The 144,179-nt window shown below is 36.6% G+C and overlaps 1 protein-coding gene and 1 pseudogene across 2 annotated transcripts; one reads left to right on the forward strand and one right to left on the reverse strand.

Annotated features, from left to right (window-relative positions):
- Positions 1–16,220: 16,220 nt before the first annotated feature.
- On the reverse strand, positions 16,221–110,308 carry CLVS2 (clavesin 2). Of its 2 annotated transcripts, none has more exons than XM_066373339.1 (6): positions 109,901–110,308; positions 108,536–109,461; positions 96,496–96,670; positions 35,185–35,295; positions 28,222–28,442; positions 16,221–21,074 (listed from the first exon to the last, which is right to left on the reverse strand). In XM_066373339.1, the coding sequence occupies exons 2-6, from the start codon at positions 108,922–108,924 to the stop codon at positions 20,987–20,989; spliced, it is 984 nt and encodes a 327-aa protein (XP_066229436.1). In that variant the 5' UTR covers positions 108,925–109,461; positions 109,901–110,308; the 3' UTR covers positions 16,221–20,986. The 2 variants fall into 2 exon arrangements, with proteins under 2 accessions (XP_066229436.1, XP_066229437.1); XM_066373340.1 differs by having other exon boundaries at positions 109,853–110,308.
- Positions 76,792–76,960, forward strand: LOC136397236 (small ribosomal subunit protein uS14-like; annotated as a pseudogene).
- Positions 110,309–144,179: the final 33,871 nt, after the last annotated feature.

Raw genomic sequence — 144,179 nt, forward strand, 5'->3', positions numbered from 1 at the left:
TCAACAAGATGATGAACTTTCTCTTCTTGAACACCCCTTTTTCTTTTTTATTTAACAAGATATTCTCCTATTTTATTTCTCTATCTTGCCATAGGCAGCTTCTAAAGCAAGACTTGCCAACTCCTTCTCCATCACCATGCCTTTGAATATTGGAATTTTTTAGGGCTCATATTCAGCCAACTACATATTTGAATTTCCTCCTATTTCTCTTAAATCATGAATAAAAACCAGATTTATATTTCCATTTGACCTTTCCTCTAAGCATTACACCTATAGCCAAATGCCGAATTAATGTATCACTTGACTAGTTCACATTAAATAGTATATTTAATTAATTTAATGATTGACCTTCAATCTGCCTGCTAGTGTTAGGTAATGAAAAAGCAGTTATCTCATCCATAATCAATAGAATGTCTTGTCACACATTCTAAAAGTCAAAAAACTTCATGAACATAACATTCATTTTGTTTTGTTTTATTTTGTTGTGTGTGTGTGAAAGAGAGAGAGAAAAAAGAGGTTTATGTAAGTGTGGGTCACCTGAAAAGATGGCAAAACTCCTGTCAAACAAAATAGTCTTAAAACTTGTTTTGTTTTCCTAAAATACTATCAGTCTTCCTATAGAGCTCTTGCAGGTATGCTACACTTTCTTCTGAAAATTACTCTGCTTTTCATTAATGTCAAAAGTAATTGACCTCTTTTAAAATGTGTATTATTTTCCCTTATCTAATAGACCTTGGAAATCTGTTTACTAGTGAACACATAGTCCTTTAACCCTGTAAATATGAAGCAATTCCGGAAATCATGGGGGTGGTAGTGGTGGTGAACTTGGGTTGCGCTAACATATAAAGAGAATGTGCAGAGTAACCTGGATGTGTCCATAGCTGATGTGTGGTGGTTTCCCTGCAACTACCTGGTGGTTATGTGCCTGAGTAAACAATGGCAGTCATATTTTTTATTTCTAAGTCTGTTGTCTTATTTTTTTTCTAAGTATTGCAAATACATTGGTGACCATGTCAGTGAGTCAGTATTTCCCTACATGCCTTATCAGTGTGAGCTCTGCATATGACACTGGAGCTTGATTATTATAGTCATTACAAGAAAAATAAGACTAAATACACACTTCAAACTGTTCTATAAGGTATAAACTGCTAGAGTTTCCCCTTGTCTGTGTTTCACCAAAAGGGAAAACTGTGCCCCTCCCACTAATTCATTTCCAGAATGGTGGAGGCATGGGCTGGGGGCTTCTCTCCATAGCCTTTCAGTAATGAAGCCCTTCTAGCTGGGAACTGCATCCTGTCTGTCTGCCTTTCACTTTGAAAAACATGTTTATCAACTCCAAGATGAATCATTGCGGCATTTATGCTAAATCGACAGTCCAAGGCTACATAGTTATTTTCCACTGCCACAGCAGACGTCTTTTATTTACATCTGAATCTGAGCCCACTCCTATTGAATAGAAAGCCTGGCCTCCTCCCAGACCTTCCCAATCTGATTATAGAGTCCTCCCAGGACAGGTCTGAGTGGTGTTCACTACCTTGAGAGCCAACTTCCGCTTAGTGAGGGCCCTTCTGCTCTGCTTTAATTGGTGTGTTATGGAGATCTCATTCACTCTGAGTCATCAGGAGACAGGAGTCAGAGTACAAAGTGTCCTGAAAGGATGTGGGATAAAGCAGAACCAGTTTTCAGGTTCCTTTGCTTCTGAAGATTGATAATGAACAAGAGCTTTAGTATATAAAGCTTCACGTTGACTTTTATAAAGCATGAAAAGAAATAAAGACCTAGGCTTTATGAATCAGACAGAACTGGATTTGGATTCTGACACATACCAGCTATGTGTCCTTGAGCAGTTTCTCATCTCAGAATTTTGGCTAATATTAGTATCTAACCTACAAGGTGGTATTAAGGATTAGATAAAATACAATATATAAAAGAGAATATAAAACCGGGTGTAAAATAAGGGTTCAAAAACTGGTAGATATTATTTAAGAGTATTATATTAATGGTCTATTTCCATAATAATCAGTGCTAGCTTGGACAGCATATATACTAAAAAAATATTTCCATAATATTACAATGTTCTTTTAGCTGTCACTACTGTCATTCATTTGGTTTATTTATTTATTTATTTTAAATTTTTCTGAAGTGAGAAGTGGGGAGGCAGAGAGACAGACAGACTCTTGCATGTGCCAAACAGGGATCCACCTGGAATGCCCACTAGGGGGTGATGCCTGGCCCATCTGGGGCATTGCTCTATTGCAACCAGAGCCATTCTAGTGCCTGAGATGGAAGCCATGGAGCCATCCTCAGTGCCCAGGCCAACTTTGCTCCAATGGAGCCTTGACTGTGGGAGGGGAAGGAGAGATAGAAAGAAAGGAGAAGGGGAAGGGTGGAGAAGCAGATGGGCACTTCTGTTGTGTGCCCTGGCTGGGAATCGAACCTGGGACTTCCACACTCCAAGCCGATGCTCTACTGCTGAGCTAGCTGGCCAGAGCTATCATTCATTTCTTTTTATTTAGTCTTTTTTTATTTTGCTTACATGTCCTCAACATCATCCTTTACGGCATATCTTTCCTATCAGCACACACAAAATAATTTATTCATCCACACAGAATAAAGACAAAAAGTTAAACATGTGTAAAGAAAGGCAGTAACAGAAACCACAAATACTACTTTAAAAACTCAAACACTAACTTATATGAAAGCCTCCCTAAAATCTGGTTGTGATACTTGCTTTTGTTTATTCATTTGTCTTTTCAATTCTTTGTGATGTTTAAACACTTGAATGAGCTTGAAATTAGGTAGTTAGGCACTGAATAAGTGTATTTATTAAAATGCCAGAATTCAAAGGGTATTGAATTAGAAATAATACAAATACAGTATAAAACTCAAAGCAAAGAAAGCCCTTATTAAAACAATATCTGAAACATAATCTATTTCTACCTGAAGATGGATAATAAGTGTATTTATTAAAATGCCAGATTCAAAGGGTATTGAATTAGAAATAATAAAAATACAGTGTAAAACTCAAAGCAAAGAAAGCCCTTATTAAAACAATATCTGAAACATAATTTATTTCTACCTAAAGATGGATTTTACACTGGGTTTTCAGCCATATTATCAACCATCTGCTACTTGAATAAGGGCATGGCTCTACCTTTGATACCTCTGAGAGATTTCTATTTTAACAATCCTACAGCCAACAACTTCACTGGAGTGTCTATTTGTTGTTCTTTTGGCCCCTCAGCTTTATATATAGATTAAATAACTTTACTCTATCTAGCCTTTCATTTATTTCTGGGCTTCCAATCTCCTATCTTCCCAGCTGCATTAATTTGTTAGGACTGCAATAGTAAAATACCACAGGCTGGGTGATTTAAACAGCAGAAATTAATTTTCCCGTGGCTCTGAAGAGTGGAAGTCGAAGATCAAGATGTTAGTGAGCATGCTGGCTTTTTCTCCTTGGCTTGCAAACAGCCTTTTTCTGTGTCCTCACATGGCCTTTTCTCTGGCATCCTTTCCTCTTCTTATAAGAACAACAGTCCTACTGAATCAAGGCTCCATGCTTATGACTTCATTTATTAATCTTATTTAATTCTTGAAAATATTGTGACCATTCTAGTTATTTTGTTGCTTCTAAATATTGTTATAAATGAATGTCTTGCTTTTCTGTTTATAAATATTATATATCAAATAAAATTGTTATGATTCACTTTAATTAGGCAAAGCAAGATGTATATTCTAAAGTATATTAATAAATAACTTCTATTTTTTCAGCATCTTCTTATTCAGAAATCACTTGAAGAGCTATAGCAAATGGTTTTAGATTCAGATTAATTTTCCATAAACAACACTGCATCATGAATGAATTATTTTCAGAATTTCAACTGACTGTGACTAGCTGCTAAATTTCTACTGTCATGTAAATAGAAAAAACAAAACAAAACCCAAAACTGAGATATTGTACTAACAAGAAATTCTCCCCATCTTCACCACTTGGAAGTGGGAGCAGGTGCCTCATACAGATCATCATGGCAGTTTCACAGCTTTCCTATTCCTGATATCATTTATCTAGCTATAAATGGAATTAAATGGTTCAGTATATATAATTTTCATGCAATTTCATCTTATTCCAGAGAGAACACCTAAAAATAATTTAAAAATCAAATAAAATCTATTTTATACATCTCTATTTTTGCTTCTTTTTTTAAATCCTTATTCTCATTTGTTCTTGAGAAATTGGTAGCTGCCCTTGGTTAATATAATTAACCAAATATACTTCTGCTTCAAATGTTAATGTTCCCAGAAATATGTTCAACATTTTATTTTATTTTTTTGGCTATGTCATCTCAAAGAATGATAACATGGCAGAATCAGGCAAATAACCAATGTAGAAGATTTTCTAAAATTAAAGAGGGAAGCATGAGAGTAAGCATGTAAGTGCTTCTCAAGTTATGCCTCTTTTCTTTCAGCTAACAATCCTGGGCTCCGAATGGTTGGCTAAGCAGTATAGCATCGCCTGGTGTGTGATTGTCCTGGGTTTGTTTCCCAGTCAGGGCACACAAAAGAAGCATCCATCTGCTTCTCCACCGCTCCCCCTCTGGCTTCTGTCTCTCTCTCTTTCTCTCTCTTCCCCTCCTGCAGCCATGGCTTAATTGGAACGAGGTGGCCCCAGGCTCCATGGCCTCACCTCAGATGCTGAAATATAATAGCTCAGTTGCCAAGCAATGAAGCAATGCCACAGATGGGCACAGCATCGCCCCCTAGTGGGATTTCCGGGTAGATCTATGTTGGAGCTTTGTAGGAGTCTGTCTCTGCCTCCCTCCTCTCACTGAATAATAATAATAAAAAAAAATTCTTGTCCTGTGAAAGCAAGAGAACTTTCTAGAGTTCTTATTCTCCACTCAATGGAGATATATCTTAAGCAAAGTCACTTGCTCATGAAAAGTAACTCATATGAGCATAGGTTTCTCAGATTTTTCCTTTTTTAAAAAATGTTTTGCTCTTAAATAAATCCTTAAAAAGCTCTAAAACTGTTTTTCAAAGTTTTAAAAAACATTGGAAGTCACTTCTTTATAATAATTTCCAAGTAGCTTAAGATAATATACATGTTTCTAATGTAAATCCTTTTAAGAATGTGTTTTATTATTTTTCAACTCATATTTTTCACTTAGCTTTGCCTTTGACATATAAATAGTAACCAGAGGCCCTGGCCGGTTGGCTCAGTGGTAGAGCGTCGGCCTGGTGTACAGGAGTCCCGGGTTCGATTCCCAGCCAGGGCACACAGGAGGAGCGCTCATCTGCTTCTCCACCCCTCCCCCTCTCCTTATTCTCTGTCTCTCTCTTCCCCTCCCAAGAGCCAAGGCTCCATTGGAGGAATGTTGGCCCGGGCGCTGAGGATGCCTCCGTGGCCTCTGCCTCAGGAGCTAGAATGGCTCTGGTTGCAACAGAGCAACGCCCCAGATGGGCAGAGCATCGCCCCCTGGTGGGCATGCTGGGTGGATCCTAGTTGGGCGCATGTGGGAGTCTGTCTGACTGCCTCCCCGTTTCCAACTTCAGAAAAATACAAAAAAAAAAAATAGTAACCCGAGCTTTCACATCATCAGTCACTAATTGCACTAATAATATGTCAACATTTGCAGATAGTATTACTTAATTAGATAGATTTATGTATTAGATCTTCATTTTATTGAAATATTTTGCCAATGTATCAATGATGAAAATCACATTGCACTGAATAAACATAACAGATAGGGTTTTTATTACTATAAAATGACAAGATAAAGTTTAATAGTTAAACAATTAATCTAATTGTTTGGAATATACAATACATGTTATATATGACATGCCTGATATGCCGCACATTATAACAAAGTTATAAAATGTCTATTAATTCAAATTATTTGAAAAGCAAAATGTCCCCATTAAATTAATTTCTGGTAATGTCTAGATATCTTTAAGTAGGAGAAAGTTGTAGTAGAAATAACTTTATTATTACATAACCATGTTTTAAAATCCTGCTTCTTCCACTTATTACTTCAAACTCATCTTTACAAAATCTTTACTTTCACCAAAGTGATGTATTAGTTAAAAATAGCTTCTTTCCACTAAAAAGGACTTGGCACATAGTACATTCTCACTTCCTCCATCTTTATTAAGAACATTTACAAAATAGAATAAGCAATATATTAAGGTATACCTTAATATATATATACACATATATATGGTAAGTAAAGTAATATAATTCAAGGCCTTTACTGACTTTAATAATTGATCAATAATTTTGTTTGTACTGCTAACAATATTGATAATCAACATAATGATCAATATCAGTATTTTGAGGCTTTCCTTTGTCATTATTTTCTATGTTGCTTAATAACATTCATCTTAAACTAAAAAACCTTAGTTTCTTCTTACTTCTAGTTCAGTTTCATAACACTGTTATTTTCCAGTCCCTCATTTGCCCTTGGTCAGCTGCATTCTCCATTTATGGGGCATGATTTACTTAGAGGTAAGAGTACATAAGGATGGATGGTCTATAAGGCAGAAGACATTGGTCAAAAAACTATAATGTTTTTTTCCTTTTTTTGATGAGGATACTGGAAGAAGGCTACTACATATATATATATTATACTACATATAAATATAAAAGATAAAATAAAAGAATTCACAGAAATAAATATCAAGTTTATGACTTTCTCTTCTACAAGTCAATTTATAATGATAAAAAAAATCTAGGTATAAGAACTTTGTGCCAATTATAAACCTTTAAATATATAATGTTAAAGTTTCCAAAAGATGAGGTAAAAAATTAACAGAATTGAAGGAAGAAATAGACAATTCAACAACAGTAGTTGGATTCTTTAATATCCTATTTTCAATAATAAATAGAACAACTAGACAGAAGATCAACAATTATATAAAATACAAGAATGCTATAATCCACTACAAGAACACAGAGAAAACATCATGTGAAAACACAGCCAGAAGGCAGCCATCTGCAAGTCAAAGACAGAGGTCTCAGAAGGAAGCAAACATGCCAACATCTTCATCTTGGATTTCCTGTTTCCAGAATGATAAGAAGATAGATTTCTGTTGTTTAAGCTACCCAGTCCATTGTACTTTGTTAGAGCAGGCAACCTTAGCATATGAATACAAACTTCAACTCAAGAGTCTGACCAAGGAGGTCACAGTGTTAAAAACTAGTGTAGGGTATTGTGGCTTTCATTTGTTATTTCATTTGTCTTTTTGTTATTTTGTTATCATTGTCTAATTGTTATTTTCATTTGTCTTTCATTTTTAAATATGTATAAGTTGTTCTAATCTATATCATTAACATTCACTTTGAACCTTTTTATCTGGACAATTATAAAAAGCTATTTAGAAATCTAAAAGTCACCTTAGGCTCTGAGTAACCTGTGATAGGTTTCGTGTTAGTCCATAAATGATGACTCTCATAAGAGATAGTCTCTAATTCTAGACCACCCATTCTAAAAGGTACAAAATAATTTTGTTAAGAAACTGGTTGAGAGATAACCTAGAGGTTTGGAACACTGAAAACATTAGAGATAGAAAGAATACCATTTGAGTAATTTGATTATAATATTGCCTTCTTTCATCATACCAGGATTTCATCTTTGTTATAAAATTGTTTCAAAAGAATGAATCTAAAGGAAATTGACAGCTTCCTTATTAAATATTCTGTGTATTTGTGACCTCAGAAAATCCTGCCTAACGTTATAGAAGAGTGCATAACCAGCAGATGAAATCTGAGAGCTTTTTGCTAGACCAATACAGAACTGCAAGAGAAAAATAAATGACTAAGCAATTGTGATTCCAAAAAAAGTTAATGTCAGTTCCAACCAAGATGAAATATCCTAATGTGCATCAAAAAGTATAGAACATTTATTTTTAAATCAGTAAATATTCAACTTCTTATGTCTATAGATATTCCTTTTGTGTTGTGTTGGTGATAAAAAAAAACAAAACAACTCATCACAAAGGAAGTGGCAAAGTTCCTACAATATGTTTCTTAAAAACTAAATTATTCTATTGTTTTTATTTTGTAAGAGTTCAAAGTTCCTATTATGCCAATCTATTTAAAACTTCTTGTGCTATAGATATGTAAATGCACTGACAATTTCTCCCTCTACAAAACAAGTATAAAAGGCTATATTAAAAAAAAAAAAAGTTAAACTAACAAGAAAATAAGAGAAATCCTTAGGCGATAAATACATGACAGGTATAAAAATCCAAGGAGGGATATCAAATATTGATGACAGCTATTGACCTGAGTCCTTTTGCTAATCCTGTTTCACCTGAAGTTTTGGTTAAAGTGGTTACTGAAAGTACAGGAGACAAAGTGGGGCCCTGTACAATGCTGGAGTATTTGATACATGGACAAATGAAGTAGTGATAACCTAAGACCAAGGTTAGATGCTTAATAAGGGAGGGCGATATTTAATCTTCATCATTCACTACTATGAACATCAATTCTATGTAGTTGAAGGATTAAATGGAGAGGCAAAACTATAAAACTTTTTGGGAAAAACTTGCTCTTTAAAGGAAAAAAATATCTATAAATTTCAAAAATTTTAATATTAGGAAATATGAAAGAAAATAATCTAGAACCCAAATTAGTAATTTATATTAATAAAACAAGATCCAAAAAATTTCACATGAAGAGGGAAATAAAAAAATCCAATGAAATTAGTGAAATAAAAACAAATTTATAATAGTTTTAACTAAGCTCTATAAAGAAGGCCAATAGTAATACTAAAAAGAGACATATGAATAATGAATGGTAGAAAGAAAAGATGAACACAGTGCAGCATACGTATTTCAAAAGCAGAGATTATTATAAAATATTGGCAAATACAAAAACTTTATAGAAAATGGGTAAACTCTTAATAAGAGAAATACAATAACCAGAACTGAGTCAACTAGACACTGAAAATTATAACAGTCCTCAAATCATTGAGGATATGGAATTGTTTAAATATTTACATAAAGAAAATAACATATCTGGATAATTTTAATTGAGTGCTACCAAACATTCAAAAAAGAAATAATCCAGTTTTACCTGAACTCTTTGCAAAGCTAAATTTTTAAGAAATATACACATAAAAATAAACTATAGAGAAAATAAAACTAATAATCAACATATTTTGGATAATTATCTGTAAGCTGGTATCAGACATGAAGGAAGATTTAAAACTGTTGATAGTGGCTTTAAATACTTCATATCTTAGGCTGGGTAGTGGATACCTGGGTACTTCTGTTCTATATATATATATACTACACACTTTTAAACTATTTGCAATGTCAAACTGGTTTAAGACAAAAAAAAATTCTGAAGCTTGTTAATTTGATTTTTTAATAAATAATACATTCACAAAGTTCAACAATAAAAACATGAAGGAAGATGAAAGGTAGATATTTTCTCAAAGAGAAATAATATTTAAAGTAGATTATTATCAGTTTAAAATATAGTAATATCATAAATACTGTTGTTTTAAGACAGTATGCATTATTTTAAGACAGTATGAGTCTAATACAATGTTTTCACACATTATTTTAAAAGCCGTGAAAAAGCAGTTAAAAAATCAAGTCAAATAATAGTAGCCAAATAATTCTAAAGCCGCCTTTTCCCCAAACTCAACAATGACAATGCTGAGATAACCTCAGGCATAATCTGAAACATAGTCTTTTTACTCCCTTCTAGTGAGCTGAATTAAATGCTTCCATATACTTATTATTAACCAGTTAAGATCCACACCTATCTCCAATACTTTCTTTAGATTTGAGAAAATCCAATCTGTTAAAGATTGTAGCCAATAACGTTTCTATAGTAAGTCGTATGATACAAGCACATCATAAGGTAAGATAGTAGGAGAAACACCTGAATGAACCTGTGGAGAAGATCTTGCCCAAATAGTACCAGAGTGTTGGTACAATATATACCACATAGTTGCTTGCCAGCCATTATGATAACAAAAGTCAACATCCTGCCCTTCTACTGGCCTTAAATCATTGACAAGAGCTGAGAAGATAGTCAAAGGATAGTTGAGTAGCTGTATTGAGCTGCACCCCATCCCATTTTCTCACAATAAAGGAACACATGCTTCTAAACACAACATAGTCAGCTTCATTGAGGGACTATTGTTTTATTTAGACATGGGCTTGATAAAATTTCATCCTCCTGCAAAACTAGGCTTATCCATATCTACTGATTGCTAACTGAAAGACTGGGAATAGTGGATATGTACAAACTGTTTCTAATTTGAATGTCCCTCAGTATTGTCCTCTTTGTATTAGTAGATGTTTACCTATTATAATACTGGTGGAGAATTCCAAGCACTGAAAATTGTGCGGAGAAAATGAAGTGGGGTCATATGCAGGTAGAACAGAATTTAAAAGGGTTAGGAAAGCAAGGGAGAATTTATTCAAAACAATAACAGTATCACCAGATCGGTTGAACCTTGGTTCTGGTACCAGCATTTCCCTTGATTTGTTGTATGACTTCTAGAAAGACAGTCCTTATAAGTCTCCATTTTGTACTAATGAAATAAGTAATTTAGATTACATAAACTTTAATTTTTTTAATTTTTATTTATTTATTTTTTACAGAGACAGAGAGTGAGTCAGAGAGAGGGATAGACAGGGACAGACAGACAGGAATAGAGAGAGATGAGAAGCATCAATCATTAGTTTTTCATTGCGCATTGCAACACCTTAGTTGTTCATTGATTCTTTCTCATATGTACCTTGACCGCAGGCCTTCAGCAGACTGAGTAACCCCTTGCTTGAGCCAGCGACCTTGGGTCCAAGCTGGTGAGCTTTGCTCAAACCAGATGAGTCTGCACTCAAGCTGGTGACCTTGGGGTCTCGAACCTTGGTCCTTCTGCATCCCAGTCCAACACTCTATCCACTGCACCACCTCCTGGTCAGGCAGATTACATAAACTTTGAAGGATAATATTCTAGCAGTAATATTTATTATTCTCAAGGAAAACAAAAAAAAGAATTAGTTTTTGGTGTGTGAGGGGGACGTGCCTGAGGGTTAAAACAACCTTTTATTTTTTTCTAAGTGTTATTTTCATTTTGTTAGTTTCCATTAATCAAATATATTAAATTGAAATATATCCTCATAATTATTCAAATTTTAAACTATATATGTTTATATCAATATATTTCTCATTTTAAAAAATGTTTTAAATGATAGCTATAGTTTGTTTTACTCTTGAGAAAATCTTGTTAAAACATCTTTATAATATCCACTAAATGACAAAAGAACAACTGTGGCAAAATAAGGTTTAAAATCCTTTGCTCCTAAATACCTTTAGTAAATAAATTGTATAAAAAACACTATTTTTTTTCTAGAGACTGACTATAAATTTTTGTTCATAATCATAAGGAAAATAAATTTGTAAAGATAATATAAACATAATTCACACAAAAAAATCTGAAAGATGTCTATATTTTCTTGCATCTAGAAACAAGATCAATGATCTGTTTTTCTTCACAAATAAAATGAATCAATTGTTTATGATCTGAAACAGTCCTTTATGAAAGTCAGTGTGTGAATTAGACTAAATTTTTCTGTTCATTAATTAACATGGCATCCAATTTGCCCCAATATAAATGCACTCCTTAGAGATTTTCTATATGAATAGAAATATGGAAGTTGCATGCCTCCTTTAGATGAAACTTGTTCTTTTTCTTTTCTCCCTCTTTCTTTCTATTTTTCTTTTTTTTTTCCGCAGTGAGAGAAGGAGAGGCAGAGAGACGGACTCCGCATGTGCTCAGACCAGGACCCACCCGGCAAGCCCAGTAAGGTGTGATGCGCTGCCCATCTGGGGTGTTGCCCGTTTCTCAGTAACCAAGCTCTTCTTAGAACCTGAGGTGGAGGCCATGGAGCCATTATTAGCATCTAGGGTCAACTTGCTTTAATTGAGTCATGGCTGCAGGAGGGGAAGAGCGAGAGAGAGTTAAGTGAGAGAGAGAGAGAGAGAGAGAGAGAGAGAGAGAGAGAGAGGGAGAGGAGTGGAGAGGCAAATTGGCACTTCTCCTGTGTTCCCTGATGGGGAATAAAACCTGGGACATCCGCACACCGGACCAATGCTCTTCCACTGAGATAACCGGCCAGGGTTGTTCCTTTTCTTTATTTCATTTATTTACTCATGGCTTCTGCTAAAGTAGTTATAATCAATACTTATGGTGTCCTTTACTCTATCTATGCTTTAAGATTTTCCCAAAATAAGTTTCCCAAGGTTTTTTGTAATATGACCACTTTCTAAAAAGCAAAACTTTTCATTAAATTACACATACCAGCAGAAAGTAATACTTCCAGTATTACCTAAGTTAGCATCTCTGAAATCATAATAGTTGGGACTCCCTTAACTATACTACATAGAATACACCAAAACCTATCAAATAAAACCATAGGTTTGTGATTCTGCCTGTGAATAAGGGAAAATAACAAATTAAGTAGAAATATTAAATTGTACTTTCTATCAGAATTTATCTTTTGTTCTTTTTTTGTATTTTTTGATGAAAATCAATGTGTATTTTTCAGGTACAATGAATTAAAGAAGTATAATAAGAAGGACAAAATTGGGCAGCAGCTGGCATATCTGGATGACCCCGAAAGGCATATTGTAGGATTCATTTCCCCTGAACAGGTGCCCGCACTGAGCAGAAAGGAAGGAACCAAAGAATCCTAATTGTCATCCCCCAAACAACATGGATTTAAAGAGATTATATTGCATGTTATATTGATATCTTTACATTCAAGATAAAAAACATGTAAAGATATCAAACATAAAACCCAATTAATATAGGACTTCTCTTACAAGGGTTTATAAACAAATTAGTTGTAATATCTGGATTTCTAGATCATGAGACGATTTTAGAAACACCAACAAGCTTTCTTATTCACCTTCCAATTGTATCAAAGAAGTGATCATAATTTCTTTCCTCATCTTCTTTTCCTTTCCAGTAAAAGTAACTTTTAGGTATTTTCTCTTATGACATCTAATATTGAAAAAATAATGACCTTTTAACATCCTACAATTTTTTAGCATTGGAATTAAAAAGAGTAATCAATGAAAAACATTTACTATGGTTTTGAGTGCAAACTAACTTTTCATCTGAGGTATATCCTGCAGTCTGTTTAAGAGTAAATATAAACCATGCATATAATATAGGACCTAATAATCTTAAAGTAACTTCCAAAGCTAAAGCTCAAACACTGATGGAAAACAGGTTTTGGAATAGAGACCAGATTTGGGGAAGGGGAGATATAATCCTTGGTTCATGATTTCATCATCATCAGAGAGAGAATAATACTCTTCTGAAGATAAGTAACAAAAAGATGTTTCTTATCAAGAAAAATCTCTCTTCTTAAATGCATACTATGGGCTATTATATAACTAGTTGAAATAAATTAAGATTTTCATGCAATTTTTTTGGATATGCTACTAAACACCAAGCACTATTCAAAGCCACTTATAACACAATAGTAAACAAGACAGACAACATCCCTGCCCATGTGGAGTTCACATTCTAATAGAGGGAGAATTTGAAATAAACAAAAAAAGTAAGCTATGTAGTGTTATTAGAAGACAATAAAGGCTATAGAGGAAAAAGAGAGCAGAAAAGGGAAATATAAGAACCATATGGCCATGCTTTTTGAATAGGGAAATCTAGAGAGTTTTAAGCAGATGACATTTGAGCCAAGATCTAGGAACAATGAGGCAACAGGAGCAGAAGTGCATCAGTTCTGGTAGGGAAGGATGCCTGGCAAGTTCTGGGAACAGTAAGGATGACAGTTTGGCAAGAGAATAAAGAGAAAATGTTCTTAACAGATAATCTAAGAAGAGTAAATGTCAGGGGTGAGAGGGTATATCATATAGGACTTTAGAAGCAAAAAATTAAAGTTTTTAATAATTGATCTTGCATTGTACAGGCAAAAGTGCCAACCTCATCAGAAAGTATGATATTCTGCTATCTTAGTGCTTACTAACTTCATATCAGCCCTCCTTGCACTCATTATAAGGACTGTGGTTGGCACCTTGCAGCAGGTTTTTAGAAGGGTGAAATGATCTGAGCTCTTTCTCACTATTGTGTTGTAACTTGATTTTAGGGGCCAAGGGCCAAAGCAAGGAGACTAGTTTTCAGATTATTAAAATATTTCAGGTGGAGAAGGTTGAAGTCAGGTCCATCAAATGGTTAGTGAAGTGTCCGAGTACGGATATACATATTTGAAAGAGAGCCAACAATATCAGCTCTCTGACTGGATGTGATTTTGAGACAAAGGTTGGAGTGAAAGTGAAGATGACTTCGAAGTTTTTAAACCCTAGACATCTGAAGGTTAGAGTTGACAGTGAGATGGGAAGGCTAAAGCGGAAGCAGGCTTAGGGTGAAAGAGAGGTTTGGTTTTGTAAATGTTAGATGTGAAATGTCCATTTGACATCCAAGTAAAAATGTTTAGATATATAAACCCAAATGAAAAAATATTACCAGTGTTCTTCATGAATCCTAGATATAAAGAACATTTAATAACTTGCTTGTGCTAAAATCCTATCATATATTTTTAAATTCTTAGGTAAGAATTTGTGAGTCAGGGTGCAAATATTTCAATGCTCTGCAACAAAGTGAATTGTGTTTATATGTGTATAATGTAGCATTTTTTTTTCCTTAAAAGGGAACAAAGTGTTTATGGTGTCTGATACTTTCATAATTCCGTCTAGAAAAAAGGGAAAGAGGAGAGCATGATTATTTTTCTTTTTAGAGAGAAGTGATGTTCTGAGATAAAGACTTCTGATGATGTCGTTGCTGTGTGAAGATAAACCACCACGTCCTCATAGCCTCTCTTCATTGACCAAGTATTTAACTCTTGATCTCAGAAACCCGTGGCATTTTAAAATAGTTTTCTGTATTTATTATTAATAATATAGTATAAAACACTTTTTCGTGACAGGAAGTAAAGGCTGTATCTTTGGCTTTTTTTTCTCGGGTTGCCCTGGCTTTTTTCCCCTCAGGATGCTTCCACAGTCGCCACTAAAAGCATGGGTTCCTCCCGACATGGCTTAGGATGAGGTACCAATAACAAAACTTGATAACCTCCAAAACTGTGTAGGGGAAAATCATCTGTGTTTGAGCTGAAGAAAGTCAAGTCTATCACAGACTGTTGTAGGTCAATGACTTTTTCCCCTCTTTAGATGATTATTCCATCCACAGGTAAGATAAATGAGAAAAACTCACAGAAGATACAGTGTGTTTTTATTGAGTGAGCATTTTTTTTTTTCAAATCAGGCTGAATATTTTGATTTTACTTAATATTTTGAACTGGGATTATTTTTAATCAGACTTATTTAAATCAATTTTTTTGTAACTCAAATTTCTGAATTTAGTGACTTGTTTAATCCAATAATTTTATGTGAAATGTGAAAATATTTTATTTACTGACCATTCTTGTTGCAATATGCAACTTAAGTTAGTTGACCTCTTTTTTTTATTTATTCATTTTTATTGGAGAGAGAGAGAGAGAGAGAGAGAGGAAAGATATGGAGAGAACAGAGGGAGGAACAGGAAGCATCAACTCCCATGTGCCTTGACCAGGCACACGTGGGAACTCAAACCCGCAACCTCAGCATTCCAGGTCGACACTTTATCCACTGTGACATGACAGATCAGGCTAGTTTACTTCTTTATTCAAACTGGCTTCGAAAGCTTGTCTAGAAGGTTAAATACTGAAAACAGTATCTTGATGACATGAACTGTGCTTTCTCCTTTCAGTTCTAAACGTTCAAATATTGGAAAATTTTGTGTATTCTAACCTGGATAGGTAATTATAATTTCTCTCATAACAAAGTTATTGTCTATTCCTGATGACATTTTAGAGCTCTCCTTTTCACAGATGCAACAGATCCAGTACTACCGGATCGAACATTCACCATATGCAAAATAAATGTTTTTAAAGCAGATTTGTGTATTTATTTAAAAATACATATTACACCATTTATGATACTATATTGAAATAAATAGGTCTCTCAAAATATCAAAGGTATTTGAGGCAAATAGTATCATGCTTAGTGTTCTTATCAAGGGCTTGCATAACTACTTCTTACACATCTTATTTTTTCTGGAAGTTTTAAAAACAAAAACTACTTGGTCCTTGGAGTTTTATTTATTTTTTAAGCAAATCTGGAAACTGAAAAACTTAGATTAGAAACAAAGACAATGCTTTGCACCTCTGTTATTTGTAAACCAATTATACATAGTTTATTGCAATTTTTCAAAATAGTTGAGGATCGATTCACTCTTAAAAGTTTTGTTAAAATTTATTTCACAATTCATATGTCCCTCTCATTTACCACGAGAAATAATTTTGACAGATTAAATGCCTTGATATCATTAAGGACAAAAATTTCACATTGAAACTAAGTCAAGTACTGATCAAACACCTTCCAAATTATAATATACTATAAAAGTGCATTTATTGTATTTAAGTCCTATACTTATTTTGTTCCTAAATAAGCATTTTAAAATTTCAACTGTATTATTTGCACTCCTCCTTCTTTGAAAAGTAGTACAACTTGGGTGTTACAATCAACAGAATTGCTATTTTATATATTTTTTTCCTTCAGTCCAGGAGAATAAATTCCTTCACTTACATAGAAGAGACTTCATTGTATTATCTTCACATGTGGAATTAACCCATGGATGTTTACAAAATAAAAATTTGATTTTATGAAATAAAATTATATTATCTCTAAGCCATTAAGGTCATGATATAATAATATTTCAATGCCATACATCCTTTTGTATTTTTACTTTTTTCCTCTATTTCAAATAGCAAGTAGTACTGAATAGTTTCAGTAGCACATTGGAAAAACAGGATTTTCAATGAAAACAAAAAACAAATACTTTTCACTACTGAAGATAAGTATATATCCTGAATATTTAGCCAATTGTCTACTTTTGTTTCAACATATTTTATATTACCTGCTGACTCTTACATAATCTAATGGCCTTGTAAATTTTAAATGCACCATCATTTTTTAGGCTATGTATCTGTTTAGTACATATAAAATGGAATATATGCTTATTGGTTTATTGATGTAAAATATAAATACCATATCTTAAGTTCAAATACCATGCCAGAGCTCTATTCGTTTTATTCTCTGTGTTAAAAATCATTTTGAAATATCCTCATGGCTAATGGTAATTTTTCAAGTAATCGTATTAATACATACAAAATAAGAAGCAAAAGAAATAAATTATTAACTAACCAGACCAATTAGACATTTAGATAAAACAACAGAGGAGTACATAGCCTCTCAGCTGGTTTTTTGGATAAAACTTTTGTAAAGGGCCATAGACATGTTCATAAACCTTTAGGTTGTTTATAGAAAAAAGTCTGTCCCTAAAGTCACATTGCTTTGAGTCTAAGTATTCCTTTTTGTGAAGAGTAATAAACATGCTCCCCGATGTCTAAAACAACTCTCAATTTTCTTGATTCATGAGAGTCATTTCTGCTCCCTCAGGAATATTACGATACTTCAAATGTTTAATTTAACAATGTGACCTAGTTTACAATATTAAAGAGAACCTTGGTGTTTGGACTTCCTGCTTATGCATACATGAATCAGTACTGCAAAGCAAACAAGCATTTTGTATGAAAAGACTTAAGGAATGTTTTTGCCTACACTTATTGTAAACCTTTGTTAACTATTATTGGATTAGAAAAAGTAATGCATGCCCACTCCAAAAACTTGCTTGCAAAACTCTAATACTTGTAATTGTTTTAGCATTGTGTCAGGTTTGACAATAACATGTGTTCGTGGTACTGTATTGGAATTACACAATAAAGACTTATACTATACTGGGATACTCACCGCAAGGCTTCAAATACCCTTCTTAAAAAGCATCTATATTTCACCTAGACCATAAAGATGCATGTACTTATTGGACGAGGGTATGAATAGAATCCATATTCTAGTATCACTGCACTGCTTTATTTCATTTTTAGAGAGGCACTTCTTCATATTTCTTAGAGTATTTTTCATGATAATCTCTTCCTTTTAAAATATCAGGCAAAAATGTATGCAACTATTACTGACAACATAAAAGAAATTATTTATTTTTAAAGCAGTGTTGGAAGCAGCTGCCCCTGAAATACCAGAAGAAAGAAAGGATACAAGAATAGAAGGAGCAGGTGGGGTAAGAGAAGGAAATGAACTACTGGCCTATTCCATATCAAATGGGATCATTCTTTGATGTCTACATATTTTTAGTAAGAAGATACCTAAAAAACCAAAACTTTGCTCTCAAAATAGAAAGGAAAATTATATTAGGGTAAATATTCTAACATCTGTAAGTGGGAATGTAATATGACAATTAAATTAAAATATGGAAATGTTTATTTGTTAAGTTATACAATAAACACAGCTATAGGATAAAACTCCTAAGTAGTGCAAGTTAGTTGTTGCTAAGAAGAAATTTTATAAAGTTGACCAAATATCTCTTGACTACACAGCTTTAAACACACTCCTGGAAAATAAGTTTACTCGCAGACTGAACTAGATACAGCTATTTCAAAGAGCATGATTGTTTTAATTTTATTTATTCATTTTCAAATGTTTTGCACAGTCCAGCCAATTTTCAATTGCTCATTTGTAGGAGGAGCAGAGAAGCAGCCATGCCTATGAAAAGTTTTCAGATGTGAGGCAGGGAGACACTGTGAACAATATTTATAATTAGATAGGTATAGACATGAAAAATACACCTTCCTCATTATTTTTACATGACAGCAGTCTAATGATGGGAGAAAGAAGCTGGCTATGCCAGTTACAACCTAAAGCTGGTAGAATTCTGAAAACTAGGAATAAATAAAGAGAGAAACTTATAAGAATGAAACATTCACTGCCTTCTGTACTGAGTTTGTTTCTATTTATTCCAATGCATCATATTGCCTAACACTTGCTTATATAGAAGTATATATGTATATAAATGTATATAAAGCTCAAGGCTATAAAATGTACTTCAGTTTGACAAAAGGTAGAATACCAATGGTTAGGATTCTTATAAAGGTAAAAGCTGCTGCAGTTTTTAATCCCCAATTCATTCCCATCACTATGATATTTATGGAAGAGCAGAATACATGATAGTCATCATTCTTCCACTCTTGATTTGAGGTTGGCATTTAAAAATGATCTTTCATTTAGGTTATTTATGCATATTTATGTAGTGTTACAAATATTAGATAGTTCATTGGGGATACTGCAGATTGGTATATTGATCTTTATTTTAAGATTTTTGACTGTAGAATTATAACTAAAAATTTTTAAGCACTTAGCTAAAAAGTATGTAAAGGCTATTACATGCTTCTGTTTCTGTTGGTTTCCCAGAGTTTCTTGAGATATTTTTCTTTCAAAAGAATACTTTAATGATAAATTCTGAATTTCAAAACTTACCACTCTGAAGGGGTGGTGAAATTTTGCTTTCTTCCACACTGGATTTTGAAATTTTAAGTAAGATTTCGAAAATGTGCTACACTTACAGAATTTTTATGAAGTAAAAACTTTCAACAACATAAGGTTTCCAAATCTATATTTAAACTATTATATGCTATCTCAGATGCCCTCGAATGCTTTCATTATGTCTCCTGAATGCAATATGTTCTTTCAGTCTTTTTCTGAAAAGGAGAAGTGTACTTGCAGGAACATTGGGATAATTAACTTGAATTTGAGAAATACTGTATTACTCTCAATCACTTGATACTGCCTGCACTATGTTGAGACCTGTTGTATTAACAATACATTTCACAAAAACTGCGTTCAAAATTGCATTACACATTAAGTTAAAATTTCCTTAAATGGGTTCACTAAAAATCTCTTTCACTATACCTCATTTTCATTAACTTTAGAGAAAGTAATTTCCAAGAGTTAGCACTCATGTAATAATACATACCATCTCTAAGATCGCTGAATATGTATGATTTATGTTCTAAGCCTGAAACATCAAGGTTTTATTAGAGCTCAGTAAAAATATATGTGTGAGTATATACATGTTTTTTCAACCAGTGCACAATAGAAATTAGCAACTTATCCATGTGCAGCAACTTTTATGTTCAAAATTAGCTGTCAAAACACTATTCACATATGCGTTCTCTTTCTCTTGGTCAGAGTTTTGAGAGGAAAATGTTCTTAAAGTACATCAGACAAAGATTCAAGCGGATCTTGAATAAAGGATGCATTGTGAATACAGCAATTTAAAAAGAATCTACTCTCTTTCAGAATTCCACATCTTAATTTGGGAAACATATCTTTTTACAAAGCTCCAGGGATTAAACAACATAGAAGGGTTCAAGTGTTCAGTTTACCAGGTTGTCTGTCATTCCTTGTCTCCAAAATGCAAGGCCAGTGATAGTCACCAGAACACATTCGCTGTGAAATGAAAATCACTAGACAGAAAATACATTTATCACAATAATTTCTTAGAATCATCTAGTTCCTTGTGCCCATTAAAAGTACATTTGATTAAGACAGAGTTTCAGAGAGAAACAATGAAACAATCACTATGAGAGCTGAAATATGGCTTCATAGGAAACAGTTATATGATATTTAATTAGCTTTGATTATGTACCTTTCTTTTCTTGTTTTTGTTAATAGTACACATCACTGGCATGAATTCATGAGCCAAACTTTTTCAATTTTAGTTATTACCAAAATTTACAAACTTGACATAAAGATTACATTGTATTTACAAAGAACTTGGCACTTACAGAATAAATTATTGACATTTTAATCCAGACCAGGGCACCCATGGTTCAGGCAAACAGGAAAGCCTGATGTCTTATTATATAGTATGTTACATTAACAAGAATAAATAAGTTTCTGGCTGGTAATTCTTCCACAGTGCTGTCCCTGTTGCTGGAAACAAGTACCTTTCATTTCTAATCCATGGGTAGTATACAGAAGTTATCAGTCCAGAGAGAGCAAAGGTTGCATGTTTTCTTCCTCATTTTTATCCATGTGTTTTAGTACTGTAGGATCCACTACTGACTGGGATCTGGAAATGAGAAAGCCAATGTCAATGAGTGATTATCAAACAATCACATTCTCTTCTCTGTCTTTTCTCCAGTATTACTTCTTTCACTGATGCAGATTATCTGCCTTTGCATCAAGGAATTTATGAACTGAGAATGCTGCATGCATTTAGAGAAAAAAACACTTATAGTGAGATTCTGCATCGGAGGGAACAACCCCCTCTGGCCTCTAGATGGAATGCTCAACTGCAAAGGATTCTACATGCACAGTATTAATTAGGCTTTAGTTCTCTTCTTCACAATGGAGCAAGGGTCTTTCCTTTGAGACTGAGAGTTTTTAGTATAGAACAGGTATATTCCAAATAGAAAATGATGACAATGAAATTATTATTAGGAGACATGAAGTGGAAATAATGAGAACCTTGATTCCTGTCTTACAGGCTTCTATGAAACAGCAACAATGTGATTGTGCACTTTTTTAACCATCCTTCAGGTTTTTAATGATAACATTAGGGGAAAAGTCAAAATTTGAATGTAATTTTTGTTTAATTTCTCACCAGAACTTTGGATACAATCAATCTTACCCTTAAAATTGTGTGAAGTGGTTTAAGACTTTTAAAAAATTAAAATCCAGGGGGACTGGGTAAAAAAGATGAAGGGATTAAGAAGCACAACTGGCAGTTATAAAACAGTCACGTGGATGTCAAGTACAGCATTGAGAATACAGCCAATAATATTGTAATAACTGTGTGTGTGTGTGGTGTCAGGTGGATACAAGACATTGGCAGAGGGTCACTTTGTTATATAAATATCTAACCATTATACATACACATAAAACTAATATAATATTGAATTTCAACTGTAATTTAATAATTTAAAAACATTTTTTAAGTTTAATTCCCTCTTGTCTAGGCAGCAGCTCTTTATGTTAGGAAAGCAAATAATTAGAAAACCCCTTACACATGACTTTGATAGCAGGTGGAAATTATGTATTAGAAAACAACATAAACCGGGAAAGGAGGAAAGTTAATGAGACATGCTACTGTTATGGCAGGAAGCTGCCATCTTAATGGCTACAGCATTAAGGAAGCAGCTGCCCTTTTAAAATTCTCCTTGGTAATGAATTTTCCCCCTGCTGCTGCATTGCAGCCAATTGGCTATTGCTGTGCCTCTTAGCAGACCTCATTAACTTTCAAACAGAAAGACTATAAGCTAAACTACAACTGCACATGCTAATGAAAAAGAAAAGCAATGGAACTGATTATCAAAGCAAAAATAATTATGGGATTAACTGATAAATTCAGTCTTTCACTTAAATAAACTTATTTTTTTCTAAAGAGAGAATGAAAAAAAGAGGTGAGAATACTACAACAGGAAAGTTTTATTTCCTAATTCATTTTTACTATTTTATCTCAATGATAGGTATCAGATGCCTATATCAGAAAAGAGGTAAACTTAAGTTGAATGTGTGTGTCTGTGAGGGCATGGGAGAGAGTGAGAGAGGGAGAGAGGGAGAGAGGGAGAGAGGGAGAGAGGGAAAACAGAACCTGAGAACTGGAGGAAAAGAGGGAAGGAGGGAGGGGAGAGGGAGGGAGAGGGGGAGGGAGGGAGGGAAGGAGAAAAGAGAGCAATAATAATTTATCTTCAAAAATATATATGAGTAAAATACATTTTAACACAATGGAGAACTGCACAAAATACTTAGTAATTAGAACTTTAAAATTGTTTTTCTTAGACTCAACTAAAAATATTGGTTTTCCAAGATGAATCCATATTAAAACATACAGAGGTTCACTTATGTTCATGCATTAAGGTATTAACTTGGTACTGGTTAGTACCAGACTGTAAAGTCCATGAGCACAGTTTCTGTCCTACTGCAAACACAATGCATTTCACAGTCTGTTACACAGTAGAATCTCAATGTCTTAACCTCTAGCCAATAGTTTCTGTACAAAAAGAAGTTCCATATTAAGTATTCAAAATGAATAGCAATTTATCCTGTGGTGAAATTCTTAACAGAAAATGTATTTTAAAGTTCTCATCAAGTTAAATCTTTTATATAAATGTTGAGGTCGGTCTATCCTAATAATATTTAATGAGTACACAGTAAAGCTCTTCAGACAGTGCAAAGTACACAATTTAAGCATTTGCCATAATGTTCTATTAAAACACACATTACACACGCACAAACACACACATCTTTTAAATCCTTATGTTCCTTGACTTTGAAAAAAATACATTAGAGGCTATGATGATTTTAATAAAATATTTTAAATTACAGTGGGTTATACAACCTGGGATTAAGTTCTCCTCATCTTCTATCATGTACTATAGACATTGGAATTGTGGGCTCTATATGGACAGCAATTCCTTGATAAAACAAGCCAGGCAGAAACAATTTCTGATTAAGATGATTAAGAATTTTGGGGGTATTAAATTACCACAAGTGTACTGTTATTTTAATCTAACAACAATTTTTGTTGTTGTTCTCTTATACCAAACAAAGGGTTAATGGCAGGATCGTAAATGTTAATGATTGGTCTGTTTCAGTTGCAGTGAAGGGAGTTTTCCACCATAAATCACAATACATCTCAGCAGTCTCCACATAGCCTCTACTGTCTTTGCAATAAATAGCTATTTTTTAATTAAAACAAATAATTTAAATTTAATTATCCAGGTATCGCTTATTTATTGATTATGCATCTACAATATTGTGCTATGCCTTAGTATTTAAAAGGCTAGATTTTGAACAGAAATAGATTCCAATTCCAGTCCTGCTATTAATTATCTCTGTTATTATGGGAAGGCTATTTAAACTTCCTAAGCTTTTGTTCCCTTATCTGTAAAATAGTGAACATTATACCTACATCACAGAGACGTATTGAGGATCAAATAGAATAATGCATACTAAAACCCCAGCTCAAATTCTGGCAGTTAACAAATGGCAGCAGTTAAGGAAATGATGTATAGAGTGAATACTATTCATACTATTGTCCGCGTTCCAATATTTGCATCACTACTTTGTAGCTATGAGACATGGGGAAGTTACTTACCTTCTCTCTACTAGGTCTCTTCATTAATAAGATAAGGATACTACTACCTTTTGAGTTGTTTAAAGAAGCAAAAGAGTCAATATATAAAAAAAAACATTAAACATTAAATAGGTTTTGGCATGCAGTAGCAATAGATTATAAATATTATTCAATAAAACTGAAGGTCATATTAGCATAACAGTATTAGTATTGTTGCTCACTGCAAATGTTATGTGCCCAGGACTATGCTAGCTACTAGAGACATAAGATAAAAGACACTTGCCCAGTTTTTTGTTTGTTTGTTTGTTTGTTTTTGTATTTTTCTGAAGCTGGAAACGGGGAGAGACAGTCAGACAGACTCCAGCATGCACCTGACCGGGATCCACCCGGCACGCCCACCAGGGGGCGACGCTCTGTCCACCAGGGCACGATGCTCTGCCCCTCCGGGGCGTCGCTATGCCACGACCAGAGCCACTCTAGCGCCTGGGGCAGAGGCCAAGGAGCCATCCCCAGCGCCCCGGCCATCTTTGCTCCAATGGAGCCTCAGCTGTGGGAGCGGAAGAGAGAGACAGAGAGGAAGGAGAGGGGGAGGGGTGGAGAAGCAAATGAGTGCTTCTCTTGTGTGCCCTGGCCGGGAATCGAACCCGGGACTTCTACACGCCAGGCTGACACTCTACCACTGAGCCAACCTGCCAGGGCCAGACACTTGCCCAGTTTAAGGCACCCCCAATCTACTGAACTTTGTACCTTTTTACATGACTATGCTATCCCTCCACAAATTTACACAGGCGGACAAAGTCTTCTTTCTATACATTTAACTAAATTCACCCCAAAGAAGAATTATCTGCAACTCTTTGGTGAAGGAATGATTTTTTCCCCCTTAATCTAAGGATGACATAAAGTTAGGAAGAAAACAGAGGAGAATAAGGCAGGGTGGAACGTAGGAACAATGTTCTCTCATCTTTGGTGGAGGAACGGCCATTCCCCGACAGAAATAAAATGAAAATCAATTTAAACTACTTCTTAATCACATTTTTTCAGAAGTTTTCAAATAGAGCAATAAAAGTTTCATGTGAGACCAAGCCTGCACCAAACAAAGGATGTCTGAAATAATAATCGGACCATGTCAGAAGCTCAGGGTTGTAGAGGTCGATGTGCTGTGAGCCAAGTTTATAGGTGGCAAAATGTCTTAACTAATTAGAGAAAAAAATCAGGATCCATAAAGACTGCACAGGGTGGAGAGCCTGAGCCAAATCTAACAAGATGATATTAATCGATTATAGTAATATGCTTGGAGGAAAACCTAAACATAGAAATCTAAAAGTAGAGACTTACTAGTTTGGGGCAGCGCAGTATGAGTCAGCAATGTGTTTTGGCTGCCTGATCGACAGTAACAGTGCAACAACAAACGTGGAAGGAACCTGTGAGTCTACAAGGCAAAGCCCGAATTCTGGAACCTCAGTGCAAGTAGTAATAGCATCAGATGTCATCTATTCAATTCAAATATGGCACTTAAACGAAGCTACTGACAGACAGCAGAAGACTACTTCATTTTTTGACTAGTACCAAGTGAGCACCTGTGTGCCAGACCCTACTCCAGGTACTGAGGACTCAGAAGAGAACAGGAAAGACAAAAGCCACTGATGTCTTCATGAAGCTTACATTGGGGGGATGGTATAAGATTAATTAAAATAAGTCATTTCACAAACTGCTAGGTGCTATGAGGAAAATAAATGGAAGTGCTTGAGGAGTGACTAAAATGAAGACGTAGAACTGATTAAGAGCTAGTGATTGATAAAGACCAAAATAGCCTCTGTAGGGGATGACCTTTGACTGAGCCAGACATTGGACAAGGTAGGAAAAGAACATTTCAGCCAGACGTGACTTAAGGAGGAACAAACTAGAGAGGCTAAAGGAGTATCAAAAAAGAAAGTTGTTTCTGAAAGATATGGGAGGAGAATAAAGGCAAATAAATTTAGAAAAGAGAGGTAGGTAGTATCAGATCATGTAGCACAATGTAAGCTATGATATAGAGTTGATTTTATATTGTATAGTCAGCAGTCATTTAAAAACTTAAAGCAGAGAAGTAAAATAATCGGATTTACACTTTTAAAATACCTTTGGATTGCCACATAGATAATAAATAGATGGTAGAAGAGCAGGGGAGGGGTGGAAGCAAAGGCAGCAGGTAAGAAGTGTTGGGGGCAGTTCAGGTGAACAGAGTGCAGGCATGGGGGTGCAGGTAAAGTCACAGAAGATATGGAGAGAAGTGTGCTCAGAGGGATCATGTTAGTTGACATGTCACAGAATGAACATTGTTAGCTGGCAAAGGGAAAGACTAAGGAACAGCGATGACAGTTGTCTCTTAATCTTTACATAGCTCTGTTCTAGAGTGAGGGCTTTCTGTGTCATGCTGTCATGGAAGGGAAGACAAAGTTTATGTCAACAGCATAGAAGACTTTATACCTCACCAATTGGAACTTCATTTCACTACACATAGACTAACTTTGGAGATATGATATCTGTTTAACAGAGTTACTGTAAGGATTAAACAAAATTAATATTCCCCCAAAAGGCACCTAGTAAGAGCCTAATTCATATGAAGTATATAGTAAATGGCAGATTGCAACAACCAATATTAGAATTTTTTTTTTTTAAAGAAGAAACCTATTCTGAGGCAATGGCTTCTAAATATTTTTATTTCAGAAAATTTTACAGAATTTGATAAAATATATATCCTTCCTAGAAAAATGTATTTTATGTGTTCACACCTCTGTGTATAGAACTTTGAAGACAACTTTTAGCACTTAATAAACCCCTTTGAAAGCCCATCCATAAACCTCTTTGGTTAAGAGAGCACAGAACTCAAATTAAGAAGTCCTGTTTTATTAAAAGGGAGTTGAGAAGCTTGAACTTGGTTTAAACATAAACTTGATGATCAGTGGAGAAATTAAAGCTGCCAATGTCATTGTCCTTTTCATGCTCTCCAAGGAAGGGTGGAATAGTCTGGGGAAAGGAGCACGTCACACACATACCAACAGTCGCAACAGCAGCAGCAAAGGAGAGGCCAGCTCAAAGAACTGGGTGCCTCTGTATGAGTCATAGTGATGACAAAGGACTGTAAGGCTTTCATCAGAGAGGGATGCAAGACAGTGTTTGAGCTGATATGTTAGATGGGTCTTAGGTCCTTACTGAGCTAAGGGAAGAGAAACTTGTAGGAGCTGTGGCTCCTTTAACTCTGTGGAGGGAAATGAACCAATAAATAATACTAAACAGTTGCTACATTATCTACATGAACCCCAGGCTACTGTGGCCTGGGAAAACCTGGGAAATAGACATTTCCTAGTTTGCTATAGAATGCAACTCAGAGACAGCGATGCATTTGTGTGTGTCTGGCACCTCCCCTGCCCTCTGTCAGCGCTAGACGGTGGCTGGATGTACAGTTTTATCCACACTGGATTCAAAACACCTAGGAAAGTGCCTATGACAGAGCACGTGTTTAATAAATATGCATTGATCAAGATAAAACAGGCCTAAAAATACTGTGAGAGTCAAAGCAGAGTCAGACTCTGACTCAACAATGAACTTTATAAAGATTAAAGCTCTAGGAAAATGGAATGTTGTGTCCCAGAGATGGCTAGGCCTTTAAACAGAAAGTTGGCAGAAATACTGTAAAGAGAGAACATAAGTTTGAATGTTAGTGTTTGAAGAGTGTGTTTGTGTGGAGGTGTTTGCTATCGATCCCTTTCTTCAAATGAAATCTTACACAGAAGTCTAATGAATTGGTTAGACAACAAAAGAATCATTTTTATTACAGTGGAGACGGGCACTGCCCCCACTCTACCTTCCTGGTTTGAAAAATTCCACCAGAACCCTGAAGTACAGTTTGAAAAATCATTGGATGTAGGGACTTCTAAGGTCCCTGTTAGATTACCTGTGAATTTGGAATAACAGAGTTGAGGTTACCTTGAATGACTATCTTTAACTCAAAATTCCTAGGCATCCAATTATGGGGGCATAAAGTGCTTTAAAATCTAACCACATATCTCCTTAAAAAACAAACAAACATAAAACCTGGAGTTAGACTTGGGTGCCTCCACCCTGGCCACAGCCCATCTACAATCTTCCTGCAGCATACCTCTTCATGGACTTGGGGGAGAGCTCCTTTTCTGCCTCTTTCCCAGGCATGCTGTAGGAGTCCACATTGTATTCACTGTCATCATCGTACTCATGGTCTAGCAGTGTTCTGGCCCAGGTTCCCATGTCATAAGGGGGCAGCATTCCTCCAAACTCAGAGGGCAGGATCTCAGGATGAATGAGTTGGTGTAGACTATTCAGGTTGTTACCATGCAAAAATATCTGCAAATACAAGAAAAGGAGTGAGAGACAACACACAGAGAAGACCAAATATTACCCAAATGCTGTGGGGAGGGAGTGATGATAGAGCAAAAGCAAAAGTTTATCATATCCATTGAAATATTTAAGCCCTTTATCCATTCTGTGAAATTGGCAGGCTGGGCCTATCATCCTAATATTTCATATAAAAATTCTGAGGCTCAAGGATTTTAAGTAGCTTCCAGAAGATCTGATAGTTATTGAGTTAAAAAGCTGGAACCAGAATTTGGTTTTCTGCTTCATAGCCAGGGATATAAACGGAATAAACGGAATCTAATGTGCATGTTTATCTGTACATCATTCTAATGTGAGTTGTGCAAAGCTGATGATGTGCATAATGAATGCTGTTAAAACACATTCTTCTCGTAAGGGACTCATCAGCTACATAGCCCATCCAAGTTATTAAGCCCTAAAGCTGTCACTGGTATGGCTTTCTCTTTGTCATCCATAAAAATAAGAATAGTGTGACCACTAAATTACCACTTTTTAATGCAAAGTATGTGATGTAAGTAAAAGTAGATTAGCATCATCATAATGAAAGGTTGAGTGAAGGTTCGAGTCCCAAAAGACTTATATTCTGTAATGTTTCCAGCATCTTCTCTACTAGAGATTTTCATGTTAATTATTCAGATAGAAAAAGAAATAATGGATTAAATATGTAAAGCTAAATGCATATATCGATTACAGGTATTACTGTCTACATAAAGCTTTTTTGTTAAACTGAAAAATTATTCAAGATACATAATCAAGATCTGCTTTCTTGTAAATTGCTACCTCTTTTCTTTCATTTTAATCTCAAAACTGCAAATCAGTATTCTCTGACACAGCATTGCTGTCATCTCATATAAAGATATATTTATTTAAGGATTAGAGTTTATAAATGACAAATAATTTCATACTTCAGGTTCAAGATAAACAGGCTAACACATTTCTCTATACCTTCCATACTTTAAGAATCTACTGAAATAAATATAGGGTGGGGCGAAAGTAGGTGATATACGCTCACAAAAATTAGGGGATATTTCAAAATGAATATGAAGTGATAAAATATTCCCTATTTTTTTGTGAGCAGTATAGTTAAATAACTATATATAATTGTTGTATGGAAAATCATACAACAATTAATAATTAATAATATAAGAATAAATTGTTTCACATACAACTGTGAACCTACTTTTACCCCAACCTGTACATAGGAAAACAAAGAAAGACTAGTCTACAAGCAGAGGCGGATTAAGGTTGGTTGAGGCTGCAGGCGCAAAAGAAAATACTGGGCACCTTAAAAAAAAGAGACAGGGAAAATAAAAATACATGTGAATTATATTTTTAAATAAATTAAAAATATTATGTACAATTAATTACACATATGAAACCAAACTTGGTTTCATTAGAAGAAAGTATAAAGTTGGGGTTTTGTGGGGCCCTTCAAAAGTTGGGGCCCAGTCCACCCACTGTTAATCCACCTCTGTCTACAACAGTGGTAGTCAACCTGGTCCCTACCACCCACTAGTGGGCGTTCCAGCTTTCATGGTGGGTGGTAGCGGAGCAACCAAAGTATAAATAAAAAGATAGATTTAACTATAGTAAGATGTTTTATAAAGATTTATTCTGCCAAACTTAGCAAAAATCCAACATAAAGTACTTGGTAAGTAATTATTATTATATGCTTTAACTTGCTGTAACTCTGCTTTATAAATTTTATAAAGTAAAGTGACTTCCCTACTTTATAAATCACCATTACTGTGGAACCGGTGGGCAGTTAGAAAATTTTACTACTAACAGAGATACAAAAGTGGGCGGTAGGTATAACAAGGTTGACTACCCCTGGTCTACAACATCAAATAAAATTAAAAGGGTTGTAGTCACTAATTGGCAAGTAATTTTAACAAATTATGGAAGAGTAAAAGCAGATGAGAGCAAGTCACTGGCCAAACGAAGCAGAAAAGAATGCTGCTTGGATGACGTGATGTGAGAACTACAGAGGGGAAAGAGGCCATCTGTCCCAGAGCACATCAGGTTAATGCACACTTTATACCTTTCCACTGCTACAGCAGCCCGAGAGAAAACACACACACACACACACACACACTGCTAGGTTCTCATAAGACATGAAAAGAATTTTTTTCTGGGATAGTTCAGCTGTAGCACTTGAAACCCTTATTTTATTAGGTAGGTAATCTTTTTATTTTATCAGATATGTTACTTTAGGTAAGAAACCTTCTTTTTCAAGTCATGCAAAATATATGGTAACAAATCTTTTCACAACATTGTTAGGTCCTCTCTCAACATTACTTTCAGCTTTGGCCTTGTTTCCTCTTTCACTAAAAATACAGAGCAACCAGATGAGACACACTCACCATCTTCTGTGTTCATGTGTTTTGTCTTCATTCTTAGAACAATAAAAAATAAATCTTACGAAGGCTAACCTCTCCACCTGGGCACAAGGACCTATCCTTTCTCCTCTACTCAATTATATTTTCCAAGCAAGTCTCTGTCTCTCTCACATCATCAAATTTTCTCGCTCTGCTGAATCTTTCCCATCAGAGAACAAACATGCCAACTCTACTCTTCCCTTCCCCCACAGATACATAAAACCTCTCTTGGCACTACTTCAACCTCCAGTTATTATCCTATTTCTCTTGTTCCCTTTATTGCAAAACTCATCAAAGGATTTTTCTACATTCACTGTCCAAATACTCTTGTCCCACTTTTCCTGAATCCAATAAAAATAGGTGTTGCCTCCTACCACAGTATGAAAATAACTCTTGTCAAGATTCTTCTTGTTGCTAAATTCTTTGTCTAAGTCTCAGTCCTTATTTTTCTTGAACCCTCAGAAGCACTGGATGAGGTAGATGATGCTCCCCATGAAAACATTTTCTCAGGATCTTTTGGTTTCTTCCTACCTTGATGGATGCTTTTTTCAGTTCCTTTTGTGATTATTCCTCATTACCCCAATATCTTAATATTAGAGAGTTCCAAGCTTTAGTTCCTGAACTTTTCTCTTTTCTAACTATACTCACTCCTTGGTGGTTTTATTCATTCTCATGGATTTAAATATTTTCCACACACTGAAAATTCATGTACTGAATCCAGACCTCCAACTTTTATTTTATTTTCCTAAACTGTGCCATTAAAAATAAATATGCTCAGCCCTGGCCAATTTGCTCAGTGGATAGAGTGTCGGCCAGGAGTATGGATATCTTGGGTTTGATTCCCCCACAGGGCACATAAGAGAAGCAACCATCTGCTTCTGTTCCCCTCCCTCTCTCTCTGGTATCCTTCTTTCCCTCCCACAGCCAGTGGCTCAATTGGTTTGAGTGTCGGCCCCAGGAACTGAGCCTTGGTTGGTCCCAGAGCATAAGCCTCAGGTGCTGAGGATAGTTCACTTGATTTGAGCATCGGCCCTAGTTGAGGTCTCTGGATGGATCCTGGTCAGGGCACATGTGGGAGTTGGAAGTCTTGTTTCCTTATCTCCCCTCCTTTCACTGATATATATATTTATATTATATATATATATATTTAAATATATATATGCTTGCTGACTGTCATGGAAAGGAGTGTGGAATACTTTTGAAAATTAACAAGAAAGAGCATTGAGTCCACTTTATTGAGAAAGAGGTAGAAATTTGTACAAACTAGCAGTGCAACCTGTTTCCTGTCAGCTCTTGGGGAGTGTCAAGATCACAGCCGTGGATTAGATCCACTGGTTGAGGCCTAGCCATTGGGTTCTAGCTCCAGCAGAGATAGTCTATTTTCACAGGCATCTTGAGAGCAGACGGGGACCTTAATTCAAGGAACTAATACTAGCTTCAACAATGAGGATGCCTGAAGTAGTCAGGGATAGCTAAGCAGTTTGGCTCTGCAGGAAAGATCCCAGGTATTGGTGAGATTTTGAGAAGCGAATCCTCGACACCCAAGCTTGATATTCCTTCCTATCAGTCAAGTACACTGTAGACTCAAAGTCATTTAATTTAATTTAAGAAAATAAATAACCAGCTGTTTTTTTAATAAAAAAAGATTCACAGTTACCCCTTAGGTTTTCTCTTTACCAGTTTTTCAGATCACAGATATATCACAGCATCTGAAGTTTAAGGTGTTTAAGTAATATTATGATATTGAATTACCTAAAACACCAGCAAGGAAATAAAATAGCTTTACATTGTGTATTGATTACATACATAGAAACTAAAAGTGTTTTAACCTATAATTATTTTCCAAATGAAAAATTCCGAGTCCTACAGTTTTTTTTTATGCAATCATTTTTTTAAACTTATTTTTATTTATTTATTCATTTTAGAGGGGGGAGAGAGAGAGAGAGAGAGAGAGAGAGAGAAAGAGAAGAGGGGAGGAGCAGGAAGCATCAACTCCCATATGTGCCTTGATAAGTCAAGCCCAGGGTTTTGAACCGGCAACCTCAGCATTCCAGGTCGACGCTTTTTCCACTGCGCCACCACAGGTCAGGCCCAAGTCCTACAGTTTTAATTAAAATGTTAAGGTTCAAATATTTCACTTTCATCAGAAATAATGCTAGAAATGCATTTGTCTAGGCATTGTCAAAATTGTCAAATTCAATCTAATAACCTCAAAACCTGGAGTTTTCCTGGTTTACTAGATGTTATCCTCTTTAGTCTTTTATAACAGAACAGACTCATGTCAAAATCACATTGGAACACTCTCCCCTATACTCAATTTTTCAAATGCTTCTCATTTTACTCTGCTTCAAATCCCAGATCCTTGCACTGGTGTCTCAGGCTCTATATGTCCCACACACCATATTCCTTTCTACCCAGTCCTCTGCCACCTTCCCAACAGCTCATTCTGCTCCAGTCTTTCTGGCCTCTTTGACGTTTGTCATATATACCAGGAGTGTTTCTATCCAAGGACCTCCGTATTTGCTATTCCCTTTGCCTGGAACAGCATTCCGAGCAAACTTCCATATTCAGCTCTACTACTTTTTAGTAGTGATCTAGAGCATATTGCTTAACTATTTTGCTTAGTTTTCCTTTCTCTAAAAGGTAAAAGAATAGTCTTGTCTTAAGAATTAAATGAATTACTATACATACAGTGCTTAGAAGAGCATGTGGAAGAGTGACTATTACAAAAGCATTTACCAGTACAATCTGTACTAACAGCTCACCTGACCATCCCTTTATAAAATTCAGGTATTATTTGTGAGGCACATTAGTGCATTTTTCTGAATTCTAAAATGTAAACTAACTTGAGACTCGGTGGTAGAAATAATTCCTAATATCAATTACAATTGTTTACAGAATTCTCTCTCCTGAACTACTAGGACATTTTCAACAAATTCATAAACAGAAAACTCTATGTCGCTAATGCTTGATGCAAACATATACTTAACAATTATTTCACATTCCCATTTACAATGAGGCTTCTATGACACTGAAATACATGAAGTGCCTCCTCGTTCACTGAAAAACATGGAAAATTATCCTCCATATAGATATAGAGTTATATATTACTGTGGAAGTAATCATTTGAAAATTGGTCACAGCACAATGGTAAAAATAGCTTTAAATGTGGAGCTGTTTTGATACAGATCTTGCTGTACCACTTTCCAGTTGTATACATGAGTAAGCAAGTTACTTACCCATTCTAAGACTTAGCTTGCTTTGAAATAGGACACAATGCTTACTAAGCTGACTTTCAGAGCTATTTGGAGAATAAAATAAAATAATTTGCATTAAAATGCATTTTTAAAATCAATATTTTAATAATACTATTGTGCTAAATGTTCTACATAAATTATCATATTCTCAAAAAAACAATTTTGTTGCAGATACTTTGAATATTATCACTGTTAGATGAAACTGAATCTGAGGACTAAAGTAATTGTAATTTAAAGGGATATTAATATTTCTACAAATTAGCATTCTTCCTGAAATGTGTGATTGATCATGACAATGATGCAAATTATATTAGCTATCACAAAATGCACTATATTCAATGCAATACATATTGTGAAATAACTCTATTATATTATAAAATTATAGCTTTTGTCTAGACCTAGTTGATATTAAGTGTACCAATAGGCCCTGGCCGGTTGGCTCAGCAGTAGAGCGTTGGCCTGGCGTGCAGGAGTCCCAGGTTCGATTCCCGGCCAGGGCACACAGGAGAAGTGCCCATCTGCTTCTCCACCCCTCCCCCTCTCCTTCCTCTCTGTCTCTCTCTTCCCCTCCCGCAGCCGAGGCTCCATTGGAACAGAGATGGCCCGGGCGCTGGGGATGGCTCTGTGGCCTCTTCCTCAGGAGCTAGAATGGCTCTGGATGCAACAGAGCGATGCCCCGGATAGGCAGAGCATCGCCCCCTTGTGGGCATGCCGGGTGGATCCCGGTCGGGCGCATGCGGGAGTCTGTCTGACTGCCTCCCGGTTTCCAGCTTCAGAAAAATGAAAAAAAAAAAAGTGTACCAATAAATATACAGTAACATGGCTATTTCTTTTTCTTTTAAACTGAGACATTAATATATAATGAATGTGCTAAAATGTTCTCCCAATTTGTGGGAAAGTAAGAGAGTTAGCTTTTAAATATTTATCTCACAGATACACTGTTCAGAATTAATCACATCTTTAAGAATTTTCAAATGTCTTCTATGTTGAATATTTATAGGCAATATAGAAGCACACAGCATGTATCATAATTCATTGTATAAAGAAGGTGAAAAAATATAAAAACAGAACAAATACCCTTTTCCGAGTCTTCTCCTTTAGGAAAGGCCGGATTACTGTATACAGAGCATGGATATACCACGGCTGGTTTACAAAATGAATTCCTCCAAATCGTGCTGGGAAACTGTCCTAGAGGAACATAGAAGGAAAGAAAATTCAACATGCTTTAACATATGGTGAAGGTTTAGGGAACTCATATAGTGGACAAATTTTTTTCACTCCACACACTTAAATATAATCTGTATAGTTAGGAGAAGAAAGAAGAAATTTATTGTATTTAACACTTTAACTTTCACACAACAACTGAAATAATATGTAATAAAGCAAATCCTTTTCAAGAACAAATTGTTGATGAGAATTTCAGCATATTTAAGACTGCTTTATTTTAAGTCTATAAACTGCCAACAGTCACAATAGGTCAAGAAACATAAATAATAGACATTAGAAGTGTGTCAGATAATAATGAGAGGATGGGATCAGAGAAGGGAAAGAGATTGGTGAAATTATATATACAGAACACAGCGTTATAGAGAGCAGTACAGCAAATCCTGGAGGGAGGGCATTGGGGGGAGGGGGCAAGAGGGATGTTGAGGAGAACATGGGGGTGGAGGGATGCATTCAGTGGAACACTTGAATCTATGTAAACACAATAAATTAAAATCAATAAAAAATAAATGTATGAAAGATAATTGTTCTATTTAAATTATTTATATGTATATTAAAGTTATTTAAATTAAAATATTTAATTAAATTTCACTCTAGTCCTCTATAATGTGAGCATTTTTAGACTTCAAAGCTCATTTTATTCTCTTTCTCTTATTATCAACTTTATTATAAACATTCTCCTTTTCTATTTCAACCATTAACAAAAGGAAATGCGCTTAAGTAAAATAAAAACCTAGAATTGCAGTGTAATAAATTTGGAGATGGATTTTGCCAGATTAAATGAAAATCAAAACACTCTGAGCTGACCCCAAGGGTGGAAATCGGCTATCATAACACCAGCCTCTGTTTAGGGAAGAACTCACTTGTGTAAAGTTTGCATCTGAAATGACGTGGAAAGGTACATCCCAAACCCATTTCACAATGGGACAGGAATCTTTAAGGGAAATTAATTGCAACATCTGACAGGGCTATGAATTTCACATAAATGAACTTGACTCTTGCTACTTGTTCAAAATTCCACACAAAATTGACTGTCAATGCCTTCTTTAATAAAAATTATACTACTAGAAATGTCTCCCAAGTGGCATCATAGTACTTGGTATTCTTCTGGATTTTATTTAAAGCATTAACAGAAACAAAAGTAGTGAAACTGAAAGAATTGCATGTGAATTTTTTTTTAATTTAAATGCTTTCTTGAACAAGATTCAAAAGATTAAAGAGCATGCACAATATAACCCCACTTAATATATCTTGTTCTGGGGGACACTTATGAGCATTAGTAATTAGTTAGTGGTTTCAAATACTGATTTTCAGAGCCAGTGAGCATTTTGAAAAGTGATTTCTACCTCTGAGAATAACACACTATAAAAAACCCACAGTACTTAAAAATAATAATAATAAATTAGAATAGCTAACAGTAAAATGTGATTTCTTTATGTCAATGTTGCTAACCTCTTTCATAAAAATGTAGTTTTGCTATCAAGAAGTTATCAACAATAATAGAAATAAATCACATAAAAATACAGACAAGTATGTTTTAAGTTATTACATTTAATGCATTAAAAGAAGGTAAATAATGTGTGTAAAATAAAAAGAATGTGAAGACAAACACCATGTGCCCTTCATGCCGTTTTAGAAGCAGCATTATCATTGGTCACCTTGAAGTTCATTGTAGTCATATTCTTTCACCCTCCCCTACATTTTTAAATTTCATATTATATTTCAAATATAGGCATTTCCCTGGTTTATATTTTATTTTATAAATATACAAATATTATATTTATTTTAAATCTATGTATTTAAATATCATATTTTTGCTAAATATGTACCATACTATTAAGTTTTTATATACTTAAAATTTTATAAAAATGTCATTACAGTGAATGTATTCTTCTGCTGTCATATAACATTGTTTTTGAAGTTAATTGCATTGAGGTTTGTACATGCTGTGAATAGCAATAGTTTATTGTCACTGTAGTATAGTATATCATTATACAGGACAACACAATTCATTTACTTTCCTCTCTCTATGCACACTGTTTTCCAAATTTCTGGTTTGTCTTGCCATTATCATCAATGCTGCCCTGCACACTGCTTCTTAAATATGTGTCTTGTGGACTTTCAAGTGTACTTTATATGTAAGGCATTTATCTTAGTGTCAATGTTGAGTCATAATGCGTATATACTTCAAGTTCACAAAACTGCACCGAGTGATTGTACCAGTTTATGTTCCTCTTTCTCCGGGAATGCAGGAAAGTTTGAGCTGTTCCACATATTGCACTTGCTAGTGTCAATTACTCTAATTTTTGCCCATCTAGTGGGTGTAAAATAAATTCTTATGAGACTTTAATTTGCTAGCTGCTTGTTTTCTGATAATTTTCATTCCATTATTAATAACATTGTTTGATAACATAACTATTTTATTCATAAGTATTTTGTTTCTGAGCCCTGGAAGACCTAAATTTGTCTCCTACCTGATTTTGTTCACGGTATCCTGTTTATGGTGAATTTATATTTGGCTAATATCAATCACAGGGAATCCTAAAAGAGCTAGTTTGAAGATGTTTTTCTCCAGACAAGATCTATATCAGCTCTTACTAGGTGCCAGCAACCTGATTTGGCTTTAATTTAATTTTCCATCCTGGGGCTTCTCTCTGCAGTGTATATTCAAATCTTAGAGTCATGTGAAAAAAATTATGGCTGCAGATTATCAAGGAAGGCTATTATCATCACCATTACTAATGGTGATATGAGAGAGGCAGAGAATTTTCCTTAAAGGTTCCCTGGCCAGCAGGGATTTTTCTAGCACGACCTATTCCTAGGAGCACCTGGAGGAACACAGGGTCTCACATCCTTTCCCCACTAGGCCTCAAGGTGTTCAAGCCTAGTTTCTGCTCCCGCCCACCATATGCCCCTGGAATTTATTGCTCTCTAAAACTCAAGGATGCTGCAGTCAACACTTGCCTCCAGAATTCCTTATGATTCATTTATTCTCCTGCTTTTTCCCCCAGTAGACTATGTTTGGCTCTGAGGGTATTTGTCTCACATTCTACAGATTTCAGCAAAGCATCTGGAAATATTTTTGTTGTGATATATTCAATATCTTGATGTTTTATGGCAGGAAGCTCTATCAGAACTTATAACCTACTGTAATACCTGAGCAAAACTAGTTAGTATGCTTTTAAACTATACTCCTAAATGAGCATTTGATCTCTAAGACAAGACTGAATGAACAACAGCAGTCAAGTTATTAAGCCAAAAGTCTTGGCTCAGTGACTTTTAAACTTTGAGATGCATGTGAAAGGTCATGCTTCTTCATCCTGAAAAAAAATGAATATGCACACTTCTACATGTAACTCACACAAGATGTCATGGGATTTCTTTAGTTATAGAATGTCTTGATTTAATCACAGTTGAGAAAGAGAAGGAGAAACACTGATGTTGAAATCAAGTACATCTAATTTAAAATTCTATTTAATGCCACCTCCCTAGCATCCAAGTCCAAAAAAAAAGACATATTCCTTGATGCTTTCCTTTTTCTCCCTGTGATACATCTCGTTTTCTTTCTTTCTCGTCCTTGTGATATTAACACATACATATATCATCCACAGTTCTTGAATACTCTTCTGTTTTTTGTTTATTTGTTTGTTTGTTTTGATTATCTTTGCTTCTTAGTTTGGGAGATTTCTATTTATATATGCTCAAGCTCAGAGAGTCCTTCTTTGGCCTTGTTTAGTCTATTTATATGCCCATTGAAAGTATTCTTCATTTCTGTTACAGTGTGTTCTCCAGCATTTCTTTTTAGAATTTCTGTCTTTGCCTGACCAGGCAGTGGTGCAGTGGAGAGAGTGCCAACCTGGGATGCTGAGGACCCAGGTTCGAAATCCTGAAGTCACCAGCTTGAACTTGGGATCATAGACATGACTCCATGGTGGCTGAGTTGAAGCCCAAGATTGCTGGCTTGAGCCCAAAGTTGCTGTCTTGAGCAGGGGATCACTGGCTTAGCTGGAGCCCCCTCCCTCTTACTGTTAAGGCACATATGAGAAAGCAAAACTATTAAAATACCACAAGGATGAGTTGATGCTTCTCATCTCTCTCCCTTCCTGTCTGTCCCTGTCCCCCCACCTCTCTCGTTAAAAAAAAAAAAAAAATCCATCTTTGCTTAAATTTTCCATCTGTTCTTACATGCTGTCAAATTTATCTATTAGAATCCTTGGCATATTAATGAAAGTTGTTTTAAATTCTTGGCCTGATAGTTCCAACATCCTTACCATGTCTGGTTCTGACACTTGCACTATATTTCCAAATTTTGTTATTTTGCCTTTTTTTTTTTAGTATGCCTTATAATTTTTTCTTTGGTCAGTGGATATGATGTACCAGGGGTGGGTGGGTGGGAGAGGAGCTGCTGTAAATAGGCCTTTCATAAGGTGGTAATAAGGGGTAGGGAAGGGAATGCATTCTATAAGCGAAGAAGATTAGGTCTCACTCTTTTTTTTTTAATCTTATTTTTATTAATTTTAATGCAGTGACATTGATAAATCAGGGTACATATGTTTTGAGAAAACATCTCCAGATTATTTTGACCTTTGATTATGCTGCATACCCCTCACTCAAAGTCAAATTGTCCTCAGTCACCTTCTATCTGGTTTTCTTTGTGCCCCTACCCTCCCTCCACTCCCTCCCTCTCCTTCCTCGCCCCTTCCCCACCCCTCCACCCCACGCCCTGTTACCACCACATTCTTGTCCATGTCTCTAAGTCTCATTTTTATGTTCCATCTATGCATTGGTTCATATAGTTCTTAGTTTTTTTCTAATTTACTTATTTCACTCCGTATCTTTTATTGAATTCGTGAGCCTCTGATCTTCAAACTCACAAGAGTTTCTTTGTTATTCTTCTCTCTCCTTAGGTGGGGCAGGTAGCCTGGAGTTGGATATTTACCTACATCCATATCAATAAGGCTCTAATAATACCCCCAAGAGGTTAGGTTCTATTAAACAGTTTCCCCTGAGGGAAAGCTTTGTTAAGAATTGAGTGCTCTAACCTGACCTGTGGTGGTGCAGTGGGTGGAGCATTGACCTGGGATGCTGAGGTTGCCAGATTTGAAGCCCTGGGTTTGCCTAGTCAAGGCACATATGAGAAACAACTAGTACCATGAGTTGATGTTTCCTGCTCCAGCCCCCCTTTCTCTCTCTCTCCCTCTAGGAACAATAAATTAAGAGGTTAAAAAAAAAAAACAAAAACAGAATGCTCTAGAATATTTCAAAATGGTTTCTTCAACTCTTTCCCTGACAGAAACACAGAGATTTTTCTCTGATATTTACTGGCAGACTTTCTTGAGCTATATCAGAAGTGTGGACGTCTCCCCCTCTGACCAGCACCACCTGGAGTTTTTATCTTTCTGTCTTGCTCACAGTGAGCTTCCAGCACTGACAATTACAGCTCAAGTTGCCCTGCCCCAGCACTGCTTCCCACCGTTTCCCCTCATGAGTATCTGTGCCAGTAAGCAGAGACTCCCTGTCATCACTTATCTCTCCAACCTTGGTGGTAGTGGTGTGCCCTGTATGCTCCTCTCTCTTATGGCTCTAGGAAGAGTGGTTGACTTTTCAGTTTGTTTAGTGTTCTACTCATTGTTAGGACATACTGGCAACTTCCAAGCTTCTTACAAGTGACACTTGAAACCAGAGTCTAATACCCTCCTTCTGATCATACCCCATATCCTGAATTATTTATGTCCCAACCTGCGTGGCTTCATATTTCCATATCTACCTCCCTGATACCAATGTGATCGCAGTAAAATTCAAAAGCCTCCACTTCCCTGCTCAGCACATCACTTATCCCCTTCATTTCTGCACATGTTCATGTGTTGTGTTGTAGCTCATTGACTTTGTCCTCTCCCCTATGCCTGCCATGGTCTGCCCTCCCTTTTTGTATGATCTGCTCTTGCTAATTCTTTAAGAAGTATTCAGGCAATATCATCTCCAGGAAGCCCTTTCTGCTTCCTTCTCGACTTTTTAGCTAATTGTTATTCCTTAAAACCCCATCATCACCAGCACAATGCCTAAGTCCATCAGTGTCCTTGCCATGTTGCCCTGAAATTGTCTCTTTATTTGTTTTGTCTTCACTGTTACACTGTGAGCTTTTTGGTCTATGGGTGCTGAGCATGGCATCCATTTCCACCTGCATCATGCCTGGTTCAGTAGGGCAGGGAATGAAGGACTGAGATATATGAATCTTATAGCTGGGATTCTAAATAGGAGAGTTCTGTCAATGAAGTGCACTTGAGTAAGATTTAAAAAACTAATGGGAGCCTGACCTGTGGTGGCACAGTGGATAAAGCGTCGACCTGGAAATGCTGAGGTTGCCGGTTCAAAAACCCTGGGCTTGCCTGGTCAAGGCACATATGGGAGTTGCTGCTTCCAGCTCCTCCTCCCTTCTCTCTCTCTGTCCCTCCTCTCTCTCTCTCTCCCACTCCTCTCTAAAATGAATAAAAAAATTTAAAAAACTAATGGGAGCCAACAGTCGCCTTCCTGCTGCAAGCTCTGGCAGGGTTTGCATCACTGTCTGAACCTCACTTTCCACTTTGTAGGTGCTACTTTGGAGGGTGATAGGCGCCTGGAACAGCAATAGTAGCATGTGGAGACAGCAGTTTCTCGACCTCTGGATCATATCTGCAGGGTGATCCTCCCCTAACTTTCATTTCTCCCACTTTTCCAATAAGGTTTTAAGCATTAACTCTGTATTAAATTCATTTTTTCTTAAACTATTCAGAGAGATTTCTGTTTTATGCACCAAACTCTGAGCCAGACTGTACCTGACTCATCTTTACATTACCATTGAATGAAGTAGATTCTGATATCTACTTCTTTTTTTTTTTTTCTTTTACAGAAACAGAGAGAGAGAGTCAGAGAGAGGGACAGACAGGAATGGAGAGATGAGAAGCATCAATCGTTAGTTTATCATTGCACATTGCAACACCTTAGTTGTTCATTGATTGTCTTCTCATATGTGCCTTGATCACGGGCCTTCAGTAAATTAAGTAACCCCTTGCTCGAGCCAGCGACCTTGGGTCCAAGCTGGTGAGCTATTGCTCAAACCAGATGAGCCCGCACTCAAGCTGGCATCCTTCCTCATCCCATTCTTACGCTCTGTCCACTGCACCTCCACCTGGTGAGGCTGATATCTACTTTTTAAGTAAACTACTTTTCAGAGCCACAATTTCCTTATCTGAAAAATGGGGAAAACATTTAACAGGACTGCTAATGGCTAACCACAGCTGGTATTCATTGAATACACCTTTGAGGTACTGAGCTAACCATCTGAACTATCAACTCCCACTTTATACATATTTCATATAACCTCTGAAATAACTACAGAGGTTAAACTTATGTGGATAAATATATTTATATGAATCATAGGTACATAAGTAAATTATTCATATATTTCTAACAAAAATGTTTGCCTGAAATGTGCAGCTACTCGAGAAGAAAAACTGAGAGTCTTTACTATTAACATATAATTCAAGTTATTTAATAGATTTTGATTAAATATAAAAATTGTGTGTTAATATAATACTATTAAAAGCAAGTTGTCAGATTTGAGAATAAAGCAATATAATTTCTGGTGCAATCATGATACTGCCATAAATGTGAGCAAAGTCAACTTTTATATGAGAAGTAAATCCACAACTTTGACTTTATTTCATAGGATTGTCTGTAGTTCCTAAATCTATCAACTGTATTAAAAAGTGTCTTCAGTGTAGACATCAGCAAAAATTGTGTGTAATTTAGATTTAAATCTATTAGGCTTTATTACATGTTTGTTTCTCTTTTCTCCAATTCTTGCATTTTTTTGAAGCACTTAGTTTCAGCTACTATAATCATTACAGTAAAGAGTATATAACAATAAATTTGTAATTGTTGAAATTACACTTTTAATTCCATTACTCTACCCTTAAAGTTATACTAGAATCAAAATTACTCCACCATTCTTCTGGTATTTTTCTGAAGTGAGAAGTGGGGTAGGCAGACAGACAGACTCCCGCATGCACCCAACTGGGATCTACTTGGTATGCCTATCAGGGGGTGATGCTTGGCCCATCTGGGCCCTTGCTCCATTGCAACTGGAGCCATTCCAGTGCCTGAAGTGGAGGCCATGGAGCCATTCTCAGTGCCTGGCCCAACTTTGCTCTGGTGGAGCCTTGGCTGCGGGAGGGTAAGAGAGAGATAGAGAGAAAGGAGGGGGGAAGGGTGGATAAGCTGATGGCCACTTCTCCTGTGTGCCCTAGTCAGGAATTGAACCTGGGACTTCCACACACTGGACCAATGCTTTACCACTGAGCCAACCAGCTAGGGCCTTCCACGATTATTTTATGATACTTTTTGTATAAATATAATAAATTGCTTGTCATAGAAATTTTGAACCAAAATAAAATATAATTTTTAAAAAGTCATTCACAGCCTTACCAACCAGAGACAAAAGCAATATGCTAAGCATCTTGGGGTATGCTTCAAATTTTTTTCAGGAAATTTTATATCCATGACATGAAACTTAACAGTCTAGAATTATGATAATAGTTTTTTATAACAGCTCATAAGTATACAAGATATATAATATCACTAACTCTAAAAGTATTCCTATGTATAGAAAGTAGAAGGTAATTACTGTAGCAGTTGGTACTATTGGTTCATAAGTAACCTCAATATTAGTTTCCTTCAGATATGATTAAACTTACTAAAATAGGTCTGTTTTGACAGGTTAATCACATTGTGTTTTCCTAGACATATCTTATGGGGTGTCCTTTATTGATAATTTAATATTATTTGTGTACCTCATATTCATCTTTTAGAATGTTGTTTTGGCTATTTGTATACACATCTTAAACAACTTCTAGAAGGCTAAGATTTCTAAAGGAATTCATGTATATTTTCATTTCAAAGCCCTGTTCCCATTCCCTACCCTTCCCTCTTATGCAGTATCTAGTACTGAAAAGTGTGAAGTAGTTGTGATCCCATATATTTAGTCTTATCAATAGTAGACAGACAGATCCAGGAAAGTAATTCAATTGCTTTCATGAGGGAAACAAAGATTTCACTAACACATTCTAACTAGTATCTTCTGCCAAATTGAGAGAAGATAGCCAGAAAATTATTTAATTACCAGCTAATTGGAGTGTCTTTTCTGTTCATGTCTCATAATTGGTAATGAGCCATATGTAAATAAATGCAAATAACAGTTTGAAAAGAAAGGATGTTGTCCCTGCTACAGAGATAAGAGTTTAACTTGGAATTGTACACATGCAGGGGGATGTTAGTGCTCCATCTACTTAAATTCTAACTGCCCATTAAAATGTCATGCTGGCCAGGTTGGCATAAAATAAACTTGGTTAGAAGCAAAGAATTGTGTAGAAGCAAAATTTTACCAAAAAAGTAATTGCTTTAATATATAGGAAATAATATGATAAACATTATCTACAACCAGTTTGTTTAATACTTAAAAATTCTTCCATTAGTAATAAATAGAGAAAAATTTGTTTAATGATTAAAGTAATATTCAATTCCTATTACAGGAAACAAGTTAGCCTTCAAATATATATCACATTGAATTTCAAAACATGAATTTAGCAAATATTTCTATTTGATGAACAATCCCTGAAATAAAATGCATATAAGTTTTTATTTAAGTTATTATTTCTTAGAAAACAGTGTCTTAATTTTAATAAGTGTTTTAAGAACTCTAGATTAACCATGATGGATCATTTAAAAAGAGTGATTAGCAAGATATATTATATAATTTCCCATTAATACTTATCATTATAGGTAAAATTCTTTATACAATTAAATTTTTTTAGATAAAAATATTTTTATCCATTTCTTGAACTTGGTGGCATATAATTTTTTATAGTATTCTGCAGTAATTCTTTGTATATCTTTGATATCTGTGGTAATTTCTCCTCTTTCATTTTAGATTTTGTTTATATGAGTCTTTTCTCTTTTTTTCTTAGTGAGTCTTCCCAGGGGTTTGTCAATTTTATTGATCTTTTCAAAGAACCAGCTCGTTGTTGTATTATTTTTTCTATAGTTTTTCTGTTTTCAATTTCATTTATTTCTGCTCTTATTTTTTATTATTTCCTTTCTTCTGCTGGTTTTGGTTTGCCTTTGTTCTTCTTTTTCTAGTTCCTTAAGATGTGATGTTAGGTTGTTTACTTGGGCTCTCTCTTGCTTTTTTATATAAGCATGAAATGATACAAACTTCCCTCTTATCAGAGATTCTGATATGTCGTGTTGTCATTTTCATTTGTCTGTATGTATCTTTTGATCTCTTCTTTTATTTCTTCTTTGACCCATTCATTTTTTAGAAGTATGTTGTTTAATTTCCACATTTTTGTGGGTTTGTTTACTTCTTTTTTGCAGTTGAATTCTAGTTTCAAAGCCTTATTATGGTCATAGAATACGCTTGGTATAATTTCAATCTTTCTGAATTTGTTGGTATTAGTTTTGTGGCCCAGCATATGGTCTGTTCTTGAGAATGTTTTATGTACACTGGAGAAGAATGTATACTCTGACGTTTTGGGATAAGATGCCCTGTAGATGTCTATCATATCCAATTGTTCTAGTGTTTTGTTTAAGGCCAATATTTCTTTATTGATTTTCTGTTTGGATGAACGATCTAGTGCAATCAGCAGTGTATTGAGGTCTACAAGTATAAATGTATTTTCGTCAATTTTAATTTTTAGATCAGTTAGTAGATGTCTTACATATTTTGGTGCTCCTTGATTTGGTGCATATACATTAAAGAGTGTTATGTCTTCTGATACAGTGTCCCCTTTATCATTATGAAATGTCCATTCTTGTCTCTGGTTACCTTTGTTATCTTGTAGTCAGCATTGTCATATATGAGTATAGCTACTCCTGCTTTTCTTTGGATATTATTTGCTTATAGAATCATTTTCCAACCTTTCACTTTGAATCTATTTTTATCCTTGTAGCTTATATGTGTCTCTTGAAGGCAGCATATTGTTGGGTTTTGCTTCTTGACCCAATCTGCTACTCTGTGCCTCTTTATTGGTGAGTTCAATCTATTTATATTTAGTGTAATTATTGACACAAAAATATATTTTTAAATAACTTTGTTCTCCTAAAAGTTAAAGTTTCAAATCCAAATATGCACTAAAATATACATAACTTTTTAGGTTGAATTTAAAATGTAAAAATTTATTTGCATACATTTACATTTATACAGTTTACAGTATCTGTTTGTTTTAAGACCTTCAACAAAATGTCAGCTGTTGTTTAAATTGTCTATCATGAGTACAGTGTGTCAACATGCATTTCTTCTAAGGATGGTCAACATAACATGCTCCACCCAAAGGCAAATACATATAATTTCTGACATTTCTATTTAAAAAATAGCCAGTTTCCCCATCCCATATGCATCAATATTTGGCTAAATAACACTTCATGACACTGTGACTGCTAGTAAATCCTTCTTTTGCCCTGTCACTCTTCTGTTGTGAAATTCAGTTTCCATTAGAGAGATGTGATAACTTTGCTCTTTTTCCCGTTTTGTCTGAGGGTATCTTTTAGTTTTATTTTTTTTAAGTTAATTAGAAATGATGCCCAAGTGCAATGATGTTGCCTGAAAGTCTCCTTTGGAAAGTACAAAACAATGAAAGCTTAGAGGGTCTTACCGGAGGGCTATATCTTTTCACAGCAGATTACTAAGAAACTAAGATATTAAATAATCATGTCCTTGAGATTGTGAATGGACATGTGCTGTAGGGATAGCAGGTCTCTTGCCAACATTTTGAAGGCAGAAGGATTTGCTTGCATTGCTTTTGTGACTCTATAAATCAGCATGTATTGCTTAGACGGATAGTTCTTAAACTTTCATTCACAAGGACTAGGAGGAATCTTCATAGGTCACTCAGAACACAATGGTGGCCAAGGGCTGTTCCAGTGTGTGAAGTTACAAGCCCTTAGGAAGGCAAAGAGTTTCCTCTTCCTCTTCCAAGATGACATCTGGTTATCATCTGCTCACACTAAAATGAGAGCTTTGTGATGTTCTTATCATTACTGTAATCTTAATGCACACCATCATTCCCAAATTTTAATTTTGTTTTAAAAATTCTAAATAACAGTATAGTTAGCTTGCTTAAATTTACAAAAAATAATGTCGTTTCCTCTTTCGCAGTTATATTATCACTTGTAAATAATAGTGATGTACTGGTTTCACAGGGGAAAAAAACAACAAATTGTTATTCCTTTTTTTTCTTTTCCCTGCTATGTTCTGAACACAGTTATTGAAGTAATTCATAACACTCTTGGCTTCTAGGTTCCAGTGATAAATTTACTTACCTATTAGATAAGTGTGTCTCTGTCAGAAACAGTATCTCTTTCTCTTTCTCTAGCCACACACACAGAATCACTAAGTAGAACAGAAGAATTATTATGGAGAGCAAGCCTACTAGAGTAACTCTGGCTATATGATAAGGGCTTCTAAAATTTCTGGGTGAGAACTGACTGAGCTACCTCAAAATTTAAGGTATATTCTAATTCCAGACAAATTATTATTTTGTCATTGGTGTGTGTGTGTGTGTGTGTGTGTGTGTGAGAGAGAGAGAGAGAGAGAGAGAGAGAGAGAGAGAGAGAGAGAGATTATAGTTGAACACTTGGTGCTGGCTAACTTTTATTCAAGTAAAACCTTTCTACCCTGTGAAGGATCCAGAAACACAATGTTGGGTGTATTAATATGGATAAATCCCTATACATCAGTAAACCTCTTGAATTTCACTGGCAACTCAGTTGCATCAACTTTACATATGGAGGGGAATGTCTGAGTCTTGAGTACAGTAAAATACAGACAACTTAAAGTGAGATATTATCTAAAATATTCCTCCTCGAAAGAGCTCTGGCTAGCTAAAAATATTTCTTGAAGTAAAACCAACACTGAAAACTAATGCCATCATATAACTGAATAGCAAGATCTTTGTTTTGTGAGCAAAATAAGTGTGGTTTGCTCCCCTACTACTTTTCTGTCAGAGAAGATTGATAACAGATTGAAGCAAATCACAGCTACAGAGCCTTAACGTGGAGACACCAGGCTTATTTAAATTAGTTGCTGCTGCTGTGTGCCTGGTATCTGTGGGGAGTGACAACACAGACCAATCACATGGAGAACATGGCACACAGCTATTCTCACACCTCTTCACAATCCGCGAAGTACCAATTTCAATCAAGTATATCAGCAGGATAAAATCCAAAGGAAAAACCACTATCTTGTAAAAATGTTACCAATGTTGCCAAGTCAGGCTCTTTTGTTAAAACTGAATTCATAACAAGGTAACAAATAATGGGGTCATTTCAAATCAAAATAGAATGTGTGGTAAATTTCTATGACCTGAGTCTTGAGGCTTGCAGCTCAGCTCAGGGTAGCGGGACAGCCTATTACCCCAGCCATTATATCAATAATGGATTAGGTCTTTCACTTGACTTTTAAACCACTTTAGTAACACACATTCGAAAGTGCTGATGTTCTCCTATTCAAAATAGCCCAAGGGGAGTTAGACAGCAGAACTTCTGTTAGAGGAACTGAGAAAAGCAATTTATAAAAAGAATTAGGCAGAAGTTGTTAAGTAGATATTTAAGGACCTAGCTAAAATTATATTTAATGAAGAAACTTAATGCTGCTAGGCTCTGGCAAGGCAGGACCCATTATATTCTGTTCAGAAAATATAAATTGATAAGATATTTCTGAGAGAAACTTCAAAAAATACTCCTAATTTTTCCTAATACTACTTCTAGAAATCAATTATAAAGAAATTATCATTAATTGGGGAAAAATTTTATGTACAAGAATTTTTTTGTATGTATTTTGTAATGAGGAAAACATTGGAATCAATTTAAATGTATTTCAACAAAAGTGAATAAATAAATAATGTATTTATAATATGTAGTATTAAAGAGCCATTAAATGTCATTTTTAAAGAATTATTAGCAGAAAATAATTAAAATATAATATTGGGCTAATAAGTCAAGAAAAAAATTAATTTATTTTTAAAAAGAGTGAAAAGACTTAGAAAAACACATCAAAATATTAGTCTAGTTAAGTCAGTGTAATAGAATAATAGATGACTTTTATTTTCTTATTTGTATCTTTATATTTTTCAAATGGTCTGAAATGACCATGTAGCATGCATCTTACACACATGTACACACTTATAAATATGTTTTTAAAAAATCAACACAGCCCTGGCCGGTTGGCTCAGTGGTAGAGTGTCGGCCTGGCATGCAGAAGTCCCGGGTCCGATTCCCGGCCAGGGCACACAGGAGAATCACCCATCTGCTTCTCCATCCCTCCCCCTCTCCTTCCTCTCTGTCTCTCTCTTCCCCTCCCGCAGCTAGGCTCCATTGGAGCAAAGATGGCCAGGGTGCTGGGGATGGCCCCTTGGCCTCTGCCCCAGGCGCTAGAGTGGCTCTGGTCGCAATAGAGCGACGCCCCGGAGGGGCAGAGCATTGCCCCCTGGTGGGCAGAGCGTCGCCCCTGGTGGGCGTGCCGGGTGGATCCCGGTCGGGCGCATGCGGGAGTCTGTCTGACTGTCTCTCCCCGTTTCCAGCTTCGGAAAAATACAAAAAAAAAAAAAAAAAATCAACACAAAGACAATATAACACTCTAAGTATTGATTAAGTTTAGCAAATATTTGTTGAAAACTACTCAAGCCAGGGAAATGTAAGTAATATGTATATAATGAAGAGTCCTTACCTTAAAGGAATTTATAATCTGGTAAAGAGAATAAATAACATAAAACAAGGAAAGGTCATACACAAAGGTGTTACAGGGTTTAAAGGAGAGAAAGAATAAAGGACTGAAGAGAAAGGTTGTAATGATGAGGAAAATACTCCCAAAAGAGGTACTATTTAGAATAGATCTTGGGGTGTCGATGAGAATCTGATAGTTGTGAATGTGGCAATGGTGACAGTGAAAGATGTCCCCAAGAGAAAGAGCAGTAGGACCAGAGCTGGGAAGACTGGGCCACCTTCAGGATACAATTGCCAAGACCCTTTGTCTGGAGTTGAAGGTAACGGTGAGAAAATGTTAGCAGCATGGTTGAGGAGATGATTTTAGAGTCTACCTGGACCATCCAAATCATCTTGTAGAAGAGTCTATGTGTTCTTAGCACTGGGCATTCTTGAAAAGAGAGTGGCTTATTGAAGTTAATTTAGCAGGGCTATGTAGTTTATTATGAAAATTTTACATTTTAATATTTAAGTCTTAGTACATGCCCTTTAAGGTAAAGATATTCTGTTAAAAAACAACTAGAGTTTAGCTTTTTTTTTTTTTTTTTTTTTTAATAACCAAGTAATGTGTGATGAAAACACACAGGTCCTACTGCCGTGACCACTCACCACCTGCCAACAGGGACGAAGTGGTGAGGTTCAAGGATGGGAGAGAATTGAAGTAATACTTGGGAATAGATTGAGATAAGGATGGAATAAGGGTCAAAGGTGTCTATGGTACATTTTTCTTGCAACAAAAAAAACCAGTGATTTTATGTTTTAACCTGCTCAGGTAATTTCCTAAGGCCTTACAAAATGTCCTTTCAAGGAGGGAGGAAGCAAAGATTGAGACATAAGGTTCAATATTAGCATTATGCAGGTAACTAGAGCCTGAACTCCAGACATATCAAAGTGTTAATTATAATAATACAGTGTTAGACATATGAAGAAGATAGCGGCAATACAATTTAACAAAAGAGTGGATGCTTATGAGAAAATGGTGGAAAACAGTTCACTTCATTAACCTTGATTAGCTGAAAGACCACTAATTATACTAGAAACTGAAATAGGAAAGTAAAGTGTAGTATCTCAACTTTCAAGTGCCAGTAGGCTGTGTAAAGATGTCCCCAATTTTGAATAAGTCAGATGAGTAGAGACTAGAAAACAGAAATAGATCAAAAAATTAAGATACATGAATATGTTGAAAGGCATTTCAAAATGCATCAGTAAACTTTATATTTTAAATAATAATAATAATAATGCACAGATTTCTCCCTAATTTAAGCTGTTGATCAATAAGGAGTTGGTTTCAGAAGAAGTTGGAGGGAAGAGATCACTAAAGCCAGTGTGATGTTTTCCAATCATTTGCCAGAACACTTTTAGCTCTACCAACTTCATCCAAGACTGTGTGGTGTCCATATGGATTGTGAGGCAGTGGATTATAAAGATAGCCTGAGAAGAGCTAAAGATGTTCAGGCACGTGTTCTTCCAAGAAGCACACATGAAGAATAACATGAGGTTCAGGGTGTAGGCAGCCCAGCTCCTACACCTGAGACTGCTAACGAGATACTCCCATCCCATTCAGTCTCTGAATGTTTCCTCCAAGACTGGGGGTAAGGAAGATGATACCTCGGTTTAGCATTCTTGAGTAATATTCTGGGAATATTTACTTTATCTTGCCTGTTAGTTTTACAACAGAAAGGAAGCAGGGGTTCAGTTTGGGATCGTTACATTCTCCAAAATCCAAAAACACATAATGAATGTGACGCTGAGTACAGAACTTTTAATTCGGTGCTTCAAAGACTTGACTGTGATTTTCTATGTTTATTACAAAATCTTAGAGATACCTATTTATTTTGGTTGAGAAGATTTTAATTAAATCACCAGGCAATTCATGTAGCCTGTGTAGGTTTCGTCTTCCTTTTGCTCTACCCCCTGTGACTTTATTGGCAAGAACTAGTCATCCAAAAGCTATTCCCTAGAAGTTCTCCTACAAATAAAACTACTTAGGAAGTAATAGTCAATGAATTGTTAAACCATGATGCACTTCAATGGAGTGGAGATGTCAGTGATTACACATACTGTCTCTACCTGACATTATGCACTCTAGGTCTCTATATACTCTTTAAAAATTACATATATATATAATATAATATACAGATATATATGTATATAGATAGATAGATAGATAGATAGATAGATAGATAGATAGATAGATATAGATATTGAATTTAGAGAGTCAGAAAAAGAGAGTGATAGAGGGGAAGGAAAGAGGGAGAGAGAGAGAGAGATACATTGATTTGTTGTTTACTTATTTATATAGTCATTGGTTGATTCTTGTATGTGCCTTGACAGGGGATCAAACCTACAATCTTAGCATATTGAGAGGACACTCTAACCAACTGAGCTACCTAGCCAGGGCTCTCTACTTGCCCTTGAATCTTCTAATAGAATTGGAAAGTTTGTATTAGTCTTTAGTCTGCCAATTTACATGAGCAAGATATGCACTTATCTATTTGTCCAAGCATTCATATCAGAGCAACCACACACATCTGCACTATTTCTTTCCATAATCTCAATCATAACATACTAAGCAATAAATAAAAAATTTTCAGCCCAGTACATAAAGTTGCATAAAATCTTTAAGGAAGTACAGATATTTTGAATACAGTAATACTGTTTTCAACTACTACTGTATGTGTGGATGTGTGATTGTTTGGTAAAGAGAGTTCCCTAGCTTCAACTTCTTCCCTGTAGTTGGGAATTCCACTCCTCACTATTCACCTGACCTTCTGAACTAGTGACAAAACTGGTAGATATTTGTTTTACATAACATGTGAATCTGACTGGGGCAATGTTTGTTATTTTAAACAGTAAAGTATATGAAATATTTATATCTATATAATTTCTAAATACTCTCTATTCTTCAGACTGTGGTTCAACTGTGAGTTACAATGTAGGTGAACTCAATAGATTTTAGGGATAAAACACAAGAGAGCTATACATTTTTTCCAATATCAATATCTTTGACAATCTTCCCACCCATCTGTATAGTTTGCTATTGGATTAGGTCTTGATGATATTCTTTTTTTTCTACCATCTATTTCCCTTTCTTTCAACATGGGTGTTATCTGTGTTCATGCTCATCTATGTATCTAAATGTATGTATACCAATATATATGTAGACAATAGATAAATATATATATCTATATATAGATATGTGTATGTAACTGATGAAAATCTCCACTTGAAGGTTTATGTATTAACACTAAAAAGTAATCCTCACATTTAGGTCAAGTCATGAAAAAAATTCTTTTATATGTAAATTTTAACAAAGACATTGGATTTTACTTGGAAGAATACTGTTTTTTATCTCTTTAACACTTTCTGTTATACAGGTATGATTAAAACTAAAAACACAAAGAAATTCTACTTATTTAATGATGCAAAATAAAAATGTTTTTTCTGAATATTATCTTTAGTTCTTCAAAAGTAATAACAAAAGTGATTTTTCTCACTCTACAATTATGTATTATTTCTACTATATATGGGCATAATGCTGGTAATGGAAACTTCAGTTTTTCACCGGTCATAAGGTATTTGTACCTATCTATTGACTCACAGATTTTTAAATCCTGAAATAAATATAGACACAGAGAGCTGCAAAACTGAACAGAGAGATTTCAAGTACCCTTCCCTTGGACACCCACAATGCGATACTTTATTAAAATAAATGATTAAAACTGGGAAACTGATTTTGGTACAAGGCATAGAGCCTATTCTGATAACAACAGTTTTATAAGTACTCATTTATGAGTGTGTATGTATAGACTTTCATGCAATTTTGTCATCTTTGTAGTTTTGTGTAAGCTACACAAATTCAAGATATAGAAATGTTCTGTCATCACAGGGCTTCGTCATACTACACCTTCAGAGTCACATCCAACCCATCTGACTCCAACCCCTGACCTTGAATAACCATTAATTTGTTCCCCACCTTTATCATTTTGTTATTTTGAGAATTTAATATAAGTAAACTCATATAGTGTATAATCTTTTGAGACTTTTTTCATTTAGTATAATGCCCTTGATACATCAAAATTGTTGCATATATGAATAGTTGTTTTTTTTTATTTCATTTTAATTGTTAAGTAATATGTTGTGATGTGAATGTACCACAGTTTTAACCATTCACCCGTTTTAGAAGAGCTGAGTTGTTTCCAGTGCAGGGCTATTATACTAAGAATATTCATATATAAAATCTTATGTGAATGTACATTTTCATTTCTCTCTGATAAATCCTTCACAGTGTAAATGTTGTATTATATGGTTGCATGTTTAGTTTTATTAAAAACTAGCCAAAGTGACTAAACCATTTTACATTTCCACAGGCAAGAGAGATCCAGATTCTTCTCATTTTTGCATCCTTTAGTATTTTCACTATTTTTTTTAACTTTAGCTATTGTGATAAATATGGAGTGACAGCTCATTGTGGCTTTATTTGCATTTTCCTACTGGCAAAGAAGAATATCTTTTCAATGCTTATGTGTTCTCTGTATATCCTCCTCAGTGAAATATCAGTCTGTATATTTTGCTCATTCCATTATTGAATTTCTTTTATACTGTTGAGATTTTAACAGGTTTAAAAAAATATTTCCAAGATACAAGATTTTTCTCAGATATGTGGTTTGCAAATACTTTCTTCTAGTTTGTTAGCTTGTCTTTTCATTGTTCAAAGAGCAAAAGTTTTTCTTTCCTTAATTTTGATGAGGTTCCACTTATTTATTATATATTTTTTCATTTCTGTACTTTAATTTTAGCATCAACTTTAAGAAATCTGAGCCTATCCCTAGGTCCTAAAGATTTTCTCTTATTATTTCCTAAAAGTTTTATAGTTTTGTGTTATACATTTAATTCTGTAATTCAGATTGAGTTACTTTTTGTATAAGGTTTAAGCTTTAATTCAGAGATCAATTTATTTGCCTATTTATTGAAAATACTATACTTTCATCATTGACTTGCTTTTGCACTTTGGTCAAAATCATTTGAGCATATTTTGTAAGTCTATTTATGGGTATTCTGCTCTGTTCCTTGATCTATGTGTCTATTTATCAGGTCAACATTCTCATATTTATTTCTCTAATATTATTGTTCCTAAATAGAGTTGATACAGAAAGGAACAAAATCTATTTCTTTTATTAATGCATATTTAAAGTACTTTCCAGATATAACCTTATGCTGCTCCTTGAAATGTAAATAAAAGTTGATTTTTAAGGAAATAATTTTTTTCCCAGAATAAAGGTGAAAAATTAACTGTCATTTTAAATCTTTCAACTTCATGAGCCAAACAATATCAGTTTGAAATGTTTCCTTCGAAACAAAACAAAAGATTAATATGTCAACATGAGAAAGATAAACCACAATCCTGAGTCAAAGATACATGTCTAAAAATGGAGAAAAATTAGTAAGAAAAAATACAACTAAGAAATAATTTTGAAACACCCTGACATAAAGTAATAAGATACAACAAATAAATCTTTGATGTTTATAATTTACAAAATGACTATAACTTCTGAGACAAGTCTGTTAGTGCATGATCTTAATTTTATAACTAAGAAAACTGGCATGCAGAAAATTTAAAGATATACCGTATTAAAACTCACTTCAAGCTGTTGTTAGTTAAGGTGAGTATGGACTCTAGTTTCTAATCTACTTTTTAGTTGACTTTTTTGTAATTTTTAAATTCATTACTAAGTAAGGCCCTGGCCGGTTGGCTCAGCGGTAGAGCGTCGGCTTGGCGTGGGGGGGGGGGTTCGATTTCCGGCCAGGGCACATAGGAGAAGCGCCCATTTGCTTCTCCAACCCGCCCCCCTCCTTCCTCTCTGTCTCTCACTTCTCCTCCCACAGCGAGGCTCCATTGGAGTAGAGGTGGCCTGGCGCTGGGGATGGCTCCTTGGCCTCTGCCCCAGGCGCTAGAGTGGCTCTGGTCACGGCAGAGCGACGCCCCGGAGGGGCAGAGCATCGCCCCCTGGTGGGCGAGCCGGGTGGATCCCGGTCGGGCGCATGTGGGAGTCTATCTGACTGTCTCTCCCCGTTTCCAGCTTCAGAAATAAAAAAAATAAAATAAAATAAAAATTCATTACTAAGTAAGAAATATATACATTTTTAAATATTAGACAGGAGCTAAGTATCATCCTAAGAAAGTACTGTGATATTCCTATAGCAGTGACACTGCTTCAATCACTCTCCAACCGACATTTACCTTATTCATGTCTTTAACTTAGAAGACAAGTCATACTTTATTGATGATATATTTACTTAAGAAACATTTGTGAAGCTTCATTTTTTGCCACTCCCCTAGTCATCCCTGCCACCTATGAATTTTGTTAGTTAGTTAAAATAAAACTTTATCCTCTTACATTTTCCCACTGGGCATTTGGTGTTTTACAATGATATATAAAATTATTTATAGGCAGGTGAGTATTTTCTGATTTAAAATGACAGACTTAGCACATGTATTTTTCTCAGTTACCCCTGAGGCATCATTAAAAATAATGCGACATGAACATTTTCAAAAGGAAGTGAAATTTGAACAGTGAAAAAAGTAGAGAAAGAAAACACCATCACTTAAATTATTTCAAAGCATTTTTAGAGATTTCAGAAGTCAGCATTTAAATAAGCCTAAAATCCATTGGCTAATGAAACATGTTACATTGGTAAAACCCTTCCTCTTGTACATTTGTTTACTTTTATGAAAGGAACAAAAATCTGACCAAATGATAAAGAAGTAGTTGGTCTGATAAGAGACTTCTTGGTGGAAGAAAGATGGTAACAGAGTAGGCGGATATTCCAACTGCCACCCCCCAGGACCAAATTGGATTACAACTTAATTTCAGAACAGTCATCTTGAAAAACCAACTTTGGACTAAACTAAGAGGAATCTATAACCATGGACCACCGAAGAAGCCATACCGAGACAGACTGGTAGGAAGGGCGGAGACACAAAAAGTGCTGCACTGCTCCCAGGAGTGAGTGGAGGCCCACAGGGACTCTCATAGTGGGGTGGGTTGCCTTGAGAGGTGTGGGTCCTCAGCCCCAGGACCGGAGCCCCAATCTAAAGCCCCAAAGCCTAAAAGAGTTGCTCAGACAGCATTTAGCTGTGAAAAGAGCCGGGTTTGTGTCCACGAGAAAGGGACACACCTCTCGGACACAGACTCTGTTTTAAAGGGCCCGTGCAGAAAACCCCATTCACAACCACTTACCCGGGGCTCTGGCAGGAGAGGCTGAGAGGACTGGAGTTGCATGAGGAAAGTGTAAAGTTAGAGGCCCAGGGAGAGACACTGTGGGGGACAGCCACCAGAATCCCTGTGCTGAGTCATTCTCTAGTACTGCAGTTGCCATCTTTCTTGGGTAGAGCAATCCCCTCTGAGTGGCATCAGCTGGGGAAAAGCAGCTGCTCTGCCCTCGGGAGTCTCTCCTACCCGAGGGAGGCCAGGAAGCAGCGGGCGTGTCAGTGACTCAATTTTCTGGTGTTGAGACCAGAGCTCCCTTCCACACTCTCCTGAGTCTATGACTGATGATGCTTCCACCTCATGGGAGACTCAGTTGAATATGTACAGAGAGAGGGCAGACCATATCTCTGAGTCTCACAGACCACACCAACCAGACTCCTGAGGCCACACCCTACTGAAGTTTGTGAAAAGTCTGGACAGACTGACACCTGGAGCCAAAGGCAAAGCTACACCCACCACCCTTCCTAATTTGCTGAATTGCCACAGGCTCTAGATTCTAGCAGAGGCTTCTTCCGTGGCTGAGCCAACAGGCAGCCAGCAGACAGAGGCTGCAAGAGGCAGGTCACAAGGAAATTTTGCCATTTGAGCGGACTTTCCCCCAGGATCAGAGTGAGTAAAAGTCAGCCTAGGAGTGCAGCTAGGTATTTCCATGTAAACCTGGCCCTAGAAGAGGCAGCCACAAACTTTTAATTGCTTACAGCTCCAAGAAGGTTGCTGAGGGTCAACACGGTCTCCCACTGGTCTGTGCTGGGCTCCTGCTTGGGAGGCCCAGGGCTGACACATCCAGGGGCCAGCTGTGGAAAGCATTGGTTCAGGACCTAACAACACTTGTTAGAGTGGTATCCTAAGGAAAAGCACCTCACACCTGGCCCAGCTGAGGTGAGTTCCACTCTCTGTGATCAGCACCAGCACAGCGGCTCATGTGCAATGAATAGGGTGGAGCTGGCCTAGGCACTGGATATTCTGTCCAACTAGGCAAGATTCCACATGAGGAATGCAGAGAGGCTTGAAGCATGGACATTTAAAGTGTGGGTCCCTGTGAGTCTATTATCAAATCTGATGCAGGGGCTTAGCCACCTTCACGAGGGGCACAGTCAGCCCCAGCAGAGGACCCTCTCAGTCTTCCTCCCTAGGACGGGGATCTCGACAGCTGAAAGGACTTTTGTAGAGGGGACTGTCGGCCACACTTGGTCTGAATCTATTGCTCACCTAGTTGGGGAGAAATAAATTTTGAGTATCCAGCAGTGGCTGAGGGATCAAGCTCTGGAGTAAGGGCCAAACTGCCCATACTGAGCTCCTGACCAAGAGACTCCTGAAGTAGGGTGTCCCACAAAAGTTGTTTTCACATCTTCAGCTGCCATAACCCACCAAGTATGCAATCTGTAGAAGGGTTGATTGGGTGAGGCCAATCTGAGCCCACACTATAGTCTTACTACAGAAGACTCTGTGGGAGGACCAGGTAGCTGCAAGAGGAGGAAAAGATGAAAAGTGGAGACAAATATTACAGATCTTGGAGCTTTTATGGAGCTGTTTTATCTCTAAGCAGAAGAAAGCTGATCCTTATACAAAGGTTGGCCCCCTCACAATATCCAGACACAGAAAATGCCAACTCAAACAGTGAAAAGTGCAGTAGCTTCAGACTGGTAGCCCTCAGGTTACAAACAACAGCTGACAGCAATCCAAGAAGAACTAGAGCCAACACTACTGGTAGTGGGTGGCAGAGAGCACCAACCCTAGACTCAACTACATACACATGCAGCACAACCAAAGGTGGAGGCTAGCAGGCACCAGACACTGTGGAGAATAAATACGTCCAAAAGGACAGACATTGCACAGCGTGTAATACACATAATCAGGTTTACTTTAGAGCCAGCCAGCCTAAAAGGATAAACATACCCACAAAAAAACCAATTGCATCTAATACATACAAAAAGAGGGAAAAGAGTACCTTCAAGAAGCATTCCAAGAACGATGAAAACAAGTGGCCTGGAAGACAGTACCACCAAGCCTATCTTCTTTATAAAAACCCCACAAAAATTTTAAAGTCAGACAGTGCTACCTAATACACAGATAAAATGGGCAGACAGAGAAATGTGACCCAAAGAAATCAACAAGAGAAATCCCCAGATAAAGAACTGAATGAGATGGAAGTAACCAAAATAACAGAAGCAGAGTTTAAAACAATTATTTTTAAGATGCTCAAAGATCTTAGAGCAACAATGGATGGATATAATGAGCACCTAAATAAAGAGATAGAAAGCATCAAAAAGAACACTAAAATCATAAATAAGAACCAGTCAGAAATGACAAATACAATATCAGGAATAAAGACTACACTAGAAGGAATTAAAAGCATGCTGGATGAAGCAGAGGATCAAATCAATGACTTAAAGGACAAGATAATTGAAAGCACAAAAGTAGAACAGCAAAAAGAAAAGAGGATCAAAAAGTCTTAGGAAACTCTTAGAGAGTTCTGTGACAACATGAAGGGAAACAATATCCATAACATAACAGAGATTCCTGAAGGAGAAGAGAAAGAACAAGGGATAGAGAACCCGACTAAAAAAATCATACCTGAAAATTTCCCTAAATTGCTGCAGGAAAGAATCACAGAGGTTCAAAAAGCACAGAGAACCTCATTATAAAAGAACCCAAAGAGACTCACACCAATACACATCATAATCAAAATACCAAAGCTAAGATATAAAGAAAGAATACTAAAAGTTGCAAGAGAAAAGCAGTCAATTATCTACAAAGGAGTGCCCATAAGGTTGACATCTGACTTTTCAACAGAAACACTTGAGGCCAGAAGAGAATGGCAAGAAATATGCAAAGTAATGCAGAACAAGAACCTACAACCAAGACTTCTTTATCCAGCAAGGTTACCATTTAAAATTGAAGAAGAAATAAAAAACTTCCCAGATAAAACAAAAAAAAAACCTCTAAGAATTCATTAAAACCAAACCAATGCTGCAAGAAATGTTAAGAGGCCTGTTGTAAAAAGAGCTAAGAAAAAAAGTTCAAGAAAAAGAGGATTGTAGATTTAAAGAATAAAATGGCAATAAACAACTACATATCAATAATAACCTTAAATATAAATGGATTAAATGCGACAATCAAAAGACATAGGGTTGCTGTGTGGATAAGAGAACAGGACCCATACATATGCTGTCTACAAGAAACCCACCTCAGAACAAAAGATACACTGACTAAAACTGAAAGGATGAAGAAAAGTATTTCACGCAAATAGAAATGAAAAAAAGCTGGAGTAGCAGTACTCATATCTGACAAGATAGAATTTAAAACAAAGGCTGTATTATGAGATAAAGAAGGTCACTACATAATGATAAAGGAATCAATCTAACAGGAGAATATAACCATTGTAAATATCTATGCACCTAATATAGGAGCACCTAAATATATTGATATAAAGCAGACTTTGATGGACATAAAGGGTGAGATCAACAGCAATACTATAATAGTAGGGGATTTTAATACCCCATTAGCATCAATGGATAGATCCTCCAGACAGAAAATTAACAAAAACACAGTGGCCTTAAATGACAAACTAGATCAACTGGATTTAATAGATATTTTCAGAAACTTTCACACTACAGCAACAGAATATACATTGTTTTCAGGTGCTCATGGTACATTCTCTAGGATAGACCACATGTTACAACACAATATGAGTCTCAATAAATTTAAGAAGATTGAAACCATATTAAGCGTCTTCTCTGATCACAATGGCATGAAACTAGAAATCAACTACAATAGAAAAACTGAAAAACATTCAAATACTTGTAGGCTAAATAACACACTATTAAATAATGAATGGGTTAACAATGAGATCAAGGAAGAAATAATTTCTTTGAAATAAATGAAAATGAACATACAACAACTCAAAATTTATGAGACACAGCAAAAGTAGTTCTGACAGAGAAGTTCATAGTATTACAGGCATACCTTAAGGAGCTAGAAAAAGCTCAAATAAACAACTTAACCCTGCATCTAAAAGAACTAGAAAAGGAACAGCAAGTAAAGCCCAGAGGAAGTAGAAGGAAGGAAATAATAAAGATCACAGCAGAAATAAAAGACATAGAGGCTAATAAAAAATACAGAAGTTCAATGAAACCAAGAGCTGGTTCTTTGAAAAGGTAAACAAGATTGATGAACATTTAACCAGAGTCATCAAGAAAAAAAGGGAGAGGACTCAAATAAATAAAAGTAGAAATGAAAGTGGAGAAGTAACAACTGACACTGCAGAAATACAAAGGATTGCAAGAAAATACTATGAAGAGCTATATGCCAAAAAATTAAACAACTGAGGTGAAATAGATCAATTCCTAGAAATATATAATCTTCCAAAAATCAGTCTGGAAGAATCATAAAACCTAAACAGACAGACAATAACAAATGAAATTGAAACAGTTAACAAAAACTCCCAGCAAACAAAAGTCCTAGACCAGATGGCTTCACAAGCGAATTCTACCAAATATTCAAAGAAGAACTAACACCATCCTTCTCAAGCTATTTTAAAAAGTTCAAGAGGAGGGAAGACTTCCAAGCTCCCTTTATGAGGCAAGCATAATCCTCATCTCAAAACCAGGTAAAGATACTACAAAGAAACAAAATTATAGGCCAATATCTCTGATGAACTTAGATGCTAAAATTCTCAACAAAATATTAGCAAACTGGATCCAGCAATACATGAAAAGAATCATACATCATGATCAAGTGGGATTTATTCTGGAAAGGCAAGGATGGTACAATATTTGCAAATTCATAAATGTGATTCATCACAGAAAGAAAAGGAAGGATAAAAATTATAGGATAATATCAATAGATACAGAAAAAGCATTTGAAAAATCATAAATGGGTGATTTAAGCATAAATCACCCATTTATGATTAAAACTCAGCAAAGTGGGGATACAGGCAACATACCTCAACACGATAAAGGCCATGACAAACCCACAGCCAACATCATACTCAATGGGCAAAAATAAAAAACAATCTGCTTAAGATCAGGAACAGAGCAGGGGTGCCCCCTTTCACCACTCTTATTCAACATAGTTCTGGAAGTCCTAGACACAGCAATCAGACAAGAGGAAGAAATAAAAGGCATCCAAATTGGAAACGACAAAGTAAAACTATCATTATTTGTTGATGACATGATACTGTACATAGAAAACTCTAAAGTGTCAGTCAAAAAACTACTGGACCTGATAAATGAATTAATTTTATAATGATATAAAATTAATATTCAGAAATCAGTGGCATTTTCATACACCAACAATGATCTGTCTAAAAGAGAAATAAGGAAAACAATCCCCTTCACTATTGCAACAAAATATATACAGTACCTTGGAGTATATATAACCAAGGAGGTAAAGGACTTGAACTTGGAAAATTATAAAACATTGATAAAAGAAATCAAGGAAGATACAAAGAAGTGGAAGCATATACCATAAATAATGGATAGGAAGAATAAACATCATTAAAATTTCTATATTACCCAAAGCAATCTATAAATCCAATGCAATTCCTATTAAAATACCAATGGCATACTTCAAAGATATAGAACTATTCCAAAAATTTATATGAAACCACAAAAGAACTGAATAGCCTCACCAATCTTGAACATGAAGAATAAAGGGGGAGGTATCACACTTCCTGATATCAAGTTATACTACAAGGCCATTATACTCAAAACAACTTGTTACTGGCATAAGAACAGGCATATAGATCAATGGAACAGAACAGAGAACCTAGAAATAAACCAGCCCCTTTATGGACAACTGATATCTGTCAAAGGAGATAAGGGCATACAATGGAGTAAAGACAGTCTCTTTAATAAATGGTGTTGGAAAAATTGGACAGGTACAGGCAAAAAAATAAAATTAGACCACCAACTTACACCATTCAAAAAAATAAACTCAAAATGGATAAATGACTTAAATGTAAATCTTGAATCCATAAACATCTTGGAAAAAAACATAGGTAGTAAACTCTCCGATATCTCTCATAGTAATATTTTTGCTGATTTATCTCCACAAGCAAGTGAAATAAAGGACAGGATGAACAAATGGAACTATATCAAACTAAAAAAGTTTTGCACAGCAAAAGATACCATGAACTATATAAAAAGACAACACACACAATGAGAGAACAGATTTATCAATACGTCTGATAAGGAGTTAATAACAAAAATTTATAAAGAACTTCTAAAACTCAACACCAAGAAGGTAAACAATTCAATTTAAAAATGGGCTAAAGAACTGAATAGATACTTCTCCAAAGAGGACATACAAATTGTCAATAGGCATATGAAAAAATGTTCAACATCACTAATCTTCAGAAAAATGTAAATTAAAACCACAATGAGATACCACCTCACACCTGTCAAAATGGCGCTCATTAATATAACACTACACCATAAGTGCTGGCGAGGGTGTGGAGATAAGGGAACCCTTCTGCACTGCTGGTGGGAATGCAGATTTGTGCTGCCACTGTGGAGAACTGTATGGGGTTTCCTCAAAAAAAAAAAAATGAAAAATGAAACTGCCTTTGACCCAGCCATCCCACTTTTAGGAATATATCCTAAGAATATCAAATCATTGATTGAAATGAAAAAATGCACTCCCATGTTTATGGCAGCATTGATTACAATAGTCAACATCTGGAAACTCCATCAGTATGGAATACTACGCGGCTGTGAAAAAGAAGTAAATCTTACCTTTTGTGACAGCATGAATGGGCCTGGAGATTATTATGCAAAGTGAAATAAGCCAGGCAGAGAAAGAAAAATATCATATGATCTCACATATATGTGGAATCTAATGAACAAAGTGAACTGAGGAATGGAATAGAGGCAGAGGCAGGGTCACTGGGACCAGAGGGACAGCAGTCAGAGAGAAGAGGGAGGAGGGGATGGGATCAGAGAAGGTAAAAGGATTAGTGAAACTATATATACATAACACAGAGATATAGATAACAGGACAACAAGTCCTAGAGGGAAAAGGGAAGGGAGCTAGGGGGAGGTATGAAAAGGGGATATAAAAAAGGATACAGGGGTGAGGGGTGAGGGAGTTATATTCAGTGGGATACTTGAATCCTTGTAAACACAATAAATTAAAAATTAATAAAAATTTTTCAAAAAGCACTTTTAGAGTAAAAGGAGACAAAAATCTAATGAATCAAACAGAGGCACTATAGAATGAAACAGGGAGAAGTAAGGGTATTGACAAAAAACTATAGACTTAAGCCAGGAGTTCACTGAAAAAACAATCCAGATGATAGCCATGCTGCAAGCCTGGAATGCAGTTAGAGAATTTAGAAAAGACAGTGACTGGGTTAAAAAAAGAATGAGCTTTTATTTTTAATAAAAAGAATTTCATGAATACTATAAAAGATAACTATAAGGTATTTACAGTAAATAGTGTGGGAAGTGTTTTTTATTTTTAATTATATTTTTTACAAAAAAGATAAATATCTTACTTGATATATTTCCAAATGGAATTAAGTATAAAATTAAACATATATATATATATATATATATATATATATATATATATATGACCAAGAGATTCAAATAACGGGATCAAAGCCTACTACTAGTAGACTGCAAATATATCCTTGAATGTTTTAGCAACAGAATTTGAAATTGTACCTTCTGACATTTTTCTGGAAATAGTCAATTAGAAGTTCATCAGATTCTTTAACTGGAGTTAGAACTGGCCATTTGCTTGTGAAAACAGAGGTGATCTAATAAAGACACCTACAACAGAAATTCATCCTTCCTCTGCTCTGTGAACTGAGCGATAATCTTTCTGACAGGATTAAGATGTTCCTTAAAAATTATTTGAACCCCATCCCAATGCATAACAAATAAAATAAGATTTAATTCCCTAGGATTTACTGCAGGTGATTTAGTGGAACAAGTTTTAGCCTCAGATATTAAAGAAGAAAGCACATACTTTTATTTGGATCTGCACAGCTTGGCTCCACTCCAACATTATTACCTGGACTGCTAAGTCCAGTTTGGAGCTATGAAAAGAGACGAAGGGAAGCAGAAATGGAGAAAATGTTAGTGAAGTCAGGGCCAACCTTTATATTTTAGCCAGCAGGGAGTGAGCAGTTCTCCAAGCATTCATAAATGAGTCTGAACAACTTATAGTTTTAGGTGGCAGAAAGCTTGAGTTCAAAATGACTCATTCCTGCTTCTCACTGCTAGAGCACTACGAACATGAAAACAGAGTATGAGGTAAGGTTCTTGGATGACTGAGACTCCACAGAAGATTAAACATTACACAATGAATTCAAGAATCCAGTGTCTTATCTTTAAATAGCTCCATAGGATCAGAGATAAGATCAAAGATCAGGCACAGATATAACTAAACTAGAAGAGAACTAAATTTACACACTGTTATTAACAGCCTATTTAAAAGCTTATGTCAAAGACATAAGAAAGAAGTGATATAAAAGGAGACACAGGGATATTGTAAGAGAACACAGTGATGATGATAAACTGTTAACTTTCTGCCCTTTTACGACAGTTGGCATTTGCTGAGCTTTGACAGAGCTTTGACTCCGCTCTCTCTGTAATGGCTTGCTAAATGTCCAGTGTGCAGAAGTTATGAGCATTTCACTAGGGAAGAGTAATGCATCTTAAAGTCTAACAACATTCTCCATGTAAGATGATTCATGAGAGCTATTCTCAGAGTGCTTTTGATAAAAACTGCCTCATCAATCTGTTTCAATACACAGCCTCCTTGCTACCTATGAATCCCATCATCAGGCAGTATTTGTTAGAATTATGGTCCATGGAATACTTAAAGCACATGAGCAGCATGTTGCAAGAGTTACCATGTTTCCCTTTGTTTCCATTCCTTGTCACAGGACCACTAGATTTATCTATTAAAAATACACTTGTCCTGTCAAGTTGAAAAATTAACTGACCACCTACAGAAAAAATGTCAACTTTAGAGAGGCATTCATGACTTTCGACTATTAGATATTAGCTAACTTTTGCAACTTTATTTCTTACTTTATTTCTTCATGAATGTTAAGTATAACTAAATTAACCTATTTGCTAACACCCAAATGCATTATGTACATATTAATCTAGTTTATTTTCCCCAACTGCTCCTCAACCTATAATCCTTTTAACAACACATTTTCCTTCAGTCAAAATCTTCTAGGGCCTTTTATAGATATATATTTTTAATTCTTTTGCTAGGAGAAAAATAATTTCCTTTTTCTTTCTCCCCCTTTGGTATGTTATTTACACTTTTCCAGAGCATTCGCAATTTTAAATTAACATCACTCTTGTCTACTCAGTAATTTTTTTTTCTAACAGTAGAATATATTTGCCACACAAATAAAACACCTGTGTAGTAATTATTTTTTACTTGGTGATAAACCAACAAAAGGTTTTGAATTTAGAGGAAGACATACAAAATAATACATTATTTAGAAAGTATGCCCTGAGAAAAAGAGATGAAGGGACAGTCCATAGGTATTTGGAAAACTATAAAATGAAAAATATCAGAAAACTTCCAAATTTCAAAGAAACAGATAGTCTATATTTAGGAAATATTGTTACATAAAAGACAGTGTGTCAGGTAGATTCCCACTAAACTTGTGTTTAAGACTTGTGCCTGACCAGGCGGTGGCACAGTGAACAGAGCATCAGACTGGGACTTGAGATCGGAACCTTGAGATCGTTGGCTTGAGCATGAGCTCACCAGCTTGAGCATGGGGTCACTGGCTTGAGCATGGGATCATAGACATGACCCTATGGTTATCAGTTTGAGCCCAAAAGTCACTAGCTTGAAGTCACTGGCTTGAGCCCAAGGTCGCTGGCTTAGCAAGGGGCACTCAGTCTCTTAGAGCCCCTGGTCAAGGCACATGTGAGAAAGCAATCAATGAACAACTAAGAAGATTCAACAAAGAGTTGATGCTTCTCATCTTTCTCCCTTCCTGACCGTCTGTCCCTGTCTATCCTTCTCTCTCTCTGTCTCTCTCTCTTGCAAAGAAAGAAAGAAAGAAAGAAAGAAAGAAAGAAAGAAAGAAAGAAAGAAAGAAAGAAAGAAAGAAAGAAAGAGAGAGAGAAAGAAAGAAAGAAAGATAATGGGTAGAAGATTCAAAGTCAAATTTTAGCTGAATTAATAAGAGCTTTGTGCTGAAACTCTTAGAGATTAATTGGGCTGCCAAGTGAGGCACTGCAGGAGCAGTCTCTGAATGAATATAAACAAAAGCTGCATAATCATCTCTAAAGACTATCATAGAGATAGTCTTACATAAAATGGCTCGTGTGACTTCTAAGTTTTCTTCAAATGCTAACTAAAGTTCTGAGTCCAGACATGTCTACGCTAAGCTTTTCATTACAGCATGTGACATGACATGAGCTCCTGCACTGTGCAAAAACTAATTTAGATCTGTTTGGGGCCAACAGCTTAATGCAGAATCACATAAAATGCCAAGAAATAGCCTGCCTGTTAGATTAGAAAGGTCCTATTAAAGTGCTGTCTGAGCTTTACCTGTGGGGCATAGTGGATAAAGCATTGAACGGAAATGCTGCAGCCACTGGTTCGAAACCCTGCACTTGCCCAGTCAAGGCACATACGGGAAGCAACTATTAGGAGTTAATGCTTTCTGCTTCTTCCCTCCTTTCTCTCTCTCTCTCTCTCTCTCTCTCTCTCTCTCTCCCTTATTTAAAAAATTAATAACTTTTTAAAAAGTTTTTTTAATTTAAAAGATGCTGTCTGATATTTTAATAGTTTTCTATTCACTTAGACTGTTATTAATCTAAAAAATTGTGAATCTATAACCTTTAAATATTTACAGTATACAGTCATTTGTAATTTACCAACATTTGATCAGATTTTAAAAGAAAATTAATTTTATTAAAAATTTATATTAAACTGAAAATTTTCATCTCTGTAAATGCACAATATATTAATATCATAAATACAATTTAACATTTTATCTTGAGCAAATGAAAATATATACACCTTTTCTAAAAAAACCTTTTCCACAGAAATTTTACCATGCATTCCAACTTATTTAATTTTTTAAAAGAATATCTTTAAATGGCATTCTAATTTTGCTTCTAAATTGTTGCCTTGCTAAAGCTTTCTTTTTTTATTTTTTAGTTATTTTTTTTAATTTAATTTAATTTAATTTAATTTATTTATTTTTTACAGAGAAAGAGAGTGAGTCAGAGAGAGGGATAGACAGGGACAGACAGACAGGAACGGAGAGAGATGAGAAGCATCAATCATTAGTTTTTTCATTGTGCATTGCAACACCTTAGTTGTTCATTGATTGCTTTCTCATATGTGCCTTGACCGTGGGCCTTCAGCAGACTGAGTAACCCCTTGCTGGAGCCAGCAACCTTGGGTTCAAGCTGGTGGGCTTTTCCTCAAACCAGATGAGCCCGCACTCAAGCTGGCAACCTTGGGGTCTTGAACCCGGGTCCTCTGCATCCCAGTCCGACGCTCTATCCACTGCGCCACCGCCTGGTCAGGCTTTTGTTTTATTTAAAGTAAACCTGATGAGCTCTGGCCTACATGGTATGACTGAGCCTTTACTTCTTCTCTCAGCATAGGGAGCAGTTTGAGCAAAGACATGAGAGGGGAGGGAGGAAAGACATGTATTGATGACAAGATCACTTTTTAGAAAGAAAACTACGATCACCATGTCCAAGGTGCCAGTCGGAGGCAAGGCCACTTATCTGTCTTTGAGGTAACTAAAGTGAGAGGTAACAAAAATTTAAGTGAGGATAGAAAAAGTGTGGATAGAAAAAGACATAAACAAAACATCTACCTTTTTTTTGTGTGTGACAGAGACAGAGAGAGGGACAGACAGACAGGAAGAGAGAGAGATGAGAAGCATCAATTCTTCATTTCGGCATCTTAGTTGCTCATTGATTGCTTTCTCATATGTACTTTGACTGGGGGGGGGCTCCACCAGAGCGGGTTACCCCTTGCTCAAGCCAATGATCTTGGGCTCAAGCCAGTGACCATGTGGTCATGTCTATGATCCACGCGCAAGCCAGTAACCCTGTGCTCAAGCTGGTGAGCCCGCGCTCAAGCCAGCTACCTCGGGGTTTTGAACAACAGTCCTCTGCATCCCAGTCTGACACTCTATCCACTGTTCCACCACCTGATCAGGCAAACGTCTACTTTTTTATTACCACTAACCTGCCACCAATATGGACTTTCAGCATCTCTGAGCTGGATTGCTATAAAAGTCTTTCTTAAATTCCTGTTTTCCCAACTTCTTTCTTTAAAATTCTCCCACACAACAGATATTTGTAGGATGAAATTATGAACAAATGGATAATATCACATTAACTTTTCATAATTTATTCTACTCAAAATCATGAAACAATGAATAATATCACATTAACTTTTCATGATTTATTCTACTCAAAATACTTATTGATCCTCATTCTTCATAATATATAGTTTAAATTCAAAATACATTCCATTTGGAATCCCAGCCTGTCTGTTTTCTTTAGCTTATACCTTTAGCCTTCACACCAGACTGCCTAAACGTGTTACATACCCACAATGCAATCTGTTCATTTTTACCTCTGTACCTCGCTCTGTTCTTTTCCTCCCTGTGTCTCTTTGGGTAGCCATCTAGCTCAATTTTCAACTCTTCCATAAAAACTTTCTATCATTTTTGTCCATACACCATAACATCCTCTTCAGAACTTCTGAATTTCTTTCTGTAAAATGTACTTTGTCATTTATTGAATTAATTTTAATAATATAAGGATATAACTGACAGGCAGAACTAAAATGTATTCTTTAAAAGCATGATTATCTTTATAAGGTATAATTTTTGTCCACTTTTTTGTCTTCTACTTAATTCATTTTATTCAAATTTGCATAAAGATGTTTTTTTAAAAATTGAGCTTATCAGCCCTGGCCGGTTGGCTCAGTGGTAGAGCGTCGGCCTGGCGTGCGGGGTACCCGGGTTCGATTCCCGGCCAGGGTACATAGGAGAAGCGCCCATCTGCTTCTCCACCCCCCCCTCCTTCCTCTCTGTCTCTCTCTTCCCCTCCTGCAGCCAAGGCTCCATTGGAGCAAAGATGGCCTAGGTGCTGGGGATGGCTCCTTGGCCTCTGCCCCAGGCGCTAGAGTGGCTCTGGTCGCGGCAGAGCGACACCCCGGAGGGGCAGAGCATGCCCCCTGGTGGGCAGAGCGTCACCCCTGGTGGGCGTGCCGGGTGGATCCCGGTCGGGAGCATGTGAGAGTCTGACTGTCTCTCCCCGTTTGCAGCTTCAGAAAAATACAAAAAAAAAAAAAATTGGGCTTATCGATGGGTGCTTGACTAAACTTTTTTTTTTAAGTGACAGGAGAGGAGATAATCAACACTAATTAGCATAAGATAAAAAAATTAAAAGAAAGAGATTCAGAAATGACAGAGATGATGAAATCACTAGACTTTAAAGCAACTATTACTAAAAGGGTATTTGGAAGGAGTCAGGAAACTTGGAAAACTATTGAACTGACAGGCAATTTTGAGATTTTGTGGCCATACATTAAACATGAGAATAAATCTGAAGATTAGTTATGAAATAGATAAGTATTGGTTGGAAACAGGATTGAGGTTTTACCAATTTCTTCAGGCTACTTTAAGAAAACCAAAAAATTATTAATTTATATTTACAATTCCTGCCTGACTGTGGTGGCGCAGTGGATAAAGCATTGACCAGAAATGCTGAGGTCACCAATTTGAAAACTTGGGCTTGCCTAGTCAAGGCACATTTGGCAGTTGATGCTCACTGCCCCCCCCCTTTCTCTCTCCTCTCTAAAATGAATAAATAAAATCTTTAAAAAATTACAATTCCTTAAGAAACACAAATGTCTGTCCTACAATGGATGACCGCTTACTTTTCACAAGCCACATGCATTTGTTTCTTGGTTTGTTCCCCATTGATTGAGAAAGAACGAGAAAGTATGACAGAGAGAGAAAGAAATGGAAAGGGAGAGAGAGAAAGAGAGAAGCATGAACTCATTGTTCTACTTAGCTTCCATTTTAGTTGTGTACGCACTGATTGCTTCTCATACGTGCCATGAACAGGGGTTGAAACAGCAACTTTGGTGCACTAGGACAATGCTTTATCCACTGAGTTGGTGGTCAAGGCCACAGGCATGACCCATTGTTAGGATCAAAAAGTGCATGAGAAGTGCTTTAGAAACCGTCATGACAAGTATAATAATGGTACTGATAATGACAAAGGAAAACCTCAGGCAAAATTTTCCATTTATGAAGTACTGCCGATATCAAAGTTACAGAACAATCAACCTTTATGTGCCAAAAAACTTGGCATCAAAATATACATAATAAAATCTATTTAAAATGTGAAGTGACCAAGGGTTTACAAAAGAAGCCACATCGAGAATGTTCCAAACAGATTTTTCAGGGGCAGTCACCGGCAGCATCTGAAATTGGCCTACATCAGAGTCCCCCCAAGGAAGCCCAGACCAACTCACTTAGTGGCCAGCTTTAGACAACATCAGAGCAGGGCCCAGTAAGCTTCACAATCACATAGTATATCTAAAGAGAAATCTCAACACACACCAAAACATGCTGAGGCAAATTTTAGTTCATGTGTTTCAGCACCTGAACAGCAGCTTGCTCCCTGTGGTCAAGGTCAAGCCTCACAGCTAGCCAGTCTGAAGGTCTATCCCACGCACAAATGGGCTAATAGCAATCAAGACTCAATTACAACAAGAGAGACCAAATAACACACACGAGGACCATTCCTGGAGCACTGAGATTTTCAAAGTGCATCTATTCTAGAGTACTCCATTACTTTGCCTTGGGTAGGACTAAACCTTACTACTGTAAAGAAATGGTACACACAATCCCTTTTAAATTGCCTGCATTTGGTACTCCATACATTTTCCCCTACTCCAGGACATAATTAATAACCTCAAAAATTAAGTCGAATTCTCAATCTTATTCTGACCAAAATTGCAAGTGTTTTATTTTTATTTAAAAAAATTTTTTTAGGTAAAAGGTGGGGAGATAATGAGGCAGACTCCTGAATGCACCCTCTCTGAGATCCACTCAACAATTCTTATTTTGGGCTGATGCTTGAGTATAGAGCTGTTTTTAGTGCCTGGGGTTGATGAGCTCAGACCAACCAAGCTATCCTCAGTGCCCCTGGTCCATGCTCAACCATTCCAGCCACTGGCTGTGGGAGAAGAGGAAGAAAAAGGGGAGGGGGAAGGGGAAAGAAGCAGATGGTTGCTTCTCAAGTATGCTCTGTCTGGATATAGAGCCTAGGACATCCATACTCTGGTTTGATGCTCTATCCACTGAGGCATTGGCCAGGGCCTGCCTTACTGAATTTAAATTCATTCCTCCTACCAAAAACTGTTAAACTGTTTTTAGTCCATGCCATTCATATTTGCAAAATATTTTGAATTATATATATATATTTTTTTTTACTCCAAAACATATTTACATTTCAACTGACTCTGTTTCCCTGGGTTTTGTTGTAAATTTCTACTGTGGTCCCCAAATATGACCTATCACAACTATATGTGTTAGCACTGCATAATTTTCTTAAGATGAGCACCTGCATTTTCCAGAAACTCTTGATTTACTCATCAAACTATGTTAATATTATTTTTAAATAGATGCTAACCTTTTTTTCTTTTTTTTTCTTTTTTGTCTTTTTCTGAAGTGAGAAGTGGGGAGGCAAAGAGACACACTCCTGCATGTGCCCAACCGGGATCCACCAGCATGCCCACTAGGGAGCGATGCTCGGCCCATCTGGGGTGTTGTTCTGTTGCAACTGGAGCCATTCTAGCACCTGAGGTGGAGGCCACAGAGCCATCCTCAGTGCCCGGGCCAACTTTGCTTCAATGGAGCCTTGGTTGCAGGAGGGGAAGAGAGAGATAGAGAGAAAGGAGAGAGGGAAGGGTGGGAAAGCAGATGGTTGCAAATCAAACCCGGGACTTCCACACTCCAGGCTGACATTCTACCACTGAGCCAGCCAGCCACAACTATATATGCTTAGCTTTTTAACATGACACATTGTATATTTACCTGTGAAATAATTGACTTTATTTTCTTCAGTATAGTATGAATGCTTTTGTTTTTGTTTTTAAGATTTTATTTATTCATTTTAGAGAAGGGAGAAAGAGGGAGAGAAATAGAGAGAGAGAGAGAGAGAGAGAGAGAGAAGGTAAGGAGGAGCAGGAAGCATCAACTCCCATATGTGCCTTGACCAGGCAAGTCCAGAGCTTTGAACCGGCGACATCAGCATTCCAGGTGGATGCTTTATCCATTGCACCACCACAGGTCAGGCTATAGTATGAACATCTTAAATAAAGTTCTTTTAATGATAAAAGTAAAAAAATTGTTTTCAATAGTAAAATATGTAAAATGTAGTATATAAAAAAAGAAAAAATTTACCAAGTCCAACTGTTGTCACGTAATCACTGTTTACATTTCAATGCATTTTTTCTTCTCTTTTTTAACATGTTATTAACAAAATGTGATCATATTTTATATATTTTTATCAATATATTTCACTTTACACATAACCATTACCCATATTATTACAAATTATTTGCAAACATTACTCCCAACAGTTGAAAGATCGCCCATCATAGAAACAAGTTGATGTTGCAGGTTCATTTTCATATTTTTCTACACTTCATGGATTCTGAGGCTAAAAACTAGCTCAGGTCAAGAAACCCACCATGGTAGTCTAATAATATTGAGATAGCTACCATCATTCCTTTTTATTACTTTTTGTTGAATATTTGAAATAATATCTATTGTTTCCCTACCCATCTTTCCCATTAGAACACCATGTTTTATAACCACTTTCATAGCTCCTGGAAGGCCCGGCCCTTTGGGCTCTCACTTGAATCTTGCCACTCATTATAATAATTATGCTGAACATACTTCTTACATTTATTCTTTTTTTTTTCATACTTCTTACATTTAAATGCCATCTTTGGTCATTATTTCTGAATCTTATCATCCCATTGCTCAGGATGTCTTTCACTGAATTTATCTAACATATCCTCCTCTTTTTCATAGTCCTTTTGATCACTACTTTCCCTGAAGCTCTAAAATACCTGAGACATTGCAATCTTCAGTATATGCTCTCTCAAGAGTATCCCTTCCTAATTTACCCTTGTGAGAGTTTTAAGAATTGCAGTTGTACAATATACCTATAGTTCCTCCAGAACCAGTGATGTAATCCACTTTCCTAGCCAGCTGGTGACTAACTGAGCTGAAATGAATATTGTTCTTGCTATGGAGGAGCTTATTATCTAGTTGAGAACAGTGAGGAAAAATATGTATATGAATCATATCTTTATAAGTCTGGTTTTGATAGAAAATATCTGTGATATTCCAGAGAGTGAGAACCTAAGAGTCTTACATTCTAGGAATAAACTAATGAGCTCCATCTGTTACAAAGCACCAATACTGATTCTAATATTTAATCATTATGTTACAACCTGGAAGAACAGGCACAGGGAGTATAAACTTCGAAGAGAAAATTGCCTACGGTGTCTCATAATTTACAGAAAATCAGGGGGAAGGCTTTCATCCCACATAACTTCAGTTAGTCAGTTGTGAATGAACTGCCAAGTTAGGCTGATCACATTGTGAAATAATCATATTTTGGTCTAGAGGAATAATCTTGTTTCGTAAGTTTACTTAGATTCTCTTAGCACAGGACAGGGAAGAAACTCAAGGGCAGCACTGACTTTACATGCCTTTTCTGACTAGGTATCACACTAATCTCTTTCATGTATGTTATCATGTTTAATCCTCATAATAATGCCAGGTGGAAGGTGTTAACCCCATTTTTTTAGATGTAATAACAAAGACTGGGGTTGAGTAAATAGTTTATCTAAAATTGAAATCTGAACGTAACAGAGGCAAGATTCAAGCTAAAGAATGTTTGATTCTAAAGTTTCACCTATTCTAGCAATTGTCAAGAGAAAAGATAATTTTGCTTTCAATTATATCCTTATAATTGTTCTCCAAACAACTCTTTATGAAGAAAACAGGTAATCAAAATTACTTTCCCAGCAGTTGGCTTTGGCAAAAACAAACAAAAAACAAACAAAAAAACTTCTTTCATCTTTATATGGCCTCAGGATGAAATACAAATCAATGTAACTTCACTCACTTTATATTCAGTTTTTAAAAATTTGCATTTTATAAATTAGATTATGCCTGACCTGTGTGGTGCAGCAGCTAAAGCATCAACCTGGAATGGTGAGGCCACCCGTCTGAATCTCAGGTTTGCCTGGTCCAGGCACATATGAGAAGCAATTGCTTCTACCGGTTAAATGTTCTTGTCCTCCTCCCACTCTTTCTCTCTCAATCTCTTTCTCTTTTTTCAAAATCAATAAATAAAATCTTAAAAATATATGAAAAATAAAAGATTAAATCATAAATAGCTTTTGAAAAGCCTCCAAGAAGAAAGTAAAAGGAGAAGATAGTTTTAATTTCAATGCTGATACATGAGCTTCCAATAAACAATTTCAAAACAGGAGCTAAAAATAGAGAAAAAAATGAGCCTAAAAATGAGAATCTCAGACTACATGAAAAAAATGTTTAGCACACAAACTATGAGATTTAAACACATAAACTATGATTTAAACACATGAACTATGAGACTCAGAGATCAGGAAGAAAGCCTAAACTTCTATGAGGATTACAACCTAACAGGGGCTAAATTGATAGAGGCAGTGATGGCTAGAAAAAACTAGAGCTGCAAAGCAGAGAAATCAACCATAGCAATGGAATTTCTGGGAGCTCTCCATGGTGCTGCTCAATTCAGCCTAAGCCTCTTGGTAGTTTCTATGTAGCATTGAAGCTATATTATTAGCTCTTTTTTGAGTTCAGGTTTTTTCCAGATTTAAATACTTATGAAACTAAAACGCAGCTTATGATTTACAGAAGAGCACTTTCACTCTCCTTTTGCTGACTAAATTATATCTCTAAGTTCAGCATACAGCAGTCACCCACTACAACGCTGTTTATCGAACCCATATTGAGACAGCAGGCTTCAGTCACCACTAAACCCAGTTTGTCTACCAGTTGTAGAAAAACATTATTGTCTTAAGAGGAGTAAAATGTGCTTTCTTTAGCCACCTTAAGAGAGATAATGGGCTGACCTGAGGCATCTCTTTGAGGCCTTGATTTGAAACCAGGCAATAAAGCTGATTGAGTCACCACCTATTTGCAAACAAACCCGGTTTTCTAAGAAGTACAGACTTTTAAGTTAGGTTTTCCTATATTGATTTGCAGAGAATTATGCCCTGCCCCTTCCCCCGTTTTTTTTTTTTAATTATTATTATTTTGTTTCGTTTCATACGAAAGAGCAAGATGGGTCACCAGCAGCTAGACTGGAACCATCTAAAAAATTTTGCCAGGGTGTTCATACTTTCCCCATCTGCTCAAATCTGCACATCTAATCCAGAAATTCGGCCTCAGTATGTGCCTCCCGTGTTTCCATCAATCTGGAAAAGATGTAGGCTTCATTAAGTTGGACTGAGTGAACTTCCTGGAATGAGTCATTCCAAACATCCACCTTATGACAGAAACAAAGGTAGCTTTTCCCACATAAAAAAAAAGATAAAATAAAACTTCAATTGTGAGTGTTTTAATGTGAATGGAATAGTCATGTAATTATAGAAATCTTCTTTTTAAAAATTACTTTTATCTTCTCAGTGGATTCATCTTTAAAACTTATGGCTTATTTTCCCTCAATTACATAAAAGTATTTATGTAAAACTCTGGTTTCTAAAAAAGAATTATGAATATAATCCTTAAAATTGTGATTATTGGAGAGAAATATTTTCTACGTTTCACTCCAGAAAAAATATAAATATTTCCGGGGATTTAAAAAACATAATAATAACAAAAAACTATTACCTTATAAGAGCATAATAATTCTCTCCTTGAGCCTCATGTAAAGGTAAAATGATGACTCATGTTTTTATTTCTATCATCCTGTCATCATAAACCAGATAAAGATTTGCATTAAGTTGTTAAAGAGTTTCCAAGTCAATATGGCAGACTGAATAAGCACAATTTCCTCATCTCTCTCTACAAATTCAAGTGACAGCAAACAGCACAAACTATAATAAATTTATAACAACTTTGAAAATTAAATGAGGCAGAGTAACATTATTAAAACAGATATTTGATAAAATTTTGGGAGATGAAAACTACATGTACTTTTGATTTCCATTACCAGAAAAATGAAATAGTCATACTTGTCCTTATTCTTCATTAAGTATAACTTAAAAACCTGAGCATTGTAGTATATGAAACAAATATAAGAAGACTATAAAAAATGAGAAGAAGGCAGAACAGCTAGAGACATTGGGAACCAAAAATAACATGATAGCAATATGCCTGGGTTTGATTTTGTCTCACATATCCCAGATTTAGAACTCAGGAAACTGGCAACTGGAAACACCAATAAGCACAGACAAAAAAAAAAAAAAGCCTTTACAAAAGCTTGCACTCATTAGGCAAAAGATCAGAAAAGGTGCATACTAACAACATACAAAACTTTTGGGCAATAACTACTAAACTCTGGATAAATATCACAGAAAAATTAAAATGTGACCTCACTCTTAGCCACACCAGCAAAGAGTTAGAAGTGAGCCTAGAGTACCGCTCTCACCAGGTTGTTAAGGGACCTCATCTCCCACCAGTATGGTTTCATAGAAGGCTGACTAGGCAGTCAGTAGGCAGTCAGGATTCATATCCCTGTTATATCATTATTAATACTCTGGTTGTGAGCTTGAGGATGTACAATATTTTTGCAAGATGTTACTATTGAGGGAAACACATACCAGATCTCTGTGTTCTATTTATTACAACTGCATATAAATTTCAAAATGACAATGAAAAGTTTAACAAAAAGTACAGATGGCCATATAATTTTATGATACATAGAGAACTAAGACCACAAATACAAAGACTATGCTCTAGAACTATCAGAAAAAGGATGAGAGAAAAATTGGGAGAAAAGAATAATAAAAAAGTTTCTTTAGGCCCTGGCCAGTTGGCTCAGCGGTAGAGCGTTGGCCTGACATGTGGGGGACCCGGGTTCGATTCCCGGCCAGGGCACACAGGAGAAGCGCCCATTTGCTTCTCCACCCCCCCCTCCTTCCTCTCTGTCTCTCTCTTCCCCTCCCGCAGCCAAGGCTCCATTGGAGCAAAGATGGCCCGGGCGCTGGGGATGGCTCTTTGGCCTCTGCCCCAGGCGCTAGAGTGGCTCTGGTCGTGGCAGAGCAACGCCCCGGAGGGGCAGAGCATCGCCCCCTGGTGGGCAGAGCGTCGCCCCTGGTGGGCGTGCCGGGTGGATCTCGGTAGGGCGCATGCGGGAGTCTGTCTGACTGTCTCTCCCCGTTTCCAGCTTCAGAGAAATACAAAAAAAAAAAAAAGTTTCTTTATAAAGGCTTCATTAAGGTCTAGAGGGTACATGAAAAGATCTGCTCTCAGATGTATGCTTGTAAGTGACAAAGATGGAGAAAGATCTTAACATTTTTATAGATAAAGTACAGGTACTTGCAAAATAACAAAAAAAATAATAAAATGAAGCTTCTTATCAGAAATAATGAATGCCTAACATCTATAGAATGATTATTTGAAAGTACTAAGGGAAAGAAACAAAATAAAAGTACTAAGGGAAAATCATTTTGAATCCGTTTTCTATATCTAGTGAAACAATTAATCAATGTGGAAACAGAATAAACACATTTTAGAGAATGCAAATACTCTACAATTTTACATACCCTGTATTTTTCAGGTAGAAAAAATTATAAAAAGATAAAAATAATTCAAGAACTTGAAGAAATTAAAAAAACAGCTAATATGACATAAGAATAAAATTTTAAAAATTTCTGGGATAACAGCTCTAATATAGGCCTAATAGACAAGAGTAGATATATCAGAAAAAAAAAATGTTACTAAGAGAAACATCTGAGATCTTACTGTTTATGTTTTCTTCTAGGATATTTATAGTGTGGACTCTTACATTTAAGGATTTAATCCATTTTGAGTTTTTTTCTTGTGCATAGTATAAAAAGATGGTCCAGTTTTATTATTTTGCACTTATCTGTCTGATTCTTCCAACAACACTTACTTAATAAACTATCTTTACCTTATGTTTTTGACCCTTTTGTCAAATACTGATCATATAAGCATGGGTTTATTTCTGGGCTCTCTATTCTGTTCCTTTGATCTATACATCTGTTTTTATGCCAATACCTTGCTGTTTTGATTATTATGGCCTTGTTATATAGCAGGGGTCCCCAAACTTTTTACACAGGGGGCCAGTTCACTGTCCCTCAGGCCATTGGAGGGCCGGACTATAAAAAATACTATGAACAAATCCCTATGCACACTGCACATATCTTATTTTAAAGTAAAAAAACAAAACGGGAACAAATATAACATTTAAAATAAAGAACAAGTAAATTTAAATCAACAAACTGACCAGTATTTCAATGGGAACTATGCTCCTCTCACTGACCACCAATGAAAGAGGTGCCCCTTCCGAAAGTGTGGTGGGGGCCAGATAAATGGCCTCAGGGGGCCGCATGTGGCCCGCGGGCCGTAGTTTGGGGACCCCTGTTATATAGTTTAATATCAGTAGCATAATTTCTCCAACTTTGTTCTTCTTTCTTGAGATTACTGTGGCTTTTTGGAGTCCAAAAGTAGATTCCTTATTGTACATATATGATTTATAAAATAGGTACTTGCCCAAAATAAATTGCATAAGGCCCACATGAATCTATAGAAAATTCATTTGCATTTGAATGAAAAAAGAAAAACTAAGTACTAATAATGTACTTTTTACTTTAATTTGTTAATTTCTATACTGACTAAAATGAAGTTGACTTTATGTTTTCATTGTATGACTAAACAATAAGTAAAACTCCAATTGGTTTTTAAAACACTTGATAAATATTGCCAAAAGGATGAATGTTGGTGGATTCTACACCCTAAAATTTGACGGTGATTATATTCTCTAAATTCATTCAAAAAGAATTTAGAGTGAAATCCTTTCCATGTTTTAGCAGCTAACATTCTTTTCTGAGATTTTTACTAGTTAACTTATCTCATACAAAAAATTTCATATTCTCATTTTCTAAAAATTAAATCCCCAATTCAGAAGATTTCTAACTTCAATGAAAATCAACAAAAACATCACTATAGTTGTGTTGGACACAGTCTTGAGATTATAGAGGAATTATTTACTTTTTTCTCCTTTTAAATTCAGAATTTTAGAAATACTCATCTCAGGAGAGTTGAATTGATTGAATCACAATTGCGTTACCTTTGTTATAGGAATATAGCTATAGTGATCCAGCTATGTAGAATCGTCAGTTCCCTTAGCTAGACAAAACTAGCCTGGTACAGACATTGCATTTAGCACACAGAATAAACAGTAGCAAGGGCACTTTTATTCTTTTGTATTTGAATGTAGGGATTAAACTTGGTTTGTTAGAACAGTTAATATTAACTTATATAACTACCGTAAAATTCCAGTTGTTTGGAGCCTTTGAAAATTGATTTTAAACCATAGAAACACAGTGTTATTAATTGTACACCAAATAGCATCCCAGGATAAATCCAAGGAGACATTCCTCTTAAGAGTTTACTGTGGCTTTTCCAATTTCAGATGTAAAGAAAACTAAACCAATTAAAAACATATCTTCAGACCTAAAGATGGCAGCGAAGTAGGCAGATGCACAGACTCCCAGCTCACACCACCGAACTGGATTATAAACTAATTTATGATCAGCGTGAAAAACCAAATCTGGACTACAAGAACAGCTCTCAAAAACCAAGGAGCAAAGAAGAAGCCACAACAAACCTGGTCACAGAGATACAGACATCTCTCCAGCTCCAATCAGCTCAACAAGACACAGCTGAAAACAAGAAGTGGAGAGGAGGGGCACTAACTCAGGTCTCCATGGAGATCTGAGATACACCTTCCCCTACTGAAGCTGAGAAAGCAACCTGCCCCCAGAGACATAAACTGGCAGAAGAGGACTTCAGAGCTTCAGGTCACTCCCACCACATTCCTGGATACAATTTCAAATAAGCACTCTGCTGAGATAAAAAAAAAACAAAAACAAAAAAAAAAAAACAAGACAATCACCTGTTAAGAAAACAAACAAATCAAGACTTCAAAGCAGCCCAAATCTGAAAGTGGATTACAAATAATAGCTGATGCCAACCCAAGAAGACCTAGAAATAACACAATTGAAAACTGGAGGCAGACAACAACAAGCCTAGACTCAAACAGCTCTACAAATAAAATACCCAAATACACAGATACAATGAGAAGACAGAAAAGTGCAATCCAAATGAAACCACAAGAGAAACATCCAGAAAATGAACTGAGTGATATAGAAATAACCAAACTTCCAGATGCGGAGTTCAAAATAATGATTGTAAGGATGCTTAGGGATCTTAGAACAACAATGGATGGTCATTACGAACACCCAAATAAAGAAATAGCAATTTCATTGCAGCATTGTTCACAGTGGCCAAGACATGGAAACAACCAAAAAGCCCTTCAATAGAAGACTGGATAAAGAAGATGTGTCACATATACACTATGGAATACTACTCAGCCATAAGAAATGATGACATTGGATCATTTACAACAAAATGGTGGGATCTTGATAACATTATACAGAGTGAAATAAGTAAACCAGAAAAAAACCAATGATTCCATACATTGGTGGGACATAAAAACGAGACTAAGAGACATGGACAAGAGTGTGGTGGTTACCTGGGGGGGGGGGGCACAGGAGGGAAGGAGGGAGAGGAGAAGGGGGAGAAGGAGGGGCACAAAAAAAACTAGATAGAGGGTGACGGACGACAATCTGACTTTGTGTGATAGGTATGCAAAATAATTGAATGACAAGATAAAGTGGACATGTATTCTTTGAATATATGTACCCTGATTTATTGATGTCACCCCATTAACATTAATAAAAATTTATTCATAAAAAAAGAAATAGCAATTATAAAAAAGGATATTGAAATATTAAAAAAGAATCAGTCGAATATGACAAATACAATATCAGAAATGAAGACAACAATGGAAGGAATTTAAAACAGTATGGATAGAGCTGAGGATCGAATCTGTGAGTTGCAGGACAACTGGAATGAAGGCATGAAAGAAGTGAAGAAAAAAGAAAAGAGACTCAAAAAGTCTGAGGAAACTCTTAGAGAGCTCTGTGACAACATAAAGAGAAATAACATCTGCATTATAGGGGTTCCTGAAGAAGAGAAAGAATAAGGGATAGAGAATTTGTTCAATAATATCATAGCTAAAAATTTGACTAAATTAATGCAGGAGAAACTCTCACAGAAGCACAGAGAACTCCATTAAAGAGAAACCCAAAGAAACCTACACCAAGACACATCATAATTAAAATACCAAAGCTAAGTGATAAAAAGAAAATATTAAAAGCTCCTAGAGAAAAAAAGGCTATCACCTACAAAGGAGCCCCCATAAGGATGACATCAGACTCTCAACAGAAACACTTGAGGACAGAAGGAAATGGCAAAAAATATTCAAAGTAATGCAGAACAAGAACCTACAACCAAGACTACTTTATCCAGCAAGGCTATCATTTAAAATTGAAGGAGAAATAAAAAGTTTCCCAGACAAAAAAAAAACCTCAAGGAATTCATTACAACCAAACCAATGCTGCAGGAAATGTTAAGGGGCATGGTGTAAACAGATCAAAGTGGGAAAAGAATATAGCAAAAGAGGAATACAGCTTTAAAGAATAAAATGGCAATAAACAACTACATATCAATAATAACCTTAAATGTAAATGGATTAAATGATCCAATCAAAAGACATAGGGTAGCTGCATGAATAAGAAAACAGGACCCGTACATATGCTGTATACTAGAGAAACACCTTAAAACAAAAGATGCACATAGACTGAAGGTAAAAGGATGGAAAAAAACATTTCATGCAAATGGAAATGAAAAAAAAGCTGGGGTAGCAATACTTATATCAGACAAAATGGACTTTAAAACAAAGAATATAGTAAGAGATAAAGAAGGCCACTACATAATGATAAAGGGAGCAATCCAACAGGAAGATATAACTATTATAAATATCTATGCACCTAATATAGGAGCACCTAAATATATAAAGCAGACTTTGATGGATATAAAGGGTGAGATTAACAGCAATATTATAATAGTAGGGGATTTTAATACCCCACTAACATCACTAGATAGATCCTCAAGAAAGAAAATTAACAAAGAAACAGCAGACTTAAAAGACACACTAGATCAACTCGATATAACGGATATTTTCAGAACCTTTCACCCTAAAGCAGCAGAATATACATTCTTTTCAAGTGCTCATGGTACATTCTCTAGGATAGATCTCATGTTAGGGCACAAAAGTGGTCTCAACAAATTTAGGATTAAAATCATATCGAGCACTTTCTCTGATCCAAATGGCATGAAACTAGAAATCAACCACAACAGAAAAACTCAAAAATTCTCAAACATATGGAAACTAAATAGCAGGTTGTTAAATAATGAATGGATTAAGAATGAGATCAAAGAAGAAATAAAAAAATTCCTAGAAACGAATGATAATGAGTATATACAACAACTCAAAATTTATGGGACACAGTGAAAGCAGTACTGAGACGGAAGTTCATAGCACTACAGGCACACTTTAAGAAGCTAGAAAAAGCTCAAATAAACAACTTAACCCTGCATCTAAAAAAAGTAGAAAAAGAACAGCAAGTAAAGCCCAAATATAGCAAAAGGAAGGAAATAATAAAGATCAGAGCAGAAATAAATGACATAGAGACTAAAGAAACAATACAGAGGATCAATGAAACTAGGAGCTGGTTCTTTGAAAAGGTAAACAAGATTGATGAACATTTATCTAGACTCACCAAGAAAAAAAGAGAGAGGACTCAAATAAATAAAATTAGAAATGAGAGTGGAGAAATAACAACTGACACAACAGAAATACAAAGGATTGTAAGAAAATACTATGAGGAACTGTATGCCAAAAAACTAGACAACCTAGATGAAATAGACAAATTCCTTGAAACATACAATCTTCCAAAAATCAATCTGGAAGAATCAGAAAACCTAAACAGACCGATTACACCAAATGAGATCAAAACAGTTATCAAAAAACTCCCAACAAAGAAAAGTCCTGGGCCAGATGGATTCACAAGTGAATTCTACCAAAAATTCAAAGAAGAACTAACTCCTATCCTTCTCAAGCTATTTCAAAAAGTTAAGAGGAAGGAAGACTTCCAAGCTCTTTTATGAGGTGAGCACAATTCTGATTCCAAAACCAGGCAAAGACAACACAAAAAAGAAAATTATAGGCCAATATCCCTGATAAACTTAGATGCTAAAATCCTCAACAAAATATTAGCAAACTGGATCCAACAATATATGAAAAAAATCAAACACCATGATCAAATGGGATTTATTCTGGGGAGGCAAGGCTGGTACAATATTTGCAAATCAATCAATGTGATTCATCACATAAACAAAAGGAAGGAGAAAAGCCACATGATAATTTCAATAAATGCAGAAAAAGCATTTGATAAAATCCAGCACCCATTCACTATCAAAACTCTCAGCAAAGTGGGAATACAGGGAACATACCTCAACATGATAAAAGCCATCTATGACAAACCCACAGCCAACATCATACTCAATGGGCAAAAATTAAAAGCAATCTCTTTAAGATCAGGAACAAGGCAGGGGTGCCCCCTTCCACCACTCTTATTCAACATAGTGCTGGATGTCCTAACCACAGCAATCAGACAAGAAGAAGAAATAAAACACATCCAAGTTGGAAAAGAAGAAGTAAAACTATCATTATTTGCAGATGATATGATATTGTATATAGAAAACCCTAAAGTCTCAGTAAAAAAACTACTAGACCTGATAAATGAATTTAGCAAGGTGGCAGGATATAAAATTAATACTCAGAAATCAGAGGCATTTTTATACACCAACAATGAACAGTCAGAAAGAGAAATTAAGGGAACAATCCCCTTCACTATTACAACCAAAAAAATAAAGTACCTAGGAGTACATTTAACCAAGGAGACTAAGACTTGTACTCGAAAAATTATAAAACATTGATAAAAGAAATCAAGGAAGATACAAACAAGTGGAAGCATATACCGTGTTCGTGGTTAGGAAGAATAAACATCATTAAAATGTCTATACTACCCAAAGCAATTTATAAATTCAATGCAATACCAATTAAAATACCAATGACATACTTTAAAGATATAGATTACATATTCCAAAAATTTATATGGAACCAAAAGAGAACGCGAATAGCCTCAGCAATCTTAAAAAAGAAGAATAAAAGGGGAGGTATCACACTTCCTGATATCAAGCTATACTACAAAGCCATTGTACTCAAAACAGCCTGGTACTGGCATAAGAACAGGCACATAGATCAATGGAACAGAACAGAGAACCCAGAAATAAACTCACAGCTCTATGGACAACTGATATTTGACAAAGGAGGTAAGGGCATTCAATGGAGTAAAGACAGCCTCTTTAATAAATGGTGTTGGGAAAATTGGACAGCAACCTGCAAAAAAATGAAACTAGACCACCAACTTACACCATTCACACAAATAAACTCAAAATGGATAAAAGACTTAAATGTAAGGTGTGAAACCATAAATTTCTTAGAAGAAAACATAGGCAGTAAGCTCTCCAACATCTCTCACAGCAATATATTTGCTGATTTATCTCCATGGGCAAGTGAAATAAAAGACAGGATAAACAAATGGGACTATATCAAACTAAAATGCTTTTGCACAGCCAAAGACAATAAGAACAGAATAAAAAGACAAACTACACAATGGGAGAACATATTTGACAGTACGTCTGATAAGGGGTTAATAACCAAAATTTATAAAGAACTTGTAAATCTCAACATCAGAAAGACAAACAATCCAATCAAAAAATGGGCAAAAGAAATGAATAGACCCTTCCCCCAAAGAGGACATACAGATGGCCAATAGGCTTTTGAAAAAATGCTCAACATCACTAATCATTAGAGAAATGCAAATTAAAACCACAATGAGATATCACCTCACACTGGTCAGAATGGCACTCATCAACAAAACAATACAGAATAAGTGCTGGTGAGGATGTGGAGAAAAGGGAACCTTCCTACACTGCTGGTGGGAATGCAGACTGGTGCAGCCTCTGTGGAAAACAGTATGGAGATTCCTCAAAAAATTGAAAATCGAACTGCCTTTTGACCCAGCTATCCCACTTTTAGGAATATACCCCAAGAACACCATAGAACGGTTCCAGAAGGAGAAATGCACCCCCATGTTTATGGCAGCATTGTTCACAATAGCGAAGATCTGGAAACAGCCCAAGTGTCCGTCAGAGTATGAGCGGATTAAAAAGCTTTGGTACATATATACTATGGAATACTACTCAGCCATAAGAAATGATGATATCAGATCATTTACAATAACATGGATGGACCTTGATAACATTATACGGAGTGAAATAAGTAAATCAGAAAAAACTAAGAACTATATGAACCCATACATAGATGGGACTTAAAAATGAGACTCAGAGACATGGACAAGAATGTGATGGTAACAGGTGGGGGGGTGGAGGGTGGGGAGGGGGCGAGGAAGAAGAGGGGGGAGAGGGGGAGGGGAGGGTCACAAAGAAAACCAGATAGAAGGTGATGGAAGACAATTTGACTTTGGGTGAGGGGTATTGCAGCATAATCAATTGTCATAATAATCTGGGGATGTTTTCTCGGAACATATGTACCCTGATTTATCAATGTCACTGCATTAAAATTAATAAAAATAAGATAAAAAAGTAAAAAAACAAACAAACATATCTTCAAAATAGTTATAATAAAGGATAAAGAGTGTTCTAGATTTCAGATCAAATTTAAGACAATATAACAAGAGTAATAAGAATACCTCCCATAAACAAGACAGAAGGATCACTAACTTCCAAGATTCTAGAAATATAGTATCACAATTTTAAAATTTAAGAAAATAAAAATAATACCTTACTTTGAGATTTCAAAAGATTTTGATTTATATATTCATGAGGTTAAATTTATGAATGTGAAATGACTAAACATTTAAAAAACAAGCATATTAACTTTATCAACAGCTGTAAAAAAATATGATAGTGCTGGGATCCTAAACTAATTTTTTCATCTTTATTTATTTATTAGTCACAAATAAAAATTGTATATATTGATATTTGTGGTATATAGCATGACATTTTGGTGTGCATGTACATTTTAATATGATTGTCACAATTAAACAATTTAATATATCACCTCATATAATTATTTTTGTGTGCTATACACACATTTCAGATCTCTCTTAGCAAATTTCAAGTATACAATACATTATTAACTATACTCAAAATGTTTTACAGTAAATCTCCAGAACTTATTTATCTGCTAACTTAAAGTTTGTACTTTTGGTGAGCATCTGCACATTTTCCCCACCATTCTACTTCCTGTTACTATTAGTTTGATTTTTTTACATTTCATACATGTGAGGCAATGCAGTATTTGTCTTTTTGTGCCTGGCTCAATTCGATTAGCATAATGTCTTCTAGGTGTATCCATATTGTTGCAGAGGGCAAGATTTCCTTCTTTTGTAAGGTTGAATAGTATTTTATTATATTTAAACTAATTTTTAAAGTATAAAGAATGTTCGCATTTATCAGTTTTGATTTGAAGACAGTGAAAAATGATGTTCCGCTGGGAAAAAAACGTTGTATCAAGATGCATTTTTATTGCTACTAAAAAGAATAAAAGAGAACTTGTTATTCATCTTTTTTTTGTTGTTCTCTGGTTAAGAACATGGCTAAACACAGCCAGTAAAATGAAATGCAGAATAGTTCATATTATTCATTCAGTTTTTTATTATATATAATTACTTTTTAGCCATTTGTCATTACCTCAATGACTCAAACCAAAAGATTGTTATTTGCTTCTTTCCATTTTGTCACTTCAATTATTTTGTTACTCGAAGCAAAATGATAACTACTGTCCCTTTTAGTGCTTAAGAGTGGTATCAAATTTTATTGCTATTTACTGATGCTCTCTAGTTCAGTTAGTATGTGTTAAATAACTCTAGAACACTCATTTCTTTATTTTTCTTAAGATTGACACCTACTTCCTATAACTAGATATTTTAACAAATTTAGCTGCTAATCAAAGGAAATAAACAGCAATTTTAATGCAAGATATGATTGCTATATAAAAAATATGTACCTATATATGTACATAGGTGTGTTATGTGTATATATCTATGAATAGCTTGTTATCACAGTCATATATAATCCTTAGCCTGTTTGTTGAACTGAATATTACATGTAGCTTTTACATGCCTATTGTCAGCTTTTAAAAAGACTTTCAACACCCTATTTCTGGGTACTAAAGCTCTCAGGCAAACTACCATATTCTCACAATATGAAATAAAGCAGTGTTAGAGTCTTCACTCTCTTTGTTTCAGGTTAAGTAACAACTGAACAAAAGCACACACAGCTCAGACAGCTCCGCATGTGATGAAGAAAATGTCACTTTTTTTACACATTGCCCTTGTCACTGTTTCTCAATATGGTTTTGCCTATGCATATAAAATGTGGAAATATATGCTCCCACCTCCAAGCTGTCTGAATGAAAACAGTTCATGAGACTGTGTGTTCATTTTAAAAAAAAAATAGGCATTGTTTCAACCCCCTTCCACCAATGTACCATAATGCTTCCTTAAGTTTACAAGGTATCTTGTATGCAGAAGGTTTCTCCTAGGCACTATCCAGGAATTCTAAGTCTGAAAACTTAGGGCAGGTTAATAATCATTTTAAAGAACACTCACAAAGCACAGAATCTTTTTGTTTTATTATGGATCCCTAATTTAATTATAATATCATGGAGCTCCATTTTAATATTCTCCCTTAATGACCTTACACACACACACACATACACACACACACACACACACACACACACACACACACACACACACACAAATGTGCAATTTTGAAGCTGCCAGAGATTGTGTGTAGGATTTGGACGACTGAATAAGCTAATGCTGGAGAAGTTAATGGAGCTCCTCACCCGCTAGCCTTGGACAGTGACGTTCCAAGTCATTAGCATGTTTTCTGTTTTTGGCAAGATCTTCTAGGTAGGCCTGAGCTTCCAAATAGTCAAAGCCAGAATCTGTAACAGCAGCACTTCCTGCTTTCCACATGAATGACCAGAGTTCTCAGGTCTAGCAGATTGGTGGCTGTTTATAACACTGAACCCTTGAGTCAAAAGAAAGGGCCCCCATTAAATACTGTGAATTACATATTCTTTATTCTCGCACAAGTCTTGATTTTATGAAGGGCTCTTACAATATCTGGCACTGATTTAGACATTTCGTAATGGCCCTATAACTGAGTCTTAATGTAGCAATTCAAAGAGCTATTCAATTCTCTGTTACAGCCAAACCCCTTGCCAACAGACCTACATCTTGACTACATTATGTACTTTTCATCAGATACAGAGTTTGGGGATTCCCATGGAATTGTGAAAGTAAAAACACAGACAAGACTGGACAGAGCCAAGGGGAATAGCAGATAAACATCCAAAGGGCAAAACACAATAAATGTAGGGTTTGGATCATTATTTTAAAAAATTCACAAATTAAAGATTCTAGATTCATAAAAGAGTTTGAGTTTTTTTTCACTATTAAAGGGTTTTAAGACTGGTAACATTTTACAAGAAAAAATAGGCCCTGGTCAGCTGGCTCAGCAGTAGAGCATTGGCCCACTATGTGGAAGTCCTAGGTTTGATTCCTGATTAGGGCACACAGGAGAAGCCACCATCTGCTTTTCCTCCACTCTCCCTTCTCTCTCTCCTTCACACTTTCTCTCTCTACCCCTCCTACATCCATGGTTCAATTTGAGCAAGTTGGCCCCAGCCACCGAGGATGGCTCCATGGCCTCACCTCAGGTGCTGAAATATTTAGGTTGCTGAGCAACAGAGAGATGGCCTCAGATGGGAAGAGCATCGCCCTGTAGGGGGCTTGCTGGGTGGATTCTGGTCAGGATGCATATATGAGAATCTATCTGCCTTCCCACCTCTAAGTAAAAGAAAAAAAAGAGCAATGGTGACAAAAAATATTAAAAGCACATCACTTCTTTGTAAATTCAAAGATTCTAAACTTTTCCAGGTATATCCAAACATTTCATGTTTTAATTGGCTTCCCAGGCAGATATCTTAGCATCTACATGTCACATCCACTTAATCTTATATTGATTTTCTGAGATGCTTCTTGTTACTATAACTACACTAATCAATTAACTTCTTGTAAGTAGCAAGACTATTTTGTATTTCTTTTTTCTTTCCAATGAAGCTTGACTATTGTATTTCCACAAAAAAATAGCTAATGTTGCCTCTTATCTATCAAAGAACTACATTTTGCTGGTAAAAATGATTGATGCTTTTCATTTAGAAACATGTTTGACTATTTTGTGTAGAAAAAGCAAACAGAATTTCCTCAATTCAATACCATGAGTGGCTCACAAATTTTGGGTTGTGTTGATGTAAGTTCTGTGTGGCTATCAGAAAACTGCCTTTGCTTCAATCACAGAGAACTCGGAGGCTGGCAGTCACTCAAGGGAAAAATAATGGTTCTGCACTTGGTGTCAAAAAACAGCCTAAGGCCAATTAGAACTGCTTTATTTGTCCCGACAAACAAATTTCATCTGTATTAACATGTGGGAACTTGGCATGGAGGAGAGAAGATACTCTATTCTGAGCTTACCTGCTGCTTCTTAGGCACAGCCCTGGAAACAATAGAAACAATAAGATTCAAGAGGAAAGGCATTGGTCTTTGGAGTCATCCAACCTGAACTCAAGCCTTGATATCAATTTGGAAAATATGGTTGTCAAACTCCCTGAAGTTTTATTTCCTGTCCTACAAAATGAAATTGATATAATTACCTCCAGAATAATTTGGGGTTTTCTTTGATCCAAGTTCATTCTGTTGCCTACGAGATCTTCCTAAAGCAGAGGAATGACCAGATCCAAACTATCCTAAACCTATCTTGTCTTGTCCAAAATCTCCCCATATCTGAGAACATAGGCCAAACCACACAGCATGTCATCCTCTATTCCAGGGGTCTCAAACTCAACTCAGCATGTGGGCCGCAGAGCAAGATCACAGAGCAAGATCACTAGGTCTACAAAAGGCAACTGTTACGCAACACTTTTCTCACTGCAGTTGAAAACAAAAAAAAATCAGTACAACAAGCACAATCGTACATGCAGTTTACTCAGTGTCACAAAACGACCAGAAACTGTAGTTCGCATCATAACTGCTGTTAACTAAGCTAATATCTAGCTAGGATGCTAGAGAAATGAAAAATACAAGTAGGCCCCTAGGCTTACTTAATTTTATCCAAAATATTTTGAACTTTGTGGATTAGTCTGCGGGCCGCACAAAATTGTTCGGCGGGCCGCGAGTTTGAGACCCCTGCTCTATTCTATGAAGCCAAGGCTCAACCGGCTTTTCCTGGATCATTTCTGTTCATTCACCCAATTTATTCCTCATTCTAACCACATCAAAATCAGATTTATCATGTACTGTCAACCCCTATCATGTATTTTCAACCCCTTTGTAGATGTATGTTTCTTCCAAAGCACTTTCCCAAAGTTTTCCTGACTTATATGTTTTTCCTGTCCTTACCAACTTAACAACTCTTGCTCAACCTTCAAAACCTAGGATATCTCCACAATCACCACCTATCCAAATGCACCTAGAGCTTCTCCTAAAAGAAACAAAGATTGATTTTTCACTAGATGAATGATCTCATTTCTGCCTGGCTTCCAGCATGAAAAAAAAATTTTATTTGACATCTAACATGAACATTAGATGCTATTTAACCACAGAGTGAAGCGATTTTTAAAAATGCAATCTGTGTATCTCAATTTAAGCACTCAAAGCAAAATATGAGAGCATTCAGATTTCCAAAGTCAATTAACTTAAGTCTTCACAGTCTAGGAATTTAGTAAATTGTGAGAAAACCAGCACACATGCAATATATATATATATATATATATATATATATATATATATATATATATATATATGGCACCTGAAAATATATGTGCACGTGCACATCAATTATTCTGATCATTGATATCACCTGTTATTTGTGAGAGGTATCATTTCTGATATAATACATAAAATTGGTGTAAATGAGTAGGCTCAGATCCAAATAAGTTCTAGAATTTGCCCTAGTATTTGATATTTGGCAGGGTTGTCAACCACATTCAGATCTATCTGCCTCTAAAGCCCATTTTATTTTCACTGTTCCACACAGTCCCTTTATAGACTTTGTAATGTGATCACAGGTGGATCTTCTATCAATGGGTCTATATGTTTTTATCTAAGGTATCAGGTGCTATCTCTAGCCAGGTCACTCAAAATATTTTTTTCTTGAGGCAAAAGGAGGTTGGTATGTGCAGATAGAGAGGTTATGCAGTAACCCCAAAATGAAGAGAGATGAGGTCTCTTTAAAACAGAGTTACAGGCCCTGGCCGGTTGGCTCAGTGGTAGACCGTCAGCCTGGCATGCAGGAGTCCCAGGTTCAATTCCCGGCCAGAGCACACAGGAGAAGCGCCCATCTGCTTCTCCACCCCTACCCCTCTCCTTCCTCTCTGTCTCTCTCTTCCCCTCCCACAGCCAAGGCTCCATTGGAGCAAAGTTGGCCCAGGCACTGAGGATGGCTCCGTGGCCTCTGCCTCAGGCACTAGAATGGCTCTGGTTGCAACAGAGTGACGCCCCAGATGGGGAGAGCATTGCCCCCTGGTGGGCATGCCGGGTGGATTCTGGTCGGGCGCATGTGGGAGTCTGTCTGACTGCCTCCCCATTTCCAGCTTCAGAAAAATACACACACAAAAAAAAAACAGAGTTACAGACTGACCAGCGATGGCAGAGTGGATAGAGCATTATACTGGGATGCAGAGGACCCAGATGCACAGGCTCACCAGTTTGAGTGTGGGGTTGCTGGCTTGAGCGTGGGATCATAGACATGACCCCATACTCACTGGCTTGAGCCCAAAGGTTGCTGGCTTGAGCCCAAGGTCACTGGCTTGAGCAAAAGGTCACTCACTCTGCTGTAGCCCCTGGGTCAAGGCACATTTGAGACAGGAGTCAATGAACAATTAAGGTGCCACAACGAAGAATGGATGCTTCTCATCTCTCCCTCCCTTCTCTGTACCTATCTGTCCTTCTCTCTCTCTCTCTCTCTCTCTCTCTCTCTCTCTGTTTCTGTCAAAAAAACAATACAAACAAAACAAAAAAGTGCAGTTACATCCCATTAATAATACACATCATTAAAGTAAGATTCCTTTCTGGCACTAGACCCATTTGTAGACTCTTATTTCTGGTTCAACTCCATAGACTACATTTTTGTTCCTTAAGTAAAAGTAACATATTATAGCAGAATTATGACATAATACAAACCACCACTGAATTATCAAAAATACAGGGTAAGCCAAAAGTAAGTTTACAATTGTTTGTAAAGAAAATATAATAATTAATAAATACTAAAAATACAAGAATGAATTCTGTGTTTTGTGTACTCACAACTGTAAATCTATTTTTCCACATCCTATATTGTTAAATCAAAGATATAAAAATAAATAAAAGTATTATCTCCTCTTAATTGCCCTCACTGGATTAATTGGAAATTATTTATTATTGTTGGGATGGTGCTGGTCTTGATAATGGCATTAGTTGTGCTTAGTGCTGAAAATTGTGTACATATCTTTAATTCAAAAGTTTTATCATCTCATGCCAATCTCAAACATATATAATATTTATTTATGCTCCACATGAAACATACATCAATACATAATAATATTTTTCATGTAAATTCAAAATAAACAGAGGTTTGATTAGACAAGTCAGAAAATGTAATTCTTCATAAGACTAAATATGAAATCATGCATGTTATAATGGAACATTTCTAGCACATTTTATAATCTTATTCCGATTACCATTGTTTATAGATATAGTACAGAGACATAGATTCATACATGCATAGATCTAGAGCATTTAAAAATTAATTTGAACTGAAGAAAACATTGAGTTTAAAAGTTAAAAACATGTCAAATTTATGGGCTGGAAGAGCTCACTTATTTGAAGTGGCTTCCCAACCAGCAACCAGGAGGCATCAACATTGCTTACTGAGCCTGGTCTTGGGAGAAAGAAAAGGGATTTACAGGGTGTAGAGATAAGGCAGCCAACACCAATCCCTGAAAGACAGAGACCATCTCTCTTTCTAGCACAAACACAGAGGTTCAATCTGACATAGCTCCTGTCATGCTGACACTTAGCACTTAAAGAAGTACTGATAAAGACCATGGCTAATAAGGAATCTCCCAAACAGATCTGAATTGTCAATGTTTCCTCCTGCAATGACTTCTCACCTTACTACTAAATGTCTCCATACAAAATGTAACTTGGCAAATAGCAAAGCAGTGAGTCTATCCTTGAAATGATTTTGAAAGTTTCTTAGGAATAATATGAGTTCTCCAGTCCTTTGTATAGTAAAGGCCTGGTCTACCTCTAATATGAAGAGAAGATACAGGTTAAATAGTGATGACAATTTAAAAAAGTTAGTTTACCATCCTGGGTTAAGTATGGTAAAAATGGCTGATAGTAACCAATTTTCTTTACAAAATAAAAAACACTATATCCACTGTTGGCAATAGGACATATTCTACATGATATACACATTTCCAAACATATATTTATTCTGTATCCTCTCCCAACCTTATTTAATGTCTTTATGGAATTTAAAAAAGAAGTGTTGTTCAAGATAGGATAGGAGCATGGGTGACTCACCAAAAGCAAGTCAGGAAACCAGCATCAGAAAAAGCCTATGCAGAAATAAACGATCAGGGTCTCTCATTCACTTCAGAGACAAAACTCAAACTGAGAATTCAGTCTGGCTAAGCTGTCCAGCCAATGGCAGAAGTGGCATTTTTAAAGAGAATGATAAGTCATCATCTAATTATGACATATCACTAAATAATAATTGATTTTCCATTTTATAATTATCAATCAATTAAACATCATTCACTGGAAGATGCACCATTCTTATATAAATATAAATGCTATGTGACAGTCCTTCCACCAAAAAGAAAAAAACAAAAACAAAAAGAAAACTACAATTAAGTCTAGAAAAGTAATTTAAAACAGTGATTCCATAGCTTAGAGATCAAAACCACATTGACTGACTTTTCAACAGTGTTTGAGGCAACATGACGATATTGCCTAGCATATCCCAAATTCACCAGGTTAAAGGACATAATGAAGCAAACTTTTAACTAATTAACTAATAGACACAGGAAAGGAAAAAGAAACAAAAACATTCCTGAATAGTTAATAATTAAAGTCTAAAAGATGTTGCTTCTGATTATCAAAGTAAAAATCTCAGGTCATCACCCATATTTATGTTTAGGCATATTGAGGGTTTGCACCAAGTATTACTAATTCTCATCTATTAAGAGGCCCGCATCCCCAGTTTTTCTTCTGAAATCTGTTGTTTAGTTAAAGTTTTAATATTTTTTCTTGAAAACTATAATACATAAAATTATTTTTATATATTAAGTAAGACATTTTGTTATTCTTTTCTTATTGAATATATTAGGGTGACACTTCAACAAAATTCTACAGGTTTCAGGTGTTCAGTTTCACAACACGTTTCTGTACATTGCATTGTGTGTTCACCACCCCAAGTCAAGTCTCAGTTTATTGCCATTTATCCTGTTACCCTCTTCACCTCACTCCATTTCACCCTCCCAGCAATTGTCATACACTTGTCTGAGTCCATGAATTTTTTTTTTAATTTTCTCAATCTTTTCACCCCTCTCACCAAGACCCTCACTCTGAAAGATTAGATAAGTCAAATATGGGAGACCAAAAAAGTGGGTCTATAAATCTTTACCTGAAGGCCTTCAATAGCCAATCGCAGCATACTGGGTGTAAGTTTAGAGGCTTGCTTGAAGGTGAAGTTACTCCAGTCTATGATCAAAACAAATCCATTCACTTGAAGCTCAGGATCTTCAATCATGGCTTCTAAAGACAGCAAGATGGCACGCAAAATATCCACCAGTGTGTACCTATCAACAACAGAGAAGTCCTTGTTGAATCTGACAACCACCTTTGTAGAAACCATAAAAAGTTGTTAACACACTAGAAACACCTCTGAAAATATTTAAGAAATCTTAACGCGATGATTTTTTAAAATCATTCTTTTAAGAGGAACTTGATTTGTAGCATTCAGGGGACATATTAGGATTTAACATGTGTTCTGTAAAAAACAAACTACAATACTTGGTAAAATACTACAGTTTACTTCCTATTTCACAACCATTTATTTACCTCCAGACTTTATCATTTTCTAAAGTTTCATTTCAACTACTCTAAAAATTAAACATGGTACTTTTAAAAAGCTCAGGAATGTTCTCAATAATAGTGACATTTCATATTTGCATATTTGAAAAATTTCAGAGTGAGATTTGAGGAGTCTCTTTGATAAACAAGAATAGTATATGTAAATAGCTATGGGTAAAAGTGTCAAAAGATTTTAATTACTTGTATTAAGTTTGTATCATGAAGTTAAAAAAAAGAAAAGGGCCTGGCCAGATATCTCAGTTGAATATCATCTGTTATGCCAAGGTTGCAGGGTTCAATGTCTGGTCAAGGCACATACAAAAATCAACCAATAATTGCATAAATAAGTGGAACAACAAATCGATGTTTCTCTCTCTCCTTTCCTCTCTTGCTCTCTAAAAAAAATTAAAAAATAAAAAAATTTAAAAAAAATAAAGTTTTTTTAAAAGGTATGTTAATAAAAAGAAAGGAAGACAATGAGTACAAAAGGAGAGATGTTACTGTCTATCATAATGCAGGCCTTCCACATTTAAGGGTTGAGTCTCTATCATTTTCTGACTTGAACCTTAGCACTGTGCTGAGCACACTGTAAAAATCCTATCAACACTCTTCTGTTCCTGCAAAATGAACTAGACTAGCGTGCAGACTCTACTGTGGATTAAGACAATGCCTTGACAAAAGCAGTGAAGGTAAGGATGGAGATAAGAAGCAAAATTTGAGACATATTTCAGAAGCAAACTTGTGAAAATTTGACACTTAATTTGATGGTTGTGAGACTAAGATTGAGAGAAGAGTAAAGAATGACACAGATTCTAACTTCAGAGCCTGAATAAACAATACAATGCAAAAATAAGACACAGTTGGGGATGGCTGAAAATAAAGAGCCTGCTGTGTTTGAGAAACCTGTAATATACCCAGTTAACAGCAATTAAATATCTGAAAAAGTAGATCCTAAACTCAAGAGAGAGCTCAAGGTTGAAAATTCCAGAATCAGAAGCATTCAGATCCTGAATTCAAGAAAGTGAAGGAGGTAATGCAGCCAGAGTGGAGAGTAAAATCAAAAAATTATTCTAAGAAGAGAATTTCAGCATTTTAAGAAGAATCAGCCTGACCAGGCGGTGGTTCAGTGGATAGAGCATCAGACTGGGACTCAGAGGACCCAGGTTTGAACCTCCGAGGTCGCCCGGCTTGAGCGCAGGCTTATCTGGCTTGAGCGCAGGCTCACCAGCTTGAGCAAAGGGTCATAGACTTAACCCTATCAAGGCTTAAGCGTGGGTCATAGACATAACCCTATCATTGCTGGCTTGAGGCTCAAGGTCATCGGTTTGAGCCTAAGGTTGCTGGCTTGAGCAAAGTGTCACTCGCTTTGCTGTAGCCCAGTCAAGGCACATATGAGAAAGCAATCACTGAACAACTATGGAGTTACAATGAAGAATTGATGCTTCTCATCTCTCTCCCTTCCTGTCTGTCTGTCTGTCCCTATCTGTCCCTCTCTATGACTCTCTCTCTGTCAAAAAAAAAAAAAGGAATCAACACATTTATAGAATATGTTAACCATTTCAATTTTTAAACATCCTTCATCTCAAGTTTTTTTTTTCTTCTTTTTCTTAGACATTGAGGTAATGTTCAATAAAAACTACAGAAAGAAATCTTGACCTCAGGAAGAGGTGGGATGGGGAAGGTTGTGGATCAGAAGTGGAAAACACTGGTGTTGAGTGGAAGTAATGGGCTGACTTCCACTAAATGCTCACTCGCAGTATGAGACAGTGAGCACCTATGGTGGAGTCATTCTAAGTTTACTTCTAAAAACATTTGGATGTTAAGAAAAGAAGGAGTCATTAACAATCAAAGTTCAAGCAACTTCTCACTTTCTCTGGGCCTCATTTTTGTATCTGCAACATCAACGCAGCAGTCTGGCATAGGCTCTCTCCTGGATCCCAGCGTTAACCAAGCGTAGAGCGTGGTGTCAGAGATGTCAGGATGAATTTCTTTCCTGTCCCTCATTAGCTGTGTAACCCTGGATGTACTCAGCAGGATATAATCAGAACTGAAATATCTGTTTTTATATTTTACTTTAAAATTTAATGATGATCTTTAGATAGCTTATTACTGTTGTAAAAGTCAAGGATCGATGGGTTATTTTAAATCTCTGGATAGCATATAGGCTATTAATAATCCTAATATGGCATCCTAAAATGCTTCCTATATAAGTCAGATAATGAAACTTTTTGTAGAATTCTATTACATATTTATCTTTAAATCTGTGAAATATGTATGGCCGAATACCTTTGTCTGTCACTTTGTGGCTGGCCTATTTCCTTTTTAAATATAATGACCAAATACAGTGTTGTGACCAAAAGCTTATAAACCTACGCAAACTGGAAAGTTAGAACAAGAAAGCTATATTTCTGCTTAAAATGTAGGCCCTCCTTTAAGAAATATTAATTTTCATTCCTGAAGTTCATAATAATATCATGGTAAAGAAAATTAAAAATTAGAAAAGCCTAACTTAGAACTTTTCCCTCATTATGATCATTCTTGTGTTACCTATAAAAAATAACAAATAACATTAATACCAAATATAATTAAGTAAAACTTGAATCTGAAATGAGTTGTGGAAGGATGATGCCTTGTGCATAGAACGAATAAAATGACACTAGTAAGGACTGAAAACAAAAGATTTGTCTTCAGTAACACACTTTAAATATGTTTCTATACAACTGTGTCCAAGAGAAAATTTATATGCACATTATTGTTCCAAAGGAACTAAAATAAGGCAAATCCCAGGACCAGTAATGGAGAAAAAAGTAGGTTTGCAAAGTTCTCAAAAGTAAATTCCACAAGTTTTAAAATTTTATATCTTGCTCAAAAAAAAAAAAAAAGAATTAAATGCCCTTTATATTAATCACATGAATGTATAAGTTTTTTTAAAAAAAACCATAAAAACATTCTAGCTGACTGCATTCAAAGGGCAGGTCAAAACCCCTCTTGACACTCCAGTCCTCTGTTGTCAAACATGTCACATTACTACCATGAGCAGCTCAGCAAGCAGTTCCTAAGCAGAACGTTATTAAAAGAGATTTTGCCAAAGTCTGTAAAATATTTTCAAAAAAAAAATGGAGCATTTTATGAATTTTACCCTTTCAAGAATCCTACCATCATTCTACTCCTTGAAATTATTTCTACTGTAACAGTTTATAAAGTGTCAGTACAATAAGTATTCCACATGTTCCTGTTGGGGATTACACCCCAATTTGTAGGAGCGCCTTCATTGCTATTCTTCCCCGGTATGCTGGAAAGAAGCCATAGATAACAAGCTAGCAATTTATGCAGCTCTTGACTCCTGACTGTGCTTCCCAAAATAGCAGAAGGAAAGCCTGAATCTGAAATCAGCTTGGAGAAGATAATGAGTAGCATGTAGTAAGAAGAAATACTGACATGAGGTAAGGGATTTTACAAGTGGGACACCAGCCTGTGTAGACCATTGCTCCCGAAAGAGATCAAAGCTGCTACGATAGATAAAAACTACTTAGAGAAGACTTGGACACCCATTTCTTCTATTTACTACCTGTGTAATCAAGAGCAGGGAAGCTTCTTCTCCTGCCTCCATCCATGAGAGGTTTTGGACTATACGTCCTGTACTTCTCCCCTGGGGTTCACAGCATCTCATCCTCTACCACAGCTTACAACCAGTGCCAAGAGCAACCTAAATCACAAGCAGGTCGTTTCCTTCCTACTTTACAACCCTTTCTTTCAGCCTCACAGGGAATAACTGGCATCTTGGCATCACATTTGAGCAGCACAACAGCAAGCAATTTCCCTTTGTCACTAAATCAATCAGCCATTATTAAATTCTTTATTAAGGCTGCCCCCCACCACCCCGTCTGTCCATCAGTTTTCATTAAGCCAGGTCTGAAGCACTTCCTGTTAGAAAGGTGTTAGGGGAGAAACAAAGGAGAAGTGCCTTGATTGATGCCTGGAGGTATCATTAGTGCTAAAGTTGAATCCATCTGTGTATTCAATATTACTGCTGGGAAATAATAATATTACCTCTATCTGCGTTACAGTTTAAGATTTCCAAAGGAATTCCCAGTGCATTAACTTAATCTCCAAACAAGCGCATAGTCTCAGTGCTGGCTTTGATCTTACTATTTTGGAGATGAGGACTCAGATGAGGTCTCAGTGAATTATAGAGATGAAGACACAGGGTCTCAGAGAATTGGGATGGTCTGAAGAGAATCACCATGGGAGTGAAACAGGAGCCTAGGTGAGAAGCCAGCTCTTTCTGACACCAGAGTTCTCTCCACTCCCTCCCTATGGTGTCTCGTACTTAAAACAGAGTTTGATGAATGGCTGTTCTGCTTTTTCAGTCTCAGTGGCATAACATGTGTCAGGAGATAGATCAGAAAGTCAATACCAACATGACGCCTTGCCAAGGACTAGGACACAGTCCAGCCTGGCTGCATAGGGAGCTTTGCTGGACAAAGAGCAACAAGCTAGTCAAAAGGATTGGGATGGAAAGAGGCTCGGTCTACCAACCCTGGAGAAAATATGAACTCCGAAATATGGTTTGTATCATCAAGCAGAGATTATCTGTCCGGGCCTTGCTTTAATTTTACCACTATCTGAATGTAGGTGAGTGACAAAAAATGTTTTGTTGGAAATAAAACATTTAGAGAAAAAAATATGTTTTCTTGAAAAAGGTTTTTAAAAGTAAGCACTACTACCATCAAAATAAAATAAAACAGAATTGCAGTGGAAATATACAAACACATCAAAGAGGCAACTCTTTTCAGGGCAGAATACCATATTTTCTCATGTATAAGATGCTCCCATGTGTAAAATGCACCTTAATTCTGGGGCCCGAAATTAAAAAAAAAAGTATTACATAAAGTTATTGAACTCAAGTTTTATTCATCATAAAATTCATACAGCTCCTCATCACTGTGAAAACTCCCATCCATTAGCTTGTCCTCATCTGTGTCTGATGACCAATCACTATCTTCAACAAGGAGCACAAAAACAAGCACAGAAAAGCGGGAAATGCAAGTAAAATATCTACAACCACTTTAGATCCCAAATTTTTTGAAGAAGTGTGCATCTCATACATGAGGCAATAGGGTACTCTAAGCAAGCTTCTGCTTGGTAGTCTTTCCCACCAGATTTATTCTAGCAACTTAACTTTCTGTCCCTAATTTTCTATATTCTGATGTTTAACCAAGATGTTCTAAACCATTAATAACATTTAAATGATCAGAGATTGCTTTTTTGAAATAATTATATTTAACTGTATTTTTCTCTAGATTTGTGTTGCTGTATATACATACAAAAAAATGTTTGACTAATTCACTGGTTATAAGTGAAATACTTAACTATGCCTCAGTTCCCTCATCTGCAAAATGAAAATCTGAACAACACCTACCTCATATGAGTGTAGTAAAGATTTTAATGAGTTAATGTTTGTTAAGTGCTTAGAAGAGTGCCTGACACATGCTATAAAAGCATTTTAAAATGAATGAATCAATGAATTACTTTACTAATTAAAATAAAACAATAAAAGGTTGAATTTAGCTAACCAAGCAGGCAATACTGTTTCTTATACAATAGTGTGTAGCTTGCAGCTGTCCCTCTGCCCTGAATATCTCAATTGTCAAAGAGTACCCTCTAAGCCCGTGATGGTGAACCTTTTTATAAAAACCGCCCACTTTTGCAGTGCTGGTAAACCTGGTCCCTCCAGCCCATAGTGGGCGTGCCAGCTTTCATGATGGGCCAATCGCAGCGCCATTTGGTTGCTCCGCTACCGCCCACCATGAAAGCTGGAACGCCCACTAGTGGGCGGGAGGGACCAGGTTGACCAGCACTGCAAAAGTGGGCGGTTTTTCTAAAAAGGTTCGCCATCACAGCTCTAAGCACTTAACAACCTCCTTGGTAGTTATTTAACTTTTCATGGTTTTTTTTTATTCCCGGAGAGGTCGTATGTTCCTTGCTAATACAAAGAAATGTTATGTTCACTTGCCTCTAGCAACTACTAAATTTCTACATATGTAGTAAATGTTTGACCAAAGTGTACTTTTTAAAAATTGACTTAAATTGAGTACTATTTATTCAGAGTGATGTGATAAGGACTCAACATGCAGGGACATCCGTTCCCTTGTGTCAATAGTGTCACTTACTACATTAATGCAATGTATGTATTTGTCCTCTGTGATGTAAAAGTACTCAAACATGTCCCAAGAACGGAAGGAAATGTATTACGTTAGTAAGGATAATTTGTTAATTTACTAACTTGGTTCATGTTTTTAAACATCTTTAAGCATTTCTTTTGAGGTATACATTCAGTGTACAGTAGTAAGCTCTTCAACTTTGTTTAAAGCTGCATTTTTGAAACATGAAATAGTGTGCTTTAGTCTAGAATCAATTAACTTCCTACTGAAGGTTGGTCTTTTAGTCTTTGCTGTTATTTCAGAATTATTTTGCTAATTACTGCATAATTGCCCTAGTTTTTAAAAACTGTCTTAATTTTCAGAGATTTGTTCTAATATTCCACTAACATTTTTCAGGATATTTTTATTTCCCATTTTCGTGGTTTCAAATAAACTGTAGTTTCCGGAGTATTTCTTAAAAGAGCATCCTTATAAGGAAACAATACAGAAGCTCTGCTGGGACAGAAACCCCATGGAATCCACACCTGCCAATTCTAGTTTTGGCTTAATCTCAAAATCTACCCAAAATAGAACACAGCAATGTCTCCAGGATTTTGAAGGTAAAAATTCCTGACCCTGTCATGATATATGACATCATAGAGCAAAAAGTTGAAAAGTATTTAAATAAATTGTGCCAAGAAGTCTTAAAAAAGCAAGTCAAAAAATTATCTGTGTAGTCTGTGGTTATTTTTAAAATTTTAATCTATCATCATCATAACCTTTCAATTTGGAAATTGGTCACTTTATTTTGTTTTATTTTTTCTTTCAAATATTGATCCTATGTATAAGAGATTACCAGTTATAATGATGACCACTGAAGGCTTTACAGTCCATCAAAGTTTATGTATGTTCAAATTACAATGTTCAGTATTAAGGAATACGATTTAGTTATTTTAGTTTTATTCAAGTGATTTTATTGGCATGACACTGGTTAACAAAATTCTACAGGTTTCAGATGCCTAATTCCACAACATACCATCTGGTCACATTATTTTAATAAATGTAAGCATAATCATTAATCAACCTGAAGCTACAAATAGCTAATCACTTGTATAATTTTTTTTATGAAAAGTCACACAAAATAAACTGACAATAACACATTTCTTAGGCAAATTCTAGGATAAATTTCAGGATCATAGCGATGTCTGACCAGCCATCCTTCTTCCCCTTCCAGAGTTTCAATTCTCTAAGTGATAATCAATGTCCATTATGACAAGCTTAACAGAGCTGTAAGATGATCAGTGTTTTCTGGATTGCCACTATATTAAGAATCATTTTAGTTTAGCTGTATTTAATTGTTTTCTAATAGTTATTAACCAGAGTCCAATAAATGATTGTTTGTTGTACTAAAGTATAGAGAACCACTTTATAAGTCTAATAAGGTAAAATATGACTTATAGGATAACTAAAAAACTACAAGCCAACTGTCAAAATACATGTCATCATTATATTTAAGGTGACACATGTACACATGAATGTTCCCAATAGGTATATATGTCAATAAATTTAACTACTCAGATATCTGCTCTCATATTCTAGAGTATAGATCATAATCTAATTTTATCCCAAAATTCTTTTTCTTAAAGTAGTGCAATCTCTCCTAAGCTTCCTGGTACATAATCTTCACATTCTGTTGTTGAAGTCAGGTGGAAATGTGAAGGTATCTGCCAGTCCTAAGCAGAGTACTATTACTCAAGAAAGAAAGACAGCACGGAGGCTACTCCATCTTAGTGATACAGTAAAATAATACCATTGTTTCTAATTTTGTAAAACTTACTCTTCTTTTCAGAAATTATGTTAGATGCTCTGAAAAAAAAAGGAGCTAAAATTGTATAAATATTTTCCAAGGATAACCTGCTCAATAAATGTAATAATCACTTCAACCTGTTCTATTCTTTTTAAAAAGAACTACAATCCAAACTCAAAGTCACTTTGACATTTCAGTATTACATTTTGTTTAGATTCATTAGAAGGAAGGTACACTGTAAATATTATTTTACCTTAGTCTTCCTGAATGTTCCATGTCTTTTGTAAAGGCTTTGAAAATTGGTCCAACCAATTTAATAACCTAAAACTGACCTGCATTACATCACAGTAGAAAGAGACTCTATTTTATTTATAGTCACCATCTCACACACATTTACTATTTCTAGTCTCCTGAGGAGCACAGAAAATTGTTCTACAATTTAATATAGGAGAAAGTATGTATTAGATAACTTCCTACTTAAAATTTCTTTTTATGCACAACTGAATTCAACTCAACAAATAGTTATTGAGCATTAACTCTAGTCCAGGTGCTCTTATAAAGATAATAACATAAGATTTAGTCTTTTTTTAATATAGATAAATTATTTCATAGGTCTTTACAAAGTTCTTCAAAACTTATTTTAAAAATCTTCCTTTTCCTTTTGAGAAGTTGGAAATTGCCTGTTTTCCAAATAAAAAAAAGGGCATTTTTTTTCTATCTCATGCCTGGAATTTCTCTCTGTAATCGTGGATGTTCCCACCTATTGTTTCTTTAAAACAATGCTACTTTTTATTTAATACAGAGAGAGGAAGGGAGTAAGGGGGAGACAGAAGCATTAATCTGTTTCTGTATGTGTCCCAGCCAAGGACTGAACCAGTCACCTCTGCATTGCAAGACAATGCTCCAGCCAAGTGAGCCATCCAGCCAGGACCAATGCTACTTTTTAAAAAAAGTTGTTGAAAGCCAGGCAATTCACTGAACAACTCAAGGAAGGTGTTGGGAATTATGGTCAGATGTGTAGTCTACTCAAGAGACCGTGGTTCATTGGGCTGGCAGTATCAGGGCAGGAGGTGAGAACACCTGACTTGCAGAACATGGGAGGAATGAGAAAATTTGACATATATATCCACCTAACACAGCAATAGTAAAGTAAACATCTAGGGAAGGCAATAGAAACTCTTGTAGGATTTGAAGTCAGAAAAGACTTGTGACTGCAGAGTGGAATGACAAAGGGGATTCAGGCTGAGGTAAGAGAAGGGCTGGTGACACCCTGGTGCTGCCGGAAAGGCAGCTGTCCTGCAGTTTCCAGGGCAGTTCTTACACACACTTCCCAATGATAATGGTTTGCAGAAGATGCCAAGAGGAAAGACCTGTTTATCCACTAGTCCTTATTATTGGGTATATATAGGTCTGAAATGATGGGCAGAAGAAGTGACTTTTTTTTTTTAAGACTACAGAAGGAGGAACCTCAACTGAATTTTAGTCAAGTTCTAGATAACTTGCAGACCTTTTGACCTTGATGTATTATAACTTCATGATTATGTCTGCTCATGTTTATTCATTGAATTAGAATTCACAATTATTAATCTATAGAACCTGATAGAGTATTTTTACAGGACACAGCTTCTTATTTTTAATTTCAAAGGCACATACTTTTAATATTAAAAATTTTATGTAGATTTCATGAAAATAGTTCTATATACCAATTAATAAATCTCCTCCCACTGTAGATTTTCAGGCAGATAGATTTTAATTACTAATAACGTATCTTTTATTTTAAAAAAAAAGTATGAAATAGACAACAAAGACATAGTTTCATTAGTAAACTAGGATTAATCAACTTCTCATATACATGAGAACTGTTGAGTGATATTCATCTTATTTAGGTTTATAAATCAATGTGGATATTAGTTCACTTATAAAAATAAATTGAAATAGGTCTAATGTAAGTAAGTGCATGTGTCCTTGAATGCAATCCACTTCTCCCTAATAATATCTATCAGGGTTTGATGCATATTTAAATATAAAATTTCCACAGCTCTCATTTAACTGTAAATTGATAAAGAGTTCCAATCCAACTGACAAATGAATATTAGGTTCTTTCATAAATAAAAGTATTCAATTGTGATATACACAATTATTGGTTTGCTACTTTTTATAAATGACCCTACAATGTACTTTTCAAATGAATATATATATATATTAAAGAAAAAACTTTGGTCAAAGGATAAGATTTCATGGTCCTTTAAACTGTACTACCTGCTAAAAAGTAGAATATGATGTCAATAACTAACCAAAGTAAGGAATGAGACTCTATTCCCCTCAATGCTAACTTTCTCTATGAGTTTCTTAACTTTATGATTTAGAATTCTTCAGGTAATAGCTTTTCTATTTACCTAAAAAACAATTGGAGTACTCCTCAACCTAGATTTATAGAGAAAAGATAAGCAATTAAAGGGGGGGACTGTTAAAAATATTAATTTACCTTCTAAGATCCCAAGACTTGGAGAGGCTTATCTAGAGATTTACCAGTACCTGAAAAAGACTTTTACAATTGCTCCAGAGATGGTTTAAACTAGCCTGAAACATTAAAAGTTTCCATGCACAAAACTAAAAATACACCAGTAGTTTAACAACCACCTTCTTATGATTCATAGTACTGATAAACATGTTTAAGATCCATGAAATACATTGACTTTGAACTTAACTGAAACTATCTTACACAAGAACATTTATAATTTCTTATATCTGTCAGTCTGAGAAAAGAATTCTCATTGAGGAAACAGAAGAATCCCTCTTTGCCTTTTTTAAACATAATGTAGACAAAATAAAAAAAACATGTTTTCTCCTCCATTAAAAAGCAAGAGAGCTAAAAATAAAAAGTCTACCAACCGACATATCTGAACATTTTCTACCTCCTTCCAAAAGATGAAAAATCACATCAGACAGGAAACACCTTCTTTAGATTAGATGCAGAACAGGCACACCGGTCAGCCTTTCTTTCAGTGTTGGCAGACAAGCTCAGTGACAGAGTGTACAACTCGGTCTTTGCACTGAAGTGACACACATCATATTAGTCCTTCGTCAGCACGTCACCAAGCAGAAAACTTCCAAAGCAATAAAACTACTTGATCTTGGTTGAACACCACGTTATCCTTAAAAAGTAAACAGTACTAAAGACAGAGATGATGATGGATGATGACGATGATGAAGATAATGATGATGATGATAATAATGGTGATCATGATGAATCTAGTTTAAGAATTTCTTCAAAAAGGAGGAAGAGTTGTCTCCTTTCTCACACTAATTTCTCCACAGAACTTATTCAGGAGGTGGAATACTGAGCTGATTTATTTAGAAGTTAAATGATTTAGATTGCAGCACAGTAATAGGGTTCAGGAAGAACTGTAAGTTTCTATTGCACTTAAAGCTGCAGTAGAAACTGGGTTTTATGAAGAGTTAAAAGTTAAAAAGCAAACAAACCCTAGGGTGCCCATCAAAAACATGTTTAGTTTCTCTTTTTTATTCTCAGCCAAACAAACAAAAACAGTAAAGTTGTAAAGCTATAACACTACTCAGGGTGAATTCTGGAAAATGGGAGAATAAAAGATGCCTAGTATGAGTTAGGATTTAGGATTTACCTGCTCTGATCCCAGTTGGCAGCAAAAAGGACTAGAATCTTCCTGCCATAGTGGTCCAGATTGGCCAGGCCCCCAGGGAAGCCATCCTTCAGTGCCTGCTTGATGCCAGGGTCAGTGGCCTTGAAGCTTTTAAACATGTCCAGGTTCTGCTGCCGGTACTCAAAGTATTGGGCTAGGAGGCGAAAGGCCTCAAAGTGATGAAACTTCCTGGCCCGCAAGAAGCGTAAAATGAAGGCATCATCCGTGCGCAGAAAGCCAATGTCCGGTCTGGTGATGACCATGTCCCTCACCTCCTGGATGTCCTGGTGCAGTGTGTCTGGGTTCTCGTTGAGCTCCAGGCGAGCTTTCTCCAGGGTCTCGGGAGAGAGCCCAGCTTGCAAATGAGTCATTGTTCTGTTTGTTCCTGAGCCTTCCCTTCCTCTTGCTGACTGTCCCACAACAAACCTGGCCCTTGCCACCACCGCACTCTGGCCTCCAGACCTCGAAGCTGTCTGCTTCCTCTTCTTTACAGGAAATGATTTGTCTTGGTGTCCAATCAAGTACCCTGTTGCTCCCCCTTTCCCACAGCTCTTTTATGAAGGATATAAACTTCTTTCTTCACTCCCTTAAAAAACGGCCCCACTTTGGTTCCTTCTTTCCTTTCCTTGAAAGAGATGTGGACCTCTGGCTCTCCCAGCGCTCCTCGTCCTTCCACTCCGCTCACAAAACACCCCCAATCGCACCCAGCGCTGACGGTGCTAATCCTGGAACTGTCCTCTCCTCTCACAAGATGTAGCACAAACAGACCCCACGCACATATCAGCCCCAGCACTTTGACGCTTCTGCGTTGCCTACAGAAGGATGCTCCGGCCAGGGATAACGATGGGGGATTCTGATTAATAATAAGGTGGCTCTTCAGCACTGAGCTTCAGGAGGGGAAAGCGCGTCTTTGCCAGAAAAAAGAGAGAGAGAGAGAGAGAAAGGGAGATAGAGAGAGCTTATTTCTCCTTCTGCTTGTTCAAAGGATCTATTTTTAAGAAACATTTGTGGGATTTAATTTAAAATTGTTATGATCCAATTAGGCGGAGACTCTGCAGACAGCGCACCTTCCCTCCACCCATCTCAGACACACCGTGATCTCATAGGCACCAGGAGGGTATGGGGTGGCGTGGTCCCCTGCGTGGGCTCCCTCCAACCCCACCCCCAACTTCTGCCTTTCTCTGTCCCTTTATTTCCACGGACTGGCCGCGGGGGGCTGGGGAACCTCTCTGGTACAAATGCTGGGTGGGGTGAGAGGTTGGAGAAGAGGGGTGGAGAATAAAATCAAAATGTCTCTACCTTTCCTATAACACCCCAGAGCAAGAGAAAAGACGAGACAGCTCCTACCAGCCGACCCGGAGGCGGGGACGCTAAGCAATGCGGCACTCCCTGGCTGCCATCGGCCGCGGCTTCGGCAGCGACGGCGGCGACAGCAGCGTCAACTCCTCTCGGCGGGATGGATCCGGCACGGAAGAAGGGCGGTTTCGGGGACCCGGGCCGAAGACGCGCTGGAGAGCAGCCCCGGCCACATCGTCCGGGAGCCACCCGCTGCCTCTCCCAGAGGAGGAGTGGGGGGGCGGCTAGGGCCACTGCTGTCCCGGGCTTCCGCCCGGCCCTGCCATTCTCGCTTTCAGGAGAGAAGGAAGGAAGGGAACGGGGTCGACCGCCTGGGTGGGGAAAGCCACGCGGGCGGCCGCCGCCTTTGTGCGCCCGGAGCCGGCCGGGCGGTGGGCACCGCGGGGCGGCTGCGGGGCGGCGCGGGCCTGTCCCCGTGCGCGCCCGGGCGGCGGGAGGCAGGCGCGCCCCTCTGCCCGCGGCGGTGGCGGCGGCTGCGGCTCCGGCTGAAGGAGGGACCCGGTTCAGCTCAACTCCTCGCTCATGATCCCGGCACCGATCTCGCTGCGACGTAAGCGCTCAGCTCGCGCACGCACTCGTCGCACCTCTGCCGGACTCGTTTGGGGAGGACGGCAGTTTAGGTGGCGTTCATACATCCCGAGCCCCAAGTTTAGCCTGCTCCTGGTCCCCGCTCCTCAGTGGGTTCCTCCCGCCGGGCCCGAGGGGCAGCGACGCCTTGCGGCCTCCCCACACCCCTCTCCCACCCTTTGTGTGCAAGACCCTGGAGTGGCCCGACCACACATTTGCTGGTTCCTCCTGTGGGAAGTAATTTTGATGTGGAAGGAGTACGGAAACGTTCTGTACTTCTGCGTTTGTTGTTGAAATGTTTAATTTAGAAAAAGACCAGGGTGTTTCCAACGCACTGTGTTGATGATTGATCCTCCTGGGAAACTTAATGTGAATAGTATTTCAACTGTAAACTCTGGCTGCTAATTCCCATTGAAGAGGATGAAAATGAGCGTGGGGGGTGGGAGGAACAGTTTTTGGAGGAAGGAAAAAATAGACACTCCTTGACTCATTCATCTCACGATAAACAAATATTCCTGGAGATACATATGATTCTTCGCTCAGTTTTATTCATTTATTGTATATACTAGAATCAACATTAAGAACAGGAATCTTTAAGCTTACGATAGCTATCTGTATCTGTAGGTTTGAGGAAAAAGAAATATTTTCTGCTGTAAAAGCACAGCATGTGTTATTAGCAAGAGCAACTTTTGGCTTACAAAATGCAGAATGGGCTTCTGAGTTCGAGTCAGCACAATGCGGATTTCTATGGGCAGAGCACTGTCGTAGCGTCTACGGATAGCCAGATTCTAGGGATCAATGATCCTGAAGATAAGGAAATACTGTCCTTTTCTGGCTATGAGAACCCTCAGATAAGAGAAACACGCTTTTTGGGGGGAATTTTTTGTTTTGTTTTTTGCTTTCATGGCAAAGTTGAGAGAGAAAAAAGAAGAATGGCAGGTTTATATCATTTTATTAATTAAATAAATGCAAAGTAATATATGAACCAGAATAAGAAATAAATTACATACACACAAATCATATAAATTACACATTCACACAAATCATACGCAAGAAGTTTACATTTTAATTGAGGAGGACAAAATTAGCTACATAGATTTGTGTGCATGTTATATGTATGCATTATATATATTTAAGTTCCTTCTGAGACTATGGTACCATAATTACGATGCTCCAAAACATTCTGAATGCAAACGTTAAATAATTTGGTTCCTATTTCAAAAAATTTTTAAATTCATTTTAGACCAGTATTACAAAAATTGAAGAAAATTTGTCTATGTCAACTGTATAAAAGGGTTTCAATCATCACCAATATTAAAAGACAATTTCCCATGGATTGCTTGCATTTCTATGTCTATGAGCAAAGTGCTAACTGCTCTTTATTCCAGATTACCTTTTCAAGGCTGTCCGTATAGTGAACAGCCTTGGAAGAGCCTTGGAAGAGATAGTATTCCCATCTGAACAAAAAATAGGTTTGCTTAGAGCTGTGGAAGAGAGAGATAGTGTCTCTCTCCTCAGCAAAGGGCAGGCAGGCTTCTTTGAGTTTTCTCAACCCAGAGATTCTCTCCTGTTATAACACCCACTGCATGTGCAGATATTAACTGATCCTCTTCTCAAGCCTGTGGGAATTGGGGCTCCGGAAACCAGTACAAAACATACTGATGCTCACACTGCTTGCTGCACCTGAGTAATAATCTGAAACTCTAGTTCAGTAGTTCTGCATCTTTTACCAGCATCTATGACACCATGGCCAGCTAATCTGTTAGCTTGCAAGTAGGGTTAAAGCTCTGATTTTTCAAGGTACTTAAAAACCAATTGCTTAATTTTGTTCTCTGAGAATGGAACTATTAGACTCAATATTTAGAAAGAAACATAAAATTAAATTCAACTTGCTGGTTCATGGTATAGTGTTACCTATATTTAGTGATGCTATTTTTATATTTCTCAACAGGATTACTTCAAACAAAGTTCATATTAATATAAAAATATATGATATAAATGGCCTCAGTCATGCAGTAGTGTTGTTAGAGTAGATCTCTTAGAAACATATAAAGATATTTTTTTAATATTTACAAACTATTAAGTCTTTCTTCTAAGGATCGTACTATTATTATCTCTATATTCACACATTTGAAATCATTTCTTAGATCAAAATAACAATGCAAAGCCTAAGAATTAAACAAAGTGTTAATCCAGATAACATCAGAGCATATGATTCTCATTCAATATTAATTTACTTAGCCAAATTAATGCAAAGTAATGTAGGAACTAGAATATGAGAATAAATTAGTTAACAAAGAATTAATTGAAGCATAATAGGGAAAAAATTAAATCAAGGGCTTCAGGTGTTTTCAAGCAACCCAAAAGTATAGTTTGGTTTACTGCTATATTTAAAATGGACAGAGTAAATAATTTCTTTTAAAATATTTCATATCATTTATTAAATTATACACACACATACACACACACACACAGGGAAAGGAACAAGAACAAAGATGTACACAGCTCAATGTATATTACAAAGCAAACACCTGTATGAATACCTTCCTAAGTTAGGAAATAGAAGAATTTGCCAGTACCCAGAAAGCCCCCTTTTCTTCCCCTAACTCCTAGCCTCTCCTTCCTAAAAAAGAAAGCCACATTATCTTCATTTTGAAAGTAATGAAAGAATGTTTTTTCTTTATAATTTTACAAACTACATCACTATGCACTACAATTTAGTTTTTTCTTCTTTTTCTTTTAACTTAAATGAATGTAATCATTTTGTGTAATTTTGTGATTGACTGCTTTCATTCAATATTACATTTGTGAGATTCATCCATGTGTTGCATGTAGTTAGTTCATCCATATTCAATGATGATATATGGGATTTCTTTTTATAAACCATATACTCATTTATTCCATTGCTAATAGAAATCTTCATGTTTTTTTTAATTTGGGGTTATAAATCATGATGTATTGTATAAATATTCTGGTACACATCTCTTGGTGCACATGGCCATATCTAGAAACAAAATTGCTGGATTGACATTACTAGATGGCGCTGCAATAGATCAAGCTGTGGCCTGGGCCTTGAAGACCCAGTTTCAAAACCTTAAGGTCACCAGCTTGAGCTGGAGCTCACCAGCTTGAATGCAGAGTCACCGCATTGAGTATGGAATCATAGACATGACCCCATGGTCACTGGCTTGAACCCAAGGACACTGGCTTGAGCAAGGAATCACTGGCTCAACTGAAACCAAAAGGCACATATGAGAAAGTAATCAATAAACAACTAAGGTGCTGCAATTATAAGTAGATGCTTCTCATTTTTTTCCCTCTCTGCCTATTTGTTCTCTCTCTCTCTTTCTTTCTCTTTCAAAAATAAAGTTGCTGGGTTGTATTGAGTTGTGTATTGCCAAATTTAGTAATTAATGTCAAACTATTTCCCAAATGGTTATCATTTTAGCCTTTCCTGAACAGTATGTGAGATTTCTCACTGCTATAGTCTCACAAGTTCTTATTATTGTCCATCATTATAATTTTATTAGTTCTGATTTTGAACTAACTAGCTGCATGGTGGTTTGGGTATGCATTCTCATGGTACTGATGAGATTGAACAAGTTTTTATATTTTTGTGTCATTTGTATAACTTTTCTTGTGATGTATTTCAAGAATTTTGCCCATTTTTATAGAGGGTTGTTTATTGTTTAATTATGACTGGTAAAAGTGCTCAATACATTCTGCATATGAGCCCTTGGTCATGTGTTGCAGATGTTTTCTAGTCTGAGGCTTGCCTTTTCACTCTCTTAATAGTCTTTTGATTAACATAATTTTACATTTTAATGTAGTAGTTTAATTTTCCCCCTTTGAATGTTGCTTTTCGATCTTATTTAAATTAGTCATTCTGATACTACCTTTTAAGAGTTTTATTGTTCTTTCCTTTTGTATTTAGACCTGCAATCCATCAAGTATTTTTTTTCTATGTAAATATTCCATTGACTCGGCCACCATTTATTGAGACTATTTATTAAAAGACTGTATTTTTTTCTACTGAACAGAAAAGCTACAGTTGATTGTCACAAAATAATTGTCCATATATGTATAGATTTAATTCAGTACAAATTTTAAACCCCACAAAACATCATTGTTGTATACAAATAATACTTCTCAGTGGTTTTCAAAGAGTGGGCACAAGACCAACTGTAAAGCCAGTAACCACAGCCACCATCACAGCCACCTGGCCCATGCAGATTCATATTTGATTCAAACAGACCATAATGAAACAAAGGAGCCAAGAACTGGTGAGCCATCACCTTTAATCCTAGCTCGCACCCAGCGGGCAAGAAATACACACAGTGGGAAAACACTTCTCTTTCCATTCAGGGCTCCCAAAGCCACTGATTTATCTTAGTTTCCTAGAATCAAAGGTTTCTACCTCACCAGCCTTATTCACCTCTGTTCCCCATCTCCTTCTCTCTGCACAAACTGGCTTCTCCTTCAGCACTCCGCCATCTTGGCTGCTTCTCTTCTCCTCCACATAGCCTTTCTCTACTCTCCTCCAGCATGGGCTCGGGCTCCTCTGCCCCATTTTATAGTATAGAAATCAAAACCTTTACTCCAATATATAAACAAGGAAGTCTCTGATACAAAGTCACTTATCTGAGGCATAATGGGATTCCTCATGAGAGTGCACCACCCTACATCATGCAATAGTCAAGGATGTGGGGAAAAGCCTAGGTTTGAAAAGATCTTAGTATTAAAAGGGTGGAAAAGCCTAGTCCCAAAACTAAGCTTTAGGCTATAAGGATCCTGTCTGCTTACAGCCTGTCCCCAAAACCCAATGCAAACCATAAGGGAGTAAACCTACACATCATATTTGCAAACTTATTTGACCCACACCAGCACATTAACATTATCTGGTAACTTGTTAGAAGTGTAAATTTCCACCCCTGATATATTGAATGAGAAATCCTGGTGTACAACCACACAATGTTTTATAACCAGAATCTCAGGTAATTTTAATTTACATTAGAAACTTTCAGTATAAATTCTAAATTTAGTGTAAAATTTAGAACTGTTACTCTAGATTTATGCACATACTTATATTTTTTATTGTTCTTTATTCCTCCTTGTATTTTTACATTCACATATAGAATAGCTTTCCTTTTACCTAAAGAAAACCCTTTAATATGTCCTTTAGTGCAATCTAATAAATATAAGTAACTTTTTTGTTGTTGTTTGCCTGAAAGGCATTTTATTGTACCTTATTAACTCTTCAAGAATATTTTTGATAGGTATAAGATTCTAGATTAACAAGTATATTCTTTCAGCATTTTCAATATTTTAATCCATTATTTTCTGGCTTTTATTATTTCTGCTGTAAGATTCATTATTAATCTTTTTATTATATTTTGAAAAGTAATAGTTATTCTTCTCTAGCCGAGTTTTTTTTCTTCATTTCTTTTATTTTTAGCAATTTTATTCTATGCTTTTCATCACTTTGTTCTTTTACCATTCTTTTTTTCTTGTCTTACTTTATAGATTTTTGTTAATCCTGCTTTGGGAATCTTAATTCTATTTTGATGGTTCTTGTCTGTTTCAGAATGGAATGACAGCACAGTATCTTTAAATATTGTTTTGGCTTCATTTTCTTTCTCCTCTGATTCCAGAATTTGACTCACACAGGTGTAATATAACCTCACTATTTCCTCTCTATTTTTTTTTTGTATTTTTCTGAAGTTGGAAATGGGGAGGCAGTCAGACAGACTCCTGCATGTGCCCGACTGGGATCTACCTGTCATGTCCACCAGGGGACGACACTCTGCCCATCTGGGGCATTGCTCTGTTGCATCCAGAGCCATTCTAGCATCTGAGGCAGAGGCCATAGAGCCATCCTCAGCGCCTGGGCCAACTTTGCTCCAATGGAGCCTTGGCTGCAGGAGGGGAAGAGAGAGACAGAGAGGAAGGAGAGGGGGAGGGGTGGAGAAGCAGATGGGCGCTTCTCTTGTGTGCCCTGGCCGGGAATAGAACCCGGGACTGCTGCACGCCAGGCTGATGCTCTACCACTGAGCCAACCATCCAGGGCCTCCTCTCTATCTCTTAATGTATCTTCCTCATTTCCATCATTGTTTACTTTCCATCTTTCACTTTAAATATTTTTTGTCTAGTCTGCTTTCAATTCATTAAATCACCTTCCACTCTTGATAATCTATCATTCTGTCTCTTGACTGTCTCTTCATTGAGTGCTTAATTTTATATTTTCTAGTTCTAGAATTTCTACTTAACACACTCATGTTTGTTAGTTATGCTATGATTAGCAATCCCAGTTTTTATGTCCTTGAACATAAATGCAGTGATTTAAAATTCTTTAATAACTTCAATATCTAGGTTCCTGGTGGACTATTTTATTATTTTACCTATTGTTCATTTTAGTTTTTATTTATGTTTTATTATCTCTTTGAGTATCTAATTTTTTTTATCTTGGTCAATGCATCTACAAAATTATTTATTGGATAAATTAAGGACTAGTCTATAATATTGTCTTCCACCAAATAGTTTTTACGTTGGCTTCTATCAGTCACCTGAGAACACTAACACTTATGGATAACTGAGCACTAGAACTTCAGATTCACTTAATTCTATTACAGGAAATGAAATTATTTATAATCGAATTGCAGTCCCTATGAGGGCAAGTATACTTCTAGTATATTTCAGAGGCCCTGAACTCTAGTACCTGTACTGTAGACTTTTGAAGCTGTCAAAAGTACTGGTCAGCATCTCAAACTCTAAGCTCCTCTTTCTTCAATCATAAAATGATTCTAAGGAAAAAGTGGCACCAAATACTGGACTTACCTTCTCTTACTTCCTTCTGGCTTTTTATTAATGCCTCTCTGATATCTTTAGTCAGTGTTTGCTTTTGTTGATTGTTACTCAAGATGTCCTCAGTGGGAAGAAATATTGTCTTCAAATTAGCTAAACTGAGTCTTTTTTTTTTTAACGAGAGAGACAAAAGACAGAGACAGAGAAAGGGACAGATATGGACAGACATATAGGAAGGGAGAGAGATGTGAAGTATCAGTTTTTTGTTGTGGCACTTTAGTTGATCATTGATTGCTTTCTCATATGTGCCTTGATCAGGGGGCTCCAGCCAACCCAGTGACCCCTTGCTCAAGCCAGCTATCTTGGGCTTCAAGCCATTGACGTTTGAGCTGAAGTCAGTGACCATGGGGTCATGTCTTTGATCCCATGCTCAAACCAGTTACCCTGTCTGTGCTCAAGCTAGTGAGCTCATGCTCAAGCCAGATGAGCCCACACTCAAGCCAGCAACCTCAGAGTTTTGAACCTGGGTCTTCTGCAGCCCAGGCCAATTCTCTATCCACTGCGTTTGGTGAGTCCTTTTTTTTTTAAGAGACTTAAATATAATTCAAAACAATTTTCAAATTTTCTTATTAATGACAGACAATATTTCAATGTTGGAGAGCATAATTTTATCTGTATCTATAACGTATAAAAGCAGGAACTGTTTACATTATTAAATCACTATTAAGAGCATATGTTCATGAACAAGGAAAAATTTACCTAATAATTAGAATATATTTCTAAATTTTCTCTTTAGTAATTATTTCTCAAGTGTTTGTTTCATCAACTATAAGTTGATGAAAATATAAGTATAGGAAAATATAAGTTTAAAATTAATTAACTTAAATTGAGAATTTTTATTTGAGATAATTTTAGATTAATAGGCAGTTTTATAAAAAATCACAGAGAGATCTTGTGCACAGTTAACTCAATAATCATGATGGTAACATATAATAATCAGGATATTTACATTGATGCAGTCAAGAGACAGAGCATTTCAAACCACAAGGATCTCTTATGTTGCCCTTTTTTTGGCCACATCCACTTCTATAAGCTCTACATAACCCCAGATCTAAAAGATCAGTGCTCCTAATATATCTAAATTCATCAAACACTTTAAAGTGTTCATTTTTCTGCAATCAGATTGATTCTTTACCAGTAGTCTCCTCAACACATGAAAGCACTAAGAGAACATTGAAATAATATCTTGACAATTTCTATTGTCACAATAATAGTTCACAATCCCCATTGTGTTAGTTAATAAACAAAATTCTTCTTCTAGAGGTTTATTTTTTTATCTTTTTTTATTTTTATATCTAGGTAGTACTACAAGTAAGTTAAAAATCAAAACAGAAGGCATTGCCTTTAAAAGCGTTGTGTAGACTAGGTGTTGCAGATGTGGTTGATAAATTCTCATTTCATCTTAGTGTTGTGATATTACACCTTCACAGAAACCAGTAATAGAAAATTGATCCAACTATTCCCCTGATGATACAAATGCTTCCCGGAGACCCTGTTAAATGCTGTGAAGGTGGTTGTGTTGTTCTCCTTTCTTTCTGAAAAGTATAAATAAATGCAACCCTAGAGATGATTCTATCATATCTTATTAGTCTGACAAATTTTATTTAAAATCATAACACACGTATGACTATTTTAACATTATTTCATTTCACAGATCTATATTAATTTTGATGCATTATTTCACTTTCATTTTTCAAAGTTACATTATAATTTTAATGAAGGCTAAAATTATTTCCTTAAAGGATATTATTTGCCTAGGTCACTTAATTCTATGTGTCAGTAGTTCTAGTACAGTGTTGGCAAAAGTAGGTTTGCAGATGTTTGTATGGGACCTAATACAATATTAATAAATAATAATACAAAAATAAACTGTGTTTCATATACAGTACTCATAACTGTAAACCTACTTTTGCCCCACCCTGGATAGTTGCACAGTATAGGTAAAACTAGATTAAACTAATCATCAGCAGCCCCCCTAAGGAAAAACAGCCCATAAAAGGTTTGAGGGTGTGTATGTGTGTAGGTGAAAAAGGTGTTGAAGATCTGGGTGGATGGACATGAACCTTGGTTATTTTTAACATAATTAGTGGCCCTGTGTTCTCTCCCTGGGCAGCAGTTTGGTATAAGCAACACTAATTCTGCTAAAATACATTCCTCAGTTTCTGATAATAAGGTCTTATCAGGTTGAAGACACTTCATTAGGTACATAGGTAAAAATAAAATAACCCTACTATTTCCTGAATTTCTGAGTTTCCCAGAGTTGTCAATTCTTAAAAGAATGCAGCTGTACCCAGGCTGTCAATGGCAGTGAACACGCCTGAGACTAAATGTCACCCTGTTAGTAATGTCTCATCAGTAGATAAGAACAAATTCATTTCTGCCTCATTGCTCTGGTTGTGAGGCAGATAATTTCAGTTGTAACATATTTTTATACCAACTGCTCAAACTTGAATCTCTTTCATTTTCTCAAGAATGCTTTTGTTCTCAAAGGTATTGACAATCCTGTTACTGCAACGTATCTCTCCATAATCATCTAATAGGTCCTGAGTTTGTTTTATTGGAACATAATTAAATACACTTCCACCAATAGAACTAAGTTTTCCACAACAAGAACATGCAAACTAAATGCACGTTTGCCTTGCCTCTCAGGCCCAGTGCTCAGTACACATTAAGCACTCAAAAGGCCACCAGTGAAAAGGGGAAGAAAAGTATAACTTGTGAAGTTACAAAAACAAAATTCTGATATGTTCCATCTATGGGGCAATATTTTAAATGGAAATAGTCCACATAATATACAAGTGAAATATTTTAGATCCTTGAAAGTAGTTATCTTTGACACTTCACTCAAAGTGTTATAAATAACTTTTCTATGATAACTTTGGCAATTCAGCTAAATCACCCTTTGAAAAGCATTTCCCTTCGCTTTTAGTTGGTTTGCTTCCTTTCAAGCTACAGTTACAGACATGCCTGTGCCTTTCCCAAACTGTCTTTCTCTGACTTACGATAAAAGCCTTCAACCTGGCCAGCTGGATATGTGTTGATTGGTTATTAAGATGGCATTCTTAGCAATATAAACAGGGCTTTAAAAAACTATTCTGGTATGTCATAGATTGACATTCATATAAAGTTTGAAGAAAATGTTCTTTAAAAATGCAAATAGAGTTTCACTCCTTTACTAATTCAATTGTTCTTTTACTAAATATTTACCAAGAACCAATTATGCTATAGGCCCTGGGCTAGCCAACACTCCTGCTTCATTTTCCGCTCACCTCTGCAAAATACACTGTGGATAAATGATCTGAACCATCAGACTAATTTTGCAAATGCCTCATTTTTAGGGTTATATAGTCAAAGTCATGCTTTCTAATTTAAAATAGGAACAGATCTATAAATTTTAAAAGTTATTTGGAATAACTGACACTGGTGACACTATGGCTTTCCATATTGATTCTGTAACTAAAAAGGCACTCTTTTAGTATCTTTTTAGGAACAAATCAGTTTTTCTCAAGCACCCAAAACAGGTTTCTTAACCTGTTTTTGATACTGCTCCATGAACCCACAGGTAGGATAAGCCTTTGAGTTTTGTGTAATACCTGGAAAGCTTGCTTTAAATACTCTTCTATTTAAGAAAGAATATCACTAAGGTAGAGTGAATTATAGAATGCAACCTGGAATCCTAATCTGTTATATGTGTGAAGGTAAACAATTTCCAAACGTCAGTATTCTAAGTCTTAGCAGGAGCAATGCAATGTCATACACTTCACACCTGATTATTACAAAGGGTGTCTATGGGCTCTCTGTAATTAAGAGCTTCCAGCCCAGGTTTCACCAGCTGAAGCAAAGCTTAGCTAGTTTCTGTGTCTAAATGATTAAATGTCCTTGATAACAGTACCTTTGATGGCAGTTTTTTCTTTAGCAGTGTCAGCAGCTACCTTCCTTTCTCTGCCTCCGATTGACCCAGCTCCTCATATCCATCCAACATAGGTTGTTTCTGAGGAGTCTGGCCCCTCTCAGCTTCCCAGATCAATGAAAACAAAAGTAATATGTCAACCAGTATTTCCACATTCAAATGTCATTAGGGACCCAACGGCAGGGTGTCTTAAAACATGAAGCAACCTATGTAAGGTGACAGGCTGTGTTGGTAACCGTGGCAAGCTTGGGGGCACACTCAGCTTCCAGCTGTTTTTTCTTCTTTGCACCATGCAGGCCATTGAAACACCTGCTGGGCTGCCAGTGTGCAACTCAGGACACTGACTGATACTGTATGCCCAGTACAAGCTATTCCTCAAGCAAGCTGCACACCTGAGATTTTCTGGACCACTGCAGCTTCTGGATGCTCAAGTTATGCTATCCACTGAACTCCCTCCACCTCAGTCCTTTGACTGCCATATTCCCTGGGACTTACTGTGCTAGAAGGTGGCCAGCATCTGTACACTCCCTAAGTCACAGCATCTCAGAACTCCCTTACATTGGACCCACTGGTGGGCCCAGTTCACAGGACTGAGCTTTGAAGCCTGTCCCAGACTCTTATATACTCACTGGGCATCTGGTATTCTGCTTCTCTGGTTCTAGTTGCTCTCTTTGTGGCTATGAAAATGCGTTGCATTTGTAACCAGGCACCAGGCTTCAATAGACAGTTTCTCCAGAAGATGACCATATACTTTCAGATCTCTCTGAATGGCCTCCCACCAGTGTGAGAACTAGAGGCTAAAACTTTACTACCTGAACATGACCTCCTTACTGCTTCTATAAGCTCTTTCGGATTAGTACCCAAGAGCCCAACAGCATGTCAAATTTTCTGGCTCTAGCTTTCTTATTTATTTAATAAACATTGTTTTTAAGGAAGAATATACCTTTAAAAAAACCCCAAAAAACAGAATAGACCTTCAATTTGCCACTCACTGGATTATGCCACTTTCCCTCACGTTTTAAGATGGGATGGAGAGCTTGGTGCTGGTCACCACCTGGAAAGATACCCATAGGCTATAGACCAGAATACTCTGCCCATAAAAGTACAGGGTCAGTCCAACTGTTAGCTGTCCGTCTTTACACTACTTCATTGCAAAGGTTACAAGACATTTACTATAAATACTTTTCATACCTGAGCAACTTTACAACATATACCTATCAAGTTATTCTGGAAAAAAAAATTAGAACAGCTGTCACAGTCAGGCAAAACATAATAAAAAAATAAAATCATGATAAGAAAAAACTGTTAGTAGCAATTTTCTCCAACTAGAGTTTTCAAACAGTCTATTGCTAAAACACTAATCACTGAAAATAATATCCTACTTTTATCTTCTGTTCTGCAAACCTCTAGAGGCTACAAAACAGTACTTTAAAAAATAGTTATAAGTTTTCTGGAAACCAAGTTACAAGGGAATATCAGAAGAGTTTGATATACATTCATTGTGGAGCAGAAAAAATAAAATACTGGTGTTCTATGACTTCAAAATTAATCAAAGAATAAGTGACTTTATAAAGCTGTAAGAATTCATAAAATATAAAACAACTGAGGTAAAAAAATATTCCCAGCCCAAATCTTCAAAATACCCCCAGCCTTAGGCAAATGGATTTACTCACTACCCCTTTTAATCATACACGTTTTTCCAATGGCTCCTGTTACTCCCTTCTCCCAGCCTGAATTCAAGTCCACAATGTGATCAGACTTCCCAGCAGAGGGAGCTACAATCTTGATAGAGCTTTAAAATCCAGGGTCCAAAAGGACAATAGTCATGTGGGGTTTGGCCAGTTGAAAATAGGGTTGCCTGATTTAGGGGAGTAGAAGCTCCAATAAATTTGTATTTCAGATAAACAACAAATAAAATTTTAGTAACATACATATGTTTCATAAAACATTTGAGACATACTAAAAGTTTTTAAAATTCAAATCGAACTGAACATCCTAATTTTATCTGGCAGGCCTAGTCAAAAATTCTGTTTCTTCCAGAGGGGAAGGAAGAACTATTAACAATAAAAAAAAGAACCTATTTTGTCAATCTTAGAAAAATGCAGGGAGAAAATAGAGAAAGGGGCTGGTAAGGAGACCAGTCTCATGGCTATGGCCCTGCACCTATCAGGTCACATGATCAAATGTCTGCAAGAGCGAGCAGGACCATGGGTGGTGGTGATGGGGGATATAAACAATGTGTGGGGAAGGATTTGTCATAGGAACCCACCACGGGTGTTGGTGACCTGTATCCTGGCATTTGAATGATCAGTTTCTCTTCTATGATGGACTTGACTTTCAGAGATAGAATAAAGACTCCAGGGCACTTCTCTGTCTTATGTAAGGGAACAGAGGTGATGAAGAATTGAAAGTTCAGAGAAACTCAATGGATATTTGAGGTAAAGGTGTCTTTGACTGTAACCCCAGCCTTTGAAATGTGCTATGCTTCAAAGGACCGGGAAACAGCAGGTATGACTGTGTCTGATTGCATCCACAAAGAGGTCTTTGGGTTTTTTGAAGGAAAGAACTAAATCTTACTTATACAGTACTGACTTCACAACACCTGAGACAAGTCTTTCTCAAAGGAGCTACTGTAGATGTTTATGCTGATTTGATGTTTTGTGATTATGAGACTAAAAACTCTTTTTTTTTCAAAGGGAAAAATGCTTTATTCAGAGCATCAAATACTATATTTTTGTTTCAAAAATGATCAGTGAATCAAAATATAACTCAGTTATTTTTAAAAATGTGGAACTAATCTGATAAAAATAATTACATATTTTTATTAATATGAATTTGAAGTATTACACTTTGGACCCTAAACTCTATCTCTGTCTAAAATCATAACATTTCTGAAATCTCTCTATAATTCTAATCAGTGTTATCTCAATAAATTCAAATAAAAATAAAAAGTAAAATCATTGCTTGGAACTGCCAAACTAACTAACTAACTAAATAAATAAACAAACATTCCTATCTGATAGGACATGGTGATCTATACCCCAGTGACAGATTTTAATGTGACCATGACTATATATCATTGATGAATGAGGAGCATTGTGAAGGAGCACTAAGTTTGATTAGTATCTGGTCATGTGTCTCTGTAACAATGTTCCACCTTATCCTCCTCCCATCTCACACAAGCTCAGCACTTAGACTTAGACTGCCATAAGACTCACTTTTATAAAAGGCACATCCTTCCCAATGAACAAGTGTCATAATTTACAAGGAAAAGTAGTGCTTCAGCCTAAGAGGCTTAATCCAGAAAAAAACCATTTTGAGCATAGAATATTACATTAGACACCAAGAAAATAAGAAACAGCATGAAATTAGGGGCATCAGTCAAAGCAAAAGCTTTAGTTTATCTCATAAACTTTAGCTTTTACTACAATGCCCAGACTGTCTGGTTTATATAAAAATTAACTCAGCTAGTATAGCTTAAATCATCTTCTAAAGTTCATTTTTCTACTTGTATAAGAATGTTTTTTTTTTTGTTTTTTTTTTTGTATTTTTCCAAAGCTGGAAACGGGGAGAGACAGTCAGACAGACTCCCGCATGCGCCGGACCAGGATCCACCCGGCACGCCCACCAGGGGCGACGCTCTGCCCACCAGGGGGCGATGCTCTGCCCCTCCGGGGGGTCGCTCTGCCGCGATCAGAGCCACTCTAGCGCCTGGGGCAGAGGCCAAGGAGCCATCCCCAGCGCCCGGGCCATCTTTGCTCCAATGGAGCCTTGGCTGTGGGAGGGGAAGAGAGAGACAGAGAGGAAGGAGAGGGGGAGGGGTGGAGAAGCAGATGGGCGCTTCTCCTGTGTGCCCTGGCCGGGAATCAAACCCGGGACCCCTTGCACACCAGGCTGACGCTCTACCACTGAGCCAACCGGCCAGGGCCTAAGAATGTATTTTAAACCTTTTTAAAACTGAGCATTTTTTATGGTTTCAAATAATAGATCAACATTATATGATACTAATCCCTATTAGCTGCCACCTTCAATGAAAATGACAAAATGGGATTGTATTCTTATATAAAATGTTACCTCTTGCAGACAAATTACCAAATGTATAATAATGCTAACTCTTCAGGTGAAGACAAAGAGATAAGATCAAAGGGGAATATAATGGGGCTTTAAGAAATTTGACACAATCTTATTTTTTAGTATGTGCAGTGGGTATAAGAGTTTTCTGGTAATATTCTATCTACTGCTTGTCATAAATGTTTCTTAATAGGCTTTTATGAAAGAGGAAGAAAACCAAGTTGCTTCAACCATGTACATACTATGATGCCCTTTAGGTCAAGGTGTATCATGCACATTTATTTAGTGTGATCTCTGGTACACAATCAGCCATCTTCTTTGTTGTTTCCATATTCATCCAATTACAAATCAAAGAAAACCACAATTTGCTAACTTATCAAAATGGTTTTGGATTTTTAAAATGGCAGCATTTATAGCATTCTTCAACCTCATAAATCTCTCTACCACCCTCCACCCTCTTTCCTCTCCTCTTCTTTAAACTTTTTGAAAAAGTTGTTTAAAATCACCAACTCTCTCAAGTAGGTTCTAGACTTATTTAAGCGATCACTCTGTAAGGTATGTAAATGTGTGATCACTATGCTGTATGCCTGAAACTAATGTAATACTAAATGTTGAGTATAATTGAAAAATATGTTAGTTTTTAAAAATGAAATAAAAATATTTAAAATAAATAAATAGAATCACTATCTCCTCTTAGTCACCTTCCACTCACCCTCTTCTATACCTTCTGACTTGCTCCATTAAATTTGTACTTATCATACACTAGTGATTTTTCACTAACAAATTCTTGCTAAATATTACTCTCTGTAGCATTTTGTGCTGCTAATATGCCCATTTTTTCTTGTCGAATTATTCAGTCATCTTTAAGCTTTCATGATATGATGTTTATTGAGCTTCTCTCTTGAGTCCTGTTTCTACTATTTATTAGCCATTTTCCCTAGATAATTTTACTCTCAGACTATTCGTACCCATACACCTAATTTTCTGCACTGTAAAGATTACTCATTGCAGCATTTCTTGGACTGCTTATTGTATCCATGCAATGAAATAGCAGGAAGCTATTTTAAAATATATAATTGCAGTCATCTGGAAATATTAAATCACACAAAAGTAACACAATCCTTAAAAAAATTATCAGTTATAGTAAATATTCAAAGAGTAGGAAATGTTGGAGGAATATGCACTAAACTTGTTTTGTGGAATAGATTATATAGTATAGTTACCTTCTAAATCATATACTTATACCACTGTGAATTTTATACAAGTGTATATTACTTTGAGAGCTATAAAATATGAAAGAGAAAGTGAGAAATAAGAAATAAAAAACTGAGTTCATTGTGTTGCCAGATAGATTAAATGATATAGCATTTGGCATTGTCTGTGGTAAGCCTACAATAAATGTTAACTATTATTATTACCTCACTACACCTGTTCAGTTTCATTATTTTTCTCCCAATACTAAATGTTTGTGTTTCTCAGGGTTGCATGTCAGGTCTTTCTTATTTTTTTAAGGAAGGGAATGGCCACACCTCTTCCATAACTTTATTATTTTTAATTAAATTTATTGAGGTGACACTGGATTACAAATTATACAGTTGCCTTATTCCACAACACATCTCTGTACAGTGTAATGGGTGTTCACCCTCTCCATTTCAAGTCTTTGTCCATCACCATTTATCCTTAAACCCTCTTCCCACCCCCACCCCCAGCAATTACTACACTGTTGTCCATGTCCACTGGGAAGATATCCTAAGTACCCTGAAACACTAATTTGAAAGAATACATGCACTCCTATGTTCATTGCAGCATTATGTACAATAGCCAAGATATGAAAACAGCCCAGGTGCCCATTAGTAGATGAGTGGATAAAATATTACAGACTTATATGTAGAATCTAATGGACAGAAAAAATTAATAAACAAAAGAGAGAGATTTATACATAGAGAACAGGCTGATAGCTGGGGCGGGTACTAGATGGTAGAGGGATTGAGCAAAAAAAGACAAAAAAGGAAAAATTTAGATTTTTTCTATTACTTTATCTACTTCCCTTCATCTTCCATGCCAGTGACTCCCATCTCTTTAACCTGAGGAGCTCCAGGCCCCCGACCATAGTCTCACGCATATTTTTACTTGTACACCCTTCAGGCCAAAAATGCAACATGAATAAAACTGAAGTCATCATCTTGACCTCCTAGTGGTTCTCTGCCTTTGAGATCCCTGTTTTAGTAATTGGTACCATCATCAAGCCATTGCACAAGCCAGAAACCTGAAGATCAACCACTATTATGCCACTTCCTTTCACAACTGATTCTCATTCAGTCAGTTCTTCCCCTTTATCTCTTTCATCCACTTCCACTTAGAGCCCATCCACTTCCATCCGACCTCATTGCCATGCCTTTGGTCTGGCCTTTATTACATCTATAACTACCTCATATTGGTCTCACGGCCCCAGCTTTATCATTCTAATCCACTTTTTTAAGAGACATTTGCTGAACAGAGTTTATAGGCAGTGGGGCGAGAAATAAGTAAAGTTGGAATCACAACTTCTGTTTCCATCAGTATCAGCTTTATTATCCATATTTCATATAATATCATGCATATATTATTTACAATCAATTTTTTAGAACATAAGCATTTTCATGCAATGATATTATAAGAAGATGATGATATGAAAGTGATAGTATGGGGAAGGGATTGATCTTGAAGACACAAAGTAGATGAAAACCAGCTTGGAGTGGGACTAGATGATTTCAGGGAAGGCTTCCTGGAGGAAATGTCATGAACTAAAACTTAAAGTATGAGTAGGTACTGGCAAGACAAAGAGGAAAAACGGAAGTGTCTTAGGCAAGAAGCATCATTTTCAATGTCTTCGAAGCCAGTCTTCTTAGCATTAAACATTCTTCTCTAGTGTGCTGAAATTTGGCATCAGTGTTCAAGAAACAGGCAGAAAACTATAAACTTTGTAAAGTGATTAGACTCTGTACAAAGAAGAATAGAAGACATTGCATCATTTAAAGCAAGAACATCACAGAAGATGATTGCTCTTGCCCAGTGATACCAGTCCCTGCCTTTCAAGCAGAGTATATTTTGTACCTCTTCCTTAAGATCTTTCAGAAGATCTCTATTTCCTTCAGTTTAAAGTGCAAGTATTTTCTGACACTCCTTACTTCTCTACTCACTTCTTTTGTCTTTCACTCAGCTTCAGAAAAAACACTCTCTTAACACATCTCTTAAATCAAAAACACCCTACAGTCTTCCTGCTAAGACTTGGCACACACACTCTGTTCCACACTCTGTTCTGTAATTATTTTAACCAGGCACGTATATGATATATTACTGATTTACTGATATTAGTCTGATTAGCTATAAAATAGAGCTAAAAAAGAATGTACTAAGAAAATAAGCTTATAAGAGAATTTTTGTAAAATGTTCAATCCAGTGTATTGCTCTTATAAACATGATACAATATTATTAGTTTTGGTGATCACAGTTATGTGTTCTGTAACAAATCAAAAGTATATAATCAATCCTGTGCTTTCACCTCTGGCCAAGTTCTCATTCCTTTTAAAAAGCTTGTTCCCGGCCCTGGCCAGTTGGCTCAGCGGTAGAGCGTCGGCCTGGTGTGCGGTGGACTCGGGTTCGATTCCCGGCCAGGGCACATAGGAGAAGCGCCCATTTGCTTCTCCACCCCCCCCCCCTCCTTCCTCTCTGTCTCTCTCTTCCCCTCCCACAGCCAAGGCTCCATTGGAGCAAAGATGGCCCGGGTGCTGGGGATGGCTCCTTGGCCTCTGCCCCAGGCGCTAGAGTGGCTCCGGTCGTGGCAGAGCGACGCCCCGGAGGGGGCAGAGCATCGCCCCCTGGTGGGCAGAGCATCGGCCCTGGTGGGCGTGCCGGGTGGATCCCGGTCGGGCGCATGCGGGAGTCTGTCTGACTGTCTCTCCCCGTTTCCAGCTTCAGAAAAATACAAAAAAAAAAAAAAAAAAGCTTGTTCCCTCTGCTGATGCACATCCAGGGTTAACATCTGAGCAAGAGGAATAACTGCTTCTATTCACTGCCACCATGCTGGGGCTTGCAATTAGGCCAAAGAGGACAGCTTGACTGTGAGAATCTTTGGACACTTGGGGCATGAAACAAATATCCTAATTTATAACTTACTTTCTAACTTCAGTTCTTGCAACAACCAAGGAGCTAAATTCCAGCTTTCAGATACGCCAGCTCCAGGACCTTCGCCATCTCATCCAAACAAATTGTGCTGAGTCCCTTCAGCAAAGAACTCTCAGCACCCTCCTTTTGATTCCTTTATTCTAGTTTTGCTTATTTCTCTGTCTCCTTATAAAGACCTCTGTCTGCCCCAGAAGGAGATGGGTTTTTGAGCAGAAGAGTCCTCCCATCTTCTCAGGAGGCCGGCACTTGAATAAACCTTTTTCCTTCTCACCATCACCTGTGTCATGTAATTAGTTTTCATGGCAACAGGCAGCCAGACCTGGGACATTCTTGTTCCATTCCTTTTCACTGTGATCGTAACCACTACTAATCATTCTGAACTCATTTTGAAATCAATCTCGTTGTACAATTAACCCACCTCTGTCCAAGATTGATCCATGCTCTGTACTGATAACACTATATCATACCGTTGATCTATGCTCTGTACTGATAACACTATATAATACCTTATTGTATGATATCTCATGTTCCCCCGTAATTTTCTTTTGTTCTATTTTACCTTGCTTCTTAGTGTGCATAAGTTTTGTAAAGTTAGGGCTTTATTTTGGTAAGGATGTGATAAATATATGTTGAATTAATGAATAACAACATTTAGTTTTCTGGCTTAGAGAGTATACTAGGTTTCTCAAGGAATTTGAAAGCTCAGTTAACTACATCAAATAACATAATAGCAGCAATTTAAAACATGCAAGAAATAGCCTTATGAGTTATATGGTAAAAATTGCATTAGTAGGAGCTAAGACGCCAGATATTACTTATATATGTCTCATTTGCTGTTAGGTTAGTCTATTTAAGACTTCTTAACCACTTCTTCTTTATTTGTAAAGGGTGTTAAGTTAAATGAATTTTAATATCTCTTATAAATTTAAAATTCCCTGTTCAGATAACAACATTAAATATAAAAATCTATGTAAAGTACATATGTTTCTTACACTATTTAACTAACAACATGGCTTGTTTACATCTATTCAGTTGTCTAAAATGGATTAAAGGAAAAGTGTGTATCATTATAAGTCATTAGGGCTTGACAAAGTATCTTTCATACTCTTATAAATAGGTTTGTTTTTACAGTCTTCCTACCAAATGGAAAATATGATTCTTAAATAAAATTGAAGTATAAGATAATTTGTCTCAACTGGAGATGATATCTTGAAACCCACTCTGACAGGAAGGGAGAGAGATGAGAAGTATCAATTCTTTGTTGCGGCACCTTAGTTGTTATTGATTGCTTTTGCATATGTGCTCAAACCAGATAAGCTTGCGCTCAGGGTTTTGAACCTGGGTCCTCTGCATCCCAGTCCAATGCTCTATCCACTGTGCCACTGCCTGGTCAGGCTTGACACCTACTCTTAAATCTACTATTATTCAATTCTAATCCCTATGACAGCCTTTGGTAGAAATTCACTTATCAATTGAGTGGTCTTTTTCTCTAACTCTGTGTTTTTTGTTAATATCTTTTCACACATTACCTTTTTTGATTAGAAAAATGTGAAAGGTGGCATGGAGAATTTGAAATATTAGTTTTATATTTCTTCAAATGAGTATGATTTAACGTCAGTACATTGTCATCTGGTCCTCGATTTAAAATTCCCAGTTTTAGATGAACAAAGTGATATCACCTTTGAGAATCACAAACTGTCTGGGCAAAATTAAAAGCAATTCATCACAAGGGCACACAGATTGCCTTAGTAGAATGGACATTGATTATGTTCCAGTTAAAGCAAACATGACTCACGTTGAATGGAAATCAATTGACTCTATCTGTATGAAAACATGATCCTCCCTGACCATCTCAGGAAATGAAGCTATGAAGATGGCCAGGGAGAGAGATGTGCTCCATGCGTCTGACAGCACTGTGTCAGAGTTCCGGAGAACCAAGGATGTACCAGACACAGGCTTGCATGCATGCCACACCTCACTTAGCAAGCAGCTTTCCTGAAAATGGAACTGGAGAGGGAATATTGTGTAGTGCTGAACCCAGGGCATTCCTGGACTTTTCCATGGAGGAAGAAGTCTGCACTAAGAGAAGCATCTGGGTGAGGGGTGGAAAACTATCACCAGGTGGTGTGCATTCTTTAGGGTAAAAGCATAAATGACATGCTTTTAAAGTGTTGGGTGTTGATGTATCCTTCACCATCCCTTCACAACAAGGACAGTTTCACAACAGTTCCTCCCAATGATCCTATGAAACACGTAAAGATTCCCCAATAGCATTTTAAAATGGAAAAAAATAAATCATCAGGTTCTGCACTGTGTTACATAGCACTAGAATGATGAGCGCAAAGGCCTTAAATCTCGTCAACTCCATTTATTAGATGTTATAAACGTTTTATGGTTTATACAGGCAATTGGGTGTTGCAGTGTGATGAAATGAGCAGCCACCATGACGCCTGAAAAAGCTCATTGGGTAATGTGAGTTCAGTAAATCTTATACCAATCGTGAAAGCAGCCACTTTGACTAAAAAGCTGACTGTAATTCTATGCCATTTTTTCCCCACAGAAATTATTTAATATATTAATATAATATATTTAGAAAAACTGCTGATTATAACCCTCTTTTCTCTTATTTTTATTTGTATTTTTTTCTATTATCAACTATAATAGTACACATATTGATAAATAAAAGTAAGGGGAAACCTATGTTGCTACTTTTTTTTTATTTTTTAAAGCTCTTAATCATATTACAGCTCACTAATCTAGTATTTTGTTTTTTCCCCCACTTATTTCTTTCTCTGAATTTAATTGTGCCTTCCTCTGTTCTCACTTATTTATACCTTAATGTACTTTTTTTCTTCTGTCTAAGAGCAGACCTTTGCTGTTTTTCTCCATAACAGGATTGCAAGCTCTTAAAAGGTAGTGCTCATGGCATTTTCATCTTTGCATTTCTCACAGCCACAAAAAAACAAAACAAAAAAAAAAAACCCTCAATATTTTGTATCTAACTGAATTGAGTTTAACTTAACCAATCCAAAATAATCATTTAGGGAAAACCATAATTTCTTGCAAACAGTCAATCACTGTGGTTACCATGAACAACCAATGATCAGTAGAAATCCATATGAGAAGATCCACTTGGTCTCCATGTCAGGCGACAATGTGTCTTGAACATACAGGTTGTAAACTAGATGCAAATATCTGACCTTTAACCTAAGCAGTAGTGGGCAAAGCATAGCATTTTTCTTACTATTACTACATAATAATAAAGCATCTAAACCAAAGTAAAAATGTCTGTCAATTATATGGTGCTCTGTTGATGAAAAACTAAAATGTCAAGTGATCTAAAGGTATACTTTACAGACATTACGTAACTAATTATTATTTCTAAATAGCTATCTGTTCAATGTCAATTGAGCAAGATTATTTGGTGAAATGATTCAAGTTTATACTTCCTAAACATTCTCATACAAATGTCTTTAATTCATTTTTTACATACTTGTTCTTCCATTTAACACATACTATATTTATTTGTTGCTTGCCCATGCTGAGACTCTATAAAAGTTGCTTTAATAGTTTCTATTTGAGGTGTACAAAGTTAGTTTGCACTCTTTATAAATATTGCATCCTTATCAAAACCCAGTATTTTTCTCTGAGGTAAAAGATATTTAAAACTCCTACTTTAAAAGTAAGAACTGAGGCCACAGAGGTCAAGGTGTATGTCCAAATCCCTACTGTCAATATGTTCCTTAGTCAGGACTTGTAACGCAGGGGAACTAGAAGCTTGCCTAGGCTCCATCCCACTGCACTCTATGAGCATCTCTAGAGGGATGACTGTGATTGTCATATTTATTTTAATATTTTATTGCATAATTCTTACTCTTTCATATGAGCTTCATACAAACAAATTTATTTACAGGTGAAATAACATGATCTCTGGGATTTACTTGAAAATATTGTAGGGGGAAAATTGAGTGTAACTTAAACTTTAAAGACAGTTTGGAAAATATTGACAATTGTTGAAGTTGGGTTATGTATATATGAAACTTTGTTATACGAATCTCTCAAAATACCTTTAATAAAAAGTTAAAGAACAAGAGCATTTAGCCTGACCAGGCAGTGGTGCAGTGGATAGAGCATTGGACTGGGACTTGGAGGACCCAGGTTCAAAATCCCAAGGTTGCCGGCTTGAGCGTGGGTTCTTTTGTTTTGAGCAAAGCTCATCAGCTTGAGCCCAAGGTCTCTGGCTTGAGCAAATAGTCACTCAGTTTGCTGTAGCCCCCGGTCAAGGCACATGTGAGAAAGCAATCAGTGAGAAACTAAGATGCCACAACGAAGAATTGATGCTTCTCATCTGTCTCCCTTCTTGTCTGTCTGTCCCTATCTGTCCCTCTCTCTGTCTCTGTCTCTGTTACAAAAACAAAAAACAAACAAAAAATCCCCAGCATTTAAAAACACTAATTTGGTAGCACAGCTGGTAAATTATTTAAGTAAAGGGTTACTTCTGATGCTGACAAGAGAAACATTCTGGAGGAAGTCCAAGATTATAACTCTTAGAGCTTTAGATCTGGAAATTCAATTGATTATAACTCTTAGAGCTTTAGATCTGGAAACCCAACTGAATTCATCCCCTTCAATAAATAAGATTTCACTTTTCAAAAACATTTATTGAGTATTCAAATTCTTTCCTGGACTAACCAAACAAACAGTAGAAGGAAAAATGATGCATAAGAAAACAAAAATTAAAATTAAAATTTCTTCTCAGAATAATGGGTGAGAAGAACTTGTGAAAAGGAGAAATAAGAAAATACTCTTGGAATATATTATTTTCAAATTCTATATAATATGACAGCACATTTTAAATTTAAGATGGCTTATGGAACTTAGAGCATATTATTCTAAATAACACATGGATGAAACCAAGGATATATATAAATTAATATAGTATTAAAAAGTGAAGAATTTGAATCTGAAAATCATGATGATGAATTACTATTTTTTAAAATTATTTTTCCAGTGAGATGAGGGGAGATAGAGAAACAGACTTCCTCATGCTCCCCAACCAGGATCCACCGCACAACCTCCATCTGGGGGGCCAGGCTTGCAATCCAGCTTTTTTTTTTTTTTTTTTTTTTTTTTTTTTGTATTTTTCTGAAGCTGGAAACGGGGAGAGACAGTCAGACAGACTCCCGCATGCGCCCTACCGGGATCCACCCGGCACACCCACCAGGGGCGACGCTCTGCCCACCGGGGGCGATGTTCTGCCCCTCTGGGGCCTTGCTCTGCCGCGACCAGAGCCACTCTAGCGCCTGGGGCAGAGGCCAAGGAGCCATCCCCAGCGCCCGGGCCATCTTTGCTCCAATGGAGCCTTGGCTGTGGGAGGGGAAGAGAGAGACAGAGAGGAAGGAGGGGGGGGGGTGGAGAAGCAAATGGGCGCTTCTCCTATGTGCCCTGGCCTGGAATCGAACCCGGGTCCCCCGCGCACCAGGCTGACGCTCTACCATTGAGCCAACCGGCCAGGGCCAATCCAGCTATTTTTAACACCTGAGGCAGAGGCGCCCTAGTCAATGCACTTGAACCAACTGAGCCATGCTTGCAGGAAGGGAAGAGAGAGAGAGAAAGAGAAAAGGGATGAATGGAGAAGCAGATGGTCACTTATCCTGGGTGTCCTGACCAGAAATTGAACCCAGGACATCCACACTTCAGGCTGATGCTCTAAGACTGAGCCAGCTGGTCAAGGCTGGATTACTATTTTAATCTGAAACGCCCTTATATGCAACACAAAGAAAGGGTGATACAGGAAAATGACTACAGATTCTTTATAAATGCACCATAGTATAGGTTTGACAGCCCTTAGTATGTCACCTGTGAGATTAGTGGATTTAGGTCAATGAAATTCAGGGAAAGGGTTGATAATCATTAGAGGACTCTAAAGATGTCTGCCTTGCTCTTCCAGGAGACCCTCCAGAAGCAGTGGTGTCTCCCTCACCCTCCTGCATGTGAAAGAGGAAGTTGGATTCTCAGTTGTCACTGGAATGCATACTAGACCAGTGAAGAACTTGCTTTAGGTTGAAGCCTCAACTGTGCACATTTGCACAGAGAGAACTTCATAACATATTTGGTTTTTTGAATCAATTAGTGCTAAGCCCATTCTTAGCTGTGGACTTCATGCAATGTGAATCCTTATGTACAGTGTGTCCGTAAAGTCATGGTGCACTTTTGACCGGTCATAGGAAAGCAATAAAAAATGATAAAAATGTGAAATCTGCACCAAATAAAAGGATAAGTCTCCCAGTTTCATACATGTGGGCTCACGCACAGACTTTTTAGGGCTCCTTAGGTAGCTATCCCGTATAGCCTCTACAGACTCGTCACTGACTGATGGCCTACCAGAACCGGGTTTCTCCACCAAACTGCCATTTTCCCTCAACTGCTTATCCCACTGAGTACTGTTATTCCTATGTGGTGGCACTTCGTTATAAACGTGCCGATATTCACGTTGCACTTTGGTCACGGATTCGAATTTAGCGAGCCACAGAACACACTGAGCTTTCCTCGGTACTGTCCACATCTTGACTATCATGGCTGTGGGCTGCTCCACTGTATACATGGTGTTATGTCATCATCTGCGCATGCGCACATGCTGCCACATCATCCTACAGAAACTGGGAGGGTTTTCCTTTTATTTGGTGCAGATTTCACATTTCTATCATCTTTTGTTGCTTTGCTGTGACCGGTCAAAAGTGCATCATGGCTTTATGGAAACATGTATAAGTTTGAATCATATATTCTGGTAATTATAGACCAAAACATATGGGATAAACTGGAGAACATCATTTATATCGCCAAAGCTCAGTCCCCTATCCTGTGGGGTTCTTGTCATGGTTAAACATCATAGTGTTTGTAAAGCTTCTGCCACAGAGTCACACACATTCACTTCCTCTTTTTCCTCATATACTGGGACTCAGCATCTTTCTTCACATACCTTTAAACTTATCAAGGACAGTGCTTTTTGTGTTTATTATTTCTAAAGGTAAAAATAAATAAATTTCACATGTTTTTCAGGAGAATACAATTTCTTCACCAGAAAAATGTTTTCTCTTTTTCTTTCTTTCTTTTTTTTTTTTTTGTGACAGTGACAGAGAGAGGTACAGATAGGGACAGACAGGAAGGAAGAGAGATGAGAAGCATCAGTTCTTAGTTGCAGTTCCTTAGTTGTTCATTGATTGCTTTCTCATATTTGCCTTGACCAGGGGGTTCTAGCAGAGAGAGTGACTCGTTGCTGAAACCAGTGACCTTGGGCTCAAGCCAGCAACTTTGGGTTCAGGCCAGCGACCATGGGGTCATGTCTATGATCCTATGCTCAAGACATTGATCCTGCCTGACCAGGCAGTGGTGCAGTGGATAGAGCGTCAGACTGGGATGTGGAGGACCTGGATTTGAGACCTGGAGGTTGCCAGCTTGAGCATGGGCTCATCTGGTTTGAGCAGGGCTCACAAGCTTGAGCACAAGGCCACTGACTTAAGCAAGGGGTCACTCCATCTGCTGTAGCCCCCTGGTCAAGGCACATATAAGAAATCAATAAATGAACAACTAAGGAGCTGCAACAAAGAATTGATGTTTCTTGTCTCTCTCCCTTCCTGTCTATCTGTTCCTATCTGTCCCTCTCTCTGACTCTCTGTCTCTGCCACAAAGAAAAAAGAAAGAAAGACAGTGATCCTTCACTCAAGTTGGTGAGTCCATGCTCAAGCCAGTGACCTTAGGGTTTTGAACCTGGGTCCTCTGCATCCCAGTCCGACCCTCTCTCCACTGTGCCACCACCTGGTCAGGCTGTTTTTTCTCTTTTGTTCCCAGTGACAACACTAGTGTAAACTCTTTATTAATCCCCATACCCATGGTCCATCTCCAATTTTTCTATAAAATTTTAAATTTACATGCTTAAAAGAATAGTTGTCTATTATGTTATACAAATTGAGCTATTTAAAACAGAATCGAGAGCTGACAGTTTATGTTCCAAGTCTAGGACAAGAATGTTCCCCCAGCAAACTCTCCAGACTAAATTTGGACAGTAGTTTTTATATAAAAGTAAAGGAGAAAGGTATTCTCATGGTAGGCGCTGGGCCAGACTATTAGGTTTAAGTCAGCCAAAAATATATAACTTCGTATTAAAAGGAGTGGGAGACTTGAGGTCCTTCAGCTTACATTTGTAGTTCAAGGAATCAATTGGTTCAGTAACTTCTACCTTGCAAAATTGTGATTTAAACTTCCATCTTTATTCTTAGAGACCTTGGAGTATCAATCAGATGAACACCATGCCAGGTAATAAGCTAGATCAGACTTAAGCTGATACAAGTTCAATATTTCATGTCCCCTTGAGAAAGATTTGTGAATTTATGAACTATGTCATTTATGTGTTTTGTGGTGTCAGTGGATAAATGACACTAATACAAATCATGTCCGTTGTGTAACATAGAGAAGGTTTTTAATTTTGTGTGTTGTCAGGAAGTGTTTATGATACTTGAAAACTTCCACATAGTTTGTGACAAATTGTTTTTGAAGAGACAGCTAGCTCTAATATGACTTGACTGTAGATTTTTGTACTCAGAACACATTATCAAAGACATTTTCCCTCAACTTAATACACATCACTGCCCTTCACTTATGGATGTAACTTCCAGCAAACTGTTTAGTTCTCCTGCTTACATTTTCTTTTTAAATTAGAGTTGCACTATTTTCACCAGCTCAATAAAGCATGCTGTTTGGGACTAAGTAGCTTCAAACAATATTGACCATGTTTCTCTTTAATCTATCAACATCCATAGCTTTTAAAGTGCATCAAAACCCATGGAAAAGAAGCATAAAAATCTATCACACAAAGTTCTGATTCAATAGTACACAGAACTAGTTTCTCCCTATGTATAACTGTTCATTGCTAATAGGGTACTTTAAGAAATTTAATTCTGTAAAACCACTTAATCGTAACTCACAAAGGACCATGTACCTGTGCTGCATGCAAATAACTGTTTCTTCTATAAATTACTGTGTATATTTGCATCACTTATTTTACTCTGTATCATGCCTGCCTTTTAGATCTCTAATATAAGCCTCCAACTAGGGTGCAAAAGGCTATAGTAGTTATTAGGTAAAGAATTAATATTGGGGCAGCAAGATGGTCATAGAGTAGATGGACATACCAATTTCTACCTCCCAGAATAAAGTAGATTACAACTTAATTTTAAAAACCATCATCTGTAAAAACCAACTTTGGACTAAAGTAAGAGGACCTTTAACCAAGGAACACTGAAGAAGCCACACTGAGACTGGTAGAAAAAGTGGAAACATGGAGAGGGCTGCCCGGCTCCCAGGAGCTAACGGAAGCCTGGAGAGACTCATGTGGTGGGAAGTGAGTTTAGCAGAGAGGGGAGGGTCTTGGGCCCCAGGAACAAAGACCCAACCTGCAGCCCCAGAGCTTAAAAGAAGCAAATGGACAGTATTTAGCTGCAAAACAAGTCAGGATACTGTTTGTGAGAAAGAGACAGACTTCTCAGACCCAGGATTCTTCTTAAAGGGACTGTGCATAAAACCTCTTTCACAACCACTCACCCGGGCACCAGAGGATGGGGAGAAATAAGAGGACCAAGGTAGCAGGAAGAGAGTGTAATCTAGGAGGCACAGAGAGAAACACTTTGAGGTACAGCCACTCTAACCCCTGGGCTGAGTCACCCCCCTAACTCTAAAGTGAATATTTCCCCTGGCACCAACAATACCAGTAAAGGGAAGCAGGACACCAGACAACAAGCTTTCCCATGGCACTCAGAGCAGAGTCACTTAGAAGGAGAAAACCTTCAGGAATACAGTATTGAGTGCGAGGGTCTGAACTGCAGTGCCCCCACCCACACTGCTGAGGGCTTGCCGGAGGGCAGGTGACCAGATGCTGAAGCACAGTCCCATTGGTGGGGGCAGAAGCCTGACCAGCCACGACTGAGGCCCGGCATGAGCTCAGTCTTGTCAGGTGGGAGTGGGGCGCAGGGGGCACACAAAAGCAGTCCTGCCCTGCTGCAGGCCTGGTGAGCAAAAGCTGTCCAGCATTCCTGCCCACAGGGGAAAGGCGAAAGCCAGGGAATTGCAGAGACCTGTGGCTGAGCAAAGGTGCTCAGCCCTGCCTGCCATGCAGAGGCTTGTGGCCCCAGTGTCACACACAGCCCCTCTGTGGAGAGGGGCAAAGGCCAAGGCAGGCTGAGGCTTGTAGACCTGGGAATGCAAACACAGCCCTGCTCATGGAAGAGAGGCAGAAACCTCTGTGACAGCTGCAGCAGGACGGGGTCAGCAACACCTATACCTGAATGCCCAAGGCAGCAGCAGAGGGGTTGGTGGGCCTGCAGACAGACCACATCTAGGAAACACAGAGGCCACACCCATTGGACTCCAGTGGCCACACACTTCTTATCCACACACAAAACAGAAGGTAGAGAAATGCAACCCAAATGAATCAAGAGAAATCCTCAGAAAAGGACTTGAGTGAGTCAGATATAACCAAATTACTGGATGCAGAGTTTAAAATAATATTTTTTAGGATGCTCAAAAATCTTAGAAGAACAATAGATGGTCATAACAAACACCTAAATAAAGAAATAGCAAGTATAAAAAAGGACATTGACATAATAAAATAGAATCAGTCAGAAATGACAAATCCAATATCAGAAGTGAAGACCACAATGGAAGGAATTAAAAGCAGGATGGATGAAGCTGAGGATTGAATCAGCAAGTTAGAGGACAAGATAAACAAAGGCATGGAAGCAGAACAGCAAAAAGAAAAGAGACTCAAAAAATCTGAGGAAACTCTAAAAGAGCTCGGTGACAACATGAAGAGAATAACATCCACATAATAGGGGTTCCTGAAAAAAAAGAGAAAGAACAAGGGATAGAGACTTTGTTCAATCAAATCATAGCTGAAAATTGCCCTAAATTGATGCAGGAAAAAGTCACACAAGTTCAAGAAGCACAGAGAATTCCATTAAAGAAAAACCCAAAAGAAATCTACACCAAGACACATCATAATTAAAATACCAAACCTAAGAGATAAAGAGAAAATATTAAAAGTTGCTAGAGAAAAAAAGGCTATCACCTACAAAGGAGCCCCCATTAGGATGACATCTAACTTCTCAACAGAAACACTTGAGGCCAGATGGAATGGCAAGAAATACATATTCAAAGTAATTCAGAACAAGAGCCTACAACCAAAACTACTTTATCCAGCAAGGCTATCAATTAAAATTGAAGGAGAAATAAAAAGCTTCCCAGACAATAAAAACCTCAAGAAATTCATTACAACCAAACCAATGCTGCAAGAAATGTTAAAGAACCTGCTGTAAACAGATCAAATGAATAAAAGAATATAGCAAAAAAGGAATACAGCTTTAAAGAATAAATTGGCAATACACAAATATTTACATATCAATGATAACCGTATATGTAAATGGATTAAATGATCCAATCAAAAGACATAAGGTAGCTGCTTGGATAAGAAAACAGGACCCATACATATGTTGTCTATAAGAGACACACCTTAAAACAAAAGATGCACATAGACTGAAGATAAAAGGTTGGAAAAAAATATTTCATGCAAATGGAAATAAAAAAAAAGCCAGGGTAGCAATACTTATGTCACACAAAATGGACTTTTTAAAACAAAGGCTATAGTAGAGATAAAGAAGGTCACTACATAATGATAAAGGGAGCAATCCAACAGGAAGATATAACCATTATAAATATCTATGCACCTAATATAGGACCACCTAAATATATAAAGCTGACTTTGACGGATATAAAGGGCGAGATAAACAGCAATACTATAGTAGTAGGGGATTTCAGTACCCCAATAACATCACTAAATAGATCCTCAAGAAAGAAAATTAACAAAGATACAGCAGACTTAAAGGACACACTAGAATCTAGTGTGTCACAGCCCGCGGGCCGCATGCAGCCCACTGAACAATTTTGTGCAGCCCACAGACTAATCCATGGGCTTACTTAATTTTATCCAAAATATTTTGAACTTTGTGGATTAGTCTGAGGGCTGCACAAAATTGTTCGGCGGGCTGCATGCGGCCCGCGGGCTGGGAGTTTGAGACCCCTGCACTAGATCAACTCAATTTAATAGATATCTTCAGAACCTTTCGCCCCAAAGCAACAGAATAGACATTCTTTTCAAGAGCTCAAGGTACATTCTCTAGGATAGCCCACATGTTAGGGCACAAAAGCAGTCTCAACAATTTTAAGAAGATTGAAATCATATCAAGCATTTTCTCTGATCACAATGGCATGAAACTAGAAATCACAACAGAAAAACTGAAAAATACTCAAACACTTGGAAACTAAACAGCATGTTATTAAATAATGAATGGGTTAACAATGAGATCAAAGAAGAAATAAAAAAAATTCCTAGAAACAAATGATAATGAGCAAAGAACAACTCAAAATCAATGGAACAAAGCAAAAGCAGTAGTGAGAGGAAAGTTCATAGCATTACAGGCATACCTTAAGAAGCTAGAAAAAGCTTAAACAATTTAACCCTCTATCTAAAAGAACTAGAAAGAGAACAGCAATAAAGCTTAGAGGTAGTAGAAGGAAGGAATTAATAAAGATCAGAGCAGAAATAAATGATATAGAGGCTAAAGAAACAATAAAGAAGATCAATGAAACCAGGAGCTGGTTCTTTGAAAAGGTAAACAAGATTGATGAACCTTTAACCAGATTCACCAAGAAAAATAGAGGTTTTTTTACTTAAATAAAGAAAAGTAAAAATGAGAGTAGAGAAATAACAACTGACACAACAGAAATACAAAGGATTGTAAGAAAATTCTATGAGGAACTGTATGCCAAAGAATAGAAACCTAGATGAAATGGACAAATTCCTTGAAACATATAATCTTTTAAAAATCAATCTGGAAGAATCAGAAAATCTAAACAGACTGATTACAACAAATGAGATCAAAACAGTTATCAAAAAACTCTCAACAAAAAAAAGCCCTGGGCCAGATGGCTTCACAAGTGAATTCTACCAAATATTCAAAGAAGAACTAACTCCTATCCTTCTCAAGCTATTTCAAAAAATTCAAGAGGAAGGAAGTCTTCCAAGCTTCTTTAATGAGGCGAACATAACTCTGATTCCAAAACCAGGCAAAGACAACACAAAGAAAGAAAATTATAGGCCAATATCCCTAATTAAATTAGATGCTAAAATCCTCAACAAAATATTATCAAACCGGATCCAGCAATATATGAAAAAAATCATACATCATGATCAAGTGGGATTTATTCTGGGAAGGCAAGGCTGGTACAATATTTGCAAATCAATCAATGTGACTCAACACATCAACAAAAGAAAGGAAAAAAGCCACATGATAATTTCAATAGATGCAGAAAAAGCATTTGATAAAATCCAGCACCGATTCATGATCAAAAGTCTCAGCAAAGAGGGAATACAGGGAACATTCCTAAACATGATAAAGGCCATCTATGACAAACCCATAGTCAACATCATACTCAATGGGCAAAAATTAAAAGCAATCCCCTTCAGATCAGGAACAAGGCAGGGGTACCGCCTTTCACCACTCTTATTCAACATAGTTCTGGAAGTCTTAGCCACAGCAATCAGACAACAAGAAGAAATAAAAGTCATCCAAAATGGAAAAGAAGAAGTAAAACCATCATTATTTGCAGATGATATGATATTATATATAGAAAACCCTAAAGTCTCAGTCAAAAAACTACTGGACCTGATAAATGAATTCAGTAAGGTGGCGGGATACTCAGAAATCAGAGGCATTTTTATACACCAACAATGAACTATCAGAAAGAGAAATGAAGGGAACAATTCCCTTCACTATTGCAACCAAAAAAAATAAAGTACCGAGGAGTAAACTTATCCAAGGAGATTAAAGACTTGTACTCAGAAAATTATAAAACATTGATAAAAGAAATCAAGGAATATACAAACAAGTGGAAGCATATACCATACTCATGGTTAGGAAGAATAATCATTAAAATGTCTATATTACCCAAAGCAATCTATAAATTTAATGCAATACCAATTAAAATACCAATGACATACTTCAAAGATATAGAACATATATTCCAAAAATTTATATAGAACCAAAAAAGAACACAAATAGTCTCAGCAATCTTGAAAAAGAATAAAGTGGGAGGTATCACACTTCCTGATATCAAGTTATACTACAAGTCCATTGTACTCAAAACAGCCTGGTACTGGCATAAGAACAGGCATATAGATCAATGGAACAGAACAGAGAACCCAGAAATAAAACCACACTTTTATGGACAACTGATATTTGACAAAGGAGGTAAGAGCATACAATGTAGTAAAGACAGTCTCTTCAATAAATGGTGTTGGAAAAATTGGACAGCTCCCTGCAAAAAAAAATGAAACTAGACCACCAACTTACACTATTCATAAAAATAAACTCAAAATGGGCCCTGGCCGGTTGGCTCAGCGGTAGAGCATCGGCCTGGCATGTGGAGGACCTGGGTTCAATTCCCAGCCAGGGCACATAGGAGAGGCGCCCATTTGCTTCTCCACCCCCCCTCCTTCCTCTCTGTCTCTCTCTTCCCCTCCCGCAGCCAAGGCTCCATTGGAGCAAAGATGGCCCGGGTGCTGGGGATGGCTCCTTGGCCTCTGCCCCA

This window comes from Saccopteryx leptura, chromosome 3 (assembly GCF_036850995.1).
Source record: "Saccopteryx leptura isolate mSacLep1 chromosome 3, mSacLep1_pri_phased_curated, whole genome shotgun sequence".
Classification (NCBI taxonomy): domain Eukaryota; kingdom Metazoa; phylum Chordata; class Mammalia; order Chiroptera; family Emballonuridae; genus Saccopteryx; species Saccopteryx leptura.

Coding starts and splice junctions, on each gene's coding strand:
- CLVS2 (XM_066373339.1), bottom strand. CDS start 108,924: ATGACTCATTTGCAAGCTGGGCTCTCTCCCGAGACCCTGGAGAAAGCT. Junction 96,671..108,535: donor GCCAACTGGGATCAGAGCAG/GTAAATCCTAAA, acceptor TGTTGTTGATAG/GTACACACTGGTGGATATTT. Junction 28,443..35,184: donor AGGAGAAGACTCGGAAAAGG/GTATTTGTTCTG, acceptor TTGTATTTGCAG/ATATTTTTGCATGGTAACAA.